The 144,179-nt window shown below is 41.9% G+C and overlaps 3 protein-coding genes across 10 annotated transcripts in view; 2 read left to right on the top strand and 1 right to left on the bottom strand.

The window, feature by feature from the left end:
• LOC115011225 (glycine receptor subunit beta-like) overlaps window positions 1-20,407 on the top strand; it is a 78,361-nt gene extending 57,954 nt beyond the window's left edge. For all 4 annotated transcript variants that reach the window (XM_029436293.1, XM_029436283.1, XM_029436310.1 and 1 more), the window contains 5 exons: window positions 1,488-1,625; window positions 3,927-4,079; window positions 17,795-17,943; window positions 18,525-18,683; window positions 19,245-20,407. In XM_029436293.1, the coding sequence (XP_029292153.1) occupies window positions 1,488-1,625; window positions 3,927-4,079; window positions 17,795-17,943; window positions 18,525-18,683; window positions 19,245-19,538 (893 nt within the window). In that variant the 3' untranslated portion in view covers window positions 19,539-20,407. The remainder of the gene's footprint in view (window positions 1-1,487; window positions 1,626-3,926; window positions 4,080-17,794; window positions 17,944-18,524; window positions 18,684-19,244) is intronic.
• Window positions 20,408-34,603: 14,196 nt separating this feature from the next.
• Window positions 34,604-126,509, top strand: LOC115014292 (glutamate receptor 2-like). Of its 5 annotated transcripts, none has more exons than XM_029441031.1 (20): window positions 34,604-34,856; window positions 46,991-47,131; window positions 58,331-58,570; window positions 59,469-59,590; window positions 61,010-61,084; window positions 62,132-62,185; window positions 68,637-68,795; window positions 70,534-70,701; window positions 78,871-78,975; window positions 79,072-79,179; window positions 79,753-79,816; window positions 80,520-80,662; window positions 81,388-81,603; window positions 89,757-89,911; window positions 91,329-91,527; window positions 91,928-92,175; window positions 102,568-102,682; window positions 106,109-106,243; window positions 115,554-115,729; window positions 122,858-122,991. In XM_029441031.1, the coding sequence occupies exons 1-19, from the start codon at window positions 34,754-34,756 to the stop codon at window positions 115,722-115,724; spliced, it is 2,721 nt and encodes a 906-aa protein (XP_029296891.1). In that variant the 5' UTR covers window positions 34,604-34,753; the 3' UTR covers window positions 115,725-115,729; window positions 122,858-122,991. The 5 variants fall into 5 exon arrangements, 4 of the variants coding, with proteins under 4 accessions (XP_029296891.1, XP_029296882.1, XP_029296907.1 ...); XM_029441022.1 differs by lacking the exon at window positions 102,568-102,682 and adding an exon at window positions 101,626-101,740; XR_003832884.1 differs by lacking the exons at window positions 115,554-115,729; window positions 122,858-122,991 and adding an exon at window positions 101,626-101,740 and having other exon boundaries at window positions 106,109-106,239.
• A 17,446-nt stretch (window positions 126,510-143,955) lies between these two features.
• The window catches only part of LOC115015267 (zinc finger protein 239-like), a 10,643-nt gene continuing 10,419 nt past the window's right edge, over window positions 143,956-144,179 (bottom strand). The window contains exon 3 of the mRNA XM_029442436.1: window positions 143,956-144,179. This exon is cut by the window's right edge and continues 2,393 nt beyond it. The gene's annotated coding sequence lies outside the window, so the exon portion shown is untranslated.

Here is a 144,179-nt window from a genome sequence, read left to right as displayed (position 1 = left end):
TAATCCTCCAACAAATGAGTAATTCAGTGTTTCTCTGCACATGGGATTTTGTTTCATGAACAGTGCATTCATCTGAAAAATAGGACAATATGCAGGGGTTACAGTAGTCTCTAATTTAACTTTGTGTCTTTGCTGCTGCAGGGCACATTGTACCTTGCATTAAAGCTGCAAAGTGTGTGTGTGAGAAGGCAACAGATTGAGGGCAACAGATTGTCAGCATAGTACCAGCGATGGTACTATGTTGTCAAATTGCCAGAATATGCGGACCCACTTGTAAAACATTGCTCCATAGTAGTTCTAGTGGTCAACAACTCCACAGGGTACCTGTAAGTTACTGGCCATAAAAACATAACAATCAGAAAAATAGATGAGGGGAACTGCAGTTTTGGGTGACCTCATGGATCTGTCAGTATAAGCAACCCCTCTGACATCACGTCAACCTCTTATACAGTATTAACATAAAAATATTTAGTAATGCAGCTTTATTGTGTTTGAGCCACACTTAGGAAATTGTGAATTCAGTTAAATAGGATTTTTGCTTAGTGCAGTTTCTAAATCATTAGGTGGGATTGAACAGCATTCGGAAATCAATGAGTAACAGTGAGGCATGGCTGACAAGGGGTGACATTAGCTCAGTCCATAGGGTATTGGCTTGGAGACGACAGTTTAAGTCTGGATAGGTACCTGTAGAGGTGCCAGTTTGCCTCCTGGGCACTGCCTAGGTGCCACCACACCCAATAGTTTAAATTGACATGCATGTGCATGACGAATAAACTGTTAATTTGATTTAAATTCTCCATTTCCATTAGATGCTGCAAACATCATAGCCGAAACAACAAATAAATCTGACTGCATTTTCTGTTTTATTTAGTATACATTGGAATACATAGAATTTAGTCTATCAACTTGCACCAAATTTGAATGTTATCAGCCTATTAAATAGGCGTTATCAGTGGTTATCTGCCTTATAGATGTAGGTCAGAAGGGGCTTGCCACACATACTAGGTTGTATCATTTATTTACACCTACAACATTGTAAAAGTAAAAGTGAAACTTAAAAACAATATGTAAACTGAATGAAACATAACATTTTGAACACAGGCCCCTTCTTACACCGATAACACCTATTTAATGGGCTGATAACATTCTAAGTGAGTGCAACTTCTGTGTACTCACTCTTCTTCAGAAATTAAATGTAATTAGTGCAACATTCAAGGCATATTTATATTTTTCCATAATAATAATAATAATAATAATTGTTCCATATATAATAATAACCTCACTCAGCTGTGCTCAACTGGCTTTCCCGTTTACTGTTAGCATTTAAGCTTGTGCAGCAATCCAATCATGAAATGGCTTTTCACAAAGACAGTAATACAGACTTTAACAATTGCGTTTCAAATATCAATGATGACGTGGTAATTTTGGAGGACTTCATGAAGGGTGCTTAGTTGAATTGGCGTGCCCATTTCCCTTTTATGTTTTAGTTGGCTATACCACCAGTGATCTTGTGTTCATGTGGCAGTCTGACCCAGTTCAGATGGATGAGATTGCTCTCCCTCAGTTCGACATCAAACAAGAGGACATAAAATATGGAAACTGCACAAAGTACTACCAAGGAACAGGTTAGTATTTATTAATTATACAATTATAAGTAAAGCCTTAACACTACCACTACCATAAGCATGAATGTAGCAAATAAGCAAGTTACAACTACCACCACAAATTAAACAGTTAACTATTTTACTTCATGTGATATATACAATTTTACAAAGATACTTTTTTACTTATTAATATAGTAATGTTCCATTGTAATGTAATCAACCATAGTATAAGAAAGAAAATCAGTCATTAAAAGTCAATAGTTATTGTATGTACATTTAATATTCAGTTACCTGTTTTGTTGATACCATAATATGATATTAGATCAAATGTTATATTACTAGAAGGTAAATCAAAAATCTAAAGTATATTGATTGTATATATATATATATATATATATAAATATATAAATATAAATATAAATATAAATATAAATATATATATATGGCTAAGATTAGCTCAAATGACATTATACTCAAAAACTGTTTTCTATTCTCTATCCTAATTGCTACTGACTCAGTGGGTAGTAGAGAGGTTATTCTTGTACAGGGGTGGCTGTGGCTCAGGAGGTCAACATGTCAAAGGGTCCTTGGGCATGATAATGAACCCCAAATTGCTCCCAATGGCATGGCCAATGGTGTGTGTGAACACTCACCCCATGTGGCACAATGTATGGTAGCCTCTGACTCTGTATGAATGTGTGTGAATGGGTGACCTGTGTTGTAAAGCACTTTGAGTAGTGGCAAAGATTGGAAAAGTGCTATATATAAATGCAGTCTATTTACAATTTACAGACTCCATCATCTAACAGTTTAGCTTTTGGCTAATTCACCAAAGGCTCTTTCTCAGAACCCAAAGTCTGCTGCACCTACCAACCACACAAGTATGCCGTTATGTGAATTTTGTCATGGTTCGGTGAAGGTGAGGACCCAATTGCAGGACGCAGATGATGATTTGACAAAAAAAAATACAATAATCCGTCCATCCATCCATCGTCTACCGCTTATCCGGGATCGAGTCGCGGGGGCAGCAGCTCCAGTAAGGAACCCCAATCTTCCCTTCTCTGGGCCACATCCTCCAGCTCCGACTGGGGGATCCTGAGGCGTTCCCAGGCCAGTGAGGAGATATAATCTCTCCACCGAGTCCTGGGTCTTCCCCGGGGTCTCCTCCCAGCTGGACGTGCCTGGAACACCTCCCTAGGGAGGCGCCCAGGTGGCATCCTTACTAGATGCCCGAACCACCTCAACTGGCTTTGCCTTCTGGCTCAGCTCTCTTTTCGTCCCAACGGTGCGGTAAAGTGACTGTAATACCGCCCCCGCTGCTCCGATTCTTCGGCCAATCTCTCGCTCCATCGTCCCCTCACTCGTGAACAAGACCCCGAGGTACTTGAACTCCTTCACTTGGGGTAATGGCTCATTCCCTACCCGGAGTAGACAATCATATATTCCCTAATAATTAGAATTGTGTGTGTTAATGCAAATAACCACTATAATTGACAATAACAAAGTAAAATAATAACATTTAGGATTTTTGACGGATTACACTGACTTCGGGACAGTTGAAATTATATTTTTTTTATGTTGGCGAAACAACTCAGGTGAAGTTAGTCTGGAGCCTTGAATGAGAGGCCTAATTTGAAAAATGTTGTCACATTGTCCATCATTCTTAAAGGCTTGCCTGGGCAAAATTTCAAAGATGTTTTTCTATAAATTATTTAAAAGCTCCAAATCTATATAAGACTAAATAAATAGGAAAAAATTGCTTTTTATTATCTCTGACTGTGCTGACTAAGTAACGACAGGCAAAACACATAATTTATGAAATATTACAAAATCAGGAGGTTGCCCCCCGAAATATTGCTTGATTGCTGAGATCTTGTTCTTTAAACATATAAGTTTAGATTTCTTAACATTTATTATTTATAATCAGTGTTCTGTGACCTACTTAGATGTACCAATTTGATCCAACATAACATAATCACAGTCGGGAAAAAATGTGATGCTCCGGCCCTATCACATCCCAAAAGCTAGGGGACCATAGCGTTTTAGTGTAACTTTTGTGCATTATTAAGCTTCCTTCCCATCAAGCTAGCATGACATGGTTTTCTACAGCACACCGAAAAGCCATCAAATTTTTAAGAGACTTTTGTTTTAGGTCAACTGTCTCCAACTTTTTTACTGTGAATTATGCTTCTAAGTCCCCTGGGTTGCCTCATCAACAGAAAAAAAGCCTAATTGTTCAATGAAAACAAAGTTGGCTAAATCCATTACAAATATAAAATACAAAATAGTTGTTTGCATTACTCCTTCTCTGTCTGTTTCTAGGATACTACACCTGCATTGAAGTGATTTTTACACTGCGTCGGCAGGCTGGTTTCTACTTGATGGGAGTTTATGCTCCAACTCTGTTGATAGTCGTTTTGTCCTGGTTATCATTCTGGATCAACCCTGATGCCTCAGCTGCAAGGGTGCCATTGGGTGAGTACAACAAATATACAATGTACATGCTGTATTTGCATCAATTTACATTCACGTATGCAATATTTGACTTCCAATGGTGTGCCACAGGGTATGAAAGCTGAGCTGCGGTGTCAGCCATACAATTCCCTTTATTCCTTCAAATTGATTTGATGTACATCAACATAATAATGGAAAGGGACAAAAATAGGAATTGAGGATACGGGTTACGTAAGCAACCGAGAAAAAAGTTGCAGCTTGCTTCTTAATGGATGGAGTCCAGAAACTTTGGCCCCATGTTCAAATGGCGGGTGAAGTCATGACTACAGAAATGGCAGTGCTCCAGGCCGAACTAAAAGGAGATGTCTCAGATTTCCTCACGTCCAACCTACATCATCCATCTTTTGGTTTGGTTTCTATACCTTTTTCTTCTGGGGAGATATAGCCTAAATATATGGTTTTGAAATCTAATGTTATATGTGTGTGTTAAAGATGGTCTGTATTGCCTTATGTTATGGCATTCCCAAAAACAATTATTGTGGTTTGCAATTTGACATCCTACATTTCTCCAACACTGTTGGAGAATTACCATTATCATAATGTGCCTTCACATGTGGAGGTAACATAAGCTTGAGTTCCTTTTATAAACTCTGTACTATTCTGTTGTAAAGCCACCGCTTGGTGATTTGTTAGTTTTTAGACTATTAATTGCCTCATTTAATTTTTATTTTTACAAATAGAAGAGTATTTTTATCTTCACTCATAACTGTTCATTCTAAGGCCTCCAAAATAGATTCAATCTGGTCCTCTTAATCCTCCAGTCTTCTAGAGCATTACATAATTATGTAAATATAGATCCGTTCTAATAGTATGTTTGCATAGTGAATAACCATCCCTTTTTTCAATATCTTGCGTATAAAAAAATATTCATTTTGTTTCTAATTTTCTTTATTTGTTGTATCTTTTAATCTTGGCCCTGTGCATGACACCCCTGCAGCAGCTTCAACTGATTTTTCAAGTCAAGTAATTTTCTTTGACGTAGCTTTTTCTATTAAAGTGAGAACAGTGCTATGATTTTACCTCTTAGGAAAGTCTTTACTTCATCCCATATCATTTTATTTTATGTACATTTCAATTTCATTACTCATTTGCTTTTTAAAAGAGGTTTCATTAAGGAGGCTTAAATTTAATCTCCATGTTGTATTTCTTTACCATGCTTGTTGATTCATACGCTCAACTGGATCCTCTGGTAGGGGCACAACCTTAACTGGGATGCTTCTGTTCATATTCTTTAATGGCCTCGTTGATCGTGTGGTAGAGTCACGTCCTGTCCTTGTAGATGACACGTAGTCTGGCTGGGTAAAGAGTCTGAAAACAAATCCTCCTTTCCTTTAACAATCGTTTCAAATCATTGTATTCTTTTCTCTTACTCAGTACCACAGCCTGGTAATTACGGTCAAAGTGAATTAACTTAGACAAATCTCCTTCTTTTCACAAGCTTTATGTAGGACTTCCTCTTTTGTTTCTTACCAGTGGAATTTAACCACGATCGATCTGGGCTTGCTTATAACTGTGGGTTTTGGGTATAGCGCTCTGTGTGCTCTCTCAATATGAATCTCTGTAGTCGGGGGATTGTCCAGTTTGTCTCTGAGAAGTATCTCCACAAAAGTTATCACTGAACTTCCTTCTTTGTTTTCTTTTTGAGTTTGGGCTTTTAGCATGTTTGTCATCACTTGCTCTATTGTCGCAGTCTGGTTTCTACTGCGTCAATTCGGTTTTCTGCTTCCCAGATTCTCTGGTTTGTCAAGACAAAACAGAGAATCTATACACAAGCTCAACAAGTTGGCAGTTGTTCTCTTTTCAAAAGCCTAAAATCCCCTGTAGAATCCGCTCCATGTTGACCTCAGCCTTTTTACGTTGCATTTCTGCCATTCGCCATCTTTCCCGTGAGCATTGGGTTCTGCACCTTGTGATTCTCGTGAGTCAGTATGGTATAGTCCTCTTGAGTTGTTCTTGCTCTTTTCTCTCATCTCCATCATTGTCCTTCTGTTGCAGATGATTGCATTCTGGGCTGCCGTCGGTTTCTTTCCTGTAGAATGCAGCCTTCCTGTTTTTTGCAATTTGCCGTAAAACAGGAAGTTGTTGTAACGTCAGCCTACATTGTCCAATTTAATCCGAATTTCTACATGCCAATATTGACTCATAGTGATAGTGTTGCCACCTACTGGCAACAGGAAGTTACAGGCCGTGTCCCTAGTGTTTACCCTTTCCATGTTTTCCCTGTCTCTGTGTGTGTGTGTGTGTGTGTGTGTGTGTGTGTGTATCTGTCTTTGAAGCGAAAACATTTACCAATAATTGGTCTGGGTCTGCTATGTTGTTGGAATTGGCCGTCTCTGTGAACCCAGTCAATCTCCATGTGTGTGCATGGTTCATGCCTCAGCCCTATCCAGCCCAAACACTGAGCGTGTCTGCTCTATTAGCCTACAAATAATAAAAATAACATATAATTATAATAATTGTTAAAATATTCAAATATAGACTAGAAATACGATATTTAAACTTTCTCGGCCCTACACTGACTCACAGCGGAGTTGCCAGTTTTGGCGGTCTATCCAGCACTACAATTGCAAATGTGCTCTTAATCGGTTAGATACATGGTGGGTTAGTATATAAAAATATATATATTATAATAAGCTTGCTTATGAATATGGACATTTGCTAAAAAATTATTTATATCGCTAAATTTGAGCATTTAAATTGGAGGATACTACAACCAACCTGGCACTTCATACTTGTGTTCACTTCAACTTGTTTCACCATTTCATGCTAGTTAGCATGTGTTTCTACGGAAGTAAAATGGATCAATGTCTTACTAAAATAATTTGCACACCAGGTGGACAGAAGCAAAGCGTGACAGATGAGGAAAATTAAGATTTGGCTTTGGAGCATCCAACAACCGCAAATCAAGAGGAAGATGCTGCAGATGGGGTTTGTGGACAGACAACAGGTGCTCCCGTTAAAAAAAGAAAAGGTACGAGACACACAAGACGAGCATAGGAAATTTGAAGAAAAGTTAACAGAGGAATTTTAATTTGTCCTCCACGAGTCGAACCCTTTGTGCTTAATATGCATACAAACCCGCTCTGGTTTCAAGAGAAGTAACTTGGAGTGGCATTTCCAAACGACGCAACCAAAATTCAAAGAATTTTACGCACCTCAAAGTGAAATTAGGAAAAAAGAAATAGAGCAGCTTTCTTCTTCTCTTTCTGGACAACAAAGGCTCATACACAGGACAACTCGTACAGCTGAACGATTAACTGAGGCATCTTTTGAGATTGCATGGATTTTGAAACCTTCTCAGACTCAGAAATTGTGAAAGACTGCTTTTTGGCTTCAGCAGAAATAGTGTTTGCAGAGTTTGACAACAAAGACGCTATTGTAAAGCAAATTAAAGGATTACAATTGTCCGATTCCACCATAATGAGGTGGATTGAAAACCTCGGCAAAGAGTTACCAGCTACGTGCAGATGTGTCAGCAGCACCATGTTTCAGCATCGCGGTGGATGAAAGCACTGATGTGACAGATGTTCAGTTACATTTTTGGGCGAGGTTTTCAAAATGAAATGCTGTGCTTACTTCCACTTGTTGGCCAAACGAGAGGTGAGAACATTCTGAATGCACTTCTGGCATTTTTTGATGAGAAAAATCTCAGTTGTTCAGGTCTAGCAAGTGTGTACACGGATGGCGCCCCTAATATGCGAGGAAAACAAAAGGGGCTTGTTGGGCTCATGGAAAAAAAGAGAAGAAATTACCAATTTTATCAATTTCTATTGCATCAATCTCAGAAATAATACGTTCCAAAACGTGATGCAGACAGTTGTCCATGTGGTAAATTTGATCGTCTCCAGAGCGCTGAACCACAGACAGTTCCGACAGTTCATTGAGGAATATGACACAGAGTATGGTGATTTAATGATGCACAGTGTGGTTGCATCGCGGAAAAAGTGCTTGAACGGTTTCTGAGCCTTCTCCCTGAGATTCGCACTTTGTGGATATTTTGGAAGAGCTGAGGAGGGAATTTGAATCCAGATTTAGTGACGTGAATGAGCACAAGGAGATTTTCAACTTTCATGTGGATGTGTCAGCTCTTACTCAAACTATCACTCTACTCTGCCCTACTAGTCGTGCTGCTGCAGAAAGTGAATAGGTAGAATTGCCTGAAGTGAAAAGTGTCTGAAGAAGATTTTCCCACTTTTCAAAGTGGCTTCAGCCACTTGTGGAAAAAGTGATGTCCTTTGTTAGCACATAAACTTGTGAGTCAACATTCTCAACCATGAACTCTATAAAGAGGAAACCAAGAAACCACTTTACCAATCTTGAACACTCTTGAACACTTCACAAGGATTGCTACAACAAACTACAAATATGACATTAAGAAAGTCAAGGAGATGCATGCATGCTTCCGCTCATACCATTATTAAGGTAATCCTCTTTTAATGAATGTATTGGTTGGCTGCATTGCATATTGTATGTTCTGGGTGGGATGACAGATTAATAAACAGACATGCTTTTTATGACTGCATGTAGCTTTTCATACTTTGTGGTAAAGGTGGCTCTCCTATTGATTATTGTCCTAATAGTGAAGATCGCTGTCTTAGGGGGAAAAAGAGGTGCTTTGTATAATCAAAAACATTCAAATCACACTTGAAACGTGAACATTGATATCTAATCTGGGTCTTGTTCACGGCTGTGGCAAATTGGCTCTATAGTGCCCCCTAACACTATTCAAAGTTAAAGCTCCCACCTTTAACTTTCAAGTAGATGGATGAAATTTGGTAAGTATAAGTATCGTGGGAACCGCAAAGGGGTGAGAACCTTTTTGAGGTTTTACCGGTTTGTTCTTTTTATTTGTTGTCTTATGCCGCGGCTCAAATTCCCATGAGCTGGAAAGAGATAGAAACATTCAACCTGAAATGATGTGCATTGGGTTCCCAAGAAATATGAATGCAATCAGCCACATGGCGCCGCTCTTACTAACATTTAAAAACGCAGTTTTGGAAAGGCCACGCCTCTCACATAGTAATTCCAATTAACTTGAAATTTGACACATACAGTGTATCCAGCTACAGGTGTTCTACAAAAAAGCCTCAAGAACCACTAATGTCTGCCACACTAGATTTTTGCATAATGTGAAAAATAGTTAAATGACTTTAGAAATATGGACTCTATCAATACCAAATTTGGTGTAAAGCATTTAAAAAGTGGGATACACATTTCTATTATAATTGAGCAATATCTGGCAAAAAACATGGCCACTTAATCAAAATGTTAATAAATTAATTAATCCAAACATCTTTGCAAGAGAAAATTCCCATAACTCGTTGAAAATGTGTTCAATCAACATACATTTTGTCATGGTCTTATCTGTGTCCCTAGTGTTAACCTGTCCATGTTTTGCCTGTCTCTGTGTATATGCGTGTGTGTATGTGGTATGGGCGTCGCCTAAACTTCAGCAGCTGACCACACTCAATTTATCAGCTCCAATCTGCTCACCTGTCTACAATCATCTCATCCCAGCACAATTTAACTACCCTGGGTTTCCAGCCACTCATTGCCAGATTGTTGTTTCATCTACCCAGGTAAACTAGACAATCGCTGGAGAGCTTGGCAGGAAAACACAGAACAATCTGGCAGGGAACAAGTTGGAGTGAACTGGTATATATCCTCGCGAGATTAATGAGGGAATGAGTAGCAGGTGAGGAGATGGGCTGGGGAAACCAGGTGAGGGGAATGAGTTGATTGCAGGTAGTGAGGGTGAAACAGGATCGGAAATGATAAGAGAATTAATGACAAGGTAAGACAAAATGAAAACAAACTAATAGTGGGTGGAACGCGTGACACTGTTCCCCGGGTCTGTGTTCAGCGCCTGGGTCTTCCCTGGATGTATCCGTAATACATTTTGGTGGATACGTTCACTCTCTCTTGGGGCATTTTGATCTCGAGCCATAGGGGGCGCTGCAAATACCACAAATTGGTCAAATGTATTACTGATGTGAAGGATCTGCAACTCCAAACACAATGTACTTTCACCTCAAAACTGTACTCATCTGAAGTACATTTATTAACTGTAATCTTCTCCATATACAGTGGAACTGTTCGGAAAGTTGCTGTAACATCAATTGCTAAGCGCAGCAGCGCTAGTTATACCGGCAAAACCCCCTGTCTTCCTGGGCAAGATCTCTGTCCGTCCGACGCCGTTAGTCTGGTTTCCATGCTTTGCAGACATATATTGAGGCATGTAGAGGTGGAGCGGATGTTTATTCTTCTGCTGTGGCCAACAGTTCTTGGGCCCCGGGTACGGGTTAACAGGTTCTCTGATGTGAAGGAGGAGATCATCTCTTTCTTTGAATGTGAGAACTGAAGACACTGATTACTTTCCCCCCCCTCCATGTTGCGCTCTTGTTCACCACACTGCTGGTCTGTGTCTCATCTCTGACTCACTTTTCCTTATCATAAATGCTTTCCAGTCTATTTTGCCCTTTTACCCTTCATTCTTTTGTATTTTGCCATTGTATCTTTATATTTTATTTATCTAATTTATGCATCTGATGCTTGAAAACACCAGAAGTTGTTTCCACAACTCATCACCATGTTTCTCACATTTCGTACATCCCATCAATTTAGGCTTATCAGTCAAGGCTTGCTACCACTGCAGTTACTCTGCACTTTGCAGTAAACTGACTATTGATGCGTCCAATGGACGCACCCTATTGTTTTCTCTTATAATGCTACATTATGAACAACAAATCAATGTTAAAATTGTCAGAGGAGAGCCGGTGTTCTATTCAGTAAATGTTTATTGTATTAATGTATTGGGCGAAGGTAAATTATAACCTTATCGTGATGTGTTTAGATGTATTCTTGTAAAACATATTTTTTTGGAGAGAAACTTTAATAAATAAATTTTTCACAGCAATAAAAAATAGATACTAGAGAAGGCATTATGGCCAATTTAAATTTCTAACAAACATACAAAATATTATTAAGGAGTGTATATTGAGGTACATGGAATTTATTGTTTTCTTTTAGTTTTTTACCATGGTATAGAATTGGTATCGAGAATCGTGTTTCACTGATAATAATAATAATAATAATAATAATAATAATAAAAAATGTAATTTATATAGCGCTTTTCGAGACCTCAACGCCGCTTTACAATAGTAGGGGAGGTGGGGTTGAGGGGTTGGGACGAGAGAAGAAAAAAGGGAAAGAAAATAATAATACGGTTAACCGGGGGCTAGCAAATGACAGTTGAGAAGAGGTGCGTCTTGAGGCGGGACTGAAATATAGTGAGGGACTGAGAGTTACGGATGTCTTGGGGGAGGAAATTCCAGAGCCTGGGTGCTTCCCTGGAGAAGGCTCTGTCTCGAAAGCTGCGCAGGTTGGATTTGGGGGTGGAATGGAGACCAGCTGAGGTGGAGCTGAGGGACTGCGGGGGTTGGTAGGGGGAGATGAGGTCAATGAGATAGGAGGGGGCTAGGTGGTAGAGGGCTTTGTAAGTGAGGACCAGGAGTTTGTAGTTGATTCGGAGAGAGACAAGTAGCCAGTGGAGATCTTTGAGGACTGGGGTGATGTGGTGCCAAGATTTGGTGTTTGAGAGGAGTCGGGCGGCGGAGTTCTGGACCAGTTAGAGTCTATTGATGGAGCTTGCGGTGATGCCATATAGTAATATAGTAGTAAGTTACAGTAGTGAAGGCGGGAGGAAATTAAGGCGTGAATCAGTCTTTCAGCTGCTGGGCGGGTGAGAGACGATCAGATTTTTGTGATATTGCAGAGGTGGTAAAAGGAAGTATTGACAATATGGTGGATATGGGGCTCAAGGGAGAGGGTGGGGTCGAAGATCACACCAAGGTTGCGTGCCTGAGGGGAGGGGTAAACAGTGGTGCCATCAATGGTGAGTTCAGGTTGGAGGTTTTACTGAGTGTGGATTTGGAGCCGATGAGTTCAGTTTTGTTGATTTTAATCCTTTAACACCTAAGCCTAAAAAGCCTCAACATTTCCGTCTGGACTTTTTTTGCTATATTACTATAAATAGTTATTTCAACATCTGGCAGTTATTTACAATGAATTGCATGTTATGAGAGTGTAATAACAGCTTAAAATGAAGAGAAACACAAAAGCGGAATTTGAGTTTAGTGAACAAAAAAAACTGCAATTGCACATGAATGAGATTTGGCATGTTACATTTGAAGTTTGAAATGTATACAACTATTTTCAGTAAAGGTTTTTAGTCTTTTACTCTTAAATCTGCAAAAACAGGCCATAAAATGGAAAATATGTACAGGCGTTTTTTCCCCACACAGGGTAATTCTCTCCTCTCTGACAGTCTCTTCACATACAAAGGTCTTGGTGGTACTGTCAGTGACAGTTCCTGTCTGCCTGCAGATACAGGCCCACATCAAAGTCCTCACACTTCCAGGCAGTGCTCCTCTTGCAGAGTTTAGAGCTTGAAGTCGATGGTGTAGCCGTTCATGACAGCAGGCACAAAAAACTTCAGCCCCCAATTTGTTGGCTTGGCCTTCATGTACTGCTTGATGTTGCGCCTGGACTTGGTACCAACCATCCTCTCGTCGACTGCAAGGTGCTGTCTTGGGTGGTAGATGGCCTTGCAGTTCATGCATATCATTTCCATGAGAGGTCTGACCAGGTGGAGGTGTCCTTTTTCTGATAGTTTTCCTCATTTTTCTCTGGGTCACCCATATGAAGATTAGATCAAATGGCCATGAACTGTCCTGTACAGTCTTGGGACTTGACAGTGGCAGGGAATGACACATGGAAAATGCTTTGCTTACACCAAAAGTTGCTCATCTTCTGCAGGTCCAAAACTGACTTGTACAGCAACATGCCTATGAACTTCTTCATTTATGGCCAGCAGCTCCAGTAAGGAACCCCAATCTTCCCTTCTCCGGGCCACATCTCCAGCTCCGACTGGGGGATCCTGAGGCGTTCCCAGGCCAGTGAGGAGATATAATCTCTCCACCGAGTCCTGGGTCTTCCCCGGGGTCTCCTCCCAGCTGGACGTGCCTGGAACGCCTCCCTAGGGAGGCGCCCAGGTGGCATCCTTACTAGATGCCCGAACCACCTCAACTGGCTCCTTTCAACGTAAAGGAGCAGTGGCTCTACTCCAAGTCTCTCACGGATGGCTGAGCTTCTCACCCTATCTCTAAGGGAGACGCCAGCCACCTGTCTGAGAAAACCCATTTCGGCCGCTTGTACCCGTGATCTCGTTCTTTCGGTCATGACCCAGCCTTCATGACCATAGGTGAGGGTAGGAACGAAGATCGACCGGTATATTGAGAGCTTTGCCTTCTGGCTCAGCTCTCTTTTCGTCACAACGGTGCGGTAAAGTGACTGATGACTGATTCTCCGACCAATCTCTCGCTCCATCGTCCCCTCACTCGCGAACAAGACCCCGAGGTACTTGAACTCCTTCACTTGGGGTAATGGCTCATTACTCATCCCAACCGCTTCACACTCGGCTGCGAACCGATCCAGTGACTGTTGAAGGTCACAGACCGACGATGCCATAAGGACCACATCATCAGCAAAGAGCAGCGATAAGATCCTCAGGTCACCGAACTGCAACCCCTCTCCTCTACGCCTCGATATCCTATCCATGAAAATCACAAACAGGATTGGTGATCAAGCGCAGCCCTGGCGGAGGCCAACATTCACTGGAAACGAGTCCGACTTACTGCCGAGTATCCGGACACAACTCTCGCTTTGGGCGTACAGGGTTTGGATGGCCCTCAAAAGTGACCCCCTCACCCCATACTCCCGCAGCACCTCCCACAGTACCACCCGAGGGACCCGGTCATACGCCTTCTCCAGATCCACAAAAACACATGTAGACCGGATGGGCTAAGCCATTCAAATCAAATCAAATGTATTTGTATATCCCAATATCACAAATTATACATTTGTCTCAGTGTGCTTTACAGACTGTACAGGTTACGACACCCTCTGTCCTTAGACCCTCTCATCGCACAAGGAAAAACTTCCTAAAAGAAACCCCATAATTAAAGGGGGAAAAATGGGAGAAACCTCAGGGAGAGCAACTGAGGAGGGATCCCTCTCCCAGGACGGACAGACGTGCAATAGATGTCGTATGTACAGGATAAACAACATAGTACAACATTTAACAGAAAATTATGTTGTGTTGAAAAAGAGAAAGTTTGGATGAATCCAGGAAAATGTCAAAAAGGCTTCCCGGTGTCCAGCAGGACCAGGGCAGCAGGCACAGCCACGATTCCTGATCCTGACGTAAACTTTATCAGTGGCAACCTGCCACATGAGAAACAGAAACTGAGTTAGTAACATACATTTACATACATGCATACAGATAGAGAGGGAGGGGAGGAGAGAGGAAGAGAAGGAAGAGAGCAGGGAGGTGTCCCCCGGCAGTCTAAGCCTATAGTGGCTAGGGGCTTATCCAGGGCAAACCTGAGCCAGCCCTAACTATAAGCTTTATCAAAAAGGAAAGTCTTTAACCAGATGTCCACACGTTTGTGTCCGGTAAAAAGATTTCCAGCGTGAACATAGTCACATCGATGAAAGCCCATGAACAGGTGTTGCAATCTGTGAAATCAGCTGACCGATTTTTACATTGTGTGATCATAACTTAATATCTTGTGCGCTCATCGCGGTTCAGACACTTTGTGGTTTTAGGACTGGACTCTCAGCGTTAGATTGACACTTCATTTGACCCAATCGGATCTTCTATGGGTTTTTTATAACCTTCATGAGCCAATGAGTGTCAACTTGATAAGAAAGTGCCCACCCTCTTCTTGTGTTACAGGCTGAGCCAGGAGCAGCTCAGCCTCCCGGTGGTGCGTGCATCGTATAGACCAGGGGTCACTAACTGGCGGACCGAGGTCCGAGTCCGGACGCCGACGCCGACCTACCCGGACCTATAATCAATAAATTATTGAGGGATTTTCAATTTTGACAGGGCGCTTCTATTTTAACCGGCGCAGCTTTTCTCGTATTTACGGCACTGGTTTAGCTGTTCAGGAAACTCACAGACCAATTGCATTTGAGTTAAGCCATCCCACGTGATGCTACGCATCCAATCAAATCTGTGCATTCCAGGCGACAAACATTGTGACTGAATACAGACAGATGAGAGGCAAGTGACAGACAGAAAGACGAGTTAGCGATACAGGGAGAGAAGACGGAGAAAGGGAGATAAACACTGACTGTTCAATTGTTAAGATGTGTTGAGACTGATTATTCTAACATTGGTTGAGACTGTTAAATCAAGATGTGAAAGAGTTAAAGAAAATGGGAAACTCAAGCTGCTGCTACACTTTATTTTATTTTTCTAAAATTAAGCACTTTATTTTAAGATGCACAATCTTTAAAAAGCTATTTTATTTATTTTCTAAATTTTATTTTTAAATTAAGCCCGAGAAGAACACTGTACATATCTACTGTATTATATATCTCTGTATAGTTCAATGTTAAGTGACAATAAATATTGTCTAAATGTTTTAAAATTGTACTTTCTTTATTAGTTTTGATGTTGATACAGCTACTAGGCTACTTCAATATATATCACACTAATTCATAACGCAAGTTAGTCATTATGATGCTCCGGACCTTTGCTCGCGGAAATTTTCTCTAACTGGACCTTTTAGAAATTTAGTTGAATACCCCTGATATAGACAATGAGCGTTATATGCATCACTTCCATGGTTTGTTTTTACAAAATAAAATGTATTTTCAAAATGATATTTATTATTTATTGTTCAGAAGAAAATACAAAAAAAAAGATATTAGAATTTTTTTTGTTTATACTTCACTAACTCTGTGTGATTACTACTACCAGGGAATATGGGTATATAATAGTTATTTATAAATAAATAAAAATAATATTTTATTAATAAATATTATAATATGTACACATGCATAGTTTGTGTACGCCTGGTGTTACTCTTAGAAAAATATGTCTAATAAATTAAGTTTTTATCCCTTTTATCTGAAATTGGAACTTTTACTTCATAACACTTGGTTCCATGTTTTTATTGTGTTTTCCAGTCCATACCTACCAGCTATACCCATCTTCAGGCATCTTTTTCAACAACAAACTTCAGTGTATTTTCTTCAAATTCAGTATATTCAGGCCACTATTACTCAGTGCTATTCAATGTTTTGCAAGAACAAAAAGAGTTATCTTTTGAATGAGACCAAAATCTTGCAGCTGGTGCAAATGGTTGAAGAGCAGCTTTCAATTGACTTTGGGTATGTCGTTTGTAGGTATTTTCATGTAAATTCCTCCACCCTGTAAGAGGTTTTAAAGGTATTAAAACAAGATTATGCGTGTGATTGTATTATTTTCCTAACATCCAACATGGCTGATTTACGGGTTGGGACGTAAGCGTGACGTCACATGCACACGATCTATAGACCCCCATGTTAAAATACAGCATAAATAAAAAACATTACAGTCTGGTACAATAAACCTTTTTAGGTTAATTTCCTGCCGTCACAGGTCGCTAGACACTGTCTGCTCTGCTGTGTCACCTGGGCCTGCCTCAGCTACACTGAAGAACCACCTCTTTGCCAATTTTTGGCTTAAATGGGTTAGGCGATGTTGTCTTTGCCAAGATGGTGACAGTCGGAGACACTCATTATTCATATCCGGGCAAAATCCCCCATACACATACTATCACAAGTACAAAACAAAAGATCACTCTCTAAGAGGATATCAAAATCTAAAAACAAAACAAAGACTCTCACAATGAGGCACATGGAAAAAAACTCAACTTGACAAAACCTGACCTGATCACTTGACGAGACTCACGACACATGAACAAGTACGAACTAGCACAAGACAAGGGGCGACAGGACTATGTAAACATGAGGTGAGAGGGCACAGGTGGAAACATTCAGGGCAGACAATCACACCAAGGAAGGAAGTAAAGGGATCTGGATAGATCTGAAATTCAAGAAGTTTTTTATTTTTTTATATATATATATATTCACAACTCACTTTTCACATTGAACAGGTGCTTTTTCATTTAATAAACTCTACGCTCATGTTATTTATCTAATTTATGTTCACGTTTCAGTGTCTGCTGCGTTGCTTTGCGTATTTACATTATCTCCTCCTGACACACACACAAACACACACACACCTACAACCAGAGACAGAGCAGAGGAAAGGTACGGAGATAACTCATCCAGCCCAGTAAACCTAGGGGAAACACTGAAGTAAATTAGAAATCATTCATAACCTTTTATACAGTTAAATGCAATAGGCCTGTTGCTTCAAAATCCCACGGCACACCGGGATTTGTCTCACGACACACCAGTGTGACTCGGCCCACCGTTTGGGAACCACTGGCCTAGTGTATTGATTTGAACTGTTCAGAGTGTGACGTCTGTGATGTTTACTGTGGGGCTGTAAAGTGACCTGTCACCTCCAAATGATACCGTCGTTAATCCTGTCATCAAGAGGATTCTGAAAATCATCTTGCGACCCCCACTTTGGGAACCCCTGATCTAGTTGATGGTAAACTACATATTGACATTCACACACCAAACATATCATTGCTACTAACCCATTTGTCTTTGTCTCCCTTTTTCTTTTTCTCTAAATAGATTGAATTTGACACAAATGTCACTTTTTTGAATATAATCATTGTGGTAACGTAACATCTGTGTGTTTCTAGGTATTTTATCAGTACTCTCTCTGTCCAGTGAGAGTATGCTGTTGGCGTCAGAGCTACCAAAGGTTTCCTACGTAAAAGCCATTGACATCTGGCTCATTGCCTGTCTACTTTTTGGGTTTTCGTCACTGGTGGAATACGCTGTGGTGCAGGTCAGTTCTTACACACAAATGTACATATACAGTACATCTGTTTACCCATCACTGGGTTACACCCTACCTGGCCAGAGAGTATGGGATTATTGAAGTTTTAGGCAGGCCTCTCTCAGTGCTGCTACCTCACCCAATCATTGAGGATGTCCTGTTCTCTCCTGAAGATGGAGAGGATAATCTGGAGGGAGGGAGAGTTAAACCTGCTTATTGCGGTCAACGCAGTCTAGAGTGAACTAACTACAGTCTCACGGGTTAAGTACCTTGCTCAGGGGCAGCCCTGGTATTGAACTCACAACCTTCTGGTTTGTAAGGTGTACCACCAGACCACTTGGCTATCACCACCCTATAATTGCTATAATTACCCTCAAATCAATATCTGGTGTGACGTACAAGATATGTCCAAATTTGAGTATAGGAACAACAGTTAAAGAGGTGTGACTTTAGGGTAGAGACTCCCCCAGTTTCCAACACTTTAATCTCTCTCTCTCTCTCTCTCTCTCTCTCTCTCTCTCTCTCTCTCTCTCTCTCTCTCTCTCTCTCTCTCTCTCTCTCTCTCTCTCTCTCTCTCTCTCTCTCTCTAGGTGATGCTGAACAGTCCCAAACGGATTGAGGAGGAGAAAGCCAAAATGGCAACTAAGGAGAAAGCTCTGCAAGAGAAAGAAGCAAAGAAGTCTTCAAATAAAACCAACAACACAGTGAATGGAACTGGTGGAACACCCATACATGTGAACACTCTGCAGGTAAACACAACTCGGCATGTCATGAATGTATTTCTGTCCCTCACATTATTTGTAGTAGGCATCACATGTATCCTTGAGAATTATATTGTTATCTGAGTAAATGTAAATTACATGTAATATAAGAAAATAACCTAATAAGCTTATTTTGATTAATCTGAAGCTTGTATTTTAGTTGAAAGGTCAAAACAAGAGTAATAATAGTGCCCCAGCAATAATTGTTAATGAGGCACTATGAAGTAGAGCTTCTTATTTTTAAGCTTGTTTAAAAAAAACAATGGCTTAAGTTTTTAATTAATACAGTAATATACAGCTTGATACTAAACAAACTCTCTGCTGAGGCTTAGGAATGCAGCATCATCCTCATAAACAAAGAAATCACATAACCAAGCAGGTTTTGAATCATGTATAATAAAAGGAATAATGGCACCTCCTCTGGGGGACCACGGACTAGAAAGCTGTAAGACAAAACTTAAACCATTTGACAACTCTTTCTAAATACAGCTAATGCCATGAGTGACAATATCAAATTACTTTATTCAGTCAGTCTCTGTCTTTTACCAGGTGGTAGAAACTCGCTGTAAGAAAGTTTGCACCTCCAAGTCGGACCTTCGCTCCAATGACTTCAGCATCGTGGGATCTTTACCTCGAGACTTTGAACTTTCCAATTTTGACTGTTACGGTAAACCAGTTGAAGTGTCAGGGGCCCTCAAGTCCCAGAACAAAGCAAACAAGAAACCACCACCACCCAAACCTGTCATACCTGCTGCTGCCAAACGCGTTGACCTCTATGCAAGAGCCCTCTTTCCCTTCTCCTTCCTCTTCTTCAATGTTGTCTACTGGTCTGTCTATCTGTGAGAGAGAGAAAAGGAGTACAGGGTGAAAATAAAGTGGTTTGTAACCTGCAGTTTGTCATAATACTGATATTGAACTTATATTATTATTGAACTGAACTATATACTGTTAAAATTCAGGGCCATGTTTGCAGAGCTGCAGAGACTGATGTGGTCCTTGGGAGTAACTGTAAATCACCACAACTACAAAACCTTGGGGCTGTTGTCTTGAGTTCCCCTTAAACCCAGGCATCAAGTAGACACTGCATGTTGTCTCTGTCTGATACAGGTCATTGTGTTTAATGTAAAATAAACCCTGCTATGACGACACCAGTACCCCTATGCTGTGCATTAGAAATACCATGGGGGGAAGATTACTGGTAACAATTTATGTTAAAGGTATAGAATTTAAAAGACCCTAGATAAATGTAAGAATATACAAAGACAAAATGAATAAATATATTGTAAAGTAATTCAATAAATCATAACAAACATATGTCTATGTTATTTCATCATCTCAACAGTATACAACAAGCATACACAAATAACACAAATGAATGCATATCATATTATATAATGTTTGTGTTCGTAAATTGATGTACCGATGTTACTGTAAGTTGCTGTGTATAACCATAATATTGCCATGTAATCAGACCGTGGCATTTTGGCACACTGTCGGCTCTGTCTCGAAGAACAGCACTCCATATTTCTAAACGACAAGAGAACACTGACACCACCAGAGGAAAATTACCAACCCACTCCTGTGACTTTATGCGTCTCACAATTCCAAACAGTCAGTTACACATGTAAATGCTTGTTAAATAGTTTTTAAAAACTGTTAAGGCCACATAACAGTTGATTTTCAACCAGCTTTGAAATAAAACAATTCATTGATTTCTTATGTCCCCTTTTGATATTTTGATTCAATGATTTACTTACCTGGGAACCATCACCTTATCGTGGTGGAGAGGTTTGTGTGTCCCTATGAACCTGAGAGCTGTATTGTCTGGAGCCTAGTGCTCCTGGTAGGGTCTCCCAAGGCAAATTGGTCTCAGGTGAGGGGCCAGACTAAGAATGGTTCAAAAACAACTTCATGAAAGAAAGGGAAAGGAAAGGAGAGACCCTGCCCGGAGGAAGCCCGGGGCCTCCGTCTGGAGCCAGGCCCAGAGGGAGGGCCCGACAGCGAGCGCCTGGTGGCCGGGTTTGCCACGGAGCCCGGTCGGGCACAGCCCGAAGAAGCTACGTGGTGCCTCCCATCCATCCATCCTGTGGGCCCACCACTCATGGGAAAAACCGCTGGGGTCGGGTGTGCTGTCACACGGGTGGCAGTGATGGTCAGGGACCTCGATGGACCAGACCCGGGCAGCAGAGGCTGGCTCTGGGGACGTGGAACGTCACCTCTCTGTGGGGGAAGGAGCCGGAACTAGTGCGAGAGATGGATCGCTACCAGTTGGATCTGGTGGGGCTTACCGCCACGCACAGTCTTGGCTCTGGAACCGTACTCCTGGATAAGGGTTGGACTCTATTCTTCTCCGGAGTTGCCCAAGGTGTGAGGCGTCGGGCCGGGGTGGGGATACTCACTAGCCCCCGGCTGAGCGCCGCTACGTTGGAGTTTATCCCGGTGGACGAGAGGGTCGCCTCCCTACGCCTTCGGGTTATGGGGGGGAAACTCTGACTGTTGTTTGTGCCTATGCCCCAAACAGGCAGTTCTGAGTATTCGGCCTTCTTGGAGACCCTGAATGGAGCCCTGCAGGGGGCTCCAGTGGGGGACTCCGTAGTCTTGCTGGGAGACTTCAACGCACACGTGGGAAACGATGGAGACACCTGGAGAGGCTTGATTGGGAGGAAGGGCCTCCCTGATCTAAACCCGAACGGTCGTTTGTTGTTGGACTTCTGTGCTAGTCATGGAATGGCCATAACAAACACCATGTTCGAACATAAGGATGCTCATAAGTGCACGTGGTACCAGAGCACCCTAGGCCAAAGGTCAATGATCGATTTCGTAATCGTATCATCTGATCCGAGGCCGCATGTTTTGGACACTCGGGTGAAGAGAGGGGCGGAGCTGTCGACTGATCACCATCTGGTGGTGAGTTGGATCAAGGGGTGGGGGAAGACTCTGGACAGACCTGGTAAACCCAAACGGGTAGTGCGGGTGAACTGGGAACGTCTGGAGGAAGCCCCTGTCCTGGGGATCTTTAATTCACACCTCCGGCGGAGCTTTTCAGCTATCCCTGTGGAGGTTGGGGGCATTGAACCTGAGTGGGCGGTGTTCAAAACCTCTATTGCTGAAGCTGCGGTGATGAGCTGTGGTCTCAAGGTCTTAGGTGCCTCAAGGGGCGGTAACCCTCGAACACCGTGGTGGACCCCGGTAGTCAGGGAAGCCGTCCGACTAAAGAAGGAGTCCTTCCGGGTTATGTTATCCGGGAGGACTCCGGAAACAGTTGCAGGGTATTGAAGGACTAGAAGGGCGGCAGCTTCTGCCGTATCAGAGGCAAAGCAGCGGGTGTTGGAGAAGTTCGGAGAAGCTATGGAGAAGGACTTTCGGTCGGCACCAAGGTGCTTCTGGAAAACCATCCGGCACCTCAGGAGGGGGAAGCGAGGAACCATCCAAGCTGTGTACAGCAAGGGTGGGACCCTGCTGACTTCAACTGAGAAGGTTATCGGCCGCTGGAAAGAGCACTTTGAGGAACTCCTGAATCCAACTAACATGCCCTCTATGGTTGAGGCAGAGCTGGAAGCTGATGGGGGATCATCGTCAATTTCCCTGATGGAAGTCACTGAGGTAGTCAAATAAACTCCACAGTGGCAAAGCCGCAGGGGTTGATGAGATCCGTCCAGAAATGCTGAAGGCTTTGGGTGTTGAGGGGCTGTCTTGGTTGACACGCCTCGTCAACTATGCGTGGAAGTCTGGGACAGTGCCTAGGGGTTGGCAGACCGGGGTGGTGGTTCCCCTATTAAAAAAGGGGGACCAGAGAGTGTGTGCCAACTACAGGGGTATCACACTTCTCAGCCTCCCTGGTAAAGTCTACTCCAAGGTACTGGAAAGGAGGGTTCGGCCGGTAGTCGAACCTCTGATTGAAGGACAATGCGGATTCCGTCCTGGTCGTGGAACAACAGACCAACTCTTTACTCTTGCAAGGATCCTGGAGGGGGCCTGGGAGTACGCCCATCCGGTCTACATGTGTTTTGTGGATCTGGAGAAGGCGTATGACCGGGTCCCCCGGGTGATACTGTGGGAGGTGCTGCGGGAGTATGGGGTGAGGGGGTCACTTTTGAGGGCCATCCAATCCCTGTACGCCCAAAGCGAGAGTTGTGTCCGGATACTCGGCAGTAAGTCGGACTTGTTTCCGTGAATGTTGGCCTCCGACAGGGCTGCGCTTTATCACCAATCCTGTTCGTGATTTTCATGGATAGGATATCGAGGCGTAGTCGTGGAGGAGAGGGGTTGCAGTTCGGTGACCTGAGGATCTCATCGCTGCTCTTTGCAGATGATGTGGTCCTTATGGCATCATCGGTCTGTGACCTTCAACAGTCACTGGATCGGTTCGCAGCCGAGTGTGCAGCGGTTGGGATGAGGATCAGCACCTCCAAATCTGAGGCCATGGCTCTCAGCAGGAAACCGGTGGATTGCCTACTCCGGGTAGGGGATGAGCCATTACCCCAAGTGAAGGAGTTCAAGTACCTCGGGGTCTTATTCGCGAGTGAGGGGACAATGGAGCGAGAGATTGGTCGGAGAATCGGAGCATCGGGGGCGGTATTACAGTCACTACCGCACCGTTGTGACGAAAAGAGAGCTGAGCCAGAAGGCAAAGCTCTCAACATACCGGTCGATCTTCGTTCCTACCCTCACCTATGGTCATGAAGGCTGGGTCATAACCGAAAGAACGAGATCACGGGTACAAGCGGCCGAAATGGGTTTTGGCTGGCGTCTCCCTTAGAAATAGGGTGAGAAGCTCAGCCATCCTTGAGAGACTCTGAGTAGAGCCGCTGCTCCTTTACGTGGAAAGGAGCCAGTTTGAGGTGGTTCGGGCATCTGGTAAGGATGCCACCTGGGCAGGCGCCCAGGTGGCTAGGGAGGTGTTCCAGGAACGTCCAGCTGGGAGGAGACCCCGGGGAAGACCCAGGACTCGGTGGAGAGATTATATCTCCTCACTGGCCTGGGAACGCCTCAGGATCCCCCAGTCGGAGCTGGAGGATGTGGCCCCGAGAAGGGAAGATTGGGGTTCCTTACTGGAGCTGCTGCCCCCGCGACCCGATCCCGGATAAGCGGTAGACGATGGATGGATGGATGATTTACTTATGTGCCACAATAATGTATATATATTAAATCAGCCTAACAAATGAGCATAACCTACTTTATCATTTTAGTAATCGATATGATGGAATTTCTCTGGCTCTTGCACCATCAATGTATGTTCTTTGATCAATGCATGCATCAGAAGCTGTTTACTAGTGGTAATTCATGTGTGTATGTTTTTTAATGCATAGATTACTAATCCATATTTACCATAAAGTGCTACAGAGTTGAGTCAGCTCAGTCAATAACTAATGAATGCTATGGCCACATTAGAATGTTTCTACAGTAGTACTGTTTCTCTATCACCCTTTAGAAATAGAGAAACAAAAACAGAAAACGGGTCGTTTTTCAATTTCTGTTCAGATTATATAAACCGGGAAACAAAAACAAAAAAACCCATTATCTGATTTTCTTTGATTTGCTTATTAATCGAAATTGAGAATTAAACTACGTGTGTGGAAACCATTGTTGTGAACCAGAAGTTTTTCCACGAGTTTGGCGGCCACATATTCAGGATGTCAGCAGCTGGTCAGCAGAGGGTGCTGCCATTTTACATTCTCTCTCAAGTGTATTTTGGATGTCCGCGTCGATGGGAGGTTTTGTTCTCTTTTGAGGAGGCAGATTGGTTACATTGAAGGAGGATGACATTACTTACCACTTATCCTGACAGACAGCCAAGTAAATGACATACTGGACTCAGAGGGCACAGGAAGTAAGTTTTATAATGTATGTTTCTAATTTCTAATTAATGTTGTATGCTGTAATTTTAAATACAGAAGATATTAAAATCTTTTCTGACTCCTTAGGTAAAATTATATGTGAATTTTAAAAAAGGGACTAGATTTAGCTTGTGCGTTACGTTGCGTGTCGTTAAGTTTTTCATTATTTAGTTATTAGTAGAATCTACATTTTGAACCTTGATCATGAATTAATTTTCGATATGATTTAATATTAAGACAATTTAACCAACGGAAAGGGTTGACGCTTTACAGTGTAAAATAAACAGTTATAAAATATTCAGAAAGATATTTAAACATTTGTTCATATGCACCATTTGAAAAAATCTAGAATCCAAATCTTTTTTCTCTTCCTACATTTAAGTCAAAGGGCTGAAGACAGTTCAAGCCTCCAAGAGGTCACTTAATCAACGAACCAGCTGTTTCAGCTTGTAAAAACCAAAGCAGTAATGCCATATACTGTACCTGTCTGCACCCTATAAAGGACGCCTTGACCTGTCTTGGTTGTAAAGGTTTGTGTAAGATTTGTAACAGTAGGTACTTTTACAGTACAACACATATCTGTATGTTATATTATATTGAAAGTAACTATTAAATGTTATTTTCCTGATACAATTTTATCTCTGTTTAAAACCTTGCAGCTCTAATGGCAGAGCCCATGTTTTCTACATGCGGCGAGTCTCTGGTTGGATGCATGTGTGGAGCAGCAGTGGCTGTTAACTGCAGATGACAGTTTGAAATGTACACCAGGTTAATGGTCGCTCTGCTCTTTATCTTTTTTCAAGGAGATACAAACAGATTAATCCATGTGTCATTGCTTCAGTAAGGATGGGGAAACATGTTACCGGAAATCTACAGAGGCTGCAAAGATTGCATTTCAAGCAAACACCACAGCTGTTCATTTCAGTGATCATCGTGCTCAGGTAAAGGAAGAGGAACTTGTCATTGAAATCGGCTATTGTAGTGTTAGGTTGGCATGAAAACCTGCAGCCTCTGCAGCTTTCGAGGAATGTGTAACCACCTAGGTTTGCACTAATTCTAAGCTACTTTTTGCAACTGCAGTACCACCCCCGCTGCTCCGATTCTCCGGCCAATCTCTCGCTCCATCGTCCCCTCACTCGCGAGTAAGACACCAAGGTACTTGAACTCCTTCACTTGGGGTAAAGGCTCATTCCCTACCCGGAGTAGGCAATCCACCGGTTTACTGCTGAGGGCCATGGCCTCAGAGTTTGAGGTGCTGATCCTCATCCCAACCACTTCACACTCGGCTGCGAACCAATCCAGTGACTGTTGAAGGTCACAGACCGATGATGCCATAAGGACCACATCATCTGCAAAGAGCAGCGATGAGATCCTCAGGCCACCGATCTGCAACCCCTATCCACCAAGACTACGCGACGATATCCTGTCCATGAAAATCATGAACAGGATTGGTGATAAAGTGCAGCCCTGGCGGAGGCCAACATTCACTGTGAACAAGTCCGACTTACTGCCGAGTATCCGGACACAACTCTCACTTTGGGCGTACAGGGATTGGGCGTACAGGGATTTCATGAAGTCGTTCAAAAACGACTTCATGAAAGAAAGGAAAAGGAAAGGAGAGACCCTGCCCGGAGGAAGCCCGGGGCCCCCGTCTGGAGCCAGGCCCAGAGGGAGGGCCTGACAGCGAGCGCCTGGTGGCCGGGTTTGCCACGGAGCCCGGTCGGGTACAGCCCGAAGAAGCTACGTGGTGCCTCCCATCCATCCATCCTGTGGGCCCACCACTCATGGGAAAAACCGCTGGGGTCGGGTGCGCTGTCACATGGGTGGCAGTGATGGTCAGGGACCTCGACGGACCAGACCCGGGCAGCAGAGGCTGGCTCTGGGGACGTGGAACGTCACCTCTCTGTGGGGGAAGGAGCCGGAACTAGTGCGGGAGGTGGAGCGCTACCAGTTAGATCTGGTGGGGCTTGCCTCCACGCACAGTCTTGGCTCTGGAACCGTACTCCTGGATAGGGGTTGGACTCTATTCTTCTCCGGAGTTGCCCAAGGTGTGAGGCGTCGGGCCGGGGTGGGGATACTCACTAGCCCCCGGCTGAGCACCGCTATGTTGGAGTTTATCCCGGTGGACGAGAGGGTCGCCTCCCTACGCCTTCGGGTTATGGGGGGGAAAACTCTGACTGTTGTTTGTGCCTATGCCCCAAACCGCACTTCTGAGTATTCGGCCTTCTTGGAGACCCTGAATGGAGCCCTGCAGGGGGCTCCAGTAGGGGACTCCGTAGTCTTGCTGGGAGACTTCAACGCACACGTGGGAAACGATGGAGACACCTGGAGAGGCGTGATTGGGAGGAAGGGCCTCCCTGATCTAAACCCGAACGGTCGTTTGTTATTGGACTTCTGTGCTAGCCATGGAATGGCCATAACAAACACCATGTTCGAACATAAGGATGCTCATAAGTGCACGTGGTACCAGAGCACCCTAGGCCAAAGGTCAATGATCGATTTCGTAATCGTATCATCTGACCTGAGGCCGCATGTTTTGGACACTCGGGTGAAGAGAGGGGCGGAGCTGTCGACTGATCACCATCTGGTGGTGAGTTGGATCAAGGGGTGGGGGAAGACTCTGGACAGACCTGGTAAACCCAAACGGGTAGTGCGGGTGAACTGGGAACGTCTGGAGGAAGCCCCTGTCCTGGGGATCTTTAACTCACACCTCCGGCGGAGCTTTTCAGCCATCCCTGTGGAGGTTGGGGGCATTGAACCTGAGTGGGCGATGTTCAAAACCTCTATTGCTGAAGCTGCGGTGATGAGCTGTGGTCTCAAGGTCTTAGGTGCCTCAAGGGGCGGTAACCCTCGAACACCGTGGTGGACCCCGGTGGTCAGGGAAGCCGTCCGACTGAAGAAGGAGTCCTTCCGGGTTATGTTATCCGGGAGGACTCCGGAAACAGTTGCAGGGTATCGAAGGACTAGAAGGGCGGCAGCTTCTGCCGTATCAGAGGCAAAGCAGCGGGTGTGGGAGAAGTTCGGAGAAGCTATGGAGAAGGACTTTCGGTCGGCACCAAGGTGCTTCTGGAAAACCATCCGGCACCTCAGGAGGGGGAAGCGAGGAACCATCCAAGCTGTGTACAGCAAGGGTGGGACCCTGCTGACTTCAACTGAGAAGGTTATCGGCCGGTGGAAGGAGCACTTTGAGGAACTCCTGAATCCGACTAACACGCCCTCTATGGTTGAGGCAGAGCTGGAAGCTGATGGGGGATCATCGTCAATTTCCCTGATGGAAGTCACTGAGGTAGTCAAACAACTCCACAGTGGCAAAGCCGCAGGGGTTGATGAGATCCGTCCAGAAATGCTGAAGGCTTTGGGTGTTGAGGGGCTGTCTTGGTTGACACGCCTCGTCAACATTGCGTGGAAGTCTGGGACAGTGCCTAGGGGTTGGCAGACCGGGGTGGTGGTTCCCCTATTTAAAAAGGGGGACCAGAGAGTGTGTGCCAACTACAGGGGTATCACACTTCTCAGCCTCCCTGGTAAAGTCTACTCCAAGGTACTGGAAAGGAGGGTTCGGCCGGTAGTCGAACCTCTGATTGAAGAGGAACAATGCGGATTCCGTCCTGGTCGTGGAACAACGGACCAACTCTTCACTCTCGCAAGGATCCTGGAGGGGGCCTGGGAGTACGCCCATCCGGTCTACATGTGTTTTGTGGATCTGGAGAAGGCATATGACCGGGTCCCCCGGGTGATACTGTGGGAGGTGCTGCGGGAGTATGGGGTGAGGGTGTCACTTTTGAGGGCCATCCAATCCCTGTACGCCCAAAGCGAGAGTTGTGTCCGAATACTCGGCAGTAAGTCGGACTCGTTTCCAGTGAATGTTGGCCTCCGCCAGGGCTGCGCTTTATTACCAATCCTGTTCGTGATTTTCATGGATAGGATATCGAGGCGTAGTCGTGGAGGAGAGGGGTTGCAGTTCGGTGACCTGAGGATCTCATCGCTGCTCTTTGCAGATGATGTGGTCCTTATGGCATCATCGGTCTGTGACCTTCAACAGTCACTGGATCGGTTCGCAGCCGAGTGTGAAGCGGTTGGGATGAGGATCAGCACCTCCAAATCTGAGGCCATGGCTCTCAGCAGGAAACCGGTGGATTGCCTACTCCGGGTAGGGAATGAGCCATTACCCCAAGTGAAGGAGTTTAAGTACCTCGGGGTCTTGTTTGCGAGTGAGGGGACAATGGAGCGAGAGATTGGCCGGAGAATCGGAGCAGCGGGGGCGGTATTACAGTCACTTTACCGCACCGTTGTGACGAAAAGAGAGCTGAGCCAGAAGGCAAAGCTCTCAATCTACCGGTCGATCTTCGTTCCTACCCTCACCTATGGTCATGAAGGCTGGGTCATGACCGAAAGAACGAGATCACGGGTACAAGCGGCCGAAATGGGTTTTCTCAGACGGGTGGCTGGCGTCTCCCTTAGAGATAGGGTGAGAAGCTCAGCCATCCGTGAGAGACTCGGAGTAGAGCCGCTGCTCCTTTACGTTGAAAGGAGCCAGTTGAGGTGGTTCGGGCATCTAGTAAGGATGCCACCTGGGCGCCTCCCTAGGGAAGTGTTCCAGGCACGTCCAGCTGGGAGGAGACCCCGGGGAAGACCCAGGACTCGGTGGAGAGATTATATCTCCTCTCTGGCCTGGGAACGCCTCGGGATCCCCCAGTCGGAGCTGGAGGATGTGGCCCGGAGAAGGGAAGATTGGGGTTCCTTACTGGAGCTGCTGCCCCCGCGACCCGATCCCGGATAAGCGGTAGACGATGGATGGATGGATGGATGGGATTGGATGGCCCTCAGAAGTGACCCTCTCACCCCATACTCCCGCAGCACCTCCCAGAGTATCACCCAGGGGACCCGGTCATACGCCTTCTCCAGATCCACAAAACACATGTAGACCGGATGGGCGTACTCCCAGGCCCCCTCCAGGATCCTTGCGAGAGTGAAGAGTTGGTCCGTTGTTCCACGACCAGGACAAAATCCGCATTGTTCCTCTTCAATCAGAGGTTCGACTACCAGCCGAACCCTCCCTTCCAGTACCTTGGAGTAGACCATAGATATTTAACTGGTGACCCCGAGGGCCGCGAAGCGCTTCCTTGTGGTCCCTGGCCATATTCCAAAATAATACAAAGAAAATTTAATTTAAATTTAAATTAAAAAGAAAAAATATTTTTATAATCATTAGAATTAATGTAAAAATATGTTTGTTATGAATTAAATCAGTACAAATTACTACCGGGACATTCCAGACATTCCCCGGAAGTGTGTCAACTTGTGTTTACCAGAGCCGGCGTTTACCTGGTGTTTACCTCAAACTCTGCACAAAATGAGCGGAGAAAAACGGCAGAAAATTGATGATGAAAACCGTAAATTTAACCCGAAATGGACAGATGACTACATGTTTATTTTACCATCGCACGGCAAACCCAAACCTTTATGTTTAATATGTCAAACAACCGTGTCAGTCTGCAAGGTTGATAATATCAGGCGATATTTTGACACCAAGCATGCTGCTAAAGTCAATGCAGAATACCCAACTGGGAGCACATACGTAGTAGAATAGAACTTCTAAAATCGTCATATGCTAAATCAACCAGTGTAATTACAACTGCTGCTACAGCCCAAGAAAAGGCAACTGCTGCTTCCCTATGAGTGATGTTTACTTTGGGCAAAAAAAGTAAGCCATTCATGGATGCTGAGATGGTGAAGGAGGGTGCCATTGAGATGGTTCCAGAACTTTTTGCGGGAAATAAAATCAAAGAAGAAATAATTAACCGTATGAAGCAAGTACCACTCTCTGACACATCGGGAGGTCGAAGGGTGGAGGTACTGTTTGATGACTGTTTTACTGCATTACTTGCCGAACTCAAATCTACAGATTACATGTCACTGGCTGTGGATGAATCCACCGATACAACAGATACGGCACAGCTCTCGCTGTTTGTGAGGTACTTTAATGGTGACATTTTTAAAGAGGAGTTGTTGTGCCTCTTACCGCTGACAACCAACACTACAGGTGAAGTGATGTTCACTGCAGTTAAGGCTTTTTTTGAAGAGCATGGTTTGGATCAAGGCAAGATAAACCTTCTGGTCACTGATGGCTGCCCATCCATGGTTGGGAAAGAACGGGGCTTTGCATTACGCTTACGTGCCGAGTATCCGACATTGCACACGTTGCATTGCATCATACACCAATCAGTTTTGTGTGCAAAACTGTCAGGGGAGTTGAAAGAAGCAATGGAGACGGTCGTAAACTTTGTGAATCACATTCGCTCGACATCAAGTCTTCAGCACAGGCTGTTCAAAATGCTGCTGCAGGAGAAGGATGCCCCATACTCAGACCTACTGCAACACAACGATGTCCGTGTCAGGACAGACAGACGAGGACCCAGGAGCGCAATTTCGAGATCAAGGTTTTATCACACACACACACACACACACACACACACACACACACACACACACACACACACACACACACACACACACACACACACACACACACACACACACACACACACACACACGGCACGGCAGGAGTACAGTTCAGGGATATTCTAAACTCTTAGTCGTAAGGCGGAAGGCAAGTCGGGTTTACTGGGGCTGGAGATCAGAGTAGTAGTAGTAAATCACAGATCAGGAGTCAGAGTTGAAAGCAGACAGGTAGGCAGGCAGGCAGGCAGGCAGGCAGGCAGGAAGGCAGGATTTCCGACGTAGGCTTGCAGATGATCTGACAAGTGTGGACTGAAAAACAGGGCTTTCTATACAGGGCATGATGAGTGGTAAATGCAGTGCAGCTGGTAAGTTAACGAGGGTGGAGCAGAGACAGGTGGAGGTAATTGAAAACAATTAGTGGTGTTACCAGGCAGGGAGAGGGCTCATGACAGTCCGCTGGCTGAGCCGTGGACGTGTTCTTGAACGTTTCTTTGCTCTGAAAGAGGAGGTGGGAGAATTCCTCTCTGAAATCCAGAAATCAGAAATCCAGCAAAGCTAAAGACCTGCTTGCACACATGAAAACATCCGATTTCATTGTCCAGATTGCTTTTTTGTGCGACATCATGGGCCACCTAAACAAACTCAACTGCAGCTACAGGGGACAGGGTCGAGTGTGGCTGAGATCCTCGAGAATGTTGCTGCGTTTCAGGTGAACCTGGGTCTCTTTCTACCTGACATAATGGGGAGGAAGATTCACTTCCCAACATTACGCAACGTCCCCGTGAGCAGCACAGCACTGGCTGGAATGAAGCGACTTTTGAAAAGCCTCGCTGAAAACTTCACACAGCGATTCAACGACTTTAAGATTCCCAAAGAGCTTATTTTATTTGTGCGCAATCCATTTGCAGTTGATGTTTCTGCGTCATGTCCAGCCGAGGCCAAAGCCGTGATGCCCAGTATTGACGAGGGCGCATTCCAACTGGAGTCAGTACAAATTCAGAGCTCTGATGTGCTGAAAGCTAAATTAGGAGAAGATGGACTGTGCGAGTTTTGGGCTCATTCTACTCAGCAGTTTCATCATTGCCGGAGACTGGCCATCTACCTGTTAACCATGTTTGGATCCACGTACATATGCGAGTCTGGATTTTCAACCATGAACTTGATAAAGAATCAGCAACGCAATCGACTCACGGATGATCAGCTCAACCACTGCATGCAGCTTGCTTTGACCTCCCACCAACCTGTATACAACAAGCTGGCACAATGCAACTTCTCTCACTGAATTGTCATGTGAGGTAAATCTATCTATCTATTATTTTAGTTATTTTTCTTTTTGCAATGAGTGATGGACAATGCATATGCGTGCATAATCACAAGACATTGTTTGCACTACTTCAGTTCAGAAGGTATAGCTTTTCTTTTTATTCAATATATTTTTTGTAATGCGTGGATAATTCATATTGCATATTTGTTAATATCTGTTGAATAAAGATGTTGCACTACTTTAGATGGGTAATTGTATTTTTATTTTATTTCATTTTTGTAATCATTGGACAGTGCATATGCTCGTCACGGAAGGCTCACCCCAAAACACGCTCGCCCCAATTTTTTTCCGCCGACCGCACGCTGGGGCGGTTCTTGTATTCTTGTATTTGTTTTACTGAGGATAAGGTTAGAAATACCTTTAAGGTTAGGCATAGTTTACTGAGGTTAAGTTTAGGAATACCAGGTAGAGACCGCTCCGAGGTCGGCGGATTTGCGCCCGGGGCGACTGTGTTTTGGGCGAGTGTTTTGGTATTCCTTGTCACAATATATTTGTTAACCTCCGTTACATTTCCGACAGCCTTCTAGGCTTCTAGGGTCGTCTTATTTGCTAGGCCTGGTATTATTTTCAGTTTTCCTATCCAGCGTTTTGTATTGTACATACAGTATTGTCAATCTCTGTTGATGATAGAGAAGAGGACATTGCAATTCTGATGGATTTCTAGGCCTCTTCTGACCTCATTTGCTTATATGCATGGCATCTGTTTTTCTACGCAACGTTTGGTACTGTACATTTGTCAATCTCTATTGTAGAGAAAGAGGACTTTGCATTTCAGACGGACTTCTATGCCTCCTCTAATTTTCATGCCATTGTTTTGTTTTCCAGCGTTTTGATATAATGCACACATGTTATAAACATGTTTTAGCTGCACCGCGCCCAGGCTCTGGAATTCTCTGCCTCCACACATCAAACAGTCTGACTCCATTACGACTTTCAAATCCCACCTCAAAACCCACCTGTTTAAACTGGCACTCTAAAACACAATCTACTTGTTATCACAGATCCTCCTTTCACTCCACACTCTGTCTTGCCTGTTTTATCTATGTCGGTTTGACTAATTTGTTTTACGTCTTTTTTTTTAGCTGTTTTAACTTTTAAATGCACTGTAAGGCAACCTTGGGTGTCCTGAAAGGCGCCTCTAAATAAAATGTATTATTATTATTATTAAAAGTAAATTAATCACATTAATAAAAATGTTAAAGACCAAGAACAGAAGTTAAGAAATCAGAAATCGTCTGCACAGCAGTGTAATTCAGTCGGGTTTTGGGCAAACATAGACAATAGACAAACATACAAATTGACAGACAGAGCTTGCTACACAATTCAAAACATAAAAGTGAATGGAAAGGTTACCATGTTTTAAAAAATGCCCATATGATAAATGACCACAACAGCATGATACATACTGTACATAGAGTACATCTTATACTAAACCTACAAAAGTGTTCTTAACAAACAAACTTAAATAATAATAAATACAAGTAAATACAAACAAAGAGAGAATTTATTAAAATTAATAAATGGATGAAGGATCATATACGACTTCAATTCATAACTTTAGGGCTACCTTTGGAAATAATACAGGGAAAGGGAAGGGCATTTCTATATAAGTGACATATTATGTACATAGTACATTATGTAAGCCCAGCCAGACAAGAATAGAATCATTCACTTTAAGATGGATTCAATGACTAAAAATGTATAATGACAATGAGTCCATTCAGCTTTTTTATTACATCTGTATTTTAATGTAGTAGCTGATGCAAGTAATTCTTTTTTCTTGGAAAGGGAGAAACGATGTGAAAGGAAGTGCAAGTATTTTGACCTCTCTATTAAACGATGTTTATATTATTATTTGTAATGCTATTTAGTATAGTTGTATACGTTTTTATTTGATTAAATTGGGTTTTGTGTGTTGATACGTCATACTATTTTATTATTCTTTTATTATATGTATGAATTATTGTACTGTGCGCCACCTTAGATACTAAACAGAGACCTAGCTGGCCGCCTATTCAGATAGGCCTGATGTGTTATATCAGGTAAAATCAATAATAAATAAATTAAATAATAATAAAATTAAATAAAACAAATATACATAATGGTATGTGCTAGTCCGTCAGTAGCCTATGCATCTTTCTTAGCTTACTGTAATATCAACGTAATGTACTGCCAATTTCCTATAGCCTCATTTTGGTCTCATAAACGCTGTTTTACGTTCGGCTGCTCTCGGTTCTTTGTCGTGCTTCATCGGTATTCCTGGGCAATCCTCAACGCGCGCCCCCAGTCCAGCAGCAGCAGCGGCACGCGCATCTAAGGAGATAGGATAGGGCATCTGCAGAGCTCGAGACGCTTCTGACCGAACCTGGAATGGCGCCATGAGCTCGCATCGTGTGTAATGGAGGTAATGTTTTGGTAGAAACCGCTACCGTAGGCTGATGTGGTGTCGCGTGAGGAGCCTGAATACGACCATGAAGCTGCTGTTGGTGGTGACACTCTTATGGCGCGAGGCGTTGTGCGGATCGCCGAGCGTCCAAATTGGTAGGATTTTCTATTCTGTCATCGCCACAACGTTCTCATCTTTACCTCCCCCGTTCATTTGTCCGTCTAAATTATTCTCACTGTTCGCTTTTCTCTTTCTCCCATTCATCGTTCCCTGTATCTTTCTCCGACTAAAGTGGGCCTCTTTCATTTCTGTCCTCCTTGTGTCGCTCTCTGTAACGAGAGGCCTCCTGACTGTACAGCAGCTGCTGCAGTGTTCTAATTATGTCAATTTTTGAATCTTTTATACTTGTGTATGTGTTTATATGCGCGTGCATCTTACTTCCAGTGCAGCGTGTGCGCATGCATGCATATGTGCACGTTTATCTGTCATTAATGTGTTAACTGGCACACAGTTTAAGGCAGGTAAATCCAAAATAATTCAAATCCAGCACTTCAGACGTATTTCCTGACCGCAAATGCAGGTATAAACAGCAACCTCTAAGACAATGTGTTGAATTTTTAGCCACATGCTATTAAATTATTTTGAAATATTCAATTTAGTTAGCCATGAAAATATTTTAATAATACTTATTGTGTTGCTTTAAAAAAAATATTTTACATTAAAGGGGTTGACAAATTTCGATGTCATATCAATTATTTTACTGTCAACAATTACTCAAATACCCAAACTAACAATAAATTGAAAACACGATTAGTATCATGTGTGTATCCGAAGCCTTATTGTTGTACAAAAACTATTAGACTAAAAGTCCAAATTGGACCATTACACCCTACATCTCTGTGAGGGAGTGAACTGTTTGTTGTCACACTCACTGCTGGATGAATCACCCTTCTTTACAGGCGCAATGTGGTAGATATGCCAGCATTTAAATTTAAAATATAGAAGAAGAAGAAGAAAAAAACAGAATGCTGTTACAGTGTTGCCGTTATGTCAAAGACGTCTCTGTATTGTGTTGCAGAGATATCTGTATCTGTCCAGTCTTGTAATACCACTTGTTCTTCTAGAGGTGATAGTGAGTCACTGTAGCTCCAGTACATCAGTGCCATCAGTACAGAGGGAGAAGAAGTACAGCTGCCTGGTTAGGGCAGACTCAGGGCTTGTCTACATTACATCCATGATCTCTGCACGCTTTGATAGTTTGTTTTGATTAAATCCAAAGTGGCAGAAACGAGAAAATGACTCCCCTTGTCGTCGATGGGAGGCTGGTAGAGTAGAGTGTGTGGGGGCTTGGAGAAAGACAGATCTTCCGTTAGCAGTTAGTAGATAACACCAATTTAGCCAACTCCCTGCCAGATCATCAAACTTTCTGTTGCTGCTGTTGCATAGGTTAAACCCAGCGCTCCATCAGCCTGCTGTTACTCCCGGCGCTGGAGATTTCGCTGGCCGTATCCGAGCCCCAGGAGCCATAGCACACTCTCCTCCCAGCAAAGAAGTAACATGTTGGCATGGAGGACAAAACAAAAACGGAAGTCGTTCCCTCGTCTCTGCCACTCTGCAAATATACATATTCTTGCCCACTGACTGACTGACTGGCCAACACTGGAGTAAAACATACATGAAGTACAATAAATATGAAAAATTACTACAACTGAAATATAAACAGGTTAACACAATATATAAATACTTTTTAAATAAGTTTTGATGTTTGATTGATTGATTGATTGATTTAGATTGTATGGACCTAGTAGTAGAGGTGACATGCTACTATGACATGCAGTTGTAGTCTTTACTTATTTTAGGTCAGTGTCTTAGAATGTTAACATTTTCTAATTAGAATTAAACTCAAAGTAGGAGGCTGATGGGAATGTCATTAGTTTTAGTATTTGTTCATGAGCCAAAGCATTGCACACATTTTGACCAGAAGATGGCCCTTGATGAAAAGATAAAAGGATAACTATAGTTATTATAAATCATCCTGAGGGGAACATGAATGTCTTAACCAAATTAAATGGCAATCCATCCAATAGTTGTTGAGACATTTAACCTAAAACCACAAATATGTTAACCTAATGGTGGCACAAGAGGAATAGTAAGGTGGTCATTTCCAGTCATGCACTTCTTTTTAGGGGTAGGAGGGTCAAACACACCTATTCCAAAACACTATTTATAAAGCGATTCATCTGAAATTTCTATATTTTTAGTCTTATATTTATGCAGTTTGCAGTTCGTAATTTTTTAAAAAGTATTCTTATTTTATAAAATTCAATGTTAAATGGGGTAGGGCTAACTACATTATTTATATAATTTATTTTTTATAAAAGAGGATCTTTGTAGAACTGCAGTGATCCAGGGCTTGGAGTTATTCAACATACATTTTCTGTTGATTCGAACAAATGGAAATCATTTGTCAAATATAGATGTACATATATCCATGAATGTGAGATAAACCAAGTGCTGTTCCTCCAATGGAATTTTGAGATGATGGAGTCTAAGGATGGGAACCAGGGAAGTGGGGGCTTGATCGGGATCATCAAGAATAAGTAATAGTAATAGTATCATTTTGATTGAAGTAATTCTGCCTATGAGGGCTTTTTGGAGACTGAAACCAACGTTAAAATGTGTCCTCTATCGTCATAAGATGTGGGTGCCTTTGAGGGATTTAGCGCTCTTCAGAATTTCTTGCTTGTCTTTGTAGCGAAGCAATTTAACCACTATGGATCTAGGACGACCAGCATGATCATATTTTCCAGTGCGATGGGATCTTTTAATTTCTATAAGCTTGGAGTCTATTTTAAGATGGTCAGGCAGTACCTTGTTTGCCTTGATCTGTCTCACTTCATAATTCTGATTTTGACTTCAATATTGATTAGAACATTTTGTTATTGAATTATTAAAAATATATAATTTTAGCATCACTTTACACCGGAACGCAGGATAACAGCATGGCAGGCTATGAACTTTAACAGAATCTTGCAGTGCAGTGCAGTACAGCCCAACTTGTTTGTGTTTGCTGTTCCAACGCTCTTATCTGTTGAATGCAGAAAGATATTAGAAAGACGTCCTTCCAGGGACAAAACCTGTTTGATCTGCATGCACAAGTTTATCCAATAGGAAACTGAGTCTTCCAACAAGTGTTTTGGCTAAATGTACTGGTCAGTAGATATGTCTATAAGAGCCTACTTCCTCTAAATCTTTCCCTTTCTTTAGCAATAGCTTCATTCACTGTTTGTGGCAACATAGCCTACCGTCCTTATAGGCTTGCTATACATTCTAAGTAGAAAGGGGGCTAATAGGCCACTGAACTTGTTGTATATCTAATTTCTTAATCCGTTCTAGACACAGACTTTTTCCATTTTATTAGCGAACAAATAGTTTTTATTTTTTTCACATTTCATTTCAGCATTTAGGGCACTATGGTCACACAGTCAGTTCTGGTAATTTACTTATAGCCTATCTAGAAACTCTTGCATATGTATGTATGAGCATTTGACACAGATATACAGTATATAGCCCTTATAAAATTGTTGGAGTCTGTCATTTATGTCTTTAACACAACAACAAATACCACATCTTTTTCATGTCATATTAAAAGTTGTATCATACATTTGTATCACTAAATGTGTGCTCAAAGATAGTGTAATGAATTTTTATAATGAAAAAGTCGTATGTACCTGGCAAAGAAGGGTGATAAATAACAACAAAAACATCGGCATCTGCCATCAGTCAAATTGTTATTTAAAACAACGGTATTGGCCCAGAAATACACAATCTGTGCATCTCTGGGTTGTACCAGCTAAAACACCCTCACCCCAATAAATCTTTTACAGTCCCTATCGCTATAAAAAGATTGACAGCAGGCCATGAAAGAAGTAGGAGCCCACAGGATGTCCTGATTATATTAATGGCTGATTATTAATAGTGGCCTCAAAAGCTTAGTGAGCATCTTAAGATTTGTCAGTCACAGAAGCTAATAATTCTGCCTCATTGCAAGCAGCCATACTCGCCTTATATGTCCTCAGCCTCCCTACTCTGTGCCAAAGATCTTGTGTGTGAAAAATTGACCTCATTCTGCCAGCTCCACCACAAATGGTTTAGCTGAGCTGAGGTAGAATTTTTATAATTGATATATATCTTTTTACAATTTGCAATTCACATTTATAATGATAAAATAAAAAACTGAAATGTGAATCTCCCTGTGAACACTTATTGGTATTCTCTGACTGATCAGAATTTGACCGTATTCACTTTGTCTGTCCAAATGAAAAAATACTAAAAAAGGTTAGCCAAATAAATTAAGGCAGCTCCACACAGAAGCTGATTCTGACACGCAGTGGGACTGTGGATGCAGTAGCCTTCATCTTTGGTCATCTAGTGCAGAGTGAACCCTGGGGCCTGTGATAGTATACTCTGTAGCTGCAGGATTATCGTTTCAGCATTGACATTGCGTTATGTCAGAAAATGAACTCAAGACGTCATGCTATAACATTTTTGCTGCCTGATACAAAAATAAATTAAAAATTGCACGGTTCTCATTTCCCATGACTTAATCCTGTGTTTCCCATTAACCCTTTAACACCGAGTGCGTCGCCGGTGACACGTTTGCGCAAGTGAAACATTGGATTACTGTAATTACATCATGGTTTGCGCTATTGAAAAGATTTCAACAGTTTCTGAAAGCTGAGACTCATATATTGAATGAATATTGATTCATTACGGTAATTTCACTTACGCCTCTCCCGGAAGCCCGAGAAACAGCCCCTCTGTTCTGAGCGAATACATACACAGCACTAGAGAAACACAGACAACAGAGCGGAGAACAGCGGATTTAATTAAAAGGGAATCAAGACGGTATGTAAATCGACACTTGTATTGCGTGGTAACCTGTTTAGAACAGTGTACCAAGTCTAAGTTTGTACTAGGTGTGTAATTGTAATTTCTATACGTAAATGTGCGCATCTTCTTCAAGTAGCCTGGATCCTAGGAAAGGCTGGAGACTGTCAGAGAGGAGAGAATCACCCTGTGTGGGAAAGAACATGGTACATAGTTTCCATTTGATGGCCTGCTTTTGCAAATTTAAGTGACAAAAACTCAAAGATTTTACTGTAAATAGTTTTATACATTTGGCGCGGAGCATGGCGCGGATTCAATTTAGTAGCCTCCTCTCCTCTGCTCTGTCTCTGACTGTAGGTGTGTGCGCACGTGTGTGTGTGTGTCGGGTGCGAAGCCCCGCCCTTTGCATAACACAGCGGATGAAAGAATGTGACTGTGCAAAGTAAACACTGAAACATGCACATACATTTGATAAACAGAAGTGTTTAGTTTATTTAATAAAAGAGCACCTGTTCAATGTGAAAAGTGAGTACACTTACACACTCAACAAGTGGGGTCTGCCCGGGGGATTCTACTCGGCAGGTAAGGGAAGACCGCTCCTTGTGGGAGGATCCCCTCGTGGGACCTTTCCCGCCGCTGGATGGCTTGGAGCCACAAGCTTTAAAGCAGCCCTCACCTGGACCTCGCTTCCTTCTACGACAGTAGACTTAGTGCTCGCTGCGCCCTCTCTATCTGTAGTGTGGGATCCTGCTCCTAGTGCGACTGTCAATAGGGGAGGACTGTCCCCAGTGCCAGGTGTCTGTACCAATCTGTAACCTGGTGTCTTCCCATATCACCCTGATTGGACCGCCTGAAGTTTGTTGTTGAAAAAGATGCCTGAAGATGGGTATAGCTGGTAGGTTAGAGATGGAAAACACAATAGGAACATATAATCAAGTATTACCAAGTTCAGGTTCAAATCTCAGATAAAAGGGACAAACTTAACTTATTAGACCAGTTTTTCTAAGAGTAACACTACGCTGTGCATTTGGAGATATTATAATATTTATTGATAAAAAGGCCATAAATAACTATTGGCCTTTACTATAAATAACTATTATATACTCAATATTCCCTGTCAGTAGTAATGACACAAAGTAAGTGAAGTACAAACCATCTTTTAAAAATTATTTTGTGTTTATTTTGTATTTTTTAAATTAATAAATACAAAAAAAAAGTATAACATTTGTAAAAATAAAACCATGGTTGTCACATGTCTAAAGCTTCAGCAGTTCATTGGCTACATGATACACGAGTCAACGGGAGACTGGGCTGCTGCTGGCTCCGTCTGTAAACAAAAGGGCTGGCACTTCCTTATCAAGTTGACACTTATTGGCTATTGAAGGGCGTCTTTGAGTTTCTAGAAAAGCGCTATACAAATCTAATGCATTATTAAGGTTGTCGATAAGGCATGGAAGCTCCTATTGGCTCAAATTAAGTTTCAATCGAAAGGTCAGAGTTCGGCATCTGGTTAGCAAGCATCAAAATAGCGCTGATAGTTTGCCGTTTTAACCGAGTATCATTGCGAAAATAAACACATCACAACCCATCAATCGGCTGATTTCAAAGATTGCAACAGCTGTTCATGAGCTTTTATCAATGTGACGAAGGATTCGTCAAGAAGGATATATCTTTACTGGAAACGATCTATAGGACCTCTGCAATGACACAGGAAGTGTTTGGTTTACTAACATTTACTTTAGCTCACACCTTTCCTGTCCTTTGCTCTGTCTCTGACTGTAGGTGTGTGTCGGGAGTGAAGTCCCGCCCTTCGCAACAGCGGAGGAGGGAAAGTAAATGCGCAAAGCAAAAAAAAACCCTGGGGGTTGCGGACCCCCTGTTGAAGACCTATGCTCTGACGTGTTAACACTAACTAACAACATTTACTTAAACTACAATAAGTTGTAGCTGCTTCCCAATGAAAACCTGTGTTTTTTTGCACGTTTTTTTTTTTTATTGTTGCAAGGCAACCATCTAGTGCTAACGTTAGCCTAACACAAACTACCTAATAGTTGATAGCACAGTACAGTAATTAAATGAATGAAAACAGCTTGACTGTAATCTCAATAACCGCACTAATTCAGCTCCAGGCTGGCTTCTGTTTAGATCATGGTAACTACGGTTTGTAAAATAATATAGCTCCGGTGATCCAGCAACAGTCACCACAGAAGCCTAATTGTCTCAATTCCTTCGAACGGACAATTATGTCTGGAGTTTGACGTTTTTTCAACTTTGAGCGTTCAGTAAAAGAATGAGAAATTACGGGCGAAAGGTTTTTTTTGTTTGCAAATTCATAGTCTTGAATGTATTTATCTGTGGAATTGCTTTCGTCAATCGTCCGTCTCCTCACAGCAGGAATGTGTCTGATATTTTCAAATGTTCAGTGATGGAAATCAACCTATTTAGACTTCTAGAGTTTCAGTATTATGTGGACTTTGGACTGATTATATGTTCGAAATTACAGTGTGGCTTTCAGGGGTCTCTTTTCACATGATGGGGGAGGAGTAGGGAAATTAAAAAGCATAGCCTTCAAAGGTTAAGCAAAGAGAATATAACCATTAAGATACGGCCATTAGCAGTTACGCAATGGCGTAACTGCTAATACGGCAGTTACCACTAATAACGCCATCCCGACCCACCCCTTAGGCTAACACTGTTAGCTCTGTCAGTACTGTTGCCATTGTTTGCACTGTTTTCACTGTTAGCACCATTAGCTGCTGGCTCAGGCTCAACAGCTGTTCAAGACATTTTTAGGTGACCAAAACGTTACAATTCTCTTTCATGAACTACAAACGCACTCTGAACAAAGGTTATCCACGCCCTTAAGCAGTGGTTCTCAACCTTTTTTGGGCCAGCGCCCCCTTATTAGTTATCCAGGTCCCTTACTGCCCCCCCATCATATAAAATGTAGGCTAATTGTCTCCCCTGAATTTTAATGTTGATTATTATTCTTAGCATGTATTATTTATATTGCATATTGATTATATTAATTTAGTATTTCAATTCTTATAATCATTTTCTTATTATTATGTTGCAATATTATGTTATTATAAAAACTCAAATTCTCTAAGATTGAAGTTACATAACATTTCTAAATAATAATAAATATATTATTAAAAAAACGTTTTGTTGTTGTTGTTTAACCTTCAATTTCCCTGATACACCATGTACCCAGGGAGCAAACAAAGTCATTTTATTCAGGAGTGTTAAACAAATGCAACGGTAAGAAGTTTGAGAATCAAACTTTAATCGGTGTCATAGATTGGAGCCAATCAGAAACGAGTCAGACATTAAAACTTTAATTTGTGTTAAACACAGCAGCCACTGTGAAACAATTTGCACTCTTAAGTGTTCCAACATTAAACAAGCAGCCAACAAAGGAACAAGTCTATTAAATATGATCAACCTGTCTCTATTATCTGGCTACGTACCACAATCCTTTAAAGTAGCTGTAATAAAACCACTTCTTAAAAAGCCTAGTCTTGATCCAGAGGTTTTAGCCAATATCTAACCTACCCTTTCTCGCTAAAATCCTTGAGAAAGCAGTCGCAAAACAGTTGTTTGATTTTTTACATATGAATAGTTTATTTGAAATCTGGATTTAGAGTTCATCATAGCACAGAGATGACACTGGTGAAAGTTACCAATGACCTTCTATTGGCATCAGACAAAGGACTTGTCTCTGTTCTTGTCTTGTTAGACCTCAGTGCTGCTTTCGACACTGTTGATCATGACATTCTACTACAGAGACTGGAACATTGTGTTGGCATAAAAGGAACTGCACTAAGCTGGTTCAAGTCCTATTTATCTGAGCGATCTCAGTTTGTATGTGTTAACGATAAATCCTCCATGACAGCCAAAGTCAGTCTTGGAGTTCCGCAGGGTTCTGTACTTGGACCGATTCTATTCACCTTATATATGCTTCCTTTGGGCAATATTATAAGGAACCACTCTATAAACTTTCATTGTTATGCGGATGATACCCAATTATATCTATCAATTAAACCAGATGAAACCATTCAATTGGCTAAACTTCAAGCATGCCTTAAGGACATAAAAACTTGGATGTCCTGCAATTGTTTGATGTTAAATACAGACAAAACTGAACATGGCCCTAAACGCCTCTTAAACGCATTTTCTAATGACATAGAAGCTCTGGCTGGCATCAATTTGGCCTCCAGCACCACTGTAAGGAATCTTGGCGTTATCTGTCTTTTAACTCCCACATAAAACAAATCTCAAGGACTGCCTTCTTTCATCTATTCATCCATACTTTTTCAACACAACATAATTACTGTCAAATGTTGTATTTGTACTATGTTGTTTATCCTGTACACACAACATCTATTGCACGTCTGTCCGTTCTGGGAGAGGGATCCCTCCTCAGTTGCTCTCCCTGAGGTTTCTTCCATTTTTCCCCCTTTAATTGTGGGGTTTCTTTTAGGAAGTTTTTCCTTGTGTGACGCGAGGGTCTAAGGACAGAGGGTGTCGTATCCTGTACAGTCTGTAAAGCACACTGAGACAAATGTATAATTTGTGATATTGGGCTATATAATTACATTTGATTTGATTGAACAGGTGCTCTTTTATTAAATAAACTAAACGCTTATGTTATTTATCTAAGTTATCTGCACGTTTCCGTGTCTACTGCGTTGCTTTGCACATTTACATCCTCTTCTCTGCTCTGTTTCGCGAACACCCACAGTCCGAGCAGAGGAAAGGAGAGGAGAGAGAGAACTACAAAGTGCAAAAAAGTCAAAAATCGAACACATTATTAGAAATGGAGTGACGTTAACCCCAACGTACAGAAACTCAGGCGAAAATATCTGCGCTTTTTAAACGCACACAGCCTGAATCAGCAGCAGTGATGCAGATAGCTATGCTACTACGAGCAGCCAGAGTGCTGCTGCTGGTCCAAGTCCCGACCAGAGTGGTAGTGTTTTAAGATTAATTCCGATTAGTTTTATTCATGGTGTATCCTTGGAATAACATTAATGCTTTCGAGGCTTTCGATGTAGCCATGATTTTCAATGCGATTTCGTGGCGGCTGGGGGGCAGCGCTTGTTTTGTTTTTTTAAAGCGGCACTTTATCGCTCAGCAAAATACAAATAAAAGTCTAAAAACACACAACGTTAACTTTATCCAAACGCACTCTTCCTTTCAGCATGTGCAGTTTGACATGTTTCGTGCTGTAATGACGCTCAAGAGCCTTTTTCATCACCGCAAGTGCGTCCGCACAAACTAGGCACACTGGCCTTTTACTTCCACAAATAAATAATTGTTTGTTCATTTCTCCAGGAACATCCACCTTTCTCTTTTTAACACTCGCCATGCTGCGTTCGCTGATGTCAATAACGGTTTAATATTGAAGTTTTTTGACATGACGTGACGTGATAGTTTTGCATTTTCAGAGAGGTTGTATCTTGCCCTGTGTTGTTTAGTCCGCCATGAAGGAGTTGTTACGCAATGCCACATATCGTTCGAAAGCTTAGAATCTCGTCTATTTAGTGAGCAAAACGGTTTTGAGATCAAAATCACAACAGCAATTACAGTAGGCATCTCACACAAGCAAGCAAACTCACAATCAAACCTATAACTTTGAGCCAACTCACCTATGAAGTTTCATCATAATCTTGTAATCAGTAATAATCCAAAAGAAACCCTTCTTGTGTCATTGCAGAGGTCCAATAGATCGTTTCCAGTAAAAATATATCCATCTTGAACATCATCACATTGATAAATGCCCATGAACAGCTGTTGCAATCTTTGAAATCAGCTGATCGATGCGTTTAATTTCACGATCAAACATGGTAAAAATGGCATCTATCAAGCTATTAGCGCTAGTTTGATGCTTGCTAACCAGATGCGAACTCTGACCTTTCGCTTGACACTTCATTTGAGCCAATAGGACCTTCCATGCCTTATCGACAACCTTCAATAGCTAATGAGTGTCAACTTGATAGGGAAGTGCCAGCCCTCTTATTTTGTTTACAGACGGAGCCAGCAGCAGCCCAGTCTACCGTTGACTCGCGTATCGTGTAGCCAATGAACTGCTGAAGCTTTAGACATGTGACAACCATTTTATCTTTACAAATGTTGTTTTATTTCATAATTGTATTAATTAATTACAAAATACAAAATAAACATAAAAATATTAAAATTATTTTTGTTTATACTTTACTTTGTGTCATTACTACTGATAGGGAATATTAGGTATATAATAGTTATTTATAGTAAAGGCCAATAGTTATTTATGGCCTTTTTATCAATAAATATTATAATATCTCCAAATGCACAGCTTGTGAACGCCTAGTGTTACTCTTAGAAAAACCTGTCTAATAAGTTAAGTTAAGGATAGGGAAGGGTAATATTTGACCAACTATAATACTATTATACGGAGGACAACGTTATTATGTTCGTAACGGCAATTATATGCACTGGCTGACCAATTTTAACGCACAGCAACAGGAGCTACAGGGGGCTGGATCGTTTATAGCAGGGGCTAATATATTTTGACACAATAACAAATAGCTTACTAGGATACAGATAAACAAGATTCAATGATGCCGGGCTAATATGTTAACACTACATATTTGAAATGCATGTTTAGTGTTATACAACAACGCAATCCCAATGAAAGATATCAATTTAGAATTAAAAAATTAACATACAAAATGCATACACAAAGTTTCAACAACAAGCACACCCTAACAATCATAATCCAAATGATAGTTGCCACAGACAAGTGTGGTTTTATAATATAATGTAGCTGTGAGCAAAAATGATGGTAATGCAGAGCCACCAAACATTACTGTGGAAACAGGAATACAGAACTTCTATTCCCCCCCACACAGACACTTTACATTCCTGGCCAGATTTGGTGTCACAAAACTTTGCAAAAAAGTGTGCTACATGGGGCTGGATTGTTTATAACGGATGCTAATGAATTTTGAAGCAACAAACAATAACAAAAAGCTTACTATTTAGTATTTGGCATACTTTTTATAACTTACTATTGTATTTACCGTTCTTACAAATAATATGAAAAGTGACCTATGACGCTAACTTACAATATTAATGCAACTCGTTCAGACAGTGGCATTGACCATGGACAGCGCTGTTTGTTGCAACTCCATGGTTTTGGACAAAAATATGTCTGCAGACACACATAAACACAGACTCGCATGATAAAAACAATACCAGCATCCCTGTCACGGCTAATAATGAGAGACAACTGTGATATTGCCTAATTTTGAGGTACATTGTAAATGGTAAAAACTATGTAATATTGTTTATATAATAGATATTGTGTATAAATGTCTTTTCTTTCTGACCATGTCTGTCTGTGTGTCTGTTTCAGGTGGTTTATTCCCTAGGGGTGCAGATCAGGAATACAGTGCATTCAGGGTTGGCATGGTTCAGTTTGGGATGGCAGATTTCAGACTGACTCCACACATAGATAACCTGGAGGTGGCCAACAGCTTTGCTGTCACTAACTGCTGTAAGTATCAGTTTTTACTTATCTTTTTCTGAACACAATTTTACACATACTACAGATGTTAATATTGGATTGGATTGGAGCTATTTTGTTTCTGAGACATTACACACTTTATTAGAAGTACATAGCCTAACCAGCGTCTGGTAGGAACTGGTTTGGTTATTAGCAACCTCCGCAGACCCCAGTCCGCTGCAGACCCCAGTTCCCGCTGCTGCCGGACCTCTGCAGACCCTGCCGCCTCTCGATACCACAGTTGTCCCCCTGCAGCCTCTCGAGACCCCAGCTGTCCCCCTGCCGCGTCTCGAGACCCCAGCTGTCCCCCTGCCGCCTCTCGAGACCCCAGCTGCCCCCCTGCCGCCTCTCGAGACCCCAGACCCCAGCTGTCCCCCTGCCGCCTCTCGAGACCCCAGCTGTCCCCCTGCCGCCTCCCGAGACCCCAGCTGTCCCCCTGCCGCCTCCCGAGACCCCAGCTGTCCCCCTGTTGCCTCTCGAGACCCCAGTGCCCCCTTCGCCTCTCAGGACCCCAGTCCCTGCGTTCCCCTCGCCTTTCGAGACCCCAGCGCTCCCTTCGCCTACCGAGACCTCAGCGCTCCCTTTGCCTCCTAAGACCCCAGTGCTCCCTTCACCTCTCAAGACCCCAGTTCCGGTGTTCCCCACGACTCCAGAGACCTTAGTGACTCCGGACCAGCCTCCAGAGCGGCTTTGCCGGCCTCAAGCCTGTTCTTTCCGTCCGCCTCCAGTCCGGCCTCCTGAGCGGCTCAGTCCGCCTCCAGCTCGACCTCTCCGCCGGCCTCCTGAGCACGGAGTTGCTGCTGACTGGTCAGCACTCTCCGCTGTAGCTCTTCGCATGCCTTTTTCCTGCTGTCCCCAGCTGGATATTACTTGTTAATCGTGTTAAATGCCATTTCAAAATTGTCTGCGAGCCATATGGCGTCATGGAAAGAGCCATATACGGCTCGAGAACCATAGGTTCCGGACCCCTGACTTCAATATTTAAAGACTGCTGTACATTCATAAGGTGAAAAGTGAAGGATTGAATCCTAGCACTGACCGTCACAACCAGCTATTATCATAACACATATGCACAAATAATAACAGGCAACTGCTCAACTGCAAGTACAAGAAAGTTTATTTAACTTTAGTAATATCAATCATAATCAATAATCAATAATTATATATTATTATTATAATATAATAATACATTTTTACAATCAAAAAACGTCTATTCTACGACTACAGTAAAGATTGATTGATGTTGCCGCTATTATTATTATTATTATTATTATTATTAGTGATTATTATAACCATGGTTAGTATTGTTGTTGTTATTATTATTATAACATTTATTTATATACCCCAATATTACAAATTACACTTTTGTCTCAGTGGGCTTTACAGGCTGTACAGCATACGACGACCTCTGTCCTTAGACCCTCACACCGCACAAGAAAAAACTCCCTAAAAGAAACCCCACAATTAAAGGGGAAAAATGGAAGAAACCTCAGGGAGAGCAACTGAGGAGGGATCCCTCTCCCAGGACGGACACACGTGCAATAGATGTCGTGTGTACAGGATAAACAACCAGCCTGAGCCAGCCCTAACTATAAGCTTTATCAAAGATGAAAGTATTTAGCCTGCTCTTAAATGTGGAGAGGGTGTCTGCTTCCCAAACAATACTATTACTGCTGTTTAGAAAGATTAAGTTTTGCCTTTAAGTTAAGTTTAATCATGACAACTCTGATATGATATGATATTTACACCAAACTGTCAAAATTATTATTAATAATAATAATACATTAGATTTGTATAGCACTTTTCTAAAAACTCAAAGACGCTTGACAGAGTGAGTGACACAAAGATAAATATATAAACGAATAAACGGATAGGGAAGGGAGGAAAAGGAGAAGAAACGGTCAGTGGTTGAAGGCGGTGTTGAACAGGTGAGTCTTAAGTGATGATTTGAATGTGGTGAGTGAGGAGGAGTCTCTGAGGGTTTGAGGCAGAGAGTTCAAGAGGGTGGGAGCAGCGATGGAGAAGGCTCTGTCTCTGTCTCTCCCTGGTCCAGATGGGGGGGGACAGGAGGTTAGCAGCAGCAGACTGGAGGCTGCGGGTGGGAGTGTGTCTGTGGAGGAGGTCAGTCAGTTAGGAGGGGGCCAGGTTATGGAGGGCTTTGTAGGTCAAGAGGAGGATCTTATACTGGATTCTCTGGGGGATGGGGAGCCAGTGGAGCTTGTAGAGGACGGGGGTGATGTGGTCACAGATCCGGGAGTGGGTGAGAAGACGGGCTGCGGAGTTCTGGATGTGTAGGCTGTTACAGTAGTCCAGACGGGAGGTGACGAAGGCATGGATGAGGATTTCTGCAGCTGTGGAGGAGAGGGATGGACGGAGATGTTTGGTGTATTTGTCAAATGAGAGGGTTTGGTCAAAGATGATGCCAAGATTCCGCATCTGAGGGGAGGTGGAAACTGAGGAACCGTCAATGTCGAGGGTGAGGTTATGGGTGGATTTGGTGAGTGTTTTTGGTCCAATGATGATGATTTCGGATTTTTCACAGTTTAGTTTTAGGAAATTGATTTGTAGCCATGATTTTATTTCCGTTATGCAGTTTGTTTGTTAGGATAGAGTGGGTAGCGGTGGATATTGACTTGGTGGAGATGAGGAGCTGGATATCATCGGCAAAGCAGTGGAATTTGAGACCATGACTGCAGATTATGTGACCAAGGGGGAACAGGTACAGAATGGAAGGGGCCGAGAACTGAACCTTGGGGGACAACTTGGGGGAGGGGGAGCGGTGGGTGACTTGAAATTATTAATGGAGATGAACTGGTGCCTGTCAGAGAGGTATGATTTATTTATTTTTAAACACTTTTTTAAATTGTTTTTTATCATATATAGACACAACATAAGACATTACACAAACTTCCACATCCAAGACATAACAAAATTAAGTACATTAACAGTCGCACAAATAACATAATTAAATTAAATTAACTACACAAACATGTGGGTAGGCTATGTAAGGAGATGTACAAACATGTAGGCAGATATGAAAGGCTTCAATCCTTCTCCCAGCATAGGAATATTAATCATCTCCAAGTTGCTGACCCAGAGTGCCCTCTAGATCTGCATGTTCCAGATAGTTAAGGAACGGGCCCCATACTTTTTTAAATAGTTCTTGTTTTCCTTTAATTGAATAGGTTATTTTCTCTAATGACTCAAATGCAGACAATTCTTTTAGTCATTTACCAATACTTGGACTGTTTACATTTTTCCATGAAAGTGCTATCATGCGTTTGCCTGTAGCAGACATAGATTTAAAAATATTTGTTCTTTCTTCCTTATGTTGTGTTCTTTTGGGTAACATCCTAACAAAATAAGCCTGGGCTCCATGCTTAACTACAATGATAGAATCTCTTCTCTCATACATTTAACCTCCTCCCAAAACGTTTTTATCTTGGTACACTCCCAAACACAATGGAAAAACGTTCCCTTGGATTGTCCACATTTAAAACATAAGTCTGGGATATTACCATTAAATTTGTTTAGCTTTTCTGGAGTAATATATGTACGCATTAGCCAGTTATATTGTAAGAGCTTAAGATGGGTATTCGCTGTTTGTGATTGCGCTTTCTTCAAGGCACCTTCCCACTCATCAATTGAAAGGTCTTCTTGCAAATCCTCCCTCCAATTTTTAAGTTTTGCTTCGGACGACTCAGGGGACGCAGATATAAGCAAGTTATAAAGTGCAGAAATTAAGTTTTTCCCCCTACAGTCCTTTAATATTATTTTCTCTAATGGTGCGTATGGAGGTATAGATAATAATTGTTTTTGGTTTGCTCCAATAAAGCTTCTAATTTGTAAAAATTTGAAAAAATGTTTCTGTGGAATGTTATGTTTACTTGCAAGCTCCTCAAACGACATCAGTTTATCATCATTGAGCCTATATAGAACCTGAATTTTCTGTACACCCTTATCTGACCAAACCTTAAACCCACTATCAGCTCTGCCTGGAGTGAAGTCATCATTTCCCCAAATTGGACTAAAACGTGAGAGAGAAAGGGGCTCGCCCAAGTACTTCCTTGCTTCATGACAGACTCTAATCATGTTCCTAGTAATAGGGTTAGTGTTTTTTTTTGTAAGTTTCTTAAGACTAGTTGAGTACAAATACATGGGAAGAGGTAGCTCTAAAAATTGGGACTCCATCTCTCTCCAGGCAGGGAGGTTGTCGTTTGCAAAATAAAACATAGTAGTCATTAACTGAGTTGCCCAGTAGTACCAAAGAGGATTAGGACACGCAAGGCCCCCTCTATCATTTTGGGCATATACAGGAGGGTTAAGTGGGCTCATTTGTTGTTCCACAAAAAACTTAAAAATAATTTCCTTAACTTTGAAAATAAGTTTGAAGGAGGAGGTAGAGGGATGTTTTGGAATAGACACAGCAACTTGGGGACTATGTTCATTTTTAATATATTAATTCTCCCAATTAAGGAGATCGACATCGGCTTCCCTCTATCAATTGTGCTGGTAATTGACTCCGTAATAGGATCGTAATTAGAATTCACCACATCTGTTATATTGGGCACTATTTTTACACCCAAATATGTAAAATTATCTGCAACTTTAAACTGGGAGACTGATGCAGTCGGACTACTTCTCTCTTTGGAATTTAATAACATGGAAGATTTGGAATGATTAATTTTGTAACCGGAAAATTCACCAAATTTTCCTATCACTTCTAATAATACTGGAATTGATCTCTCCAACTCCCTGAGAAATACTATGACGTCATCAGCATATAAAGCTAAGCGGTGGTCTGTTTGACCTATAGTTATACCAGAGATCTTTGGATGAGACCGAACAGCTATGGCCAGCGGTTCTATTGCCATTATAAACAAAAGTGGTGATAGAGGACACCCCTGACGGCACCCCTTGTGGATCTTAATTTGTTTCGAGGTTGTATTATTTGTAAGTATTTCTGCAACAGGGTCAGTGTACAACAATTTAACCCATTTACAAAAGATTTTACCACATCCAAAGCGTTCGAGGACATCAAAAAGATATGGCCATTCGACCCTATCGAATGCCTTCTCGGCATCTAATAATAAGAGAGCAGTATTTGGCATTTCCTTTTGGCTATGTAGAATGTTCAGTACCCTCCTGACATTATGAAACCCTTGGCGCCCCTTCATAAACCCATTCTGATCTTCTTTAATTATCCCTGGGAGCAGGCCTTCCAACCTTTTTGCAAGGATTTTACATAACACCTTTACATCTGAGTTGAGAAGGCTTATTGGTCTTAGGTTTTCACATCTATTGCAGGGTGTCCCTGGTTTTGGTAACAATGTAATCAAGGCTTCTCTCAGTGATGGCGGAAGGATTTAATTTTTAAAAGATTCTAATAACATATTTAAGAGGGGCGTTTGTACTTTATATTTAAACCTTTTGTAGATATCTGTAGGTAGGTCATCTGGCCCTGCAGCCTTCCCAGATTTCATGTTATCAATTGCATCAGAGATCTCTTGTAATGATAATTCAGCTTCCAGACTAGGTCTGAGTTCTGTTGGGATACTAGGTATATTGAGAGTGTCTAAGAAGTTATTTTGACTTGTCAAATCTGTATTTATGTCAGTCGTATAAATGTTCATAGACATTTTTAAAAGCCTCATTTATTTTTATAGGATCGACTATATCATCTCCCTTATTGTTCTGTATTAACATAATGGATCTTTCAGTTTGTAATTGTTTAATGCGCCACGCTAATATCTTTCCAGGCTTCTCTCCTTGGTCATAAAATGTTTGTTTGAGTCTTAGTAGACTTGCCACTGCTTTAGAAGCTGATAGTTAATTATACTGTGACCTCAGTACTAGCAGTTCTTGTTGTACTTTGGGGCAGGGTTTCTGAAAGGCCTCACTCTCCAGGGTTTTTATTTTCAATTCCAACATTGTCATTTTCTGACGAGCTTTTTTGGATTTGGAGCTTGTGTAGTTAATAATTTGGCCTCTAATAAATGCTTTAAAAGCTTCCCATCTTATAGATGCTGATGTTTCCGATGTATTTGTCTCAAAATATAAATCAATTTGATTGCCAAGATACGTGACAAAATCTGAGTCTTGCAACCATTTTTGTTGGAATCGCCATTTAGGAGGATCTCTCGTCAACCTTGAGTCGACATAAAGCAGTGAGTTTGGTGCATGGTCCGAAATAAGGATTCCATCATAAGTGCCGTCTTTAATTTTAGAAGCCGAATTTGCTGATATCAAAAAGGAATCAATACGGGAATAAGATTGGTAAGAAGCAGAATAGCAAGAATACTCTATAGCATCAGGCTTTAATTCTCTCCAGATGTCCTTCAAATTGAAATCTTTTAAGTAATACTTCCATGCTTTTGGTGTGTCATTTATCTATGCCTCCTGACCGATCCTTTGTTGGATCCAATACATAATTAAAATCCCCTGCTATGTTGTAATTACCAGTAAATGTTTCTGTTAGTAGAGTACCCTGTACAATTAAGTATCTACCAGCCTTGTCCTTGATTACATTTGTTACCTGAAATGGTACCGATTTGTGAATTAACGTCATAACACCCCTAGCCTGAGTAGAAAATGTTGCTGAATACACACATCCCGTCCACCTCCTCCTAATTCTAATATCATCCTTTGGCAGTAAATGTGTCTCTTGCAAAAAACTATTTTAGATTGCAGACTTTTAACTCTATTCATAACCTGTTTGATTTTTTTAAGTTTTTGCAGGCCTCTGCAATTCCAGGAAGTAAATTTAACCTCCATACCCTGCAACATGACCTTTGACACAGATTAGGTTACCCACATGTACATAAAAAACAAAAAAACATTTAAAAAACATTAAGAAACATAACACGGATGTTCCAAACCACATCCAACCCTGTGAACCTTTAACCCCTTCCCCGAATGCCTCCACCCTAATGGGCAGCCCCCCCCTCCTCATGTTGATACTTCCTCTTATAGCTGACAGTCACTGTACTCATACAGCACGTGCTTCAGCTTGACTATACTTCTATTCCTAACCTTTTTTTTTATATATATATAATATTAGGCTGTCAAATTAGTGCGTTCATTTCGATTAATTAATCACAGAAACAATAACGCGACAGATAGATTGATGCCCCTTGACCCTTTACGTCAACCGACGCAGCACGGCCACAGTAGCCTCGTCAACATGATGGAACCGGATGAGAAAACGTTACTTGGCCCAGTGAATGGAAAGTTTACATTTAATAAACTCCTGAATGTAACTGTTGATGCTCCGTTTTGTGCAATTCCTGCAGCAAAGAATGTTCGCACCATCGGAGAACTTCCAGCTTGAAACATCACCTCAACGCAAAGGACTTAGCAGCTAGCTTGGAGCTAGCTAGCACCGCCGCTAATACGGTCGGTCTACCTGTGACACATTAACAACTCAATCTCCAAATGGATTGCAATGGACTGTAGGTGGTAAAAGACAGGGGGTTAATGGAGGCTTTACAGATGGCGTCAAATGACACAACTTTTAAGCCGCCACAAGATATTGTTTATTGTACAATGAAAGATGTTATGCCAGATTTGAAATTGCACTTTGTCAAACTGTTGGTCTGTGTTGTCTAAGATAATTGTGGCATACAAGATATTGGATAAATAGTATTGAAATAAAAGACATGTTGACCTTTAAGTTTATAATGCCTACCCTTTGATTCACTCATCTTGCAAATTCATTTGAATATTTTTAAATGCTTCTCACAGCAAATATTGATATATGCGATTCATTTAGATTAATTAATCAAGAAGCATGTAATTAATTCGATACATTTTTTGTAATCGCTTGACAGCCCTAATAAAAAAATATATACATACACACACACACACGCTCACACACACTTCACTCATCCTGTAATCACTTAATTACTCAATTAAAAAAAATGAAATGAAAAATAAACCTAGCAGAGAAGCTTGGGCTTTAACTGATAAAAGACAGCCAACTTGCTTTACACACTGTAGTTGGACAACACAATCACACACATGCAGAGCAAACTCAACGAACAGCAGAGCAGAGAGGCTGCGGAGACAGTGAAGTGGAAGTTAAGATGATTCAAAGATTACTCGAGTTGACGAAAACTACGCTCGTTACATACTTAAGTGCATTAAAACCTTGCGAGTAAAAAGCCAAAACTTTATACTTCACCTGTTTTAACAAACATAAACATGTACACATGTAGAAAGGCGACATTTCAAACTGCTCTGTCCACAGTTTCTCAACCATTTTGTTTTACACAAGCACAGCACACTTTCTTTTATTTTTTTATATAAATAAATTCTAATCCTGTTCTGAATTATAAATTATTATTTAGTAATAAAGTAATACAATTCCTTACATTTTATAAATTATGTTATTAGATGCTTTTTGTATTGGGTGCCTGTGCTATTGGAGAAAGCAAATCATATGTAGCGCCCTTTGTATCAAGGCAAGCGGTTTGGTTGGCTACATGTCCATATCAAGATAACAGATACAGGCAACAATAGTAGCCAAGGCAGCCAGCAAGTATGATTTTAAAGTTGGTGTATTTTCAGACCCACAACCTATGCATCAAAATGAAGCTGTATGTGTTCATTTTGATGCATAGGTTGTGGGTCCGAAAATACACTATCTCCCTGCAACAAACAGAAGCACATGGCTAATTATTATGTAGATTGACATCATTGGACATTGTGCTGACTCGATGGGGACGCCTGTGCTACAAACAGAATGGGCATTTTTATCTTGTGGCCATCCACAATAATGTGAATCGATTTTGAAGAAATAACTGATGGCCACCACCTACTCCAAAAAACATTATTATTATTGTTATCAATATTTATGTATTTTCTTTGTTATTTTTTTAACTGAGGCAGTATAGAGTAATGTTACGTTTGTCTGATGCAGTGACTCCATGCGTGGGAGCACAGAATAGAAGCAATGAGGAATGAGGACTCCATGCATGCAGTACACTGCCTTCATCAGAGCCTGATGTAATGATACCCTTAGGCACGAAGCTCTGCTATATAAATACATGATATTGTGATAGAAGTGAATGCATGCAGTCCTCCTTCTCTGCTGTCTACCCTCTTGCTTTGCACCTGCTATAAATACATATAATGCACAGATACTGTAACTACCTCATTTACTCCAGAAAGACAAACATGTCTTAGTTAATAGGGAAGATGTTTGGAGAAACAGTTATAATACGGAATTCCTGCATGTTACAGGTTAACCTTTTAAAATACAAATTAAACCAAATAACATTTTGTACAGCAGTTACATAACATTATTAGAATGTACTTTGAGACTTTAAATAAGCTAGTGACAAGACAAGGGGCTGTATTTGGGGTATTTGACTCATCGTACGCCTCATATGCAGAAGTTAAGAGGTAGAAGGTGTGGTGATGCTGATTCGGTGACATACTTCAATCTTGTTGCGAAGAATGAGTACGGCTTGTGCGTTCCACTGCGGCCCTTTTACTTTTATTTATGGTACTACACGGTATTTAACTCCAGATGGTTATTGTGTGGATCATAGGTTTGAGCCTCGGATGAAACAAGTATCCGGTACGAATAATGTACAAGTCAAGTGTGTCAATATCCGTACTGATGATGAAAGAAAATCCTCATTGGGTAATAGCTGTGTCGATTGTCCACATCTATCCATGATAGGCCAGCCCTACTGTAGGTTAGCCGTAAATGGGGGCGGGTCAAACCGTTGCCATGTTAGCAGTGACCAACATTGTAAATTACCAGTATGCCATTCTTTTTTTTTCTCCGCTGAAATATTAGATTTCAGAGTTGACGTTCACCTAAACAATAAACCGGACTTGTCAGATAACTCTGCTGCTCTGTCCAAGAAGGGACAGAGCAGCTTTACCTGCTAAGGAGACTGAGGTCTTTTGGAGTGCAGGGGGCTCCTTAAGACATTCTTTAACTCTGTGGTGGCATCTGCTATTTTTCATAGAGTGGTCTGCTGGAGCAGCAGCATCTCGGCTGCTGACAGGAAGAGACTGAACATACTGGTGAAGAAGGCCAGCTCTGTCCTGGGGAGCCCACTGAACACTGTAGAGGTGGTGGAAGACAGGAGAATGACAGCCAAGCTGTCATCTCTATTGGACAACATGTCCCACCCCCTCCAGGACACTTTGTCCGACTGTGCAGCTTCTTCAGTGACAGGCTGCTTCACCCGTGGTGTCTCGCGGAGCGTAGGTCCTTTCTTCCTGCAGCGGTCAGACTGTATAATCACCACGGCCCCTGGTAGACCACCAAACCAAGAAATGACACTGTCATGTGCGACTGTACTTATATTATATTGCTGTTACTGTATTTTTATTCTATTTAATTGTGTACTCTCTTTGCTGTAACAATGTAAATTTCCCCGTCGTGGGATAATTAAAGGATTTCTGATTCTGATGTCATACAATAATTTTTAGCCATGCTAGCTCTAGGGATGGCAATGTTGGATACACAGAGTTAAAGAAGGTCTCCTCAGCAGATAAAGCTGCTATGTCCCTTCTTAAACAGAGCAGCAGAGTTATCTGACCAGTCCGGTTTACTCTTCAGGTGAAGACCCAGGTACTTTAAGATTTTACAATCTCGATGTCTGTTCCCAGGACGTTCACTGGTGTTGGGCGAGAATGATGGCGCCTCCTGAAGTCCACCACCAGCTCCCTGGTCTTCCCTGCGTTGAGCAGGAGGTGCTTCCTCTGGCACCAGAGTCCTGTGTCTCTCTGTACTCCTTGTCATCCCCATCAGAGATGAGGCCGACAAAATACAACTATATTTACCTTAAACCAAAGCGACCATTACTGTTTCTATATCCACCTTTCCTTTTAACATATTATTGCTCCTGTAAAGGTAAATAAAATAATAATAATAATGACCTGCACCCTTACATGTTCCTCCCTGCCGCCGGGAGACCACTTTTCTGGGAGTAGAGTGAGCAGGAGCTCTGGGAGACGGGCCCAGTTAGCTGTGAGCAAACCCAAGCAGGTCTATAATATAGCAGTGTTATTTTGACTCTCAGAGTTTCAGCAGTAAGGTGGAATTTTATGTATTTGTTTTTATATAAGTAATCTAAATCCTTCCCATCTCCTGTGTCTGAGTTGAATCATCTCTCTCTCTCTGTTTATTGTTTTATTAAAATGTTTCTCTCTCTCTTTTTCTCCTAGTTTGTTCCCAGTTCTCTCGAGGTGTCTACGCCATTTTTGGCTTCTATGACAAGAAGTCGGTAAACACCATCACATCCTTCTGTGAGACACTACATGTGTCCTTCATCACACCTTCTTTCCCAGCAGAAGGCATGAATCAGTTTGTTCTCCAGATGAGGCCGGACATCAAGGGGCCGCTAGTTTCATTGGTGGAGTACTACAAATGGGAAAAGTTTGCCTATCTATACGACAGTGATAGAGGTAATTGGAGTGTCATTGCTTATCACATTTTGAAAGAACCAAGATGGGTACTGAGTGGAGTCAACTGATTTTACAGTCTCTTGTAGACTAGCAATGTGATGTTTGTAAATGACCTCAAACATATTTTGGCAAGTTCTTTTCAAACTGTATCTATGCATATACCGAGATAGCATATTATCATATAAACTGATATATTGGCCATGCTCTTGTATCAATTTACCTCTTAATATATATGTGTGTTGTTATTGTGGACAAAGTTGGATTAGTTATGTTTTTATCATTTTTCTTGTGTTACTTGATTAGATGATGTGGGTGTCAAAATGTGAAGAAGCACCTTGATTTGTCAGTTATTTGCTCAGCCAATAAATTTAATTGAAAAGATTTTTCCTTCAAATCTATCATTTACACATACAGCTGTTATTTAAGTTGTCATATACATAATTTACTTTTCATAGTAGTGTTACTGCCTTTTTGGACAACAAAAAGTACAGGTCTCAATTAAGTCTCAGTTGTGGAGTTGTAGATATTTTCATTACATACATTACATACGTTGAAAGCTGAGCATAGAGTTGATAAAATATTTGAAAGGATTCAGATTGGTAAAGCTTAAAACGGCTTTTCCAATGGATTCAGATTTATTAACATTATTTAAAACCTAAACCCTATCTGGTGTGTCCTGAAAACTTTAGTTGTATTTCTGATTTAGCTGCAGTGCTATCCTTGTCCCCTGTACACTACAGTTTTTTTCGTTTATATCAGGGACCATGTACAAAAATATATTAATCTCAAAAAAAGGCAAAACATGCTTTTTACCAGATTTAGATACCACCAAATTTCAATCCATAAAATGTTCAGTATTTTAATTAAACTAATCATGTGTGTGTATTTCTATGTGCAGGGCTCTCTACTCTTCAGGTAATACTGGACACTGCAGCAGAGAAAAAATGGGTTGTCACAGCGATAAATGTAGGAAACCTCAAAGATGAGAGGAAGGATGAAGCCTACCGCTCCCTGTTTCAGGTACTTATATTCTTCTCATATACAGCACTGCACACTGTGAGTACTCATACCATGCATTTTTAGAAACACCCAAGATACACAAAACAGATACTCTGCTCAAAGGGAAGGTGCATCTCTCGCCTACGACCACAGATTACAGATTACAAGGTACAGTCATGACAGTGAGTAGTATAGTGTCCACGGTGGATATTGTGGACCTCCTGCCTGTAATGCCCTCCCACTGATATTCTACAGGTAAAATTAAGTGAGTGTGCAGTATCTTACCTGTTCAACAGTGAAGTGGAGCAGTTACAAGGTCACCAGTGCAGCAGGGACTCGACAATTTCAATTTAAAAACAGGGGAAACATTCTATTTTGTTTTAATTGCGATTATGCTAAATCGCTGGATGCACACAATATATTGTTTTGCTGTTCTGTGTTAGAGAGTCTGCCATCACTGTAATGCAGTACAGTTGGGAAATGTTCACACATTCAAGCCTATCTCTCTTTTCAATTTGTAAAGCCTGCTAGTTCTCATTATGAAAATGCTCAGAATTTGTGGAAATGTATTTGGTACTAGGTATGGGGGAAATAGAGACATACACTTGTTAATAACCCACTAAAGAACCCGCTAATGGAGAAAACCGCAGGGATCATGATGGCTGGAATTAAAACAGTCTAATTCACAAAGATCAGCGCTAACTGACAATAGACAACACACCTTCAGTGAAATTATTGTAAATAAATACTGTCAAAAAGTGTCATATCATGGAAATAAAATTAATGAAAAACTAAGGGTATTATATAGTCTAAATAAATACATAAGTGATTTCTTCCCAAATACTGGGCTTACATTTTTCCCTTTTCTCCCTCCTTCCTCTCTTTTTCTCTCTTCTTTCGGGAGGGTTGGATGGAAGTGGCAGTATAGAAAGACCTCATGCTCAGGCTGACTCTCACTCCTCATAACCGACGCACTGGCCTCAAACACATTTATACTTTGCCACATGGATAATTGCAATCAGATGCAATACTTTTTGGCCATGTTTGCTCTGAAATATCCTGAGCACAATATCTTTTGTGACGTTGTGATAATTTATTGTGCTATAAGTGGCCCAATCTATTCTTTGTGAATTTGCCCCTCAAATTTTTGCATGTTCAGGGCATGTACAAATTAAACAGTCCATTTTCTAGATAATGTGTATCAGATCACATTTTTCTTTCCAGGAACCTTCTTAGGAAATGATATCTACATGTCACTTCCTGTCTATAAATTGATTACGATATGATGGGATCTGTGAAATAAAGCATAACTAATATGTTGTGCAGTGTGCAGTAAGGCGAAGGATTTCTTTTCTGTTATTGGTTTCTGTGATTTTGGGGAGGTCGACTTTGGTGCACAACTTTAATGACTTTGATATTGAATACTTATCTGATTTTTAGGACCTGGAGATCCGTAAGGAGCGACGCATAATCCTGGACTGTGAACAAGACAAAGTCAAAGACATCATGGAACAGGTTGATTCCAGTCTTCTACCATTACTACTACTACTACTTATAAAAATAATATTATCCATCCATCAACGAGAATTCCAGAAGTCTTCTTAGGTCATCTGGCACAGAATTTGCTGGAACACTCCGCCAGATTGCAGGTGATACAAGTGCACAGAACAGTATCCGTGTGCAGAGAAGAATCCTCTCAAGGGAGCATTTCTGCTCAGCGTGCACCAATACGATCCTGCAAGCACAACACTTCCTACGCACTTGCAACTGCTCAACACTTGCTCACTCTTAAAGTTTACTTTGACAGTGGCTGATATGTCTGATTGTTTGTTTGGTTTTGGATGGGCAGTTGCCTGAAAAAACAGCCATTTTCATGGAGCTATCATATGAGAGCTGATTCACACACACACTTGCATTATATACATAGATTATATATTCATGTTTAATAAATAAATAAATAGTCTTTCAAAAACAGGCACTAAGAAAGCAAAACATTTAATTTTATAATTAAAAACTTTTCAACGATGGTGTGTAGGTCGGAGACTGTGGGTGTGAAAGTGACCGATAAAAGGAGCGCACAAATCAGCCACTGTGTATTCCATCCCCTCCTCCAAAGGTCCACTTGATGAGTGAGTGAGTGAGTGAGTGAGTGAGTGTTGAGCAGTTGCGATTGCGTAGGCAGAGGCTTCTTTTCCTAGATTTTCTTTGATAATTGCAGATACCACAACTTCTCTATTGCAAATCAAAAGAAATGTAATATTAGCTGGCCATAGTGTTGCTGTCCATGAGAACCACGTATATCCAACACTTCACATTTGTCTGACTGATCCTTGATGGATTGAAAATAGTATCTTACTTAAACCATTTAAAAACCCATTCAATTATTATATGTTAATTTAAGCTGAGAAGTTGACTTTTTTTAAGCTCATGAAAATTAGACCTTTTCTTACTGGACAGGACAGTAAGATAGACTGGCAAATATTAAAACACAAAGCAATGCATTTGATTTTCATGTTTTATAGTGTTATAGTATTGACACAGCTTGTACTCTTTTCCCATCAGGTGATCACTATAGGCAGGCATGTGAAAGGATACCACTACATCATCGCTAACTTGGTGAGCCACGTCTGACTCTGATTAAACCTGACCAAACGCTGCTATGTATTGCTGATAAATGAAGATTTGTAGTGATATATAGTGAAATATTAAAGTCATTGACTGGCTGGCATTTTTACTGCTTATTTTCCATTGACAAGCTTTCTTTGTTGGTTGTTCTGTAGCTGATCTGCCTCTATTGCCTCTACTATTTTCCACTATGGTATGCATTAAAACATGTATACAAGTACAGCCCTGCTACAGCTATATGGAGGGTTTAGGTTCCAGACACATGCTATTTACTTTAAAGGTTCAATGTGTAGTTCCGAGCCACCTGCTACAAAGTAAAAGGGCGCAGTATTTCACCTCTACTACTGGGTCCATACATTCTAAATTCATCAATCATCAAAACCATCAGTTATTAAAATAAACAACTATAGTATGTTATCCTGTTTATATTTTAGTTGTAGTAGTTTGTCATATTTATTGTATTCAATTTTTTGGAGTATTCTAATGTATTCTTTTTATTGTGTATTTCATTGGCCTCACTGAACTTCCCCTTGTCAGTTATCCAGCAAGAAAAACAGTCCATACAGTAGATCTCAGGACCACGAGGTGACGTTCAGATGCAATGCTTGAGCAGTGTGAAAGATACACAAACAATGGTACTGCTTAGTATCACTTACATCACGTCATTATAACATAAGCATAGGAAGGTAATCTTCCGCTTAATGGATACAATTTGAAGAGTAACTTTCCGCCACTGCCTGTGTGCACTCACTGGGTGTCGAATTTATTTGATATGTATGCAGCTGCATGGAGATGCCAGTCCTACATGGGGGCACCAGACCGCAACTGCATGGAGATGCAGGGGCAGCCACAGGATGGGGCCAAACCACACGTATCACATAGTCCATATTTCCAGGCCGACTGTGTCATTTGTGCATCCACCCATGGGTGCCTGGCATTGGACACACGCTCATCAGGAGCCCCTGGAGCTCACCTGGATCTCCACTAGGTTACCAGTGGCATAAAAAAGTGCTGAGCTCCAGAGGAAGGTGCTGAAATGGACTAAAATGATTCCGCTCCAAGAGGGCCTCTCGGCGGATTCACAAGTTCCAGGACGCTCCCTTGTATGTGAAATTTGAAAAAAAGAAAGAGAAAGACACAGAGGATGGTCAAGACTCGAGGCCCACCATGACAGCAGTTTGAGCGGACATTTATCTGACTTTCCCACTTTCCATCCTGGTTCTCCTCACTTTGAAATATTTTCACACTTTTGCAGTGCGGAGCCCAGGCCTCCAGGGAAAGTGGCCAGGCATGCTTAGGAGCTCATGATGGAAGCACTCAGGACGGACACATTTTCCCGGTTTCCACCGCTGTCCATCCTGGTTCTCCACACTTTGAAAAAAGTTGACACTAATCGATCGGAATACGTGAAATGCCATCGGAGGGCCTCCATCAGCCGGCCTTGTGCCGGTGTTCGGGCGGTCAGTTCTTCCGGCATGCGGGTTCGAGTCTATGGTCGGGAAGGCAAGCGTCTCTGGACACTTTCCCCCGCATTCCTCCCGGACCGGTCTATCTGAAGCGAGACCAAGACGCCCCGTCTGCCCGAAACTGTCATGATTCAGGACAGGGGAGGACCCAATTGCAGGACAACAGACGATTTTAACAAAAAGAGAGCTTCATTACAAAAAACTAGCAAAAATACAGAGTAACAAAATAAAACTGAAAACACAAACCGGGAGGACACGGGGTAGACACGAGCAGGACACGAGCAGGAGACGAGCAGGAGACGAGACGAGCAGGAGACGAGCAGGAGACGAGCAGGAGACGAGCAGGAGACGAGCAGGAGACGAGCAGGAGACGAGGTAACATCAATGACAACTCGACAAGGTACAATGAAACAGACAGGGATATATATATACACAGAAACTAATGAGGGGAACGAGTCACAGCTGGGGGAGAAAGACAACAAGGCCAGGGAGAATGGACACATGAGGAACAAATCAAAAATCACAGGGATAAGGAAAAAAGGACAGGAAGTAAAACAAGACATGACACAAGGAGGAGTGAAACTTAAAAATAAAACAGGAAACAGAGTACAAACAGATCGTGACAGAAACGGATCCCGCTGCAGGATCGAGGTTCTCACGAACCTTCCCGCTGAGGTGGCTTTGCTCCGGCAAACACATTGTTTCTCAAACCCTTGACGCATCGGCCCCTTAACTGGGGCCCAGTCGATGCTTGTGGCCTTTGGACTCTAACGTTACTTGGTTAACTGGCAATTCTTGATCTAATACATGCAAACAAGCGCTGACCTGCGGGGATGCGTGCATTTATCAGACCCAAAACCCATGCGGGGTGCCTCTCGGGGTGCCCCGGCTTTTTGACTCTCGTGCCGATCGCTTGCCCTCGTGGCGGCGACGTCTCATTCGAATGTCTCGATTGTACTTTTTGTGCCTACCATGGTGACCACGGGTAACTGGGAATCAGGGTTCGATTCCGGAGCGGGACCCTGAGAAAAGGAAAAGGAAATTGCCCACTCCCGACTCTAAAACAATAACAATAAAAGTCGTGACAAGGTTTCTCTAGGTGAACTTGGGAAGGATCATTACCGATTTGCCTGTCCTGTCAAGGTGAGCTGTGAGTTTTCTCACAGTTGTCTCCAGACGCCGAGGTGTTTCCCCTCCTGCCTGTCTAAGTCACCGGGTCGGAGCACTGGTTGGCATGCGGAGTGCGGTGCCCCCGCCGTCCCTTCAGGTAGTTGGTATTTGGAGCTCGTCAAAACTTCCATAAAAAGAGAGGCTGATTTTGTCACTCAGGCACCCGCTCAAAATGTGCCTACCGTCAGACACACACTGAGCGGGACGCTTCCTCTCCCCCTGGAGCTCCCAGACTTTCATAAACAGAGGCTGACCCTGTCACTGTGGCATTGGCTCACAGGTGATGGCGGCAGACACTTGCTCAGAGGGAGACCCCCCCGCTTCGCCGGGTGAACAGGGGCACAAACTGAAAAAACGACCAGACTTCAATAGAAAGAGGCTGACTCTGTCTCTGTGGCATCCGCTCACAGCTGATGGTGTCGGACACCCACTCAGCGGCAAACCACACAAAATTTCAATATGGTAACCAGGGGCAAATAATTTCAATATGGTAACCAGGGGCACGAAACTCTGGCCAATACCACGGATGTGTTTAGTCCGTGGAGGGGGGCTTAAGACTGGTCCGCAGGTTTGACTAGAGGGCCTGGTCCCCCTGCTCTCCTGGTTCTCTGCCTGGGCCTATTTGAACCGTAATAAGTGCCTCTGCCTGTGTGAAAGGGGGGTGTGTGATGGAGTTATTGTGTCCGCTTTCCTGGTTCCCTGCCTAGGCCTATTTGAACCAAAATAAGTGCCTATGCCTGTGTCATAGCTGCCTATGGATGGTTGCCATCTGAGCCCTGTTCAGACGGCTTGCGGTGTTTCCTGCATGAAGTTTTTTAGATAAAATTCTGCTGTGGTCACCTTCATGCCACTTTCAATGACACTGCTGGACCATCTGTTTGAAGAGGGTTGGGTTGAAAATATGCAAATAAGTATACATAAAGTACAGACTACATCTCTCATATGCAACCAAAACGGTGATGGTAATGTTACTCACTGATGAATCTTCTCTATATTTTGGAGAAATAATGTCAGAGTGCCGGGTACAAGAGCTCCCCATGTAAAGGAGGAATGTCTTGACCCGGCTCACCTATGATTTTGCATTTTCACTCACTTTCCAAGACGGTTAATCCCCTCATGGCTACTGCCGTAAGCGGTGAGATACTCTGTAACGACACATAATTTCACATGCTATTATACATGTAGACTCCAATAATACATTGCATTACACTGGCACTACATTATAAATATATCCTCACTGATACTGGGTGGCAGGTTGATGTTCCGCATCTTATTCCTTCGTTCCAGAATAATGTCATCCTTATTATCAGGCTGCAGGTCGAGGCTGCTGGTCATAGCCGTTGTCGGATCACTGGCTCTCAGTCGCTACAGGAGCAGCAATGTCTGACATCTCTTTGCCTCAACAAGAAGGGAGGCCCTCTCCTCCTGTGATACTCGGTGTGGGAACACTTACCTTTTTTATGATGTTCTTGAATAACTGAATCTCATCTCTTCCAAAAGTCAAATGTCAATGTTGTCTGCTGTACAGGAGATTTGTAGCAAACATTTCTAACTTTGAAAACTACACATCAGCTTGTCAGTAGGGATAACCATTCACACACTCACGTTGGCCAGGACATCGGGAGCAATTTGGGGTTCAGTATCCTGCCTAAGGACACTTCGACATGCTTGGGGTGATTCACGCCATTTCATCCACTCATCATGCATGCTCTCAGGAAGGGTACCCTGGACCGGTAACAGGAAGCCCAAAGGGTAAAAGAGACTGTTCAAAGCACACCTCCTTGGTGTATGGCTTCTCAATCTCATGAATATGTAATGTGAATGAGTCCGTCATGATGTTGCATCTGACACCAAGACTGCGTTGACTGCGTTCCAAAAGGAAAAATAGAAAATCCCTACTTTCTTCCCGCACCAGAAGGGCAGTAAAACATTTGTTGTATGTCTGCTGTGACTGCCAGGGGATCTTTCCTGAATCTTATGAGGACAACTAAAAGGCTGTTACAGGACCAGATATGAATAATAGTTTTCTATTAGTTTTAGCACGTCATTTAGAGAGACTCCATCAAACTGGGCACTGGAGTCAAAGTCAACAAAAATTTGGCCAGGTTTTTGGGCATGGTTTACTCCAAATGAGGGGAGATGCCAGTACTCATTGCCTTCCTGTTGAGGAGGAGCTAGATCTGCATGATGGTTATCTAGAATCTTCTGCATGAACTCAGGGTGAGACGTCATCACTGGGCACTTCTCCAGGGTGCGGCGTAGTGACCTATAGCGGCTCATGGCATACTCCCTGTTATTTATGGGTAAATTACAACTTTTTATCAACCACTTTGAACTTATATTACTTTTACTCTATTGTATTCTATTTAATTATTGTGTACTCGCCACTTTACTTTCTTGTTCTTTTGCTGTAAGACGGTAAATTTCTCCATTGTGAGACTAATAAAGGCAATAGTGTGACCCAGCTGTTTGTGTAAAATCCTTGAAAAACAAATTTTCCTTTATACTGAGGAAAGATGGGTCCTCCATAGAAGGTGCAAGTTTATCGTCATCTTTAGTTTGACAAAAGACTGACTGGACAAAGCTTTCACAGGTTATTCTGTGTGATTGGCTTTCCCATAGACTGTAGTTGAGGAGTTGGTTCTGGTTTGAGGAAAAAACTGTTCCTTGACTTTCATGTAGTTCTCACATGGACTGAAATGGCTCAGCCTGCCATTCTCTAAGATGAAGGTCTTCATACTGGTCACATCCGTTGGCCTGTGTGCGCTGCCTAGGCATACATCCCCAATTATTACCCACCCCAAATCAAATCACCAGATAGATAGATACTTTATTGATTCCGAGGGAAATTTAGGCATCCAGTAGCTTACAAGACATATGACATTACACATCTGTCACCCCACCCCCACTCCCACCATTAAAAGTAAGAACAAATTAAATTAAGAGACAAAATATAAGAGTACACTGCAACATTGACCAGTAGCTGTCTAAACCTGAGCGGATTTAGTGCAAATAGAATTAGGGCCAACGGTGCAGAGCAAATGTGCATACAGATCTATAACCATAAATAAGTGAGCATTAAAATGTCCAAAACTAAAAATGAAGGCTAAATTGTGATAACACTTTAAGTTAAGTTAAATGCACTTATCAGGTTGTACCAGGATCAAATGGTGGTATTTCATGAGTATTTCATGAGCTTTGTGATGCTTATGGTTGTGGGCAGCTGCAGGGGAAGGTATCTCATCTCGTTTGTTTGAGACAATGTTGCACTCTATTAAAGTTGGTATTGGAAGGCTTGTCTTACCATCTGTAGACTCTATAATGAAGCCAGTTGCTCCCCTGCCTGTTGTTTCAGCTACTCATCATGTTTTCAGTGTGATTGGAGATGTGATACCTTCTATACCAAATATTTTGAAAAACTCAGACCGTGCCAAAGACCTATTGCTTTGGTCATCCAGTATGGCATACATTTTTCTGCTCTCACTGCGGCTGCCGATTGGATACACATTCACAAGGCTGAAACCCTTTCCACATACCTCTTTGCATTTTGATGGGAAATCTGAGTCAGGAGGGTCTTCCTCCTCGCCTCCATGCTGTGATGGGGGAGGAGATGGCTTTGGGAGCCACAGAGCTGGGCCTGGGTGAAGAGAAGCTTGATGTTATCTTACACATTGAACCTTTAATAGAATGGTGTTTTAATAGTATTGGACTGAGGCTCTATCGGATCCTTTCAGAGAATAAAATATTTATAGAGCGAAAATACAAAGTCATCAACTAAAATAAGTTTTCTGTTGTTCTTGTTTCAGGGTTTTGTAGATGGTGACCTCTCTAAAATCCAGTATGGAGGTGCAAATGTGTCTGGGTTTCAGATAGTAGATTTTGATGATCCTGTGGTGGCAAAATTTGACCAACGATGGGAGGCCCTGGAAGAGAAGGAGTATCCTGGAGCTGATACACGGATCAGAGTAAGATTTGGACATTCAACATTATTTCATAGGCTGTTTGAATTAGTTTAAATTGTTCCATGAAAGAAATATGCTGTGTTAGGAGGATTCAGATTACCTGGAGCTAGTCCAAGGATTACAGTAGCACAATCATGCTAATATTGAGTTTAACAATGTAACTCAACTCTACATGTATTATGAGTAGAACATTTTGTCATAATGCATTTTATGATGTTTGCATTAAAATTCTACATGTTTTAAACATGATATTACCTACTTTTGGGCCATATTTATGTGGCACTGCAACAATCAACGCAAGCAGCACAATCAGTATTTTCCTGATCTTGAAATCCTCTTTTTACCGCGTATAGAGTATTTTGATGACCAGTGCAGAGTGCACGATGCACAGGTAGGAGGAGAAACACAAACTGGTTCAAAGTAAACAACACCAAACCAGTTGTTTCTTATTTTGTTCGAAACTTTGTCTCAGACTACTGAAAATAGATGTCTCAGAACCACGCCTATTACTGCCGCAGCGTAACACCATAGTCACTTTGATGATTTTATCAACAAAAGCAGACTAAATACAAGGAGCAAACTGCAGAAATAATGGAATGATGTTTAATATGTAAATGAACCATTTTAATCAAACCAGATGATGCGTTTATATCGTCATTAAAAATTAACGTTTAATGTGATTTAAAGCAGGAATGCCGGTAAACAATCATTTATAAATTATAAATTATTATTAGTGATTCTGACAGTATCTTTTGTCCAGTATGTTGTATAAAAAACATCAGGTCATCATATTCCTGCATCCATCGGAAGGCAGCAGGACACATGTTAATAAATCTGCAGCCTTTGATTTTAGAAGTGCCAGAGCATAGGTCTATTACACAAGGCTGTCAACTGTGTTTACCTGGATTAAATAATGTACACAGGACACTGAGCTGCTACAGAATATCCACACACACCTCTAGACACATCCGCCAGTTTCATTTATAATTTGGTATTCCGCCTGTTTTTTTGCGGGAGACATCAGATTACCGTGTATCAATTAATCCTGTCCGTCACAGCCACTTTTGAAATTTAAAAAAAGGTTGAAGTTTTATTCTTGGAATGCATTATTAAGCAAACCGTTCGGTGTCTCATTTTAAGATAGTATGTAACCATTTCCAATGTAAAATGTTGTAGAATATATAATATATAAACTGCTGCACCAAACTATTATTGAAATTGTTTGTTTTTATAATGGTTGCACTAATTAAGTGTTGAAAATTCACACTATCTGCCTTTGGCTGCAAATTTGTGGAGCTGTGTGTTCATATTGTTCCACTCTGCTCCTTCCAGAAAATCAATATAATTTCCTGGCAAGTCTTAATTTGTGAGGCATTTGTCGTCATGTGTCCTTGTGGTTGGTTCAGCTGTTTCAGAGCAGACCAGTGACGAGACTGGCTCAGCGCGTATGTATTCATCACCGCACCCTTCGATCAGTGTTTTTCATCCAGCCCTTTTGCACTTTGTTCTGCAGCACATACAGTACATGTATCAAAATAGCAGACGTGCTTGGAGAATTTTGGCTTGTCGTTGCACATTTATGTTTTGACTAGACATTTGTCTAGTCATTTTGACTAGAATTTTGGTGGTTGGACTTTTGTTTTCGTAAGAATGAGTAGTTGATGGGTTTCAGAAGTGAACCACAGGTCCTCATACTTCTACACATATTTTGGAGTTTCACCAATGTTTCTGTGTCTTTCAGTATACCTCAGCCCTCACCTATGATGCTGTCCATGTGATGACGGAGGCATTCCGTTTCCTTCACAAGCAGAGAATAGACATGAGTCGTCGTGGCAACAGTGGGGACTGTCTAGCCAATCCAGCAGTTCCTTGGGCACAGGGGGTGGAGATTGAACGTGCCCTCAAACAGGTAACCATGGATAAGACCCTCCTCACTAAGAGAGGGATACTGACCCAGTTCTATAAAAGCTTATACTAGTTTGCATTTGTGAGGAAGACTATGGGTAATGAAGCTGAAAACAGAGGTTGCGTCCAAAAGTCTTATGTGTCTGATTGCAAGGGGAAAGCTCAGAGGTCCAGGATGTAAGGCCATGTTCAGATTGCATGAATGCAGCCCTCTCATTAATTTGAATGGGACCAGCAGAGGTGCCAATGCTTAGTGCTCCGGTAAACAGAAACTCCCTAAAACAAACCCCACAATTAAATGGGACAAAATGGAAGAAACCTCAGGGAGGGCAACTGAGGAGGGATCCCTCTCCCAGGACGGACAGACATGCAATAGATGTTGTGTGTTGAGAACAAACAACATCGTAAAAATACAACATAGACAATCCATGTGACGGAAAAATTATTATGTGAAGATATTATGGAACCAGTGAAATTCCACGTTTCTCGATGCCAACTCGATACCACGCTAAAAAAGACATAAAAACAATAAATCCTATAATTCTTTGAATACTGTTTTTTATTAGGAAGTTAAACAAGTCATAATTCTCTAATATCTATTATATATTGCTTTTACAACATCTCCTTCAAACAACTATATGCTTGAAGTTTCTCTAAATTTTATAAGATGAGAATGCATTTGAACACATCATGATAATGTTATACTTTCCCTTCAGCCAATTCACATTTTCACTAAATAGAGCCTGAACACACTATAATGCAAGTCTTTAGCACTTCCGATACCGGTTGCTAACAGCTAACACCTAATGTTAACTAGCTGCACTGCTGATTTCAACACGGATTTTAGCATCAACTTGTTATCAAATCAAATCAAATTTATTTGTATAGCCCAATATCACAAATTATACATTTGTCTCAGTGTGCTTTACAGAATGTACAGGTTACGACACCATCTGTCCTTAGACCCTCGTATCGCACAAGGAAAAACTTCCTAAAAGAAACCCCATATTGAAAGGGGGAAGAAAAAATGGAAGAAACCTCAAGGAGAGTAACTGAGGAGGGATCCCTGTCCCAGGACGGACAGACGTGCAATAGATGTCGTGTGTACAGGATAAACAACAACATTACAAATACAAATACAACATTTGACAGAAATTATGTTGTGTTGAAAAAGAGAAAGTTTGGATGAATCCAGGAAAATGTCAAAAAGGCTTCCCGGTGTCCAGCAAGACCAGGGCAGCAGGCGCAGCCACGATTCCTGATCCTGACGTAAACTTTATCAGTGCAAACCTGCCACATGAGACACAGAAGCTCCGGGGCTGATAGCCCGGATGATGAGTTAGTAACGTACATTTACATAAATGCATACAGATAGAGAGGGAGAAGAGGAGAGAGGGATGGGAGGAGAGAGGAAGAGAAAGAGGAGAGCAGGGAGGTGTCCCCCGGCAGTCTAAGCCTATAGCAGCATAACTAGGGGCTGATCCAAGGCAAAACCTGAGCCAGCCAAATAAGATTTATCAAAAAGGAAAGTCTTTAGCCTGCTCTTAAATGTGGAGAGTGTGTCTGCCTCCCGAACACAAAGTGGAAGCTGGTTCCACTGGAGAGGAGCTTGATAGCTGAAGGCTCTCCCTCCCATTGTACTCTTAGAGACTCTAGGAACTACAAGTAAACCTGCAGTTTGGGAGCGCAATGCTCTAGTTGGTTTATAAGGTACTATGAGATCTTTAAGATATGCTGGAGCCTGACCATTAATTGCTTTGTAAGTCAGGAGAAAGAATTTGAATTCTATTCTGTGTTTTACCGGAAGCCAGGGCAGAGCAGCTAATACAGGAGTAATATGATCCCGTTTCCTTGTTCTTGTCAATACACGTGCCGCTGGATCAACTGAAGAGTCTTAAGCGATTTTTTAGGACAACCTGATAACAATGAGCAGTAATCCAGCCTTGAAGTAACAAATGCATGGACTAGTTTTTCTGCATCATTTTGAAACAGGATGTGTCTTATTTTTGTAATGTTACGTAGATGAAAGAAGGCAGTCCTTGAGATTTGTTTTATGTGGGAGTTAATAGACAGATCCTGATCAAAGATGACGCCAAGATTCCTTACAGTGGTGCTGGAGGCGTCTTGTTTAATTGATAGATATAATTGGGTATCATCCGCATAACAATGAAAGTTTATAGAGTGGTTCCTTATAATATTGCCCAAAGGAAGCATATATAAGGTGAATAGAATTGGTCCAAGTACAGAACCCTGCGGAACTCCAAGACTGATTTTGGCTGTCATGCGGGATTTATCGTTAACACATACAAATTGAGATCACTCAGATAAATAGGACTTGAACCAGCTTAGTGCGGTTCCTTTTATGCTAACACAATGTTCCAGTCTCTGTAGTAGTATGTCATGATTAACAGTGTCGAAAGCGGCACTGAGGTCTAACAAGACAAAAACAGAGTCAAACAAAGTCCTTTTTCTGATGCCAATAGAAGGTCATTGGTAACTTTCACCAGTGCCGTCTCTGTGCTATGATGAACTCTAAATCCAGATTGAAAAACCTCAAATAAACTATTATTATGTAAAAAATCACACAACTGTTTTGCAACTGCTTTCTCAAGAATCTTAGCGATAAAGGGAAGGTTAGATATCGGCCTATAGTTGGCTTAAACTTATTACAGCTACTTTAAAGGTTTGTGGTACGTAGCCAGATAATAGAGACAGGTTGATCATATTTAATAATGAGGTGTTAATTAAGGGTAAAACTTCTTAAAACAGTTTAGTTTGAATCGGGTCTAAAAGACAGGTTGATGGCTTAGACCAGGGGTCGGGAACCTTTTTGGCTGGGAGAGCCATAAAAGCCCAATATTTTTAAATGTAATTCCTTGAGAGCCATATATTTAATAAAATTGAGTTTTAAGTATATCACGTCTCCGAGTACTAAAAGCGCTATCAGTGTTTCCCCTACCATTGTCTGTGGACCCCCCCCCCCCCCCCCCAACAGAATCCCGTGCCCCCCTCTGATTTTTTTAATTTAATATTCACAACTCACTTTTCACATTGCACAGGTCCTCTTTTATTAAATAAACTAAACGCTTATGTTATTTATCTAAATTATGTGCACATTTCTGTGTCTACTGCATGGGTGTCAAACTCAAGGCCACAATTATATCCGGCCCGCGAGAAAATATAATTTTTCTATCATAACTGGCCCAACGGTTTTGGTAATTAAATCAATGCATGGCACAACCACGGGAAAATACATATTTGAGGAAGTATCTACCCCCAGAACAAACTGATGGGACTGACGACAGACGGAGCCCGCATCACACACCAGGAAGCGCTGTGTTGTAAAGCTCTTGAGATGGAACATGTAATAAGCACAGTAACACAGACAGTTTATAAGAGTTAATGTAAGTCTTTTCCTGAGGAGATACATTCTGAACATGGCGGTGCGATGGCTGAGTCGAGTGAAAGTGCTGAATAGATTTTTCGAGTTGCGTGAGGAAATCTGGCCGTTTGCCGGAAGCAAAGGGAAACACACCACAGATCTCTGGGACGAAAAGTGGCGATGTGAGCTGGCCTGTTTGTGCGACATAACAAAGCATCTCACTGTTAAACCTCCAGCTTCAGGGCTGTGTGATCACGGACATGTATGATGCAGTGAGAGCGTTCCAAGCCGAGCTGCCTGTGGGAGACTCTGATGCAGCAAGGAAACTTTGGTCACTACGTGTTTCCAAACACTTACAAACCATTTCCACCGCTGTGTTCCCGACTGCGCATGAACTGCTCAGCAATCCGTTTGCAGCACATGTGAACATCCAAATGGAGCTGATTGACCTCCTGTGTAACGACACACTCAAGGCAAAGTATGACTCTGTGGGCGCTGCAGTTTCCAAGCTTCATCCCCGAAACGATGCCTTAATTTTGGCCCTCTCTGTGATTGAGTTTGACACCCCCGGTCTACTGCTTGCTTTGCACAGTTTCTCCTCAGCTGTTTCTCGAAGGGCAGGGCTCCGCCCCCCGCCACACACACATGCGCACACAGTTACAGTCAGAGACAGAGTGGAGGAAAGGAGAGGGGAGAACTAAAATAAAATCCGCTGCTAAATGTTTTACTTTAAAATGACACAGTATAATTATTTATTACTTGTTAATCATGTCAAAAAAATGTCAGCTCAAAATTGTCTGCGAGCCATATCCCGTCATCGAAAGAGCTATATATGGTTCCCGACCCCTGGCTTAGACGATGAGATTGTTGAAGTTAGTTGGTTAAGGTTGATTGGAGTAAAACAGTCTAGATATATTTCAGGAGTTACTAATGTTTTTGAAATTGAAGTTAAGTCATTACCAATTGAGGGCAGGAGGAGATTAATTTAGTCTCTAATAATTATAATCTTATCGTTAAAGAAGCTCATGAAGTCGTCACTATTGAGAGATATAGGAATAGAAGGCTCTGTAGAGCTGTGGCTCTCTGTCAGCCAGTGCTGAAAAGAAACCTGGGGTTGTTCTTATTTTCTTCTATTAAGGAAGAGTAATAAGCTGCTCTGGCATTACGGAGAGCCTTCTTATACGTTTTAAGATGATCTAACCAGACTAAACGAGATTCTTCCAATTTAGTGGAACGCCATTTACTTTCAAGATTTTGCGACTTTTGTTTTAGTTTGCGGATTTGTAAATTAAGCCATGGAGCTTTCTTTTTCTGTTTTATGATCTTCTTCTTTAGAGGAGCGACAGAGTCGAGTGTTATTCGCAGTGAGGCTGCAGCGCTATCAACAAGATGATTAATTTGGGAGGGAATAAAGTTAGCATTGGAGTCCTCCATTATATTGATATTGAGTCCTGGTATTGAATTAAGTGCTGATGGAATCACTTCCTTAAATTTAGTCACAGCACTTTCAGATAGACATCGAGCATAGGATATTTTTGCCTACTGGCTTGTAGTCCAGTTACAGGACTTCAAAAGTTATTAAAAAATGGTCTGATAAAAGAGGATTATGTGGACACACTAATAAACTTTCAATTTCAACACCATATCCCAGAACAAGGTCCAGAGTGTGGTTTAAATAGTGAGTTGGTTCATGTACATTTTGACTGAACCCAATTGAATCTAATATTAAGATAAATGCATTATTAAGGCTGTCACTATCAACATCCACATGAATATTAAAGTCACCTACAATAATTACTTTATCTGTTTTAAGGACTAAACTTGATAAGAATTCTGAGAATTCAGATAGAAATTCAGAATACGGACCAGGAGGGCGGTACACAGTAACAAATAAAACTGGCTTTATTGTTTTCCATGTTGGGTTTGAGAGCGTAAGAACAAGGCTTTCAAAAGAGTTCTAGTTTAGTTTAGGTTTAGGATTGATGAAGAGGTTTGAGTCAAATATGCCCACAACTCCACAGTGCCTCGAGGAATGTGAGTATTAATATGACTAGGTGGAGTGGATTCATTTAGACTGACATATTCTTCATGTTTCAGCCAGGTTCCAGTGAGACAAAATAAATCAATCATATTATCTGATATAAATCCAGCTTTCGTTGACACAGATCTGATGTTTAAGAGCCCACATTTAATTTTTTGATTTAGTTGCACTTTTGCAGCGGTGGTGTTTATTTTAATTAGGTTTTCATGTATAACTCCTATTCTGTTAACCATAGATTTGATTAATTTCAGTGGTCGTGGGGCAGCCACAGTCACTATGGGGATTTGAGTGGATGATTGCTCGGAAAGAAGCACAGAGAAGTATGTAAACTGCAACTCTGTCTCCTGGTCTCAACTCTGGGTTGCCATGGATTAGGTCCTCTAATAAACTTTGTAATATTATTGGATATGAGATCTGCTCCATCCAAAGTAGGATGGGTGCCGTCACTCCTAATCAGACCAGGTCTTCCCCAGAAAGTCCGCCAATTGTCTACAAAGCCCACATCATTATCTGGACACCACCATGAGAGCCAGCAACGGAATGATGACATGTGGCTAAACATGTCATCATTCAAAAGATTTGGCAGAGGACCAGAGAAAACTACGGAGTCTGACAGTGTTTTGGCAAATGTACACACCGACTCCACATTAACTTTAGTACACTCCGATTGACGCAATCGCGTGTCATTACCGCCGACGTGAATAACAATCTTACTGTATTTACGTTTTGCCTTAGCCAGCAGTTTCAAATGTGCTTATATGTCGCCCGCTCTGGTCCCAGGAATGCACGTGACTGTTGTCGCTCGTGTCTCAAAATGAACGTATCTCAAAATTGAGCTACCGATAACCAGAGTTGGCTTCTCAGCTGGTGTGTCACTGAGTGGGGAGAACCTGTTAGAAACAGCAAGCGGTTGGTGGTGAACCATGGGCTTCTGATAACACTTCTTTCAGACAGTCACCCAGTCTCCCGGCTGCTCGGGCCCCGCCGGGGGACAGCTAACAGGAGATATCACTGCTCGGTCCGCACCGGCTACAGGGGGCTTGCTAACAGCTACAGTTGCTAACCGCTGACTTACCATGGTGCGGAGCCGCTCATCTATTCCTCTAAAACTCGACTCCAACCCTGCGCATAAACTACATTTAATACACGTACCATTATCACTAAAGGAGACAGAGCAATAGCTAAACATGAAACACACCGAGCAGGAGAGAGCATAACAGGAAGAAGAAGATGCCATCGCTAGCTGCCGAGCTACAGCAGCTAACGTTAGCAGAACCGAAAGGAGCGTAAAGGATTGAGGATTTAGCGAGAGTCGCTAAGAGAAGGAGGATAAGGAGAGAGTTGTAAGTGCTTAGGAAGTACAAGTATAGGTTTAGATAGATGACAGGTAATTAGTCGATGTGATCAAGAATATAACAACATTAAATGAGTCAAGCTGGAGCTGCTGAAGTATGCTACGAGCAACACAGAAACATTAACAACCGGAAATGACACGCTTACCGTAAAGCACCGAAGTATAGGTTTTCCTGACATCCCTTGAACATATATGAAAAAGAGCAGCCACGATTCATGAAGCTATTGTACTTACAAGATTATTGCTGTTCAGAGTTGTATCTCCATAATTGTTTGCACTTTTTGTACGTCGCATTGGACAAAAGCGTCAGCTAAATGAACTGTAATGTAATGTAATTATACCAATGACCATTAAACGGGGCAACATGCCAGACGAGACACCAAAATAACTCTGGGGATGATGCTCCTGATGCTGAGTAACATGCATTTTTGGGACGTTAATGTATACAGATAGAGAGGAAGAGGAGGAGACGGGAGCTTGGTGTAAGTCCCCAAAAAACATTACATTACAGGTCATTTAGCAGACGCTCTTATCCAGAACAATTTACAGTGAACTATGTTCAGGGGACAGTCCGCCTGGAGTTAAGTGCTTAACTAGGGGCTGGTCAAAGGCAAGCCCGAGCCAGCTCTAACTATAAGCTTTATCAAAGAAGAACATATTTAACCTGCTTAAATCTTAAATGTGGAGAAGGTGTCTGCCTCCCGAACTGGGAGCTGGTTCCACAGGAGAAGGGCTTGAAAGCTGAAGGCTCTGGCTCCCATTGTACTTTTAGAGACTCTAGAAACCACAAGTAACCTTGCATTCTGGGAGCGCAATGCTCTAGTTTGGTTATAAGGTGCTATGAGATCTTAAAGATAAACCCGAGCCTGACCATTAATGGCTTTGTAGGTCAGGAGAAGGATCTTAAATTATATTCTGGATTTTACCAGGAGCCAGTGCAGAGCAGCTAATACAGGAGTAATATGATCTTGTTTCCTAGTTCTTGTCAATACACGTGCTGCAGCATTTTGAATCAACTGAAGAGTCTTAAGGGACTTTTGGGGACAACCTGATAATACATAATTACAATAATCCTGCCTTGAAGTAACAAATGCATGGACTAGTTTTGCCTACATCATTTTGAGACAGGATGTGCCTGATTTTTGTTACGTAGATGAAAGAAGGCAGTCCTTGAAATTTGTTTTATGTGGGAGTTAACTCCTTTTTGTCTGATAAACCAAAAGGGAGCTTTTTATAAGTAAAATATGATTATTGTTTTTTTTTTTGTAATAAGTAACTGGTATTAATACTGTCACTAAACATTTCAAGTAAAAAACATTTTTTTTATATGTTTGTGTGTATGTTGTGTGTATTAATCAATCATTCAATCAATCAACTTATTGTATGTTGTGTTTAGGTGCGTGTAGATGGTTTAACAGGGAACATTCAGTTTGACCAGTACGGGAAGAGAATCAACTACTCAGTGACAGTAATGGAGCTGAAGAACAATGGACCTGTTAAGGTAACTGTAGAATCAATTTGCCATCATGAATACCATTAAAGAATGTAGCTTTGATATTTGTAACCTATTTGTGTGTGTTTATGGATGTGTTCTTAGATTGGCTATTGGAATGAGGTGGATAAAATGGTGGTGACAAAGTCGGACCTTTACCCCAACGACACCATGGGAATGGAAAACAAGACAGTCATTGTCACAACGATACTGGTAATAAACAAATGATTGACACTCAATGTGAAATTGTAGGGGCAACTGAAAAAACACCCAATAATGTAACAGTTACAGTGTAAATAAGCAAAGGTTCAAACGCTGTTGGGATGCTTTTAGTATAAACAGATCAGACATGAGCATGAGCAACAATGGAACATGAGAAAAAAAGAAAACTCCTATATTGTAGTGCTCTTGAAATGTAATATTATGTGCTATTTTGGCATTAAGTGCAATGTTGCATTTTGCAAATTAATAGTAGGTCAGTTAAAATTTATTTCTTAGCACTTTTCTAAACAAAGGTTTGAAGTTTGAACTGTGTGAACGGTTTCAATGGCTGCCTGATGAGGTGATTTAGGAAAGAATTTTTTTTTTTGAAAGCCTCATTCCTAAATATACATGGTTTAGACTTTTATTTTGGAGTTTATATTTATTTTATTTACCTTTTTATGTACATTTATTTTTCCTCCATAAAAAACAGACATTACAGTTTATATTTAGTTTATTTTTTACACATAAATTGGTGGAGAGGACCCCATGGTTTATCAATATTTTTTTCAATACATGTTGTAGGAAGCCCCCTACGTGATGATGAAGAAGAATGCTGAGCTGTTTCAAGACAATGACCGTTACGAAGGTATAATTTATATATTGTATTGTGTGTGTGTTTAATGATTTAATTATTCATTTAAATTCTTATTTAATTTACTTTTGTTTAATTGTGTATTGAGTGAATTAAAGCTACACTAAAGAGCCTCTATAGTCTATTTCCGGACCCATACAGGGTCATATATATATATATATATGCAAATATATATATATATATATATATATATATATATACATGTACATACACATATATATATATATACACATATATACATGTACATACACATGTACATACACATATACGTATGTCGAAGTAGCGCGTTAATTTCGATTAATTAATCACAAAGAATAACGCAACAAAAATATTAACGCAGATTAATCGCGCTCTTAGATGCCCCTGACTTTTGCTCCGACAGCAGCTCGCACGGAGCTCCAACAGCCCCCCCGTCGCACGGAGCTCCGAAAGCACCCCCCCACCGCAGTCTCACAGCAAATATTGATATATACGATTAATCGCGATGAATTAATCACAAACCTTGTAATTAATTTGATTAGTTTTTTTAATCGCTTGACAGCCCTATATATATATACATATATATGTATATATGCATATAAAATGATTATTTGAAAGTGCAATTCCGTATTCCACCATGTAGTCTGTATTCTAGGATGATTGTTTAACACTGCTGATGTGTTTCTTTTGTGCATGTGTTTTTTTTGACTGATGCTAGGTTATTGCGTTGACTTGGCCGCAGAGATTGCAAAGCACTGTGGTATACGCTACCAGCTCAGGATTGTGGGAGATGGCAAATATGGGGCAAGAGATGCAGAAACCAAGATCTGGAATGGTATGGTTGGAGAGCTGGTGTATGGGGTAAGATTTAAAACCCACACACAATAATTTAGCTTAGCTCCCCTCTCGACTCTCTTTCTTCTCCACCTGGGCTGTCATTCCCCCTTCAGTGGTGTTTGGTCCAGCAGGTGGCTGAGTAGCCAGAAGATCCCGCGATGCCGTGGGTCACTGCATCCACATGCGGCGCTTTCGCCATAGCAACTTTACATATTGAAGATTTGGCAGTAAAAATGTTTTCCACTTCATAATAGTGCATGATTTTATTTGGGATCACAGCTTCAAGAATTGAACATCACTGTAATGAAATACATAGATTAAAAGTAACAAAAAAAATGCGTTCTCATGGAATGTAACAAGGAGGGAGTCCACACAAGATTTACTAAAAACAAGTATAATTTTTTACAAATAACACAAAACAAACAATAGCGTGATTAGGTCAGCAATGAAAGCAGTTTGTAGATGAGTGGAAGGTGTGTTGTGGGTGTGTTGAATGTGCAAAAGCAAAAGAGGAGGATGAAGGGCGGCTGTCTGCTATAGAAAGGAAAAGACAGCAGGGAACACATGGGCCAGCTTTTATAGGATGTTAGAAAAGGGGACCCAGATGAGTTGACGGTCGTCCACTGTCTGCCAATTATCAGTTGAGCTTGAAAAGGACAGCCTCCTAGACAGGGGGAGGGACGTCACACCAGGTTGAAAAAATAAACCAATTATCAAACACTCTCACTCTGTCTTTGTCTCCCCAACAGAAAGCAGATATAGCGGTTGCTCCTCTGACAATTACTCTTGTTCGTGAAGAGGTGATAGATTTCTCCAAACCCTTCATGTCTTTGGGAATCTCCATCATGATCAAGAAGCCGCAAAAATCCAAACCAGGAGTCTTCTCCTTTCTGGACCCACTGGCCTATGAAATCTGGATGTGCATTGTCTTCGCCTATATAGGAGTTAGTGTTGTTCTCTTTCTGGTAAGTCAGTTTGTTTATGTCTATAGATGTGTTTTGTTCCCACCAGAACAGTACAGATATTGATGCATATTCTTACACAAGACTCACAAAATCTAAATTCGATTTAATTAGAGCTATTTGTATTTCAAGGACAAAGGGTCTCTTCCAACCTAAATCAAGGGTATCATATTTTGTAACATATTTTACGCTTGCAAAGTAACCCTTTTTTATTTCTCTAAGCTGTGGCAGCAAAAACAAGAAGAACTACATCCCTGGGGCACTCTTAGATCTGTTTTATTAAAGAACATCCTACATAAAATAACATAACAGCTATACTACACAAAGCAAAGACATGCGTTTACATGGATATGAGGCTTACCATATATGAGTGGTCGAGCAGTAGAGAGAGAGAGAGACGTAGATAGAGAGAAAGACACAGAGAGAGGAGAGAGTCAGAGAGAGAGACAGGTTTATTTTTATTTTTCAAAAAACACTTTATTTACATATTTTTAATTTGTACAATTACTTTAAAATAAAGTGCTTAAAACAAAGATAAATATACACATTTAACCCTTGATCATCACAATTCAAATTAAAAAAACAAAAAAGTTTTTGTATCACTACCCTTCTAAGGCACAACATGGGTCAAAAATGACCCGCATCGACCCACAAAGCCACCCCGTGTGAGTGCCTCCCACCACACCCCCGGAAATCAACTCATTCAATCAATCAATATTCCAACCATTCATCAAATATCCTGTTCCCGATTACCACAAATCTCCACCCCCCTTCTCCCCCCCCCTCAATCCACAAACCAAAACAGTTCCCACACCACCACATCAGGTCCACACACATGGCCCAAAAACGACCCATGTATGACAAAAATGAAAAAAAAGACATACCAGAACAGCAACACCTTCAAAATCATCACAGCACCGATTCAAACAAAAACAATACACCAACATCTGAAATCTCCTCTCGCCACCCCGCCCCACCCACACACAGCACACATCACCTCACATCACGTGTGATGCATGCTATGTGTGAGTGCGACACAATGACAAGCAAAGATCTCAAAAAATAAATGCACCGCCCGGTCCAAATCACCGCCAAAATGACCATCCCCAACAATATCGTTACAATAGCATGTCCTCTACCCACCCCATCACACATGGGCCACCCCCGACCCACGTGTGCAAACCCGATACAGCAACATAAAAAACATTCCAGCTCACACATCAAGAAAGGGAAAAAATTAAAAACAACGACCCACGGCAACCAAAAACAAAACATTCAATGAACAACCGGAACACCAACTGATCAAACAAATCGATCCCCAAAAACACAGCAAAGAAACACTCAGCCGTGGACAAAACAATACCATAGGCCAACACGGGTCACCCTCGACCCATGCCGCGCCCCATAAAGGGGTTTGCATAGCTAGTGTATCAAAGGGCTATCCAGTAAAAACTTGTGAAGTGTGATTCATCGTCACTGACATAACAGATAATATTTTTAAAACATCAACGTTGTTTAAAAGTGTCTATGTCCTATATGTTTATACAACCTGAACTCGAGCCAGAGTCTTGCTATAATGTTGCACAGCCACACTGCTTTCGCCTCCTGCCCTTCTCTGTTTTCCACTCTCCATCCATCTATCCATCGTCCACCGCTTATCCGGGATCGGGTCGCGGGGGCAGCAGCTCCAGTAAGGAACCCCAATCTTCCCTTCTCCGGGCCACATCCTCCAGCTCCGACTGGGGGATCCTGAGGCGTTCCCAGGCCAGTGAGGAGATATAATCTCTCCACCGAGTCCTGGGTCTTCCCCGGGGTCTCCTCCCAGCTGGACGTGCCTGGAACACCTCCCTAGGGAGGCGCCCAGGTGGCATCCTTACTAGATGCCTGAACCACCTCAACTGGCTCCTTTCAACACAAAGGAGCAGCGGCTCTACTCCGAGTCTCTCACGGATGGCTGAGCTTCTCACCCTATCTCTAAGGGAGACGCCAGCCACCCGTCTGAGAAAACCCATTTCGGCCGCTTGTACCTGTGATCTCGTTCTTTCGGTCATGACCCAGCCTTCATGACCATAGGTGAGGGTAGGAACGAAGATCGACCGGTATATTGAGAGCTTTGCCTTCTGGCTCAGCTCTCTTTTCGTCACAACGGTGCAGTAAAGTGACTGTAATACTGCCCTCGCTGCTCCGATTCTCCGGCCAATCTCTCGCTCCATTGTCCCCTCACTCGCGAACAAGACCCCGAGGTACTTGAACTCCTTCACTTGGGGTAATGGCTCATTCCCTACCCGGAGTAGGCAATCCACCGGTTTCCTGCTGAGAGCCATGGCCTCAGATTTGGAGGTGCTGATCCTCATCCCAACCGCTGCACACTCGGCTGCGAACCGATCCAGTGACTGTTGAAGGTCACAGACCGATGATGCCATAAGGACCACATCATCTGCAAAGAGCAGCGATGAGATCCTCAGGTCACCGAACTGCAACCCCTCTCCTCCACGACTACGCCTCGATATCCTGTCCGTGAAAATCACGAACAGGATAGGTGATAAAGCGCAGCCCTGGCGGAGGCCAACATTCACGGGAAACGAGTCCGACTTACTGCCGAGTATCCGGACACAACTCTCGCTTTGGGCGTACAGGGATTGGATGGCCCTCAAAAGTGACCCCCTCAACCCATACTCCCGCAGCACCTCCCACAGTATCACCCGCGGGACCCGGTCATACGCCTTCTCCAGATCCACACATGTAGACCGGATGGGCGTACTCCCAGGCCCCCTCCAGGATCCTTGCAAGAGTAAAGAGTTGGTCTGTTGTTCCACGACCAGGACGGAATCCGCATTGTTCCTCTTCAATCAGAGGTTCGACTACCGGCCGAACCCTCCTTTCCAGTACCTTGGAGTAGACTTTACCAGGGAGGCTGAGAAGTGTGATACCCCTGTAGTTGGCACACACTCTCTGGTCCCCCTTTTTAAATAGGGGAATCACCACCCCGGTCTGCCAACCCCGAGGCACTGTCCCAGACTTCCACGCAATGTTGACGAGGCGTGTCAACCAAGACAGCCCCTCAACACCCAAAGCCTTCAGCATTTCTGGACGGATCTCATCAACCCCTGCGGCTTTGCCACTGTGGAGTTGTTTGACTACCTCAGTGACTTCCATCAGGGAAATTGACGATGATCCCCCATCAGCTTCCAGCTCTGCCTCAACCATAGAGGGCGTGTTAGTCGGATTCAGGAGTTCCTCAAAGTGCTCCTTCCAGCGGCCGATAACCTTCTCAGTTGAAGTCAGCAGGGTCCCACCCTTGCTGTACACAGCTTGGATGGTTCCTCGCTTCCCCCTCCTGAGGTGCCGGATGGTTTTCCAGAAGCACCTTGGTGCCGACCGAAAGTCCTTCTCCATAGCTTCTCCGAACTTCTCCCACACCCGCTGCTTTGCCTCTGACACGGCAGAAGCTGCCGCCCTTCTAGTCCTTCGATACCCTGCAACTGTTTCCGGAGTCCTCCCGGATAACATAACCCGGAAGGACTCCTTCTTCAGTCGGACGGCTTCCCTGACCACCGGGGTCCACCATGGTGTTCGAGGGTTACCGCCCCTTGAGGCACCTAAGACCTTGAGACCACACCTCATCACCGCAGCTTCAGCAATAGAGGTTTTGAACATCGCCCACTCAGGTTCAATGCCCCCAACCTCCACAGGGATGGCTGAAAAGCTCCGCCGGAGGTGTGAGTTAAAGATCCCCAGGACAGGGGCTTCCTCCAGACATTCCCAGTTCACCCGCACTACCCGTTTGGGTTTACCAGGTCTGTCCAGAGTCTTCCCTACCCCTTGATCCAACTCACCACCAGATGGTGATCAGTCGAAAGCTCCGCCCCACTCTGTTCTTTCTAATTTTGTAGATGGCCATTTTGGCTTTTCCTGAGAGGAAGTTTAAGAGCTGCTACTTTTCTTTGTTATCTTTTGTGCAGGCAGCTCCCATAATAAAAACACTCTCAGTAAAAACTACATTAAACAGACTAAAGACCAATGTTAAAAGAGAGAAGAACTCTGTGAGTCTCCTACACTCAGTAAAAACATGGAAGACAGTCTCACATAGATTACAAAACAGAAAATTATTTAAAACAGCAGGATTAATAACAGAGATAAAAGCATTTGAGGCGACAGCACCATGTAAAGTCCACCACTGAAGGTCGGCAGTCCGCTTTTTGAGAGGCATAGAAAGTTGTTTTGTCCGTTCTGTGCAGCGACAGTTTTGCCGGGTTAGTGACCTTGAACAGGGAGTCGGTCAGTTCTCCCAGCCCTGGGCTCAGGTAGATTTCTGGAAACAGGTCTGCTGGGTCTGAATCAGTCTTTCCCAGGCATTGTTCAGCGCTGGCTCCACTGCATCCACCAGCTGTTGTAAGCACAGGGTTCTCGACCTGCACAGCGCCACCATCAGGCTGGGTGTGTTGCTGCTGCTGATGTACAGCCTGGCTCTGTGAATTAGAAGTTCCATCAACAACCAGTGCAGAGAGTCAGACTGTGGGCACCTTTTATGTTTAAAAAGGGCCCAAGACTTAAAAACACCCTGATAAAACGAAGGCAGCTCGCTTACCTTTAAACTTTTTGAATCAGTTAAAAACAGAGCAGCATCCAGCCCCAGGTTACTCACGCATCTGAGAATACAGCTGGCCACGTCTCTCTACACCAAATCAGCTGGTATTTCTGTAAAAACTGCAGTCTAAAAATGGCTGTTCGGCTGGCCAGGTGGACTAGGCCCTGTCCCCCCTCCTCTCTGGATAAAAACAGCACCACTTGTGGCACCCAGTGCAGACCATCCCAAAATAAATCTACCATTTCTTTCTGTATTTTAGCTAAAAGGCCTGAGAGAGGGTCAGACAGTGCCGCAGTTGGGATGCCAAAAGGTTGTTTCAAGCCAAAACCCTACCTTTAAAAGACATCTGAGGGAGCAGCCTTTTCCATTTGGAAATCCTTCCCTCAATCTTTTCAGTGACGTTCTCCCAGTTCTTCTGGACTATATTCTCTTTTCCCCAAAACACACCTACATATTTTACTCCATCTGTTCTCCACGTGAGACTCTGGGGAAGAACTGGGAGACCGCCACGCCACTACCCTACAGCGAGGGCTTCACTTTTCTTCCAATTCACCCTCAATGCCGTGCTAAAATATTTTACAATATTGGTTCAAATATCTGCTTCCTTCTGGCTTCCAATGACAACAATGACATCGTACGCATAAGCTGATAAAACAATGTTGCTACTAAAACCAGGTAAAACCAGACCTTGTAGGTTGGAGCGTATTTTCCTGAGGAGAGGTTCAAGGGAGAGCGCTAGAGCATCCCCGACAGAGTACAGCCCTGCCGGTCCCCTCTACACACTCTAAAAGGAGCACAAAGTTTGCCATTGAACTTCAGCACACTCTCAACTTCACTATACAACACCTAAATCTCAGCTATGAATCCAGGGCTGAACCCAAACTTCTCCATCACTTTCCAGAGGAAGTTGTGCTCAACCCGGTTGAAAGCCTTTTCCTGATCTAGAGAAATCAAATCCTATTTCCTCTCAATTGGGACCATGTGTACTGTCTATCATATGCGTGCATCCTCCCTCACACATCCACCAGACCATGGGAGTGAACCAGCTGCCTCAGGGCATGCTGGGATGCTGGATGCGGCTCTGCGTGGTTGCGATCTAAAGATGCATTTTCTGTACAGTTAAAATCCCCTCCCATCCACCATCGTCTACCGCTTATCTGGGGTCGGGTCGCGGGGGCAGCAGCTCCAGTAAAGAACCCCAAACTTCCCTTCTCCGGGCAACATCCTCCAGCTCCGACTGGGGATCCCGAGGCGTTCCCAGGCCAGTGAGGAGATATAATCTCTCCACCGAGTCTTGGGTCTTCCCCGAGGTCTCCTCCCAGCTGGACGTTCCTGGAACACCTCCCTAGGGAGGCGCCCAGGTGGCACCCTTACTAGATGCCCGAACCATCTCAACTGGCTCCTTTCAACGTAAAGGAGCAGCGGCTCTACTCCGAGTCTCTCACGGATGGCTGAGCTTTTCACCCTATCTCTAAGGGACACGCCAGCCACATGTCTGAGAAAACCCATTTTGGCCGCTTGTACCCGTGATCTCGGTCTTTCAGTTATGACCCAGCCTTCATGACCATAGGTGAGGGTAGGAACGAAGATTGACCGGTAGATTGAGAGCTTTGCCTTCCGACTCAGCTCTCTTTTCGTCACAATGGTGCGGTAAAGTGACTGCAGTAATACCCCCGCTGCTCCGATTCTCCGGCCAATCTCTCGCTCCATCGTCCCCTCACTCGCTAACCGGAGTAGGCATTCCACCGGTTTCCTGCTGAGAGCCATGGCCTCAGATTTTGAGGTGCTGATCCTCATCCCAACCGCTTCACACTCGGCTGCAAACCGATCCAGTGACTGTTGAAGGTTACAGACCGATGCCATAAGGACCACATCATCTGCAAAGAGCAGAGATGAGATCCTCAGGCCACCAAATTGCAACCCCTCTCCTCCACATATACGCCTCGATATCCTGTCCATGAAAATCACAAACAGGATTGGTGATAAAGCGCAGCCCTGTCGGAGGCCAACATTCACTGGGAACGAGTCCGACTTACTGCCGAGTATCCGGACACCACTCTCGCTTTGGGCGTACAGGGATTGGATGGCCCTCAGAATTGACCCCCTCACCCCATACTCCCGCAATCACCTCCCACAGTATCACCCGGGGGACCCGGTCATACACCTTCTCCAGATCCACAAAACACATGTAGACCGGATGGGCATACTCCCAGGCCCCCTCCAGGATCCTTGCGAGAGTGAAGAGTTGGTCCGTTGTTCCACGACCAGGACGGAATCCGCATTGTTCCTCTTCAATCAGAGGTTAAAATCCCCTCCCAAGAATAAAAAATCCTCCGAGGCACAGCCATTTAAAACATTAACTTTTTGTATAAACAGCTTCCTCTCTGCACCGATTGTTGGAGCGTTTTTAAAAACTCTGGCTCCATTCATATTTAAAACACCCACAATGAAAGTATCCATCACTACTGAGATGTTAAAAGCAAAAAAACAAACAAGTATGTTAATTAAAACACGCACCATCAAAGTTTATTTGTTTTTTTACTTTTACCGCAAGTTTTTAAAATCTTAAATACTCTTTGTCAGTGAGGCTAGACTCCTCTCTTTGAATCATATGGAAACTGGCCGAGGTATTAAAGAAACTCATTAGTTATGAACGGAGGGACATTAGAAATAACAACTTTGGTTGCGGGTTGGGTGAATGGCAGTACCTGTACAAACATCTTGTTCACCACGATACCTGTCTCGATGATGCGGAGCACCTTCTCCACCTGATCCAGGAAAATGACAACTGCGCTGTTCATACGCGCCAGTGACTTTATACTGCTGTGTCCGACCTTTTCCCAGCTAAACCTATCTCTTCTACGCTACACGGGAAGCCGGTGGAAACATTTATGCCATGCATCCGCGTGAGCTTGGCGAATTCTCCATTTACCATGACACTGACCGGCGAGACACCGACAAGAGAAAACACCACCCACACCTCAAACACTACAACTAAATGCACCAAAAGTCAACTAAATCAAACTATCACCAGTGAATTAAGTTAAATTAACACCCATTATTAACAAAATAATCAAAAAAGAATAATCGAAAAGCCCATGCTCAGCGTCTCACTCACACACAAACTCCCAGCATGCACAGAGACAGAGAGAGAGAGAGAGAGAGAGAGAGAGAGATGGAGAGAGACGGAGATATAGAGAGAGAGAGAGAAAGAGAGAGAGAGAGAGAGAGAGAGAGAGAGAGAGAAATTTTATAAATAAATGAAAAAACTAAAAACTGACCTTGACGTCAGTGCTCGGACCCTAAAAATGACCCTCTGTACTATATAAATGCTATTAACATAATTCAAATTTAAATATCTGCCGCCTCCGTTGAGAACCCCTGACCTAAACAAAGACATACGGCTCTTCAGTTGGTTTATGTGTTTTTGTGAAGGAAGCACCATCTCACCCAGCAATTTAATAAATGGGCGTGTTTACAGTGGAAGCTAGACACTGTAAAGAAACAATAGATGGGAAGAGGTTCAACAGAAAAAATCAAAGCAATAAATGATAATATTATCTTGTAGGTATCCAGATTCAGCCCCTATGAGTGGACGCTAGAAGAGCCAGAGGACGGAGCATTGCCACTGACAACTGAATCCACCAATGAGTTTGGGATCTTTAACTCCCTTTGGTTCTCTTTGGGTGCTTTCATGCGGCAGGGTTGTGACATCTCACCAAGGTTGGTATTGAAGTTAGACTCTTCAGATTCCGTTTGTAAGAATGAATGTATTTCTGATTTCACATTGGCTGTTGACACTTTTAGAAGGACTGTTTCTGAGGTTGTGGATCATGTTGTATTGGACTGCTCTATATTGAAAGGCTTTTCTAAAAATGTGTCAACTGTGATTAATGTAAATAAGGCCGAGAGAACCACCCTGGTCTAACTGAGCATGTGCACCTCTGATATGACAACTTGTCTTCTGCTTTGACAAGACTAGAGGTTGTATGAAGTCACAAAAGCTAATGAGGGGTTTGGCTTTCTATTTCTATGTCCAGAGGGCCCGGTTCTAGACTGCTTTGAGGGGGGGATATGAGATGTTGGATGGTCACCAACGACTAATGTTATTTAAGACTGTAAGCTATAACGTGCACCGTTTTACGTTTTTATATAAATAAATATCTTCCAATGAGTACAGGCAGCTTTCCACAAGGATATGGGTCAGTCAGCCAGTGGGAATGTTTGGCCATTAAAGCACACATTTGGTGGCCTCTGGCACATTCCATCATATGCACTGATCTTCACTCTGCATGTTTTAGTTTCTTTACCCGGTTGTAGTGAATTATTGTAAAGGACAATTAGGCTTATTACAGTCTGTAAACAGCTATTCATATTTAAAACCACGCCTTTTCCTGACTGATTAGAACTGGTAATTAACAATAGACCCTATTTGTATTTATTGATATGGTCTCTATTGATCATTTCCACACAAAAACATTGTTCTCAACAACCAATGTTTTAGTCACAAGTCAAGTGTCCGCTCTCTACTCCTTTGCGGGAATCCACCCCACCTCTGAGCTGAACAAAAATATAGAGCATGTGGGAATGGGACTGATACAGACAGTTAGGCAAGTTTCTCGATCATCATGCCCGCTATTTTAATTGGAATGCAATATTTATATAATAAAGTATTATAGAAAGCTGATCAGAAAATGAAAACACTCTCTTGTTACATCTCTATTTTTTATAGGGCCAAACTGACCACTCAGATATTAGTAAAACATATAATTTTAATGTGGAATTTGTATGATTATTTGAATCAACAAGGATAAAAAGGGAAGGAGGATGCTCCCTTCAACATTAACATTACGGTCAACAGTCAACACCATTGTCACATAGGGCATAGAGTTACAACTGGTCAAAGGCTTTCAATAGTTCTACTGAACACTGTACTCAACATCCTCCAAGCAAGCCCATAAACTTCACTTTTGAGTGCTCAAGTTATGAGACTGTAATAACAGCATACATTGGTTTGTGTGTGTGTGTGTGTGTGTGTATGTGTGTGTGTGTGTGTGTGTGTGTGTGTGTGTGTGTGTGTGTGTGTGTGTGTGTGCGTGCGTGTGCGTGCGTGCGCGTGTATGTGTGTTTGTGTGTGCAGGTCTCTGTCAGGTCGTATAGTGGGGGGTGTATGGTGGTTTTTCACTCTGATCATCATCTCGTCATACACTGCCAACCTGGCAGCCTTCCTGACGGTGGAGAGGATGGTTTCTCCAATCGAGAGCGCTGAAGACCTGGCTAAACAGACAGAGATAGCATATGGAACCCTCGACTCTGGATCCACAAAGGAGTTCTTCAGGGTAAGGACTCCTCCAGTGTCATACAAATAGAATGTTCACAATTCAACAGAAGATAGCAATGGCTATACAAAAGTGTACAAGGACGGTTCCTGTGTTTCCACTATTCCATTGATCAGCAGTTGGTAGAGGCAACACGCCAAGGCAGGAAGAAAAGATGAAAACATTGATTTATATAAAGCAAGTTTTGAAATGTTCTAAAAGTTATATTTGTAAATATTTTATAAGAATAAGCATTCACCTCTTTTATTAGGCCTCATTGGTACACATTTGTTCACAAGCAAACTCCAAAATATACCTTGAAGTAACCTGTGCTCAGTGGTATTACAGTGTACGTATTTAAAGGTACCAAAGCTTTACAAACTTTTTTTTCATAGTGTCACATCTGTGTCTCTTTTTTTAGCGCTCCAAAATTGCCTTGTTTGACAAGATGTGGCAGTACATGAAATCAGCAGAGCCTTCCGTCTTCGTCAAGAAAACGTCGGAGGGTGTCTTGCGCGTCAGGAAGTCCAAAGGAAAGTATGCCTACCTACTGGAGTCCACCATGAATGAGTACATCGAGCAGAGGAAACCTTGCGACACTATGAAAGTGGGAGGAAACCTGGACTCCAAAGGCTACGGCATTGCCACGCCCAAAGGATCCCCATTAAGGTGGGTGGATCAGTATAACAATGCTAGCCAACCTGCACTGCCATGTACCATTCACACTACTAACCTGCTGCCTAGTAACTATCCTTCTCCCCATTCAAAGCTCATTTCTTCACTCTTGAAACCTTGTTTGAGACATTTTTAATAGTCAATTTACAATTGAGAGTAGATTCAGAATTTCCCTCACTCAGTGCTCTTAAGCCTAGTAATGATTAGAATACACTTGCTGACCACCGGCTATAGTAGTCTTTAGCTAGTGTGTGAGCTGTGACTGTTCATGTGCAGCTCAGGAAAATAAACCACCATGGGGAGCAATGTAGTGGGGTCCCAAGCCTTAGTGCCAATTGGGTGTTGCAGTATGCGAGTGTGATGAATGGGGCATGGCGGCTTACTCGTTGTTATAATAATCCACCTACCCTGATGACATCATCTTAGTGGTTTGTATTTCTACCATGGTTACCACCTCTGACCAATGGCTGGTGGTGGTTGCCCTGACAACTGGGGTGGGGCTGTTAAAGTTTGAAATTTCAGGTCTTAAAGAAATACTTAATCACAAAAATTCTAAGGATGTTTTGTATTGAGTGTAAAGTTAGTATTATGTAGTCTTTTTTTGTAAAAAAGGGATATCATGATACAATGATCAATTTGAAATATCCTCAGCCAACTGCTGCTTTATCTATTTACCCATTAATACTGATTTTATATTCTTTCTAGTAAGTATAATTTGGTTTCAGGTTCTTCAACAATGATGATGAGCTGGCTCTTTAAGACCTGTATCCATTGATTGTGTGTGTGTGTGTGTGTGTGTGTGTGTGTGTGTGTGTGTGTGTGTGTGTGTGTTGAGCTGCATGCAAGACACTAAGTCTGTTTTTCACTTGTGTGTCTTTTCAGCACACTACAGATAGCTGTATGGTTCTGTCCGCCTTCTCTCTCTTCTCTGTCTCTTTCTGTTGGTGTCTCTGTCAGTTGGCTCTGAAAGATATATTTGTTCTGCAGAATTTTTTTAGTGATGATTGCAGTTACTTGTATTTGTTGAATTTGCAATTAAAGCTGCATTAAGCGAACACCAAAGTGCAAAAGAAATGTATAGTAATTAGTCTAATATACAGTATATTTACTTATCAAGTTTATAGTTGATATGTTAGCTTAAACCTGAACATCCCAAAGAAGTCCTTGCACAACCAATGCACTGAGATAGTAGTTAGCTGCTGGGCCCCTATTGACCCTATTGACCCCTTCAAAATCAGATTATACAGCAGCATACACCTGCAGGTCCTTATTTAGCCAGGTTATAGTTAGCTTGAATTTGGACTTGGGGGGGTTGCCTCCTTTGTCCTGTTGGTAATCCAGTCTTGTTTGTTTTTCTGGGTCCTGCTCCTCATACATGGATATCAAATCAAATCAAATCAAATGTATTTGTATAGCCCAATATCACAAATTATACATTTGTCTCAGTGTGCTTTACAGACTGTACAGGTTACGACATCCTCTGTCCTTAGACCCTCGCATCGCACAAGGAAACACTTCCTAAAAGAAACCCCAAAATTAAAGGGGAAAAAATGGAAGAAACCTCAGGGAGAGCAACTGAGGAGGGATCCCTCTCCCAGGACGGACAGACGTGCAATAGATGTCGTATGTACAGGATAAACAACATAGTACAAATACAACATTTGACAGAAATTATGTTGTGTTGGAAAAAAAAGAAATAGAAAGTATGGATGAATCCAGGAAAATGTCAATAAGGCTTCCCGGTGTCCAGCAGGACCAGGTCAGCAGGCGCTGTCACGATTCATGATCCTGACGTAAACTTTATCAGTGGCAACCTGCCATATGAGAGACAGACACTCCGGGGATGATACCCCGGATGGTGAGTTAGTAACATACATTTACATAAATGCATACAGATAGAGAGGGAGAAGAAGAGAGAGGGAGGGGAGGAGAGAGGACAACCTGGGACAACCTGATAACAATGAGTTGCAGTAATCCAGCCTTGAAGTAACAAATGCATGGACTAGTTTTTCTGCATCATTTTGAGACAGGATGTGTCTTATTTTTGCAATGTTACGTAGATGAAAGAAGGAAGTCCTTGAGATTTGTTTTATGTGGGAGTTAAACGACAAATCTTGATCAAAGATGACGCCAAGATTCCTTACAGTGGTGCTGGAGGCCAAGTTAATGCCATCCAGAGCTTCTATGTCATTAGAAAATGCGTTTCGGAGGCGTTTAGGGCCAAGTATAATAACTTCAGTTTTGTCTGTGTTTAACATCAAAAAGTTGCTAGACATCCAAGTTTTTATGTCCTTAAGGCATGCTTGAAGTTTAGCCAATTGATTGGTTTCGTCTGGTTTAATTGATAGATATAATTGGGTATCATCCGCATAACAATGAAAGATATATGAGTTAGCTTGATTTGATTGTGTTTGATTTGATATGGTTGTTGATTTGACACAGATCAAGATTTTGCCCTTTTACAAAGCCAACCTACAGTTTATCGGAAGCAGAGCCACACATTATTGAGCCCAAATCTGTAAAAGTGCAGCTTTTTTCAGAAGATTTAGAAGTTAGCTGACTGCCAATTAATAGTATATCTCTTCTACTTTTTCAATGTTTCACAATATTGCCAAACAAAAATTAAAAAGACAAGATAAACAATGTTGTGCTCCTGTAAACAATAGTGTGCTCTGGTAGACAATTTAATCCTAAACTCATTGGTTGTATAGATATGAATGGTAATGACATGGCAAAAAAAACACACCCCCAAAGCATGGCAAACAAGTCTATGTTTCAAGACGGGTAATTATGAAACTGTGGCAGGCCTACTTAGAATGGAAAACACTGGATTAGTCATATGGAAAATTAGAACCGGGCAAGTTTTCCTTTTATATCAAGCAACAACAAAGTTGTAGCATGAAGCATGTTTGACTTTATTTGCTGATGTTGCACGTCTTGCAATGTGACTGTTGCACATACGGACAATGCAATGCCGATGCTGAAACGACATATTTTGCAGCCCTAGTTTCATTCACTTTACCGGCCATTTGTTGAATTTGCTTTTCCAGCATTTTTATCTGGGCAGGTAGCATCCAATCAGCTCAAATTAACTTGTCAGTCAGGAGTGATTGTTTTTCAATTGTGTGTGGTCATTGTAGGGGGTGGGGGCTCAGTGAGAACCACTAGGAGTGAACCAGATGGACTTAGAGTTGTTGAAAGAGCTACAGTGTTGGGTGCTGACTCTGAAATCAGCAGCCGCAGCAACCCTTTCACATTACTTAACTCAATTTGAATAATATCGCTTAATGGAGCTTTAAGTCTAACCCTTAGATCTACTGTATGACTGCTGTTGTTGTGCTATAGCATGGTAGAACCAGAGACATATTTATTTTGTTTTACGACTTTAGAAATCTTTTGATTCAGAACTAAATACTGATGGAATTATTCACTGAATAACTGCAAATAGAATCTTCCACTTTTCCCATGTCTCTGCTCCTAGCATGATCTTACCGTTGTCGTTTAATGTTTTTTTTCCCCTATTGCCACTATTGCAAGTGGATGATTGATGTTATAATGTCAATGGCGGCTTCAGTTTAGAAAAAAATCACACACACTCACAATCATTTGGCATGTGAAAATCATCATATTCAAATATGAAACAAAAGTATAGGAATAAACTCACTCAATGACAAATGAGTTGGTGACAATATTCAGTATATGCAACCAATTAAATGTGAGGTGAACTGAACCTGTGCCAAGTTATAACCACATAATATAGAGAGTATTAAAAACATCAGCCTGCATTATTCACTTCGTAATACATGAAGTCTGCTATTGACAAGCTTGCTTGATTCACTAGGAAACAAAATACCACAGCACCAATTTGAATTAGCACCAATTTCACCACCTATTCATCATGCCACTACATCATTACTATTATGTAAAAAGCTCTTCCTGCTGGATCGTCTCTTCTCCTTTTCAAGAGTTGATCAGTAAATGTCGGCTCTTTAATTGATACAAAAAAACAAAGCACTTGAATGTTCGCACAAAGATATATAAGTCTTATCTACAGATTTAGATCATTCTTAGATTTCCTCTGGTGTAAGTTAGTGAAACTTTTAAACAAAAATGAAGACTGAATAATTATTCGATGCCCTAAATCATTCAAACATTCTTAAAAATGATGCTGTGTTCAACTTATGTGGAATAATTAAACAAAATAACCCAAAGTTATTTTTCTAACTTAGTTGGGTGTTTCACTATGGGAGATATGAACCATTCCATACCACTCCTGAACTGCATAAGCTCTCTCCAATCCTCAACGCATGTTGACCAGGGTAGCCTGGTGTTTATTACAAATCACAAATATCCTGTACTGACACAAAGTGGCCATGATACTGGTGGAAGAAACACTCAAACTTTTAGGGGGCTTGTATGCCATTACACCAAATAGATGGCCTCCACAATTCAGTGGGACAGCCTCTGGTGGAATAATGGCTTGCCTGTATGGGGAGTGGCCCAGGACTTAAACAGCAGATAAGCTTTCCTGAATCCTTTTGTCCTGCTCATATGCACATGCAGAGCCCACACAGGGCATATTGTGTGAGAATGGTGGTGGGTGAAAAGCTGAAAGATCCGTATTTGGGGAAACCTATAGGCTGAATCCAATTTAGGAACAAAATCTGGCTTGGGCTGCAAGTACAAGAGCTGGTGGGTCCATCCATTGATGGAAAGCCACAATGCAGGAAATTGTTATTTAACCCTGAACCCTGAAGTTGATCACAAGGGCTCAGTTGAAAATCCCTCTTTATAAGAAACCCCATATCTCAATGTGGACAGGGCTGCCTCCACACACACACTAAATACCTTTGGGGCTGGTGAAAGGCCAAATGGGTTGGTTTGATACTTGTAGGCCTTTCCCTGGTAGGCATTCCTGCAAATTTCCCTGTGCGAATGTGATGTGAAAATATGTGTCTCATATCAAATCAATAAATGAATGGCGTCTCAGTTGTGGCCTGCTAGTCAGTCTGTTGTCCAACTGCCTGCGTTCTCACCCCCCCCCCCCTGCTTCCCACACACTGCTGCAGCAAAGTTAGTCTTAGGTACCTGAGGTGCACAGAGGATGTGTTTTCGGAGGGTAAGTAGAGGTCAAAGGCTTCTCCTTCCTGCTTCCTTCCTGCTGCTCTCCTTTATGTTTTCCATGGCTGGGCTGAAAAGACAATTGGTCAGGTTGTTGGCCCATCATTTATGCTTTCTGAGCATCTACTAGGTTCTGCCCTCTCAACTAAGAACCAGAAAGCCAATCAATGCATTGCACCTCAGGAGGAGTGCAAGATGAGGTCATTAACCACACAGATCATCCCAGAGCACATGAGCAGGTGACCCTGAGTCCAACTGTTGGCCCATCTCCTCTATGATTTTTGCCTGGTACACAGGAAGCAGTGTTACAGCATTCAGAGAGCACACTTACTGTGATTTGTATCTGTACATCCTCTAAGGAGGAAGCTGAGAAGGATGAATGTTAGCCACTGAAGGCTCAACTGTTGGAGTTTGGCCAGCCCCAGCTTACCCATCTTGTCGAACTCTAGCTTTGAGCACCCTCTTGAAAGAACTGGATCAGTTACAGCCTATTTCATTGACTTGGTGTGCTTTCACCTAACTAACCTGTTTGATTTGGTAAAAATAACTCAGGTACAATTCATTTGGGCTGGTGTAAAAGCTGTTAATCAAAAATAACCAAACCAAGATCGCTTGACTCCGGTGTGGTTTGTTTGTGCTGTGAAAGCAAACAAACCAAACAAAGGATTTTATGATAGCCAATATGTGTTTTTTAGTATGATTTCAAAAGCTAAACTGCTAATAAAACTATCTGCTGATTGTGAAATCTGTTCAAGAAGCGATCTTATAAATGATCTGTAGAAGGCCATGTATATAACTTATTTCTGCAAATCATTTGGTAACTATGGTAACACGTATGCACGTCAGCACGGATATTTTATATTTTATCACACATGGAGGCACATTGAAGCTGGGCTCAAGCACTTTGACCATATGCTTTAATTCAGTATTCTCTATGACTGAGTGTGGCTGTGTAGACACAGCAATAAACACTCTATAGTTCTAGTTATTGCTTTGGCATGTTCTGAATCTGCAGTGGGAGGCTGCTTGGATGCTGTAGGGAGAAGAACTTGCCGTCCAGTCTGCTTTTGTTTCGTTTAGCTAATTGACTCATTCAAGTGATGCCGTCATAAATTAAATGTTAGAGTGTACAGACATATCAAATTTCAGTTAAACAATGTTGGCAAATAGTTCGACACAAATTGTTGTCTATTGAACTTGACTAACCCAGCTAACCAGGCAAAGCCCAATGACATGCTACAGCTGATCGAGAACAACAGGTCTATGCACTGCCAAAACCTTCCTGGTAAAACTCATATTTCTGTGTTGTGTGAATAGCCGATATAAACAGACTATTTTGACAGTTATTGTTTGGGTCACATGGCGTACCGAAAGAATTTTGAATACCGAAGGGAATGTCCTGTACAGAATGGTTTGGGACAAACACACGTTCTGTTACACCCCTAGCGTCCATACCTATTTTTAAATGGTTCCCAATGGGAAAGAGTGCATGCCGGAGAAAAAGGGCCCTCTGACTTTTTTGTGCTTCTAGTTGAAAATCTCTCAAATTTTCAGAAAGGCACTGGAGTGTTCACTGTCGCTCCTATCATACAGAGTTTAAGGCCCTGTCACACAGTTCCGTATGGCAGAAACGTATGTTGGCGCATATGAAAATGATCATATACAACGTATATGAACGTATACAGAGCCTATTGATAGCGTATCACGTACTTACAAAACCTATCAGAGCGAATGGCCAACGTATTCGACGAATGCCCAACAGATGCATAACGCATTCCTAGCGTATTCCTTCACCGTATGGCGGAAACGTATGCGGAATGTCGATATATTTGTTTAGACCAGTTTTTTCTTTGTGAGCTCTTTGTTACAGCAAAGAAAAGTAATATACACATGAAAATCATTAAAGTGCTGCATAAACTTCTGGCAGTCACCGGAATTTGATAAAATTCCTGCAGGATGACAATCGCCAAAACTGTCCACTGAACAAGTTACCTCTCAGAGGTGAAAGCACTCTTATTCAGCATGCAAACTGCATTCGGGGACGTATACCTTAACAGGTCATCTGTTAAACACATATCCAAGATAGCCTTGGTGAGCTGAGGGAGCTAAGTATAGTTTTTCATGGGAAGAGTGCAATAATGACTTTGGGGGGGATGGGGTTTGACTGGTATGTCACTAACAGATGTTGTGTCAAACGAGCTTCTGAAGCATTTCCCATAGTGAAAACACAAAAGGAAGTTGGAAAAAAAAAACACTTTATTCTACAAGCTTGTAACTTTCCTACTATCTTCCAGGTATTTAACCTCGAGTGAGACGAAATTGCACAAGCCAGGATGCTCTACCACACATTCACTATCATGATCTGAAAACAAAACCGAAAGAAAATGGCAAACTATTTACATTGAATGGTTAGATTTGATCATTTTAAAATATAACATATGATATATGTTTTATACAGTGTAAAGATACAGATGGATACCAACAATAAATTAATATATTATGTTATTTGTATTCAGTTGGATTGGCAAGAGGATGCCCCACCACCAACTACTAGAATAATCTTAACTTTCTTCAAAACAGATTTCACACCATTGAATAGCATCCATTCCAAATACATTTAATATGATTGTAAAGTGACCATAATATAGATAATATAACGTATGCATAGTTAATATTTGATACATAAAAAGCTATATATATTGGTGAGTGTTATTTATTATATCAGGATATAAAATAATCCTGATCAGGGTGAAAACCAAGAAGAACCATAGTTTGACTTTGCATGCATGAAAATTTAGTGTTTATTTACAAACTTGATTTGCTCCTAATCTATCTGCCTCACCAAAGTATTCATGACTCTGACCGTGTGTTCTGCTGAAATGACAGTTCCAGTGAATCTAATCATGCAATCATTTACCATCATTTTATGTGAAGCTGGCTGAGAAGAGGATGATTAGTGTCGTCAGTGATACAGGCAAATAGTTTGACTGTGATAGGATGGGGAAGTTGATTATATGTCTATGTATGGTTGGGCTTTGATGGCATTACATGGAATCTAAAAATATTGAATTAGCTTAATAAATCTAAAACTCTTTCAAATCCCTTATCTAATATTATTAGGGTCAGTTTTGAACATTTGAAAATAAATTTAAAAAGCGTAAAAATTCTGCACTTGAGATTTGAGGGCTAGCCTATTTAAAAATGACTACAAATTAAAAAATATGTATCTAACACATAATATGTAGACTAATGACTTTTGTTAACTTTTTTCTTTGAAATCTACCTTATCCAAAGTGAGTGTTCCTCTTTAAAATAAAAAGTGTACTTTGGCTTATTTCCCCATCAATGTGTTTCTACCTTAACCTAACAATTTTAACCTAACTACAACATTACACAGTCATTTTCTGCGATGCTTGAACTCAACTAAAACTGAACCAAACTCTTAGCAGTCAATTCTGAAACACAAAATAGCTTACCTTTAACTTAAATGAAAACTATTGTTTAACTAACTAACTATTTTGGATTTATTTTAGTTTGGCTATCAGTTCTAACAGTCATACTCACATTGGAACATGGTGACATCACTAAATATGGGGAGGTCAGATGATCACACAGGTTGTAAACAAACTCCCAGGTTAGTCAAATGTTGTACGAGTAAATGAAGGCATGTGGTAAAATTATTACCAAATGTCTCTGTTGTATTACCCAAATTCTCTGTATTTAGACGTTTCCTTTTAGTTTGCTTGTTTACAACCTGTATGATCATCTGACTGCTTGTTTTTGTTGCCCTGTTCAGTGCTTTTATTTAGTGATGTCACCAGATTCAAAATCTCAATTACTTTGGTGAGTGTGTTATGTAATGTGCCATAATAGTAACAAAATTTACATTGTAAGATATAAACTGCAGTTGGCAACATCTGACATTCCAATCGGCTAAAGAAACGGTCAATGCCAGCTAACAATAGGAAGTTGATTCATGCAGTTTTGTATAGTGTTCTTTGATATTAACAAAGAGCAAGGAGCACATTTGTTATAATCAATCAAAAATACAGCTATCAGAACTTAATCCTGTCTATATGGTTCTATAAAGCCAAATCAAGTGATTCTGATTTAGACATATTAATCAACATTGTTATTTCCATGGGTATTCAGCAGGTTGAGATTAGCTACTAAGACATGCTAATCATATAAAATACTGATGAGAAGCATTCCAGCTGTGTATATTCTGTTTATGCGAAAGATTTCATGCTGCTAGCATGCATACCAGCAGGAGGACTGACATTCACCACAACTCAACTGCTAACAGCCACTGTGTTCATGTAGAAATGCTGTGAACCTGGCGGTGTTAAAGTTGAACGAGCAGGGGCTGCTGGACAAACTGAAAAACAAGTGGTGGTATGACAAGGGAGAATGCGGCAGCGGAGGAGGGGAGAGCAAGGTTAATACACACACACATACACACACACACACACACACCAAAACACAAACATGAAGGTACACTGGGTTATCAGAAAAAAATAAAAATGTAAAGAAGCAGCACAGTTATAACGCCACTTGTGAAGGTAGCAGTGTTCTGTAGCTATAGAATTTCACAGACACTTAAGAACAAATGCATACTCATAGATGTTACATATAGATACTATATTTAGTAGTTGTTGATAAACACCACCAACAGGTAGCGTTCTAGTCTGTGCTGCTTCTTCCAAAGATGTGTTGCACCCTGTTTGGTTGAGGTCAGGGTTAGGGCAGACTTCAGGGGCAAGGTCAGGGTCAGGTGACCTCATACCAGATGGCAGCAACAGTGCAGGAAAAGGGCTCTTGATAAATAGTTTGTGCATCCTGGACAAACTCTGTTTATCTATGGCTCTGGCCTGGAGGAATACTACTGCTGAAAAATAGAAAGGCTTTTCACTGCAGCGCCTCTCATTCTCTGTCTTTGGGGCCAAACAGAGTGTCCCTGGACTTCATTTTTGCAGCTTTGTCTAAATATTCACAATAAAAATGTTAGCATTTGACACTAGATGGGAAGAGAACTTAAATTTTTGCTCTCGAATGCTCTTCTGCTAAATTATAATCAAACCTTTCGGCATAGTATTTAAATTACAAGTAATGTGACAAAATATTATAACGCCAAGCTTTATGTGGGATGACGTAAACATTAGCAGGCCCTGTCTTGGTCGCTAGACTAGAGTGTGAGAATTGCTGCCCCACTAATAACATAAGATAACATTGATAATGATGTTATTTATGTTATTCCCATTAAAGAGTGCCAGTAAACCTTGCCGTATTGAAACTGAATGAGCAAGGGACCCTAGACAAGATGAAAAACAAGTGGTGGTACGATAAAGGAGAGTGTGGCTTCAAGGACTCCACCAATAAGGTTAGTTGTCTATGTCTGTGGATCAATCAAATACACTGTCTGCTCACACATTTAACATGCACAGTAAGCTTGGTTCTATATGTATCAGGAAAAGAAAGCTGTCTGCAATTTAAGATTACAATAGCCCCATATGTATATATGTGTAAACTTAAAAAAGAAACCTGCACAGTATGGTTAAGTACAGGTTAGTTCCAACTGTATGTAATGTCAAGGACACCCCCAGGTTAAATCATGGAGGTTCAACTGTCCTGAAAACACTGGCCCTGTTCACACATGGGATTAAAATGTGTCTTGGGTGATCCGATCACAAGTAGACAGCTTCAAGTACAGGTGTGAATGCACCCAAGATGTATTGACGATACATTGAGATCCGATAGCTCAGACCACATTTGGAGGTGGCCACATTCTTTAGCATTGTCTATGTAAATGTTTCCTGCGCCACATTAAAGGACTGCCTACTCAACTGACATCCTCTGCATAAGCGGGAGTAGGTACTCATTCCCACGCCAGCGTCAAAGTGCGACAACAGGCAACAACAAAAGGCAAAATGGATAGAGATATATTCCAAGTGTGTCTAACATCTGATCACAAGTGGTCAGTTGAGATGCATGTGGAAACGCATTATCATGCCAAGTTGTCCACTTTTAATCGGATAACATATGGCGCATGTTAATGCCAGGTGTGAACAGGGCCAGAGTGGAACTTCTCAAGTTAAACTCACTGTGCATTAGCAGTTAAACTCACTAATGGGTTTGTTTTGTCTGTTTTAACACTTAAGTCTGTCTGTCTGAAACCCTATGTAGACACTAAGTTTTCAAGGTAATGCTTGCGAAGTAAGAGATAGAAATTGAGATTTTTTTAAATCACACATTATATACACAAAACAAGGGTAATGTGTTTTGGACTTGGCAAGGCAATCTTTTTGTTTGTTAGTTTTCTGGTTATTTGTTTCCCCATTTCCGAGGGTTTATGCATGTGGGTCTCTGCTCTACCTAAGGCTGAACAGCCCACAGACCTTCCAGGAGGCGGCATTTTCATTACGGGATGAAGCACCTGTATTATACATATTAGGTTTAGATTTGTTTAGATCAGTATATTCATTAATCTCTTTGGCCCTATTTACCCTTGACTCCTCAGACCCAAAATTTAAAACAATTGTTAAGCACTCAGTTACATGAGCAGTAAAATAAGGTCAGTTCAGTGAATTCACCATCATCAAGGGGAGTCGATCCTAGCGGCAAAGTAATTCTGCAAATGTTTGCATGCAAGATTCTTGCTGTTCAGAGTTATATCCTCATAATTGTTTGCACATATTGTAAGTCGCTTTGGACAAAAGCGTCAGCTAAATGAACTGTAATGTAACATGTTTTAACTTACCATCCACAGTAGCTTGTCAACTAGCCCCACAAGTCATTACAACTAAAGTTTCCAGCACAACCTATTTCACAAAGACTCGCAAATGAATAACCAATAAGTGAGCAGTGACTGAACAGTACAAAAAGAAAAAATGTAATAGATTAATTTATCATGTAACATCCAATTTAGTAATAACTGTTGTGGTTTGACAATCCTACTAGAGGTGAGAAAGATATGTTTTGTAAGGAAATCTTGATCTAAAGGCAAAGGTGTCTATACCTATTCTGAATGGCCACAATGGAAGGCAGCGTGAAAAGCTGCCAATGACATGGAGAGGAGAGACTCAATGAATCACAGCCAGAATCCATCAGTGATGCTGGCTGTCAATGACAATGAAAGTGGTAAATTATATAGTATATGTGATTTGGCTGACTACACCTTGCTATGAAGATTAAAGGAAAGCAAGAGTTAGGTATGTAACTGGTCGCAGGTTGAGTATTTAATATAAACAAAGTAGCTTTTGACCTGGGATTAAGTAGGACATCCCTGCCTACATAAGCCCACGTCATCATTAAAGATGTCCCGAGTGACAGAAATCTCTGGTGGTCATCAAGGTCAGGGAGTTCCCAACATGGCCCATGCGTGCTGTCGTATCATACACATACCATTTAACACCTTGTAGGGACAGCGAGCATCAGGTCTCAGGCCTCCTCCGGGTGACAAAATGAGAGTGGAAATAGATGGCATCCCGTCCAGTCCACTGCTGGCATTCTGCATGAAAGGCAAGGCCCTGCTGTCACTGGTGTGGTGAGAAAAGGATTTGGGGTCTTGCCGGCGTTGCTCCTCAATGTATGGCTGGGAGGGTGGCACAGAAAAAGTAGCTTTTTAACCTGCCTGCCTAAAGAATGCACTAGCAGGAGTGCCTGCAGTTGGAGCCTCATCCAAGAGGCATTCTTTATGTCTATCTTATTCGTTAGTCGGGAGCGAATAGGGTGAGCGAAACTCAGATCAAATCAACTCTTTCAGTGATGAGACACAAAGGACGTTTTTTACCCACAAGCAAAAACAAATACTGGGGAGCATCAGGTCTGAAATAGGAGCTTAACACTTTAATTAGCAAAAGCAATTGTCAGGTAGCAATGAACTTACTACAACAAAGAAGTTGTCTACCTCTATGGAGAAAAAACAAAAATCGTAATAAAATGTTTTAATAAAAGCCTGAAAACACTTGAGAAAATGACTTTAAAGCTAATCTTGCTCGCGGAACTTCAGAGCTGGCTAAAACACCTGCGATAGCCTATCTGTAACTTTACGTGCAGGGTATACCGGCAAAATCATTGGTCTGTCTGCTAATCGCAGTCCTTGGAGGACAAAACCGTAGCTACAACCATGCAAATACAGGGCTACTAGCAAAGAGTCACTGGCTATATGCCTTTTTAATTTTTAAGCTATTAGTTTCAACCTACATTCGCGGACTACCTGCGAGCAGATACAAGGGACAACTTTGATAATTATGCTTATGTAGGCAGGTTTGCCCTACTTCATCCAAGGTCACATGTGAATTTGTTGATAATAAATACTAAACCTGCGCATGCGTAAGATGGATAACCTCCAGAGTTAGGTACTGCCTCTGGTTAGGAAGAATTAAATAGAATTACAGTTTCCATGGTTCTATCATTTATGATAAAATTGTAATCATCAAATGAACTAATGAGTTTTGTGAACATAGTGACATCACTAAAAGGAAGTCAGACATGTATAAATACAGTACATTCAAAGGTACATACAGACAAACTGATAAAGGGCAAGAACGGGTTAAGTGTGTGCAGGTCAGGTTTAGAGTAGTTGTCTATGACTCTGCTATCCTAATTTAAAGTTGTATTTATGACAACTTCACTAGGTGCCGATGACATATTTGTTCAGTTTAAAGTTGCCAAATAAGAAGAAAATGAAATTGTTCACTGGTAGTATTTCAAATATTACAGTTAGCTGTTAACATAAAAACACTCCACTAAAACTTTTTTCTGGGTGGCTGTCCTCTGTTTTTGCGTTTGTGTGTGTATGACCTAGGAGAAGACCAGCGCCCTGTCTCTCAGTAACGTAGCAGGAGTCTTCTACATCCTCGTTGGAGGTCTGGGTCTGGCCATGATGGTAGCACTGGTAGAGTTCTGCTACAAGAGCCGTGCTGAGGCCAAAAAAATGAAGGTACTTTTTATTTCCAAATACTTCACTTTATATCTTAGATATAATTAGTATTATAGTAATATTATTAGTTTTATATCTTCTACATGTAGGATTTTCACTGAAAATACCATCTGATTCTGAATTTCTGGGATGAGTAATGTTAGAAAACAAATAAACGACTTCCAAAGAGAACACCAGAAAAGCAAAATCCTGTGTGGTTAATGTGATATGTATTGTAGCATTTCCAGTCCATACCACATAGAAGCGAATTGTATGTAATAAAACAAAATAGTATGCCAGTGTTTTTATGATGCTACTTTTTTAATTGAGTTATACTTTATACTGAGATGAGATGTTTATACTGTTTTCATCTTCTCACTCGCTTAGTGTCTGTTTCAAAGTATCTACAAACAACTTTCTGCACCATCCACTGACTATGATCACAGTCAATGCTGTGAGCGGTTTTGGTCTGGTGACCACTCTCACTGACTACTAATGTTGTCTGTTTCTGGTGGTCATTCAGTGTTTATGATCCTTGCTGATCCCACTGATGTAATATTCCCCACATGGGCCTGTTTTTAGGGTGTTGAATTGAAATTGAAAATTAGCCATATTAGCCATTACATTACAGTCCTTGCTCAGGGGCACAATGGTGCAGCCCTGGTATTAAACTCCCAACCTTGCAGTGTTTGGGAGGCTTACCACTACTCCACTAGGCCGTCACCACCACCCAGCCAGTATGAGCTTTGAACATACACTAATAACTATTATTTTTGGTTGTAGATGAGATGCAAAAAAAAAATCTTATTAACAAAAAGCTCTGTGATTGCTTCCCCATCATGATGAACCTTTGCTTCCGAAATGCATGAGGTGCTTGGTTATACTTGCAAGTCTAGTTATTAATATTATTAATATCGTTTTTAATTAACTAATGGACTTCACTCTCAATGATGAAAATGTAAAATTTTGAGTGAAAGTATTTGAGCCTGCAATTATTTTTGTTTTAAATGATTATAATAAGTATGTTTTGGTTCATAACTCACTAACCCCACAACACACATTCAAATACTTTAATACCGAGGGATCTGGTGAAAGAACGGGCTGCGAACCCCCTACACTGGGAGACACCTTGCTCTCTATTTAGCAGTGCTGACAGTTGCTGCCCAGTCCTGCATACTTAGTAAGCTTCCTTTCAAAGGCCTCTTTCAAGCAATCTTCCCATGGGACTGTCAGCTCCAGCTGCACAGCTTGCTTGGTGGACTCCGACACAAGGACAATGTCCGGTCGCAAGGTGGTTGCTGAAATATGGTTTGGGAAGATCAGCTGCCGTTCAAAGTCCTCCAACAGCTGCCAGACCCTTGCAGAGGTCAGGATGCCTGCAGATGCCTCTCACGTCCTCCTGAACTAGGCGCCACTTTTCCTTCCCTCTGATGGTGTTCATTTTGGGATATGGAAAGGATTTTAGCCCAGCTCGGATCCCTACTGCAGCCACCTCTGTACTGGACAGCTTCCCTGGCTCTTGTGACCTTGAATTCCTCCCCCAAGGATTTGAAGGGCAGTTGGAGTTTGTTTTGATGTCCGTAGAGTGCGATGCTGTATCTCCTGAGATGGTTGCTGACCCTCCTCTCTAAGGTTTCGACTATTGAGATTGGAACTGCATAGATGAGGAGAGGCCACAGGATTCGGGGAAGAATGCCATACTGATACACCCAGGCTTTGGACTTCCCAGGTCGGCCAGACGTGTTCACGGATTTCAGCCAGCCATCCAACTCTATGCAGGTCTACTGGATGGATATTGTGTGCTTCAGAGAGCTGTCAAAACCATCAGACACTGTCTCACTGCTTTAACGTAAAAACAACCTCATAACTACTTTCTAATTATAACTATTATCAATTAATTAAACATTAACTAACATTTAACCAACAAACAAAACAAAAAGGCATCAAATAACTAGCGCCAACTGTTGCGTAGCCTCACTTTGATCAAGAAGTCATTCAAAGACTACGGCCAACGGCCAACTAGCACATACGTTCTTTGTCTGCATGAGAGGAAATATCTCTCCATATTAGCAGGCGGCGGTATTCTGTATTCTTTATTCAAAAAAGGAAGCCGTAAATGTGGGCTGCAGATATTCAAGCCGTTGTAATGACACATATTAAAACAAAGCAGTGTTTTGCAACCATTTTCACACCACTCTCAATTATCACTTATCTTCATTCCAGCTGCCCATGTCCTTGTAAAAATATCTGTGTGTAGGAATGTTTAGATGAGATGAAGATGAAAAATGAGAAGAGCCTCTGTGTTTGCCCTCTTGACTTAAGTTGAGCTTGTTTTCCTTAAGCCAATCAACATGCTGAATTGGCCGAAAAGCTGTAGACAAGGGCCGACAAGGGCCAACAGTGCGGGACAAAACTAGAGCGACAGAAGCTTACCGACCACCTGACATTTACCAGCAGCCGACTGTATGCTTTGTGTGTCTGGGCCTTAAGGGTTAAGTTCAGCAATTTTGTGTTTAATTTGTGAATATTATTAAAAGGTTTTGTATGTTATCAAATGTAGAAAAAACAACAGCATTTTATTATCATTATGGCATTTATTAATGGCAATATCGGCATTGTCTGTTGAAAACCCATATCTGTCAACAACTAATACAGCATTCTATGCAATTCTATGCAATTGATCCAATCAGATTCCATATCCACATGCTTTTTGTAGTCTTATTCATCGTTCATTATTCTTGCTTGAACCAGAGATTGATATTTTTGCAGATCTGTGCATTGGTGTTTGCAGAACAGTGTTGTTGTGAGATTGGTCAGAGTGTGTCTGAGAGGGTCCGTCAGCACTAACTGACATAGGGGACTTTTTTCTGGACTCAGTACTTGACTTGGCTTTGGAGTTGAGGGTGTCTCAGGGGGCTGGATTTAAGTTGGTTAAAAATGTGTAGTGTTCCCTTTTGAAAAAGTACAAAAGAGGGCCTTTAGGTCAGGTAACAAGGAGGAGGTGAGGATTGTACAGAGGGAGTTGAGGTGGAAGATAAGTGAGGGAAAGAACAACCTTCTTGATCCCAATCAATCTGGTTTCAAGACAGGCCACTCAACTGAGACTGCCCTCCTCGTCACTAAGGAACTTCACACTGCTAGAGCAGCTTCCCTCTCCTATGTTGTCATCCTTCTTGATCTTCTGCTGCGTTCGACACAATGAGCCACCAGATCCTCCTCTACACCCTCCAAGAACTGGGAGTCTCAGGCTCTGCTCAAATCCCTTTTCATCTTGGCGCCGCTCAAGTGGCAGCCTGTTACAGCAGCTCCTACTCACTGCTGAGTAGTTTCTATATTATCGTATTTTTTAGTACTTCTTTTTTATTTTCTTATTTAAATTATTCTGTGTTTACTGCTCAGCAACCTGTCTGGAAATCATGGACACCAAACCAGCTATTGCACTGGTTTTCTTCTTACTTTTCATGTTACCAACTGTGACCGGGGATCGCACGTGTATCCAGCGCATTGTTTACACCAGGGACCAGCTGTTAGCATCCCATAGCATGGTGGTGCTAACCGGCGAGAGACCCGATGTTTCCCGGTAGCTGAGGAGAAAAAGAAGAGGACGTCGTTCCGGGACTGAGCTGCGGGCTAGGAAGCGTCGCTATAGACCTGTCCTTTCATCCATTGTAATGGAATATATACGTTCACTTCCCAATAAGATGGAGCATCATGGTATTCACAGAGACCTGGCTAACCAAGCTAATACAGGGCACTAACGCCACATTGGATGGTTTTCATCTGATACTGGCGGACAGGACGAAAGAGAGTGGTAAGAGGAAAGGAGGACGGCTGGCTAGTGTTTGTGAATGATAGATGGTGTATCTCTGGGCACATCACTATTAAAGAGCAAGTTTGCAGTGGGGACGTTGAGCTACTGGCTGTTAGCATGCGGCCATATTATCTGCCTCGGGACTTCTCGCATGTTATCGCGATATCGGCATGTATTCCCCCTTCTGCTAACGCCGATGTGGCTTGTGACGTCATCAACTCCACTGTAAGCAGGCTGCAGACACAGCACCCAAACGCCCTTCTTCTGGTCTCTGGTGACTTTAATCATGCCTCTCTTTCCACCACTCTGCCCACATTCAAGCAATATGTCACCTGCCCCACCCGACACAATAAAACACTGGACTTACTGTAGGCCAACACCAAGGAGGCATACAGCGCATCACCTCTCCCTCCCCTGGGTAGATCAGACCACAACCTGGTACACCGCCTGTGTACAAACCCCTTGTATGCAGACAGCCTGTGATCACACGCACGGTGAAGAGGTCTGAGGAGGCCCTGCAAGACTGTTTTGACTCCACTGCATGGGATGTGTTCACGGACTCTCATTGGGAGGACATTAACAGCCTCACCGACTGTATAACGGACTATATTAACTTCTGTGTGGATAACGTCGTACCTACCAGGACCGTACGATGTTTCCCTGACAACAAACCATGGATGAATCCTGAGATAAAGGCTCTCCTCAAAGACAAAAGTGGGCTTTTAGGTCAGGTGACAAGGAAGAGCTGAGGATTGTTCAGAGGGAGCTAAGGTGGAAGATCAGGAAGGGAAAGAACACCTACAGGAAGAAGATGGAGGAGCAGCTGCAGCAGAGGAATGTTAGCGGTGTCTGGAGAGGCCTGAAAGCCATCTCTGGGTACAAGGAGTCAGACTCTCAGCCCAAGGGGGACCTAAAGTGGTTGAATGACTTGAACATCCTAAATTTCCCTCGGGATGAATAAATTATCTATCTATCTATCTAACATTTTCTTCAATATATTTGATCAGTCCGATGCCCCTCTCTGGCTCAATCCCGTGCCGCAACCTCCATTGTTCTTATCACCAGTGAACGACCCTGCCATCTCCACCCTGCCCCCTCCCTCAACCTCCACTGTCAGCTACTTCACACAACCTCTCTGTCTCCTGGTTCTCCACTCGCACACACCCCTCCACCCACTACATGCACTTTGTCCCTCACAACCAACCAGGTGAGGAGTGAGCTCAAAAGGTGTAAGGCAAGGAAGGCTGCGGGTCCAGATGGCATCAGCTCAAGGCTCCTCAAATCCTGCGCCGACCAACTGTGCGGGATTGTGGCGCTATTATTCAGCATCTTGTGTGGTACCCGTGCCAAACTTCAGTTTGCCTACCAACCTGGCTTTGGGGTGGATGATGCAGAGATCCCTCTCTCACCTGGAGAAGGCTGGGGGCACTGTGATAATCATGTTCTTTGATTTCTCCAGTGCCTTCAACACCATTCAACCCAGGCTACTGGGGGACAAGCTGGAGTGCTCGAGGATGGATCACCACCTCGCCAGCTGGATCCTGGACTACCTCACCAACCGTCCACAGTATGTGAGGACCCGGGAGTCACTCTGACACGATTGTCTGCAGCACGGGGGCCCCCCAAGGAATGGTTCTGGCACCGTTTCTCTTCACCCCCTACACTGCAGACATCACCCACAATACAGCAAAGTGTCACCTGCAGAAGTTCTCTGACGACTCTGCTATTGTCGGCCTCATCTCTGATGGGGATGACAAGGAGTACAGAGAGCTGAAACAGGACTTTTCCCTCTGGTGCCAGAGGAACAACTTCCTGCTCAACGCAGGGAAGACCAGGGAGCTGGTGGTGGACTTCAGGAGGCACCATCATTCCCCCCCAACACCAGTGAACGTCCTGGGTATGGACATTGATATTGTAAAATCTTACAAGTACCTGGGCGTTCACCTGAACAATAAACTGGACTGGTCAGATAACTCTGCTTTTGGAGTGCAAGGGGCACTCCTTAAGACCTTCTTTGACTTTGTATATGGCATCTGCTATTTTTTATGGAGTGGTCTGCTGTGGGCAGCAGCATCTTGGCTGCTGACAGGGCGACTGGAAGAAGGCCAGCTCTGTCCTGGGGAGCCCGCTGGACACTGTGGAGGTGGTGGGAGACAGGAGAATGTCAGCCAAGCTGTCATCTCTATTGGACAACATGTCCCACCCCCTCCAGGACACTTTGTCCCCACTGTGCAGCTCCTTCAGTGACAGGCTGCTTCACCCGCGGTGTCTCAAGGAGAGATACCGTAGGTCCTTTCTTCCTGCAGCGGTCAGACTGTACAATCACCACGGCCCCTGGTAGACCACCACACCAACAAGAGTCTATTCTGACAGTGTGCAATTACCAATGCCTTGTGCAATATTCACTTTTTATAACTTTTGCAATTACACCATCATGTGCAATATTCACTCCTACACTTTTGTTTTTCTCCAATGACTGTACTTATATTATTGTTACTGTATTTTTATTCTATTTAATTGTTACTGGTCACTTTACTCTCTTTGCTGTAACAACGTAAATTTCCCCGTCGTGGGACAAATAAAGGATTTCTGATCTCTCCAAGTTACTCTGTAGGTGCGGTCCCTTAGGTAAAGGACCGCACCTACAGAGTAACTTGGAGAGTGTCTCTGTCAGAGCCCTGTCAACTCACCACTGGGGTTCCTCAGGGCTCCATCCTGGGTCCCCTCCTCTTTTCTCTGTACACCAATTCACTTGGCTCTCTCATTCACTCTCAAGGTTTCTCCTACTACAGCTACGCAGTTAACACTTAACTGATTTTGTCTTTTCTCAGTTACTGCAGTTATTGCTGTTCGGAGTCTTATCCTCAGGTGCCTTTAAACAATCTCTGAGTTAAAGGCACCTGACTCCCAGCCCAATTGTAAACCTAAAGTGGTTGAATGACTTGAACACTTTTTTCATCAGATTTGATCAGTTATGTCAGGGGTGGGGAACCTCCGGTCTCCGGGCTGTATACGGCTCCCGAGACCATTTGATCCGGCCCTCGAGGTAATTCATAAACACACGCAAAAAAATCAACTCGAAAAAAAAAAGAAATCTAGACAGCAATAGACTGACGATTGACTGTTTTTCCTGGCCAAGGTCAGGGTCTTTCAACACAACACAACCGGAACGTGTCATCACATAGTCATGTCATGTCAAAAAACTTCAATTTTAAACGAGACTGTCATTGACATCAGCGAACGCAGCATGGCAAGTGTAAACAAAAGGAAGGAGTTTGGCCCAACAAGCAGCTCTCTCCAGAGCGTAACATACAAAAATGGAAAAATAGATCGGTAGACCACCACACCAAGAACAGACTATTCCACCACTGCTGTGCAATTATCACTGCCATTTACAATACTCACTTTTTATAATTTGTGCAATTATCACTGCCATGTGCAATATTCACTTTATTTTCTATCAACCACTTGGTACTTTTTTATTCTATTTAATTATTGTGTACTGCCTTTTTACTTCATGTTATTTTGCTGTGACAAGATACATTTCCCCGTTGTGGGACTAATAAAGGATTGTTTTCTGATAAAACAGAAAGATACATGGGATAAAAAATTTGCTTTTTTGCATAGCATATAAGAAAAGTGAAATGAATGGGCTGTGTCTAAAAAAAAATGTGCAGAGGTTATGAGTTCAATAATTAGTATGGCCCTCGAAGGATGTTGTATATAAAAAAAATGGCCCTTGACATGAAAAAGGTTCCCCACCCCTGTTATGTTATTACCTCACCAACCGTCCACAGTACGTGAGGACTAGGAAGTGTCATTCAGACACGTTAGAGGGCCTCATCTCTGATAGGCACGAGGGAGTACAGAGAAGTCACCCAGGATTTGGCTGTCTGGTGTCAGACGAATCACCTCCAGCTCAACAAAGGGAAGACCAAGTAGCTGGTGGTGGACTTCAGAAAGCGTAAACATTATCCCCCAAACCAGTGAACATCTAGGGATCGGACATTGAGATGTGCAATCTTCAAGTACCTGGGTGTTCACTGAACAATGAACTGGACTAGTCAGACAATTCTCAATTGCTCTCTACAAGAAAGAGCAGAGCAGATTTTATCTGCTTGGGAGACTTAGGTCTTTTGGAGTGCAGGGGGCACTCCTGAAGACCTTTTTTGAATCTGTGGTGGCATCTGCCATCTTCTTTGAAGTGGTCTGCTTGGGCAGCGTCATCTCATCTGCTGACAAGAAGAGGAAGGCCAGCTCTATGCTGGGAAGCCCTCTGGACACTGTGGAGGTGGTGGGAGACAGGAGGATGGTGGCCAATCTGTCATCCCAGTTAGACAACATGACATTACAGTTCATTTAGCTGACGCTTTTTCCAAAGCGACGTACAAAAAGTGCAAACAATCATGGGGATACAACGCCAAACAGCAAGAATCTTGCAAGTACAACAGCTTCAAATAGGTACAATCCTTTAAGTGCAGAACACTATCTTCAAATAGGCCAGTTTGAAATGCAACACACAGAAACAATAGAATACAAATTCAACTAGTAGCTATAAATAAGCCAAACCAATATAAGTACAACATACAAAGAACAGTTATTTTGTTTTCTTCATTCGCCGAGGTGCAGTCGAAACAGATGAGTTTTCAGACTGCAACGTGTCCTACCCTTCATGACACTTTGTCAGCACTGGGCAGCTCCTTCAGTGCTTTACCAGAAGAAACCTGTACAGTCTATAAAGCACACAGACAAATGTATAATTTGTGATATTGGGCTATATAAATACATTTGATTTGATTTGATATTTCGAGGTCGTGTTCACTGACTCTATTTTGTTAAAGAAATATATATTTTGGATTTCTTTCTTTTGAGATATTCTATTATTTTGATATCTCGTTCAGGGATTGATAACAGATGAGTTTGTGTTTTTCTTTTTTTCTCCATTGTTCTATATATTTGTCTTTTAATTTTGTTTCAAAAGTTTTGATTGATGAGGTAGACTAGTGGCTAGTCCAGCTCTGAGGCCTACTGACTGGTGTTTAGTGTATCTTAGAGCCAGGTGGTCCAGGGGGTAAACCCTGAGATGTCTTTATGCAAAGAAAATTGATCAGAGAGATTAATTTTTTGCCAAAATGTAATTAATCTTTTTTGGTTCTGCAAGTTCTGCTTTGCATGCATTGCTAGGGGTGTAGGAACAAACTTTAAATATGGTTTTACAAAGTTCCAATTGTAATTTGTCATGAAGAGTTTCATTCAAGTTTTTAAATTCTCGCTTGGAAATATGGCCCAATATTTCCGCTCTCTCTATTATTTCTCTCTCTCTCTCTCTCTCTCTCTCTCTCTCTCTCTCTCTCTCTCTGCAATCCAATTTTGCAGTTATCTACTATTGGTGCTATCAGTACTCAAACTATTGTTGTTCCGCGAATCAATTATAAAAACAGTCACATGGCTAAAGAGTCATCATTGTTCCATAAGCACAATCAGTATAGTAATAACAATGAATTTATTTTTGTTATGAAGGTGGCAGCCAACACATTGTCCTCCCCCCAGCACACAGGAAACTACACACACACTTTGTCTTCTCCTCAACATGCCCCCAACTTCAACCTGCTGTCCCCCAGCCATCAGCCAAACTACGCCACCTATAAAGAGGGCTACAACGTTTACGGCATTGAAAGTGTCAAGATCTAACACGGGTAGGAGAGTGATGATTGATGGCTAAAACTTTCCTCACCTCAGTCATAGACACTGTTTAGACTATTAACTTTTAATTGGCATTCATTCATACCATCGAACAACAGCTGCCTTAACATTATGGTAGTGCATAGCAGCTTCAATGACAAACTGCATTTTCATTGGGCCAATAATGCAAAATGGCACTCGTGGAAAACATTTTATTTTAAACGGGCATGCTTCTTGTTAACCTGTTTTTGATTGTGAAACTAAAATACAAAATTCCCTCTGTCTTCCGGGGGCTCAAATGCTTCTATTTTCTGGTAGGCTGTTAATGAAGTGTTTAGTTTTAATAACAGTTATTGAATAAAATGGCAAATGGAGATTATTAATGAAATTAAAACAGTAACAGTATTAAAAAAGAGCTACTGAGATAAATAGCTGATTAAGATCAGCTGGTCACCAGCATGACTCATCATTTAAAACGGCAACAAATAAGTAAACAAACATTGTATTGGACATTCCAAATCAAAACAGACACTTGTCAGCCCAATCTTTATGTTTTCCTTTTTCTTTCAATGACAAAACGAATAGCCTTTTACTGTCCAAAGACAAAAATGTGATGCTACGTTTTAGTTTGGCTGAGCTCCAAGCTGCTGCTTTGGTATCATTAATAACCATTTACATGGAATCGTTATGCTTATATAAATGATCACAACAATGAGGCAAAAGTTGTCATTGAGGCTGGTTGATATTGCTGAGTACTGCATACAAGGTATCTGGTCAAAACTGTATATGGCTGTGATACTCCTTTTTCCACTCATTACCCAACAGCTCTCAGACCTCCCCTCTTAACCACTCCTCATTCCCTCTCTGCACTCCTCTGTCCTTCCACTCCTGTCTTCTGTTCTCATTGTCTTCTTACCTGCCTTCACTTGTCTCTTTTTACTTTGTTTACTTCCCTGATCAAATGTTCTTCCTTTCTAGACAATCATCCTCTTTTATGGACTGACTCATTGGCCAATCATTTCCATCTGTCTTAATGTCAGCTTTTCATTAGGCAGCTCCATGATTTCATTTTAAAGATGGGATTGTTTAGACTGGTAGCATCATTAAAAGCTTAACATCTTTGTAGAACAAATGTTAGTGTTGTACCACTTTATTACAGTGATAAATACCTCTGTTCCCTTTGAGTTGATTTACTTGTTACAACACATACAGTATGAGATATCAAACCCCTGCATGGCCTGATTGAAGACACCTCTATTCACACCTAAAAGGCAGATGACCTGTGGTGACATGTGAGGTCCAGACTGCACATTTATACTTTAGTCACCTCAGTCATTGCTTACTTCATATGCTTAGCAAAGAACGCGTGAACCGTCCCCCCGGTAGCTCACCCGGTAACTCGGGTGACCATGTACAAAGGCTGAGTCCTTGCCACAGCAGCCCGTGGTTCGGGTCTGACCCGTGGCCATTTGCTGTATGTCATCCCCCTTCTCTCTCCCCCTTTCACAATCTACATCTCACTATCATTAAAGGCATAAAAAGCCCAAAAATATAACTTAAAAAAAAGAACACGTGAACCTACAGAAATGTTGGCAGTAGCAACAATAACCTCATTTGATATGTTGGCTACTTGCAGAGCGCACATTTTGTATCAAATGCTCTCTTAGTTGCTTAATGTATTATTGTGTTACTAGAACTACCCCAATAAGTTCTAAAGATAAGCAGGCAAACAAAAAGTTTCAATTGGCCTCCCATGAGTGTGGTTTTTCTTACAAGGAAAAGGACTAGCCTTGACTGGCCTGACTGGGAATCATCACAACTAGGGAAGTTTTGGCTGAGCCCAAGCACTCAACCCTAGAATGGTGGTTCACGTTTGTGGAAAAGTGCTGGGAAAAAACCTCCGCCACATGGTACTACATCTTCCCCTCAGGAGATCCAGCTTGGCCTGAGTCTGATGGCGTAGAGCATTTGTCAGACATTCCTGCACTTAGCTGGTTTGACTATATGTGATATGTTAAATGGTTAGAGCCAGCTGCTGTCTCTCTATGGTGCTGCAGATCAGTCGTCTTGCATTGGGTTCCCGGAGTTATTTACGTGCGCAGACTCAGCATGTGTAGAGAGAACAGTTGCAGTGGGTTATCGGTTACAGTTTCGGTTATGACAATTGTATATATACTATACCGCCATAATTGTGTTCTTTCTGCTAAGAAAGGAGGGAAACTTTGCCCTATTTTAGACATGTGAGTGTTTCTCTTGTGAAAGAGTGCAGGTTGCACCTGTTATTGGTGGCTCGTATGAGGGAAATTTTCAGTAGTGACTGTTTACATTCATTTAGAATCCCTGTTTTTTTGTTTATTAACACATAATTCCCTAAGTCTGAGTCTAGTGCTTGTGGCTCTTTGTGGTTTCTTTTATACAATTGTGGACTACTCCTGTCCACGGTCGGGTAAATGACGGAAGAGGGATAGTGCAACAAACAGGCTTTAATTCAATACAAATGTTCACAACAGACAGGGGCTCTGCAGCTCGTTGGCTCTGCAGCGCGACTTCTCAGCTGGGACCCAGCCTACTGCAAGAGAACAGAACCAGGCAATCACCATGCATTTATTATGTGATTGATTACCGTAAGTCACTTCCCATGCAAAAGTTGTGATCTATAAAAAAATAACTCGATGGAGAATATACGCACTTGTACATATATTGGAGATGGGAAATTTGTGATGCAGATTGTGAGATGGGTGAATTGAAGCCAGATTGTAAAAAGTAAATGTGAGAGGCATCTTCACATTACACGTTACTTATAGATCCATCCATCCATCGTCTACCACTTATCCGGAGTCGGGTCGCAGGGGGCAGCAGCTCCAGTAGGGAACCTTAAACTTCCCTTTTCCGGCCACATGCGCCAGCTCCAACTTGGGGATCCCGAGGCGTTCCCAGGCCAATGTGGAGATATAATCTCTCCACCGAGTCCTGGGTCTTCCTCGGGGTCTCCTCCCAGCTGGACGTGCCTGGAACACCTCCCTAGGGAGGCGCCCAGGTGGCTAGATGCCCAAACCACCTCAACTGGCTCCTTTCAACGCAAAGGAGCAGCGGCTCTACTCCGAGTCTCTCATGGATGGCTGAGCTTCTCACTCTATCTCTAAGGGAGATGCCAGCCACCCGTCTGAGAAAACCTATTTCAGCCACTTCTACCCGCAATCGCATTCATTTGGTCATGACCCAACCTTCATGACCATAGGTGAGGGTAGGAACGAAGATCGCCCGGTAGATCGAGAGCTTTGCCTTCTGGCTCAGCTCTCTTTTCGTCACAATGGTGCAGTAAAGCGAATACACCGCTGCTCCGATTCTCCGGCCAATCTCTCGCTGCATTGTCCTCAGCAAACAAGACCTTGAGGTACTTGAACTCCTTCACTTGGGGGTAAGGACTCATTCCCTACCATACATGTAGGAAATCCACCGGTTTCCATGGCCAAGCCATGGCATCATGTATCTTGTAATCATGTAAGCATCTTTGTGTTCGAACATGGTGTTTGTTATGGCCATTCCATGACTAGCACAGGAGTCCAACAACAAACAATGTTCAGGTTTAGATCAGGCAGACCGAATACTCCAAACTGCTGTTCGGTGCATAGGCACAGACAACAGTTTGAGTTTTCCCCCCATAACCCGTAGGCGTAGGGACCAACGTAGCGGCGCTCAGCCAGGGACTTGTAAAATGAAATGTAAAATACATTTTATTTTGAAAAAACAAACCATGGGAAGTGACGCATCTAACGAATGAGTTCGCATTATTGTTTGTTCATTGTCTATACGATGCGCGCGCCACCAGGACGCTGAGCTGATCCTGGGTCAGTCTGTAACAAAAGAAGAGGGCGGGCACTTTCTTATCAAGTTGACACTCATTGGCTCATGAAGGTTGTAAAAAACCCATCGAAGCTCCGATTGGCTCAAATGAATTGTCAATCTAATGCTGAGAGCCTGCGCTAAAACCAGGACGTGTCTGAACCGTGATGAGCGCACAAGATATTAAGTCAGATTGCAACACCTGTTCATGGGCTTTTATCGATGTGACGATGTTCACGGAGGATATCTTTTTACCGGAAACGAACGTGGGGACATCTGGCAATGGCTATATTTATGAGGCTTTATAGCAAGGGTCTCAAACTCAATTTACCTGGGGGCCGCTGGAGCTAGAGTCTAGGTGAGGCTGGGCCGCATCAAATATTCCACAAAAAAAGGGTTTCTATTATTAAAAAAAAAAGTACAACTGATCCAATCTTCTCAATCTTTGGTAATAACAGTTCAGAACATGAACGGTTCTTCAGAACATATGCTTTTCTAACCTACTCCTTGCTGCCAGAGGCCTGGCAGCGCTTCCTGTTACACAGCTGAGCCACATTTGGCGGGAGGAAGCAATGGAGACCCTCAGTATGGCTTGAAGATGTTCATCAGTAAGTTTGGACCTGTACTTTGACTTATTAAAGTTCATGGTGGAGAAGAGCTTTTCACACAGATATGTGCTCCCAAAAAGGTACATGGTCCGCTTGAACACCCTGGAAAGCTCAGGGAAGGTGGGGGGCAATTCTCTCAAATATTGTCCAAGCTTGTCTGCTTTTCCACTCACCTCCCTGAACTTGGCTTTGAGTTCAGAATTGCACTGCAGGTCAATGAGCTCCATTTGAAGCACAGGAGGGGCATCTTGCACATCGAAGGAGAAGAGGTCAGCAAAAAATAGAAAATTGACTTGTTATCCTGAGCCACAGCCGTGTGGAACGAGTTTGGCCAACTCAAACTTCAAATCAAATTCCACTCAATATAACATATTCATAGCACAGTCACTATCACATTCCTTACCGCCGAGCACAGAAAGAACAGAGCGTCAGTTGTTTTTTAATTATATTCTAATTTTCCTTCATATATCATCAATTATGATTTAATGTGTCCATGTGTTTTGACAATGCAGGGTTGGGAAAAAATGCTGTTGGCTTTCATCAGCAGAGGTCTTCGTTTGAGGGCATGCCCGACCAGGGGCAAGGGCAACGTCATTGGAGTTGCTAAAAGGCGTATCAGTGACTGATATTTGTGCAGCAGCCAGTTGTTCTCAATTGGGTTAGTTCTGTTAAGCCTTCTAGATGAAACAGTTATATGTTTGAGCTTGGTCTACAATGCTCTACTGTTGGAGATTTGCCTCGTTTATGGCTGCTTTTGGCGAGAATTTATGTATATATATTATATGTGTTGTACCGAGTGAATCTACTGAATAGGAATGTAATGCTGAATATAATATCATTTGTTTCCTGAAGGATAGGAATGAGTTACACCACCATAATTTAGTTAGGCCACACAAAAACGTGATATCCTTTATTATATGTATTGTACCTTGTTTCTCTCCTTCAAGGAACAAAAGCTATAGTCATAACAATTAATTTTCTAAAGGAAAGTAATTCAGTGCAGCAAAAGCTCATTCAAGCATAAGATGCTGTAGTAGCATCAGTCACCATAGCAACGTATTCTTAACAAGAAATAATGTGAGAAGTTTCTTTCCTCCAAACCAGAATTAATACTCCCTCACATAATATCAATGTCTCTCAATGGTTTGATTTGTCTCGAATGTCTCTATACACATTTGGCCATACTGCAACATACAAACTTAACCAGTTAAATTGCTTTTACAAACATTCTCCATTAATTTGTTACATAATGCCTACCTAATGTATGTCTTGCTGCATTTAGTGGCTTCAGGAAAGCCAGTAAAATGTATTTTTTTAATAATTAATAACATTTCTGTCTTTTTCTCTCTCTCTCTTCCTACGTGTGTGTGTGTTTTCAACATGTATTGTTGAAAATAATCTCTGCAATTAACACATTGCAAAGAGCTGTGAAATGAGTAGGTGATTTATTAAGATCATGGTGTATTTAATGGTATATTGGAAAAGCAATATTTATTTTCTGGGAAACCAATGTAGTAATGTTTGAATGTTTATGGATGAAATAACCAGATTTGTTTCGTAAAAAAAATATCAAGGTACTTAAGTGATGCAAAGATACTTCTATATTTCTATTAGGCAATTCTGCTAATTGATTTGCAACATCCCAACAATTGACCTTTGATTAATACCCCTGTCAGCCAGCAGAAGCTCGTATGAAGCAGGTCTACACAATTGGCGTTGGACCCAGTTTGACCCAGTTTGACCCATTATTATGAGACAGCTATCACCCTGCTTCTACTGTTAGCAGAGACTCCCGTCTGCAGTGTATTTCCCTACACAGTTAAACCACAGAATGCCATGGAATAATTACTAGGTTAACTTTCAGTTTCACTTCTGTCTGTCCTTATACACCTTCCCTCTTTCTTGATTGCCCACTCATAAAAGCTAGCTTTCTATTGCTCTTTATCTTTATTTCTCTCTCACTCTCCCTCTCTCATTGTCTTTTTCTCTTGTCGGTTAAATAATGTTAAAACATGAATCATTTGCGGGTCCTGTTAGTAGCCTGGTTGGCGTGTTTTTGTGCTTCACTGCTGAAACATGGTATTTATATGTGATTCATTCATTTATTATTTTATCAACCTTGACAACATGTTGTAACCATTCCAGATGGAGGGGCATGGTTAACTGTGGTTACAGCGCAAGGTCCCGGGTTTTGATTCCAGCCATGGGAACCTTGTTGCATGTCATACCTTAAATCTTTAAAAAATCATCTTAAAAAAAAAGCATAACTGTTTGTAAGTGTATTGTATATAGTATGTAGTGTATATATAAAATGCATGTGTGAAGCGTTACTAAATGTTTCTGTCTTTGGAAAAATGTTATGTTAAGAATGTGTTTTCAGACAATGAGAACTAAAAGTCTAAAAGTACTGACTGAAAAACGTATTTTTTTTATCACAAGGTTGATTTTGATTTTGAGGGATAGTTAAGCATTTTAGAAAATATGCTGCCCCTATAATCACAAATTGCCATTTTTACATTTCTTCCATATCATGATATCAATCTGATGTCGTCCGTAAATAAGCACATTTCCCAAAATAATGAACCTCTTCAAGGTACATTTTCTGTCAGAACAGGTGAAGCAGCTGTGTTTCTAGTTTTTATTTTGGTGTTAATGATTAAAACATTGTTAATATCTATTTTCCTTGTACAGATGAAATTCACAGATGCAATGCGCTCCAAAGCTCGTCTATCCATCACAGGATCGACCAGTGAGAATGGTCGCGTCCCAGTGGCTTACCTCCGTCCAGGATTACCCATGAGCCTCAGCATGACTGATCTGTCCTGACCACACCCGAGCCAGTGCCTTACAGCCAATCAACACACATCCTCCCTTCCCCTCTCTGAAAGTGAGTGGAAATGCTTGTCATCTCCTTCGGTGACCAATTACCACTCACCATGGGTGATCTACCCTGATTTTCAATCTGGAGTTTAGCCAATCATATCACGCTGAGGACTCCTGATCTCGCTCTTTAACATCTGGCCTAGAAAGACTGGACAGATGTTGTCCTCCCACCACTTGGCTGTCAGGCTTTAGCAAAGACCTGCCCACTTACGAAGTGAATCACTTAACCATCAGTGAGAAAGATGGCTGGTCATTTACAAATTCATAAAAAAACTATCAAGCACAGTGGACAGTTTTCTAAACAAACACATCATTGTTTCGTAGATTTTTGCCATGGAGGCTATAGAGACTAAGGATAACAGTGATGCTAAAGTTAACGCAATAACAAAATTAATCAGGAATTGTGGGTTTAAAAAAAGAATCTTGGTTTAAATGAGTTAAAGTGCTATGAACAAAGACTGATGTCCTGAAAAAATTGCATCCATGAAATAATAGTAATTGTGATAACAGATAATGATAATAATGTTATTGTTCTTAATTGTTTTCCTTAATTCTGCCTGAAAATTCCTAATTAGTAGAGACTTTTAACAGAGCCAAGAGATGCATGGAGTGACACACACACATACACACAAAATCACTTATTAACACAAAAACTATACACAGGGATGGGCAAAAATGTGTCAAAATGTTTGCTAATATAACATAATCATAATTTATTTTCAAGCCTTATGGGTGATAGCTTACCATTCAAAATGATTGTTTTGGCCGTGTGAAGAACACAACTCTCCTACCACATGATAGTTAGATAGCATATGGCAAAACAATATTATAACCATTATATATTGTATGTCACATAGAGTCAATTAAACTACTTTTTTTAATAACCGGTGTTAACAGCATTACATCTATTGCATTTTTTTCATAAGATATTACCTAGAGTATGGTAACCCATCAGTGAACACATGGTTAGCGTGTGTGGGTAAGAAACCAACTGGAGATTGTCTAAATTGGATAGAATATGAAACACACACTCAAACACAGAGCTTGAAATGAAGATCTGCCCATTGCAAGTAGACATTTATTGAGGCTGATATTATTGCACTCAGCGCACATTTATCTGTTGAACGGGGATAGCACATATAAATATTGTGACATAGTAAGAAGAAATGCAATAGATGTAATGCATACAGCTTGTCAAGTTGAGGCTTATTTGCAGGTCAGGCTTTCATTTGCATGCATTTCATCTTGCAGTAGAATTAGCTGACTTTATTCAAACCAATACCACTATTACTGTCAATCGCCACTTTCTCTGGGATGATGTTACATTTAAATAAAACACTTAATCAAGAAATCTAGGCCTCAAGCTGCCTTCACAGGATCAGTGTAACACCCGTTCTACGCAGGCTCAAATGCAGCAGGTAAAAATTATTTCAACTTTGACCTCAATTGCCACTGACCTTTCAAAGTGCAACCAATGAGATAACAGCTGTATGAAGCAGTACAAGCAAGCAGGGGAGGTAGCCATAGCAACAATATTACTTATATATATTATTATTATTATATATATATATATATAATATTACTAATATTACTTATAATACATATGAGAAATACTGCCCACCACTGTCTATAGGTCAGTACACAATAAAGACACAAATACACGTCCCATATCACCTATACAGTACATCAATACACACTGACATACATTATCACACATGATGCACACTTCTACCCGAACATTTGCACGTGCACATGCACAAATTATTATCATACGAGTTCTTAAGCCAACTGGATGATATACCAAACAGACTGAGAACCAATCAGAGCTCTCCATACTCAATGCCAATGGCAGCTGCTGATACTGAAACCTGAGCCAACAGGAGCTCTCACTGCGGTGAGGTGGACAATAAACTGTGAATAATGACCTTTCCTTTAATAAATATACTGCACTGTTGATGGCATCGAAGAAGAGGCGGACGAAGAGAGGACAACGAGAAACGTTTGCATGTCACTTTGAGTTTTTTCTTTAAGATAACTTGACAGCCTGAAGCTTTGTGCCTGGCTGCATTTTAGTGTTTAATAATTATAGTAATAAGAATAATATTAACAATATTAATTGCAGTATTAATGTGGTTCTTGTTATGTATAATGTATGTTTGCTATTTTCTTTTACCAGGAGGCTGTTATTTGTGCTGTGCTAGTTAGAAGCTAGCTGGTTAGCTGAAAAGCTTCTCCCACAACATGATAAATACCCAAGACGTAAAAACGTCTGGTTTAAGTGAAGCTGAAAATGTCAAGGTATCTACTTCCATTTCCTATCATGGACTCATCATTTTTGCAATGACCACATGTGGTCATTATCATGAGATTTCCATGGTGTTGTAATCAAGTTATAAGGAGTTACCACAGAATGGCTTCCAAACATGTCAACCACTGAGAGAAATGTGGAAATGATCACTCTTCACTTTCTTGTTAGTTGCTTTATAACAAAGCAAATTAAGTATTTGATAAATGGACACCACAAAAATAACGATATACATATATTACCACATAGTATATTGATAGTTTCTTGATAGTTTGTAATCTGACCGTTTTCAGTATATATTAAAATGCTTGCCCTCAAAATGTTATTTAAAAAAAACACAGACATTAAACGACACTCTAACATAAGACTGTCGTGAGATTTGAACCGATTGCATTTGTCATTTGTTCAAAATGACTTTTGTTGATGTTGAACTCTAGTGGTCGTATGAATTATGACTCTTGTCTGTCAGTAATAAAGACTGAGGTGTAAAGTGGTTATTAAAGTTCCTTGTAGGGAGGAGGTTGGGTGGACGGATGGGTCAACAGAACCTGAGACTTTGACAGGAGAGACCACTGTTCATTTCGCATTTCCTTCTGACTTGCATTTCCCAAACATTGGTTTGTTACCTTTTATTACCGTGCTCATTCCCTAACCTCCAAGAAGTTTTTGTGCCTAAACTTAACCAAACCTTTCACCAGTCTCACACAAAATGCACAAGCGAAAATAGTTTGCAAAAGGCAGCATTACAAAACAGCTAACCTGGATTCTACCACATCCAGCATCGGAATGTAAACAAATACAGTATAGATTTTCCAACCTGGTATACCCTACTTCTCTGATGTTTTCTGCTATGCTTTACATTTTATACCTGAATCATGTTAGAGTTACAGGACCTGTGGGAATTCCTCCATTATTCTCTAATGTAAAATTATCGCTGTCTTAACTGATAACACTCCAGTAAATGCCAGAATCCCATTGGATGTGCTTTCAGTGTTTGGGGTAACATTTGTGTTTGGATGAACTGGACAGGCCTGTGGTGCATCTGACTCCTATGCAGGTGACCAGGGTTCACAACATGTTGAAGACCAACAATTAAAGCTCCCCTGTCGAGTTCTTTTGTAAACAAATAAAGTTTCTGCTAACCTTCAGTGTTAATCACCATAGTCAATGTGTGTATCCTTGGGGTCTAACAAACATCTCCTTCTTCATGAAACATTTACAAAGCCCATCTTTGGAATTTTTTGAAACTTGTTTAGAAGTCTTCTTCTTCCCTGCCTTGTCGGAGCATTTCTGCGTTCTTTGGCACATTAGAGACACCTGCAGATCAGTGGAATAGTGTTTGGCAGGAAGGACCCACGTACTTGTGTGTATGTATGTGAGGATCCACTCACTTTGTGGCCTGTAACCACAAAACGTTTCCCTAATCTTAACAAGTTTCCTAAACTTACGGATACTTTAAAGGAGAAATGTAGTGTTATTCTGTAATATTATTATTATTATTATTATTATTATTATTATTATTATTATTATTATTATTATTATTATTATTATTATTATCAAGAAATCCCAGAAAAAGGGACCAAAACCAACCATGGTTGGCCATCTTTCACTACCCTCTGACCTGTTTGTGGCTCTCAGCTCCAAGGCCTTTGGTTCCAATTGAAGAAACTAGGGATGCACATTTACAGATCAAGTAAACACAAGGTTACTTGAATGATAAACAATAACACAAAATAATGACTTCATTTAAAATGACGGAGCTCCTGTCTGAGGCTAATAAACACCACTACCAACACAATCCAAAGTATTACCCACAGTAAACAGCTTCATAAGAGAACAGATCAGACTAGATGTGTTTACAAATCTAACAATTAAAATGGCCATAAATAACCTAGAACAGGTTACCCCAGTACCCACACGGACTTCGATCTGACTGTCATGTAGATCAGGTATGCAGATTAATTTATATTAAGCCAGAGTGACGTGTTGGTCATTGTAGCTAAGGTTAGCACAGCTGCTGAAAACAGCTCCTCATCTTAACTACCACCGCAAAAATGCATTTAGCCTATACACAGAGTTGGGGAGTGCTGCTTATACAGTTCATCACTGTTGTGTTGATTTTGTTGGTCAGACTATCCAGCACTCAGCCTTCGTTAACCGAGCACCTGCACCAGGTGTTAGTTTAGCATTAGCCCCAGATAGCTAAACCGCACCGCCACCAAACAACAACTCTGTGGAATTTTCACATATTTATGCTTCAGAGTAACCAGAAGCAAAGCATGTTGCAACTTCTCTCTTCTTTAAAGGGCGAGGAAGTGCATTTGTCCCCAAACATACCTGTAACTCAATCTCAAAAAGTAAGAGACTCCACCTCTGAATACTAAAGCAAATCTACAGAATTATTTTTGAAAGCTAAGCCACATTATCGGTTAATATATTTTAAAACGGTAATTTTTAACACCTATTAATTGTTAATTGATAAATCATTGACATCCCTAAAAGAAACCTTTAAAAATGGTGAACAAATACATTGTAATTTTTTTTTATTGTTGAAATGTATGCAGCATACATTGTAATGATGAACAAAGTGTGTAACTGCTCTCAGTCCCTCTTTAGACAAAATTAAAGCAGCTGACTGCTGTCTGAGGTTTGTGCGACGGGTGGTGCGTAGTTAGTTCACTCCTCTCCTTTCCTCCGTTCTGTCTCTGACTGTAGGTGTGTATGGCAGCAAAACAGAGCGGAGGAGTGAATGTGAATGCGCAAGGCAAGAAAAAAACAAAAACTGAAGAGAAATGAGGGGGCAAGGTTTCTTATTATTAAAGTTATGTATTTCCCATTCACATAACCATGATGACATGTAGCAGCTCAGCTGATATGCTTTCCCTAAACTCTTTGGGGTTAGCGAGTTGCCAACTGTGAAGTCACAGTGATCTCAAGTGGCAAAGTATGCAATAGCAACACTAGTAATAAAAAACTAATACATGTGGCTTATCCATTCTCTTTCCATTGGGGCGGTTGTGGCTCAGTAGGTAGAGCATCCACTAATCGGAAGGTCGGCCCCTGCAGTCAATATGTTGATGTTTATCGCTAATGAGCAGGTGGCAGTTTGTATGGCAGCTTCTGCCACCAGTGTATGAATGTGTGAATGCTGACTTGTTCTGTAAAAGTTCTAATTCTCAAGACCAGATTTATTCATTATTTTCCCATTAATGTTTTTTGGGGGAGGTTTTACTTATCTGAATCCACACTTTTTTGGCTTGTGAGCTGCCTGTATTAAAAAATGCTGCGACGAAGGGGGTCTGGTGCGTAATTCACTCCTATCCTTTCCTCCGCTATGTCTCTGACTGTAGGTGTGTGCGCATGTATGTGTGTGTGGGGGAGCGAAACAGAGGAGAGGAGGGAATGTGAATGCGCAAGGCCAGAAAAAAACAAAAACTGAAGAGAAATGAGGGGGCAAGGTTTCTTATTATTAAAGTTATGTATTTCCCATTCACATAACCATGATGACATGTAGCAGCTCAGCTGATATGCTTTCCCTAAACTCTTTGGGGTTAGCGAGTTGCCAACTGTGAAGTCACAGTGATCTCAAGTGGCAAAGTATGCAATAGCAACACTAGTAATAAAAAACTAATACATGTGGCTTATCCATTCTCTTTCCATTGGGGCGGTTGTGGCTCAGTAGGTAGAGCATCCACTAATCGGAAGGTCGGCCCCTGCAGTCAATATGTTGATGTTTATCGCTAATGAGCAGGTGGCAGTTTGTATGGCAGCTTCTGCCACCAGTGTATGAATGTGTGAATGCTGACTTGTTCTGTAAAAGTTCTAATTCTCAAGACCAGATTTATTCATTATTTTCCCATTAATGTTTTTTGGGGGAGGTTTTACTTATCTGAATCCACACTTTTTTGGCTTGTGAGCTGCCTGTATTAAAAAATGCTGCGACGAAGGGGGTCTGGTGCGTAATTCACTCCTATCCTTTCCTCCGCTATGTCTCTGACTGTAGGTGTGTGCGCATGTATGTGTGTGTGGGGGAGCGAAACAGAGGAGAGGAGGGAATGTGAATGCGCAAGGCCAGAAAAAAACTAAAAACTTGAATTTCACGGGGTGCGTGATTCTGTTGGGGGAATATATATATACTTTTTTTTTTTACGGTGCGCGATCTACCCGCACTACCCTCGCCCTTTTGGGCACCCCTGGTCTACAGGGTCTAGGTTTGTGCTATAGATTGTTGAGAACTGGTTGAAGCAGGTCTGGTTATTAGCAAATATGAAATATATTTATTAATATCAATTAAATCCTGGAGTGGTACATACAGTTAGGTCCATAAATATTTGGACATTGACACAATTTTCATAATTTTGGCTCTATACACGACCACAATGGACTTGAAATTTAACAATCAATATGTGTTTTAAGTGCAGACTTTCAGCTTTAATTTGAGGGTATTTAGATCCAAATCAGGTGAATGGTGGAGGAATTACAACACATTTTATACGTGGTATCCCCTTTTTAAGGGACCAAAAGTAATTACTGGACAATTGGTTGCTCAGCTGTTCCATGGCCAGGTGTGTGTTATTTCCTTGTTAGTTCATTTACAAGGAGCAGATAAAAGGTCTAGAGTTCATTTCAAGTGTGGTATTTGCATTTGGAATGTGGTGAGCTTCAAAAACAGGAAGAGCAGATTAGAGTTTGCTAAAACGTATCTAAAAAAGCCTGTAAAGTTCTGGAACAACATCCTATGGACAGATGAGACAAAGATCAACTTGTACCAGAATGATGGGAAGAGAAGAGTATGGAGAAGGGAAGGAACTGCTCATGATCCAAAGCATACCACCTCATCAGTGAAGCATGGTGGTGGTAATATTATGGCATGGGCTGCCAATGGAACTGGTTCCCTTGTATTTATTGATGATGTGACTGCTGACAAAAGCAGCAGGATGAACTCTGAAGTGTTTCGGGCAATATTATCTACTCATATTCAGCCAAATGCTTCAGAACTCATTGGATGGCGCTTCACAGTGCAGATGGACAATGACCCAAAGCATACTGTGAAAGCAACCAAAGAGTTCTTTAAGGCAAAGAAGTGGAATGTTCTGCAATGGCCAAGTCAATCACCTGACCTGAATCCAATTGAGCATGCATTTCACTTGCTGAAGACAAAACTGAAGGGAAACTGCCCAAAGAACAAGCAGGAACTGAAGACAGCTACAGTAGAGGCCTAGCAGAGCATCACCAGGGACCAAACCCAGGTGATGTCTATGGGTTCCAGACTTCAGGCTGTTATTGACTGCAAAGGATTTGTAACCAAATATTAAAAGTGACAATTTGATTTATGATTATGGTACTTTGTCCAATTACTTTTGGTCGCTTAAGAAGGAGATACCACATATAAAATGTGTTGTAATTCAGCCACCATTCATCCAGTTTGGATATAAATACCCTCAAATTAAAGCTGAAAGTCTGCACTTAAAGTCCATATTGATTGTTTAATTTCAAATCCATTGTGGTGGTGTACAGAGCCAAAATGATGACAATTGTGTCGATGTCCAAATATTTATGGACCTAACTGTACATGCATAGAGCACTTTTCTAGTCTTTGAGACCACAAAGCGGTTTTACAACACGTCAGCACACACAGGCTGCCGTACAAACACCTGACACCAAACACAGTAGAGATAAACATTCACACACTGTTGGCCATCAGGAGCAGTTTGGGATTCAGACTTTTTTTTTGCATCATCACCATTCAAGTCGTGTTTATTGTCTTACAGTTAAAGTTTTCCTGCACAATGAAATGCTTGATTTCCCTTCCACTCCAAGCTGTATACAAGGAAACATGATGTATAATAAATAAATACAAAAAAATAAATAAAGAACACATAATGGACCTGAGAAGAGAGAGATCTGTGCAGGCAGTGGGTAAACGTTTGTGAGTGTGTAAGTGTATCTGCATGTGTGTGAGGGGGCTTAGGGAGGGGGCAGGTGCAGTGGATTAGATATGTATATTTATACAACTAAAGTGTTTATGATTAAATTGTTTATAGAGCATAACATTATTAACCAGAGATTGTTTACAAGAGCAACACATTTCATAGATCTTAATTTTGCTCTTAAAGTGCACTAGATAGAGGAATTTAAATTTAAAATGTACAAAATGTTCTTGTGCCTCCTGACCCCCCTAGAGGGTCCAAGGTCCACCCAAGAAAGTTTAACAAAACACATGCTCATTCCATCTGTGTGTGTCTAAGGCACGATTCACGATTTATTTGATCATAACGTGTATATGTTAATAGTGCCGGATTAAAGAAGATGCTTAGTTCGGCCAGGAGCTCGGAGGTCTGGTTGACAGTCTGGGTCTTTCCTACAGTAGGGTTTCAGTGGTAAAAGGGAAGGGATAGAACTACCTCCCCCTCAAAAACATATTCCCTCATTTGACGCCATGCTGAGCTCCTCCATTGTCCTGAAAACATTCTGCATCACCCGGCTCGACATGCTCCTCACTCAACACCCACATGACCAGGCATACACAAGTTGAGTAGTAAACTGCCAATCTACGACGGAGGATGCTTTAACGGTCAACCCGAAATCCTTGTGATTGGTGATTCCATGTCCAGGTTTTTCAAGGTGCTTTTGACATTACCTACTATTTCTCTGGATGTAAAGTCTCCGACCTATCCTTATGCATTCCAGATTTATTTGACTACCATCCAACTGTCCACTGTCATTGTGCCACGGCCGAACCTCTACTTACTTCCTTGTGTTGTGTCCTTTACTTGTGACGTGTGCATGCCGTATCACCTGTCCCTGAGCTTCACTCAAAAGATATCCTGTAGTCCCTGTACAATTGAGTTTTTACATCTTTATTGAAATTAATTCATCCATCTCTTTTTATTCATGAGATTCAATGTATTATTTTCAGTCTTGTAGCTATTTGTTTTCATGTCTGAAATATACATTTTAATAAAAATATATGATGATGATGATAATAATAAAAATGATTGGGGGTTTAATGGATCTATTATTATGTTATTTATGTTTTCTTGTTTTTTTAAAGATGCACTTTCGTATTGGATGGATTGCTAAGCTCTTGTCTTTTCATTTTAGTTCAATTTATAGCGCAAAAGAATGATAAATGTACTGTATATCCTTTATTAATGAACTGTTTGAAATTCAGTGTCCTATAGATCCACACATGCAGCACAAACCACTAATAAGGACTGTGAATTATGATCAATCAAACTATTATTGATTGTGTAAGTATATTTTCTCACACATGTTTTTTATATACAATATCCAGACAACTGTGGAGCTGGGGACAGAGCATTTATACATGTGTAGCAATAACACTTCTGCATAGGCTGCAGTTTCCTGTCTTCTCTCTCCTCGACTCCTCTGTTTATGGACTTCAACATGATACTGTATGTCTCGATCGATTTTTTGGTCAAGTGATTAAGGAGAGAGGACAGAGGAGTCGAGGAGGGACATTAGGATGAATCCTTCCTATAGCCCAATTGAACTCTGTTTGTAGTCACAATTGCAGCTGTATGAGGCTCCCTTCTTTAAGGTGTAGGGTGTAAATAAAGCGACAAGCTTCAGGACGAACTTCCTTCACTCTGGCAAAACAGGAGCTGTTGTAAGTTTTCGTAACCATAGTTTCTTGTCAGCATCTCTTGGAAGGAAAAATAATAAATGATAATAAATCTCCAAAGATTCATTAGTGCCATTTATTCATAAACCTCTTCTTGTTTCTAACTCTATTGTTTAAGAGCTTCTTATATACAAAACTGTACAATCAAATGAACATGTATACCGTAAACATGGGTTAATTTAATCCTACAAATCTAACCTTTAACATCTGTATGACAATATTAAACGTCTATCATAGTTTGCACAGTTTACTAGTCAATGTGTGCACAAAACAATTTTTACACAGTGTTCCATGATGGACACAAACAGCACTGCACGTGATCAGAAAGTCAGTCCTTAGGGCCCTGTCACACAGTTCCGTATGGCAGAAATGTATGCTGGCGTATATGAAAATTAGCAAAACACCAAATACGTCCTACTTTTCAGAAAAGTCCACATCGGTGTTGTAGCTGATGAATTGAACGTATACAGAGCGTATGTCTAACCTATTGATAGCGTATCACTATACATACATATACATATGCATATACATATACATGTATATATATATATACACAACTAACTACACAAAGTGCACATGACAACCACAGACTAACATGAAACTAAACAAAAACCTGACCTAAACATGAACATGAATACAGTTAACATAACTGACGAGACATAACAAAACCTAAAAATCTAAATTCAGACACTCTTTTATTACAAACTGCCTCTATTGAGAGTGAAATGTTTTCACCTTTTTTTTTTTATTAGCAAAAACGATAAACCTAGGTTTGCTCAAATTTCAAGATAACTTATTCACATCAAACCATCATTTAAGTTTGGCCATTTAATTTACAATGCTTTCTGCTAAAACCTTTAAAAAAATCTTAAATCATCTCAACTAAAACATATTGTAATATCTGCAATCCCAGGTTGCTTTGATAGCGGCCTTCAGCTCGTCTGCATTGTTGGGTTTCGTGTCTCTCATCTTCCTCTTGACATTACCCCAGAGATTCTCTATAGGGTTTAGGTCAGGCGAGTTGCTGGCCAATCAAGCACAGTAATTCCATGGTCATTAAACCAGGTATTAGTACTTTTCGGCAGTGTAGGCAGGTGCCAAGTCCTGGTGGAAAATGAAATCAGCATCTCCAAAAAGCTCCCCAGAAGAAGGAAGCATGAAGTGCTCTAAAACTTCCTAGACTGTTTTACTCCAATCTACCTTAACCAACTAACTTCAACAATCTCTTCATCTAAGCCATCGACCTGTCTTTTAGACTCGATTCCAACTAAACAGTTTAAAGAAGTTTTACCCTTAATTAACACCTCGTTATTAAATATGATCAACCTGTCTCTATTATCTGGTTACTCACTCTCACTAAGATCCTTGAGAAAGCAGTCGCAAAACAGTTGTGTGAATTTTTACAAAATAATAGTTTATTTGAGGTTTTTCAATCTGGATTTAGAGTTCATCAGAGCACAGAGACGGCACTGGTGAAAGTTACCAATGACCTTCTATTGGCATCAGACAAAGGACTTGTCTCTGTTCTTGTCTTGTTAGACCTCAGTGCTGCTTTCGACACTGTTGATCATGACATTCTACTACAGAGACTGGAACATTGTGTTGGCATAAAAGGAACCGCACTAAGCTGGTTAAAGTCCTATTTTTCTGAGTGATCTCAATTTGTATATGTTAACGATAAATCCTCCATGACAGCCAAAGTCAGTTTTGGAGTTCCGCAGGGTTCTGTACTTGGACTGATTTTCCATCCATCCATCCATCGTCCACCGCTTATCCGGGATCGGGTCGCGGGGGCAGCAGCTACAGTAAGGAACCCCAATCTTCCCTTCTCCGGGCCAAATCCTCCAGCTCCGACTGGGGGATCCTGAGGCATTCCCAGGCCAGTGAGGAGATATAATCTCTCCACCGAGTCCTGGGTCTTCCCCGGGGTCTCCTCCCAGCTGGACGTACCTGGAACATCCTTACTAGATGCCCGAACCACCTCAACTGGCTGCTTTCAACTGCTCCGATTTTTCAGCCAATCTCTCGCTCCATCGTCCCCTCACTCGCGAACAAGACCCCGAGGTACTTGAACTCCTTCACTTGGGGTAATGGCTCATTCCCTAACCGGAGTAGGCAATCCACCGGTTTCCTGCTGAGAGCCATGGCCTCAGATTTTGAAGTGCTGATCCTCATCCCAACCGCTTCACACTCTGCTGCGAACCGATCCAGTGACTGTTGAAGGTCACAGACCGATGATGCCATAAGGACCACATCATCAGCAAAGAGCAGCGATGAGATCCTCAGGTCACCGAACTGCATCCCCTCTCCTCCACGACTACGCCTCGATATCCTATCCATGAAAATCACGAACAGGATTGGTGATAAAGCGCAGCCCTGGCGGAGGCCAACATTCACTAGAAACGAGTCCGACTTATTGCCGAGTATCCGGACACAACTCTCACTTTGGGCGTATAGGGATTGGATGGCCCTCAAAAGTGGCCCCCTCACCCCATACTCCCGCAGCACCTCCCACAGTACCACCCGGGGGACCCAGTCATACGCCTTCTCCAGATCCACAAAACACATGTAGACCGGATGGGCGTACTCCCAGGCCCCCTCCAGGATCCTTGCGAGAGTAAAGAGTTGGTCCGTTGTTCCACGACCAGAACGGAATCCGCATTGTTCCTCTTCAATCAGAGGTTCGACTTTCCAGTACCTTGGAGTAGACTTTACCAGGGAGGCTGAGAAGTGTGATACCCCTGTAGTTGGCACACACTCTCTGGTCCCCCTTTTTAAATAGGGGAACCACCACCCCGGTCTGCCAACCTCTAGGCACTGTCTCAGACTTCCACGCAATGTTGACGAGTCGTGTCAACCAAGACAGCCCCTCAACACCCAAAGCCTTCAGCATTTCTGGACGGATCTCATCAACCCCTGCGGCTTTGTCACTGTGGAGTTGTTTGACTACCTCAGTGACTTCCATCAGGGAAATTGACGATGATCCCCCATCAGCTTCTAGCTCAGCCTCTACCATAGAGGGCGTGTTAGTCGGATTCAGAAGTTCCTACCATAGAGGGCGTGTTAGTCGGATTCAGGAGTTCCTCAAAGTGCTCCTTCCACCGGCCGATTCTCAGTCGAAGTCAGCAGGGTCCCACCCTTGCTGTACACAGCTTGGATGGTTCCTCGCTTCCCCCTCCTGAGGTGCCGGATGGTTTTCCAGAAGCACCTTGGTGCCGACCGAAAGTCCTTCTCCATAGCTTCTCCGAACTTCTCCCACACCCGCTGCTTTGCCTCTGGCACGGCAGATGCTGCCGCCCTTCTAGTCCTTCGATACCCTGCAACTGTTTCCGGAGTCTTCCCGGATAACATAGCCCGGAAGGACTCCTTATTCAGTCGGACGGCTTCCCTGACCACCGGGGTCCACCACGGTGTTCGAGGGTTACCGCCCCTTGAGGCACCTAAGACCTTGAGACCACAGCTCATCACCGCAGCTTCAGCAATAGAGGTTTTGAACATCGCCCACTCAGGTTCAATGCCCCCAACCTCCACAGGGATAGCTGAAAAGCTCCGCCGGAGGTGTGAGTTAAAGATCCCCAGGACAGGGGCTTCCTCCAGACGTTCCCAGTTCACCCGCACTACCCGTTTGGGTTTACCAGGTCTGTCCAGAGTCTTCCCCCACCCCTTGATCCAACTCACCACCAGATTGTGATCAGTCGACAGCTCCGCCCCTCTCTTCACCCGAGTGTCCAAAACATGCGGCCTCGGATCAGATGATACGATTACGAAATCGATCATTGACCTTTGGCCTAGGGTGCTCTGAAACCATGTGCACTTATGAGCATCCTTATGTTCGAACATGGTGTTTGTTATGGCCATTCCATGACTAGCACAGAAGTCCAACAACAAACGACCGTTCGGGTTTAGATCAGGGAGGCCCTTCCTCCCAATCAAGCCTCTCCAGGTGTCTCCATCGTTTCCCACGTGTGCGTTGAAGTCTCCCAGCAAGACTACGGAGTACTGGTTCCCCCTGCAGGGCTCCATTCAGGGTCTCCAAGAAGGCCGAATACTCCAAACTGCGGTTTGGGCATAGGCACAAACAACAGTCAGAGTTTCCCCCCCCCATAACCCGAAGGCGTAGTGAGGCGACCCTCTCGTCCACCCGGGTAAACTCCGCGGGCTAGTGAGCTAGTGAGTATCCCCCCCCTGGCCCGACGCCTCACACCTTGGGCAACTCCGGAGAAGAATAGAGTCCAACCCTTACCCAGGAGTACGTTCCAGAGCCAAGACTGTGCGTGGAGGTAAGCCCCACCAGATCCAACTGGTAGCGATCCACCTCCCGCACTAGTTCCGACTCCTTCCCCCACAGAGAGGTGATGTTCCACGTCCCCAGAGCCAGCCTCTTCTGCCCGGGTCTGGTCCGTCGAGGTCCCTGACCATCACTGCCACCCGTGTGACAGCGCACCCAACCCCAGCGGTTTTTCCCATGAGTGGTGGGCCCACAGGATGGATGGATGGGAGGCACCACATAGCTTTTTCGGGCTGTGCCCGACCGTGCTCCGTGGCAAATCCGGTCGTCTGTCGGGCCCTCCCTCTGGGCCTGGCTCCAGACAGGGGCCCCAGGCTTCCTCCGGGCAGGGTCTCTCCTTTCCTATCCCTTTTTTTCATGAAGTCGTTTTTGAACCATTCTTAGTCTGGCCCCTCGCCTGAGACCAATTTGCCTTGGGAGACCCTACCAGGAGCACTAGGCTCCAGACAACACAGCTCTCAGGTTCATAGGGACACACAAACCTCTCCATCACGATAAGGTGATGGTTCCCAGAGAGGACTGATTCTGTTCACCTTATATATGCTTCCTTTGGGCAATATTATAAGGAACCACTCTATAAACTTTCATTGTTATGCGGATGATACCCAATTATATCTATCAATTAAACCAGACAAAACCAATCAATTGGCTAAACTTCAAGCATGCTTTAAGGACATAAACACTTGGATGTCTAGCAACCTTTTCATGTTAAACACAGACAAAACTGAAGTTATTATACTTGGCCCTAAACGCCTCCGAAACGCATTTTCTAATGACATAGAATCTCTGAATGGCATTAATTTGGCTTCCAGCACCACCGTAAGGAATCTTTGCGTTATCTTTGATCAGGATCTGTCTTTTATAATAAAATAACTTAAATCAGAGCCAGCATCACTTATGATGCAGACACAGAGAACATCTGCAAACATTGTGATGTAACCATGGGAACATTGACCTGCATCACATTAACTGAGCTTCATAAAACTGTGATGGAATGTAACTCCTCCACCTCTTGTGTTGACCCGATACCTACAGCATTCTTTAAGCGGATATTCGACAGCATTTCAAGTCACGTCCTAAATATTATATACACGTCTCTTCTAACGAGCATCTTCCCAGACGCCTTCAAAACAGCCGTTGTAAAACCCTTGCTAAAGAAACCTAACCTAGACAGTTATACGCTCACTATATGCTAACTATAACTATAGGCCAATATGTGTCAGAGAAGCATGTTGCCCACTTTGGAGTTCCGCAAGGGAGCTGCCTTGGTCCATTACTGTTCTCCCTATACATGCTACCACTGGGGGACATCATTAGAGAACACAATGTGTGCTTCCATAGCTACGCGGATGACACAAAACTGTACATCTCTGCTGAACCAAATGATACTACAGCTATTAACTCCATGACCACCTGTCTGTCAGCAATATATAAATGGTTGAGCAATAATTTCTTAAAATGAAATGAGAACAAAACTGAAATCCTACTAGTAGGTCCTGTAACAAAAAGAGAGATGATGCTGAATAACATGGGGAAACTTACTCTTTTGATTAAACCTGAAGTTAAAAGTCTTGGTGTTATCATAGACTCAGATCTAAGCTTTAAATCCCACATAAACAAGGTGACAAAAACATCATTCTTCCACCTTAGAAATATAGCTAAAATCAGACAATTTATAAATCAAAAGGATGCTGAAAAACTAATCCATGCTTTCATCTCAAGCTGACCCGGCTGTAAAGAGTGTAAAGGTAAACCGGCCAAAACGCTGCAGTGAGGCTGCTGACTAGAACCAAAAGGAGAGACCATATCAGTCCAGTGTTAGCCGCTCAACACTGGCTTCCAGTAACTTTTAGAATTGACTTCCTCCTTCTTGTATACAAAGCCCTAAACGTTGTCATGTTTTTGGTGTGAAGCACTTTGAGCTGCAAGTCTTGTATGAAAGGTGCTATACAAATAAAGCTTATTATTATTATTATTATTATTATTATTATTATTATTATTATTATTATTATTATTAGATTATCTTAACATTTCCTAATTTTTATGAATTAAGTTTGCACACATATAATCTTAAAATGAAAAAACATCCTCATTGAACACGAGGGTGGAAAAAAAGACCATTGCGCTAATCTACTTGCTTAAAATGGGACATCATTAAAGAATATATAAACATTACATTACATTCCTCATAAAACATTTCAGGAACTAGTACATTAGATTGGATAGCTACAGTAGTCAATGAGGTAGTACCACATCTATTAACCATTGCCTTCATACAAGTTGCAAAACAAACAACAAACAAATAATCAAAAGTGTTGCGATCACAGGAAGTATAAACTGCAATATTTTCGTTCCCCATGACCCAAAAATACTAGTAAACCAGTCCTGATCTGCTGCATCAAATAAACCAGACTTCTCATCAAATTGAAAATAGTCCAAAGCTATAATGACATCAGTTAAATTATCTGAAACATCGGGAATCAGTGTCATGCAGGAACCTTCAGTCAAATTTAAAGTCACACACAACTTTTAGCTAACAAGAAATCTAGGGCTAGTTGGTGTTTCAACAAAGTTAACCTGTTCTTCATCATCACAAATTACATGAAACCATTCCTCTCGTTTAAAAAAAATAAAAATAAACCTTGCTACAGGACTCATACAACTATCCATACTAGTACAAGGAGATATGACCACTGCTGTCATACCATGTTTACTTGGAAAGGTGTGTTTTACCATATAAGACATCATTTCATACCAAACATTGCCTTTCAAATTTATGGATAGTCGTCATCTTCTTCAGGATTTTCAACATCGAAAAGGTTATGCTTTTATTGTTCAGTGTCTGTAGTTTACTCTTTAAATAGCTTCCCCATACAGTCCTCGTATGGGGTGCATGATGTCATGTCTCCTTTTTTCCATATCGTCATACTGTGGGTCATCAATCTGTGTGGAGGGGCTGATACTCGTGCAACCCTTGTTTTGTTACTTTCAGCTGTATACATTTTAAACCAGGGACATTGGTGCTGTTTGAGACAAACTGTGTCTCAATTCAGGGGCTGCAGCATTCGGAGGCTGCATTTGTAGGCCAATTACGTCAAAGCATTTTGGAGAATCATTCAAATGCAGCCGACAAATGCGGCCTTCTTTTCCCGGATTTGGAGGATACATCTGATGTTGTCTTTCACAGCCGCAAGTATTCCAAGATTCATTCCGCGCCCAGAGAAGTTATTTTCTGACGGAAAATGGCGCCCCCCAACCCAGCAGTAGCGTCAAATGGATATACTTGTAAATGTAATTATTGGGTTTCAACTCACTCTTATAGCTAACGATACAAATGTTACAAAATCAAAGGACCTTAAAACAGACAATTTTCGTTAAAATGATTATGGGATGTTATCGCCAATGCTAGCTAAGCTAGCTACTTGGAGCTGCTGTACGATGCAGCTTGGCTGCCGGCATCTGACCTAGGTTAGCCTTGAAAGTAGAACTTTTAAGACCTTAACCTTCAAACCTAAGAGTTTTAAATGTTGATTTATATTTTACATAGATTGTGGCAATTGTATAGATAATTCATACTTCATAGTACCTGCTTGGTTTTCTGACCGTTTAATATCGCTTAAAAAGTCCAGTGCACTCGTTGGGATTGATTACATATTTTATTATTTATAATTAGGGCTGTCAAGCGATTAAAAACATGTATCTAATTAATTACAAGCTTTGTGATTAATTAATCACGATTAATCGCATATAACAATATTTGCTGTGAGAGCTCCGTGCGACGGGCGCCGGGGTGCTGTCAGAGCTCCGTGCTCTGTGCTTTCTGAGCTCTGTGCGACAGACGCTGGGGACGGGTGCTGTCAGAGCTCCGTGCTGTCGGACCAAAAGTCAGGGGCATCTAGGAGCGCGATTAATCTGCGTTAATATTTTTAACGCGTTATTTTTTCTGTGATTAATTCGACAGCCCTATTTTTAATATGTGTACTTATTTTGCAACTTAATCTGCTTTTGTTTAGTGGTGTATAGCTAAACTTGCTCTAACGTTTTGTTTTAGGGAGAAGGAGACGGAAGCAGAAGAGAGGAGAGCAGGGAGAGGATAGAGAGCAGGGAGAGGATGGACAGACTCTTCTCTCTACTGGAGAAACTTGTTGACAAATGAAATGTAAATGTAAATGAATTGAAATAAATAATATATATAATGATGAATATATTGTGTATTTAATTTACATGAACTATAAATGAAAAGTAATGAAAACTTAATTGAGTTCAAAGGTTCAAAAAGGAATTATTTAATTTTGAAAATTACCTATCAATGAATGGAAATGAATGATTGAACAAAGAAAATGATTGAATGATTATTATAAAACAATATAACGTTTACAGTATATACAGATGAAGTTTGCTGCTGGACTTGGATGGGCTGCCACAATAAAGCCTGTGGTGTCTCCTGATGGGGGGGCATCATCTGGGGTGGTCTTCAGAGTGTATATGAGATGCTCCTCCACCGTCTAAAATACATTATGTGCCGGTGATAAAGCATATCTTCAATTAAATTTGAAAAGAAAAAAAGAAAAGTATTATCTCTGGGAAAAAAATGCTAAAGTAATCCGTGAACTGCGCTTGATAACTTCCGAAAGTTGCTAGGCAACAGGAGCGGCAAAAGGTAGGGCCGTGAACAGCTGGTGACGTACCAGGAAATCCCCTGTAGCCCGGACCATCTCATTTTGTAGACCGCTCGGTTCAGCCTTCACGATCTACGGAGGACACGGCCTCCAAAGACTGCGAAGGCTGCATCCTCCGAAGGCTGCAGCCCCTGAATTGAGACACAGCTACACTCTTCTTCACTAGTACTTTCATTCGTCTGTCCCTGCCTTCTTACTGTCTGTCCCTCTTCCCCAACTTTTGTGTTTTTTTTCTCACTTGATGCATTTTTTCTTTCTCCTGCGTTTAGTAGCAGGTTTTTGTTTTGTCTCTGTCTCCTCCATCTCTGCTTCCTCGACCTGTTCACCCATGTCATTTTTTCAACTGTATAATTTCCTGCATTTCACTGACTTTACCTGTCTCCGCCTGTTCCCTTCCCAAACCATCTGTTTCTTTGCCTTTTTTACCATCAACTTTACTTACTCTTGCCTCACCCAAAAAACCTTGCTCACTTTCCTGCACATCATTATTATTACACACACACTGTGAAACATCACCACCTGTCTCGTGCACCAGGTCAAACACAACAGTGGCACGGCATGGTTCGCAGACCGACCACCGGTTTCCCAGACGCAGCTATCCCGCCGCAGACAGAGTCGGACAGCCTCTCCGCAACTAAAACACTTCATAACTGATAAAGTTGCAAAAATCACATAGTCATAATCTACTCTAACATGGAAGCTTGGAGTTTGAGCTCCACATCCCGGTTATTAAGTATCATATATAACTGTATGTAGTGAGACACTACATGTTTCAGTAACTGAGACTTACATCCAGACAGAAATAACATTAGAAATAACAACTTTGGCTGCGGGTTGAGTGAGTGGCAGTACCTGCACAAACATCTTGTTCACCACGATACCTGTCTCGATGACGCGGTGCACCTTCTCCACCTGATCCAGGAAGATGACAACAGCGCCGTTCATCCACGCCAGTGATTTCACACTGCGGTGTCCAACCTTTTCTCCCACAGCTAACCCAATATCCTCTACGCCAGTGTTTCCCAAACCTTCTGTGGCCAAGGCACACCAAAGACCAAGCCAAAATCTCAAGGCACATAATCCCCCACGCAAAATCCCCTCTCTAACACATAGTATCACTGTTATCACTCTGTGAACATTTATTTATTTAGTCCTTGTAAGATAGCTATTCTTCTCACTAGCAGAGAGCCTTTGATGTGTCACACTCTAATATTTCCCACCATGTGCACATGGCTAAAACGGGGTTCGCTTTGACATATTAATGATTGTTATATTTAGGCCAAAGCATAATATCTATTGTTTCTATATTGTGAAATAAGAGTATAGGACAAAGTACCAATAAAGTACAGTGCTTCCCTGCGCTGCGCCCCCCCACATCCCCCCCTGAAATTCAAGACGTTTTTTTATTTTTTTTAATATATATTCACTACTTATTTTTCACATTGAACAGGTGCTCTTTTATGAAACTAAACGCTTATGTTATTTATCTCATTTATGTGCACGTTTCAGTTGCTTTGTGTATTTACATTCTCTCCTCTGCTCTGCTTCGCGAAGGGCGAAGCTCCGCTTCCGAACCCACACGCGCGCGTGCGCACACACTTACAGTCAGAGACAGAGCGGAGGAAAGGTAAGGAGAGAACTTAAAAAATCTGCGCCACGCACGGACCTCATCCAACCCAGGCAACACTGAAGTAAATATAAAATAATTTATAACCTTGTGTATAGTTAAGTGCAATAAGCCTAATTGTTTCAAAATCCCACGGTACACCGGGATTTGTCTCATGGCACACAATTTGGGAACCACTGCTCTACGCTACACGGGATGCCATGTTTCCTCGTGAGCTTGGCCATTTACCATGGCGTCAGACGCCAATCGGCGAGACAAAACTCAAAGTGCTAACATGTTTAGGTCAGTAACATCTGTCACTGTCCTATCAGAGTGATCTAAAACATTGTGGTGTATTATTTATGTATTCAGTCATTTAATCGTTCAATTCGAAACTTTATTTCAATTTCAATATCCCATTTGGTCATTTATTGGTGACTTCCATTTCTCATTCTCCATGATATCACAGATTGATGCTACATATTAATACTATACTAAACACAATATGCCGTACAATAATCTTATTAATAGCTGCGACTCTAGAAAGCCACTGCCACTTTCACATTTTGTGAATTCAACTTACAAAGTTTTTTAAAACAGCTAC

The sequence above is a fragment of the Cottoperca gobio genome, chromosome 1 (genome assembly GCF_900634415.1).
Source record: "Cottoperca gobio chromosome 1, fCotGob3.1, whole genome shotgun sequence".
Taxonomy (NCBI): domain Eukaryota; kingdom Metazoa; phylum Chordata; class Actinopteri; order Perciformes; family Bovichtidae; genus Cottoperca; species Cottoperca gobio.
This window is presented reverse-complemented; position numbering and strand designations above follow the sequence as displayed.

Coding starts and splice junctions, on each gene's coding strand:
- LOC115014292 (XM_029441031.1), top strand. CDS start 34,754: ATGTGGTGTCGCGTGAGGAGCCTGAATACGACCATGAAGCTGCTGTTG. Junction 34,857..46,990: donor ATCGCCGAGCGTCCAAATTG/GTAGGATTTTCT, acceptor TGTCTGTTTCAG/GTGGTTTATTCCCTAGGGGT. Junction 79,817..80,519: donor AGACAATGACCGTTACGAAG/GTATAATTTATA, acceptor GACTGATGCTAG/GTTATTGCGTTGACTTGGCC.